The following is a 101,784-nucleotide window of genomic DNA, read 5'->3' as shown; positions in this document are numbered from 1 at the left end:
ACTGAAAGAAATAAGGCTTTTTTTGATATTTCTCTATTTTTTGGTATTACTTTTCTCCATATCTATAGTAGCTCTCGTCCTACATTTACATTTATTCATCTAGCACACACTTTGCTGTAGCCCAGAGAGAACAAATGTGCATTTCACAAACAGATGGAGAGATACATTTATTCATTTAGCTGACACTTTTGGAAGTGGTAGGAAATACATAGGTAACTGTCACAAGTGATGTAATACAGATTTTTGAGTTGATAGGGCATCCCAAGAAAAGTGAGTCTGAAATTGATGTGTTTTAAGACCTTCTAGCATTTCTGACAGAGCAACTGAATTTACCAAGGATCAATAAAGTGTTATCTTTTCTTATTCCGTCATGTTAAATCAGTCTGAAGACAGAATTGAGAGCCTTTAGGCTTTAGGCTTTTTTTTTTTTTAGATGCAGCTTTGAATCTCAGATCTGGCTGCAGTACCCTTAAGCAAGGTACCTACCCTAAATTGCTTAGGTAAAGTTACCCAGCTGTATAAATGGGTGAAAGATTAAAAATTACTGAACATTATAAGTTACTTTGGAGAAAAGCATCAGCTAAATGTATCCTTTTAAACATAGTGGAGAATTTGTAATCGTACAGGCAGCCATATTGTAGATCCAGTGATGGCTTTCCATGGTCTTATAATGGCTAGTCAATAGGAGGCCATCTTACCGTAACAAGTACACCCTATGATCCAAACACTGTCTCCGTATGATGTTCCTGCATTTTAGGATGATAATGCCCCAAGAATACCGGGCTAGACTCAAGTACCTTCCCTCCCACTGGAATCACTTTATCTAACCATTACTGAAGATTTATTGAAAGGTGTGGATGGGGGATTTCTAAGTCCATCTCTCAAACAACTGTGGGCTTTCCTAATTGAAGAATGATAAAGTGTCTCAGTACACACAGTTGAGGACTTGTATGTTAGCATTGAAAGAGAGATTTAAGTTGTTCTGAAGATAAATGGCTCTACTTCTTATTAGGTCCTTGATATTAACTTAGTGTACATTGGTTGGTGAGGTTGTCTTGCAGCCTGAAGGTTCTCGTTCTCACTCTCATTTTAATACAATTGCTTACACTGAAATGAATTGGTAAGAATATAAGCAGATAAATCACTGAAAGTTGATTGACATTGTAAGTCACTTTTGGTGACAGTACCTGCTAAATAACAACATAAGAGGAATACTAATTCAACATCAACTTGAGTACATGTAGAACAAAAAATCAGTGAAAAGAAAGTTGTGTGATGAAACTCTGTCCTGCTATGGTTTGTGTGTGGTCAGGTTCTTTTCCCAAGCCCTAAAACCATCAACACTTGCTTCTTGTTTAATGAACACCCTGTCCAGGAACAGAGCATAAAATAAGTTACATATTTCAGATGATTTGCGTGTATCAAGTTTTCTCATGACCGTTGATAGTGCCGCAGCAAGCAGTGCTGGTGCCTCGCTGCACCCAGGCTGTGCATTTCAATGAGGGCTAGAATCTCACTTGGTATGTGTGAAGTTTGCATGTTCTCCCACAGTCTGTAGATATGCATTTCAGGTGAACCGGCAAATTTAAATTGCCCTGAGTGTGTGTCATTTAAATTTCTCTGTTGGGGCCAGCACAACGTCACAGCAAGTGACACTCGAGACACATGAGTAGTGCAAAAATACATGGGCTTAAACCCTGCTCAGTTTGTGTGATGTTGCTCCATGTACTTCTTGGTCTGCCCTGGTTTCCTATCACAGTTCAGAGACATGTGGTTCAGGCGAATTAGTGACTTTAAATTGTCCATAGTGTGTGTGTGTGTGTGTGTGTGTGTTGCTCTGGTTTATAGATGAGTGATTGACTGTATATTGTGTAATGTAGTATATCTAACATTTTAAGTCACCTTGGGTAAATAGGTATCAGTTAAATAGTACAAAGTATTGTACTTTGAAGAAAAGTGTCTAACTGATGAACAAATGTAAATGTAACATATAAATGCTGTACCACTAAATGGTTTATCCAGCTTGCCCACTTAGTATTAATTTTCCTAGCAACAAAAATATAGAGCAGCTTGTTGGAACTGTTCTTTTTCATTTCATGGTTCTTTGGAATAACAAGACTTGTGAAAGATTAAAAAAACTGGTCAAAGATCTTACAAGTTGTTGTCAGATGTGCATGCATTTGCAAAGGACATATGGCAACACTGGTGTTAATGTGCCCTTGTGCACCATGTGCTTCCCCCCCCCCCCCCCCCCCCCCCCCAAAGAAAAAGTGTATAAAGATGGATATCATATGGAGAATAATCTAAAGAACAATGAAAAGTAAATCATAATCAAACACTAAAAGAAATAATAAGGTGTGAATAATACATTTCTAAAACGTAAGTATATTCCAAAAGTTAAGAAATTAAATTCTTGACCATTCATTTATTCTCAAGAATTGCTTTTCCTAATGCAGGGTTCTGGTGGTTCAGAGTCTACCGAAGAAGCACAGGGCCAAAGGCAGAAACACTCTAAACTGGGGGAGAGGCTTTTCAGGGCAATTATATGGACTCACATTCACTCACACATTCATATATCATATAAAGCCATAAAAGGGGATTTGGTTGGGTCCTGCTCTCTAGTGGGTCTGGGGTTCGAGTCCCGCTTGGGGTGCCTTGTGACAGACTGGCGTCCCATCCTGGGTGTGTCCCCTCCGCCTCCAGCCTTACACTGTGTTGCTGGGTTAGGCTCTGGCTCCCTGCGACCCTGCTTGGGGCAAGCAGTTTCAGATGATGTGTGTGTGTGTGTGTGTGTGTGTGTGTGTGTGTGTGTGTGTGAGATAAGCCGTAAAGAGTTGCCAGTTCACTTGAAATTCATAGTTCTGAACTTTGGAAGTAAACTGAAGCCCCCAGAGGAAACCCAAAATGAACATGAGTAAAACATTCAAACGTGCAAACTCCAGAAACTGTACCACGTTCAAACACACAACCCAAGCGTTCTAGCCTATGATAAAATATGCCTATCGCAACAAAAAAGAACACTAAGTACTTGTCTATAGAGGTATATTTTCTCACCTAAGTATATATTTAAAAACATATTTTTTACACACCCCCATTCCCAACCCCTGCCTTGCGTCCAGGCATTCCAGGATAGACTTGAGAGCACCGCAACACTGCGTAGGATAAGCAGTTCAGGAAAGTCTTTGAGTGCATTAACGGCTTTAAATACAGGATTTCTATATATGTTAATGAAACTGCTGCAACCCAATGAAGCTGTTCTCATAAAAGTTGATACTCAATAGCAATACTCAATACCACATGAATAATTTATCCAAAATTGGAGAAATTCAACATTCTAGTAAAGTAAAATTAAGTGATAAAATGACACTGCTTTAAGCAAGAATTCTCAGCATTAAAAAGTGTTTATTGGTAACTATTTTAATTTTTTTTTTTTTTTTTTTTGCTGAAACGTTTTTCGCACAGTTTCTTGTAATTTGTCATTTACATAACAGGATATTTTGGTACTTTACTCAAGGGCACTACAAAAAGCTCTTTATCAAATAGACTTTATGTTAGTTGTCAATGACCTTAGAAATGATGCCTCCCGCTGTCTCCACATAGTTTTTATTAAATATTCATGTTTATACGTTAAGGAATTACGGTTTGCAATATGGTATGAAAGCTGTAAGCCATCATCCATGACTGCTTCTTGGTGTGCTGAGACACTGTGAATTTGCGGTAAAACCAGGACACATGGGGGGGTCTGTGTGAAGGGTGCAGCCTTTTTAAAGATGTCCAAGAGGTTTGGCATGTGCTCAGCATTGTTTTTGGCAACCTGTATTTCCCAGTCAGCATTACCGCACACTTGTTTGACGCCCACGATTTGAAGAGACAGAGTTCCAATTCATTATGTTAATCCTACCACAAGCACCAGCTGGAATGCTCAGTGGCTTTGTTTGTTGGCCAAAAGCACATTTACACTCAGTAGAGTACACCACTGAAACATAGCACTGTGAAACTTGTGAAAGTCTTAATTCTGTGATACTGAATTGTGTTTAAAACTGCAGTTACAAACTAATGCAGAAATTAACATATGGTGCGGGGTATTTTTAAAGTTTTTCTTAATCTGCTTGAAACTAGGAGTAATCCAGAAATATTAACATTTATCTGCAGGCAGTAGAACTTATGTTGATGATGGACATTAGGAACATTAGCAGCTGATTATGGCCATTACTAGCACTGAAGTAAGAGAAGGCAAAAATTAATTATAGTCTTAGATTTAAAGAGCAATTAAATATGCCTAGAGGTAAAAATCTATTTGCACCATTTTAAAATACACCCAAACCAGAATAATGGATTTTATTCATTCCTTGAAACTTACTCTGTTAGGCAAATTCCTGTTGTGATAAAATTGAATCACTGTTGCACTAGTACATGCGTAAGACGCATGGCTGCACTTAAGATGAAACCTCTTTTAATTTATTCTTCTAATAGTATCCTTCATGAAGCTGGTAGTCGCAGAAAAAAGATGAATTGTCTTGTGAGTATAAAGCAGAACAACACAGTGAATAGGAGATTGTGGAAATCTATACTAATTTTCAGTCATTTCAAAGTGGAGGAAGGTCTTCAGGCACTAACCTTAATGGAGAAGGAAATCGGCGTGGTGGAGGCGGTGATGGAAATGTCGGCGGGGGCCGGAGAGGCCCTTGGTGAAGCCGAAGAGCTCCGGGGGACCAAGCCCTGCCCCAACGCTGGGGGATATTATGATTCTACACCAAAGAAAAAGAAGAAGAAAAAGTCTGGAAGGGAGGCTATGGCGTTTCCCCTACGATTGCAGTATCCTTGAGCAAAGCACCAAACAAGGTACCTTTTGGCTAGATTGAATTTCACTTTGTTGCCACAAGGTGCTGCCTCTGAGCTTGGTGGGAGTAGAGGGGATCCAAAAGTGTGAGCAGCAGCTGGCTTGATCATCACTGCCACTGGGCGATACTCTGCTCTCTGGAAGGCTTTTGTTTCAGATAGGTGAGGATCAAATCTGCAACCTTTGGATCCAACTGCAGTAGCACTAACCACTATGCTACTGGCTATCCCCTAATTAGTGCTAGCTTAAGGTGTCCACTGAGCTCTTGTTGATGAAGACTCCATCAGCGGAAAAGAAGGCGATGATGGATACATTGGTGATGCTGAAGGACGCAGACGGAGCAGTGAAGACGGTGAACACCGGCAGAACTCCTCTTGCACCGAAAGGAATGTGGACAGCAAAAGGAGGACCCCTGAAGAACACTGCCTGATCTCACTAGAGACCTCATCAAGAAGACAAAGACCTCCATGACCGACTTATCTTCATCAAAGAGGTAATCCTAGGTCTCCTCGGGCCCACTGTGGATCATGTGCTTGCATTCAAAGAAATAACCCACAGAAGTGGGATTTAAAAGGATTTTGGAGAGCCATGCGATTTTATCTGATCATCTACACCGTTGAAAACTGGATGGTTACCAACCATCATATAGTGACTGCAGGTTTTTAACCCTTTCATCGCTGTTGAGGCTGTGTAACAATTTTTACAGAGGTGTTGAAGTTCTGCCTGGTTGGGATGAACTGAGAGGTGAACACTGGTTCTGGAATGATAAAAGACAGTTCCAGATTCGCCTGCGTCTCGATCATAAGGGTTTCGATGGTTTGGCCACCCTCCGGATAATTTTTATTCAAACCAGCCTCCTTTCTGCGTGCCAGAGTTTTGGACACACAGGGGTCCGGTGCACCAGTATGCGGTACAATAATTGATTGGAGAAAGGTCACATTGCAAAAGAGTGAAAAAGCCTTTGTAGGTGCAACTGCTGTGGGGCAGAGGGCCACCTTTCCTGCACCTGCTGCCAGAAGAAACCCTCCTATGCGGACGCTGTGTCGAGGAGCCAGGTGTCCAGTGTTAGGGAGGAGAGGTGACATTTCCACCTAATTGGACATTGCTGTAGAGCAGACAGGAGCAAGAGCGACATTTACAGTTAGGGAATGGCGGTGACATTGTTTGTTTGGCTGCAGTTACACCTCCCTTCGGTGATCTAAGTTCCCCTCTTTAGCCAGATCAATTCTAATAAGCAATCATATCTAGGAGTAGATTTTGATGGCATGATGAAAATATCAGGAGGGGAATGAAATTTGATCTTAATTGCATTTAATAGTTTTAATGAACTTTTAATGGTTTTTTTACGTTTCATAGTTGGTTCATTTACCTTATTTTACTGTCATTTACACCTAATTTTACATTTTAACTAAAGGTAAAGGAATTAAAGAATGTGTTAGAAAGGACGGCAGTTTTCAATTAACTTGCTTCCTCTATATCTTCCAGTTTTGCTTTTTATAAGAAGTCCACCTTCAGAACCATCAGGACATTTAGATTTTTCGTTAGGAACTTTGTGTTTTAAGATGGGGAGAACCTGATGTTAAAACTAATTATGGACAAGACTGAAGTATACTGCAAAACCAAAAGGAATATTTTGAATAAGAGGCATAACTTTTTTTTTTTACCTACACTCAAAAAATGGTGAAATGATCAGTAAGTGACTGAAATGAGAAACCACAGTAAAAGATGTGAATTTGAAGACCTAAATATTTTGATCAAAGACAAAACTGTTTGTGGGAAAATTACTTGAAAGATAAAACATGGATCTAAACAAGTGGATTATTAATGAAATAAAAGTATGACTCCCAGAAATACGTAAATATTAGACACATGCATAGTGTTCAAAAAAAAAAATCAGATGAGCTGACTGTATGTTTTTTGACACATGCTGAAATCTGCATAAATATAACAATTCCTTTCAAAGTAGTTTATATATTTGTATGAAACCCAGAACAAGAAGATGACGATAAGTCTGTTCTTTGCCACCTCACCCAGTCACTGCTCACACCAGTGGAGACTTGAAGATGTCCTTTAATTGTTTTTTTCTAATCATTTTCCTTTTTTTTCTTTTATTCATTTATTTATTCAGCAGACGCTTTTCTGCAAAGCGACTTCCAATGAACTCTATGTAGTGTTACCAGCCCACACACCTTATTCACCAAGGTGACTTACACTGCTAGATACACTACTTTCAATGGGTCACTCATCCATACATCATAATCCAGGTTTCTGTGAGCAAGAAGGAATCCAGTTTGGTACTTGCTATTATATCACTAAGCAGAAGTGTTTTCTGCAGAAAGCAACACAACCTGGCCCACTGAAAAGACTCAAAATGTCCAACTCTACTGAATGCTCTTCTTGTTGAACAACCATCTTTCACTCTTTGCCAGTCCCATTATGAGGAGACTTATTATTCACTGAATAAGATTTCCACCCACTCAGTGCGAACAGCTATAAAATGCAAGGAATGAGAATTTCACACACAAATTTATTTTAAATCTTCCTTTATTGAGAAGCCCGCGCCAGCGGAGGGGGTTTGTGAGACTTAAAAGTCTGTGATCCTGCGGAAGGACCCGGTGGCAGCGCAGGTGGCACCCCAGTCAGAGAACTTCCTGTACTCGCCAGGACGCATGAAGTACTGACGCCCCCGGTATTTGGGGTGTTCATACAGGGTCCAGTACCCATCCATCACATTGCAGGAGTAGATGTCGCGGCTACAGAAGTGATCCTGGACCGACTCGCAGTCTTCATTGAACTCCTTCATCTGGCCCTGAAAGTCAGGCCGCTCGTAGATACGTATGCGGTACGGCCCACCGCTGGTCTGCGAAGAATATATAGCTTGTTTCTTCACAGGTGTCATGACTGTACTACCTGAACAGTGATTGTCTCAAACGCCTTCTCTGACTGCAGCATGCAGTGCTTTTCTTTTCAGTTGCTTTGACAAGCTGTAGCCGATCACTTCTTACACTGTATCGGTGTATCTAGCACATAATGCCTTGTCCCAGATTTTCAATTTAGCTGTCACACACACACACACACACACACACACACACACACACACACACACAGTCAGAAACCGCTTGTCCCAAGTGGGATGGCGGCGAATCGGAGCCTAACCTGGCAACACGGGGTGCAAAGCTGGAGGGGGAGGGGACACACCCAGGACGGGACGCCAGTCCATCGCAAGGCACCCCAAGCGGGACTCGAACCCCAGACCCGCCAGAGAGCGGGACCCGGCCAAGCCCGCTGCACCACCGCGCCCCCCCTTTAGCTATTACACTCCACTACAAAATAACTATGAACACATACACCCAAGCAGCTGACCGACGTATTGTCTAACACACAAACAGCCTAATAATTATACAAAACTGACTGCAGTCATTGCCCTACATCATACTGATCTCATTCCAGAACACCGTTAATCCCGGTAAACACATAGAGGAACCTGAGCTGTTACTGTGCTGTATTTTCTCCATATACAACATCTCTGTAATTACTTACATTGATAGCCAAAATCATAAGAATACTTTTAATTGTTGATAATTTTTTTTATAATACGTCTTTCCGGGCTACTCACATAAGAAAAGGTGCGGCAGGACCTGATGCTGTCATTGTAGCCCATCCAGCGCTGGTAATCGGGGTACTCCCCTCGGGTCAGCACGTACTGGTAGCCCGTGTAGTTGGGGCGCTCATACAGAACCCAGCAGCCGCTCTCCACTCGGATAGAGTTGCAGCGGCTAAAGTGGGGCTGCATGTCAGGGCAGTCTGTGTCGCATTCGTAGGAGCGGCCCTGGAAGTTCCGATCCTCATAGAAGATGATCTGCAATACCGCGGTAGGTGCAACGGTCAAGTCGGAGCACCAGGTATTACCTCTGTAGATCTCACTTTAGTCAAAGTCAGCTTTGTCGCTTCCACAATATGTTAAGAACATACATCAGAATGAAGCAACGTTTCTCCTGGACCACGGTGTGACATAGAGGACGACACATGCAACATATACTATTACTTCTACAGTACAGTTCATAATAACTAACTACTACTTTGTCTCACTAAATAACTGTATTATGTAAATTTATACACACTTTCTGATTCTCTTTACACTAATAATAAAGCTGAAAAAATGTTTGGCAAATATTAGCACCATAGTGCAAGTTTCTAATCTCCCTAAAGCCATTTTGGCCCCTTTGGCAATATATGTTATAGACATACATTTACATATAGTCCTAAATATAGTCCTATCATAAATACAGTTCTAACATACACTATCATAAGTTATTCAGCATTTCAGTCTAAATGTAGGCTTTATCTATTGGAAATCTGTTGTATGGTGCAATGCAAAACCAAACTCTAAACTATTCTTGATTTAAAAGCTGAAGATTAAAAGCTTGTTGCCCTCTGGTCTCTATCCACCGTGGTCTTCAGCCCATTCGGGCTGGACTTTGCTCTTCCTTACCTTACTCATGTTGTACTGATCCAGGGACTGCTACCTTCAATTCAATGTTCAGGAACCAGAGCCAGGGGCCGTTTTATAAAGCTCACTCAACAGTCATTTGATCAGACTTTTGTCATTTTAATCACCGGGATTTCGGGCATGGTGGAGCTGTCAAGGTCTTGATCCTGGCTATAGAGATGAAAGCCCTGATTCATCAGTGCAAAAGTCCAGACGGAGAAACTGCTGACCCTCATCCACTGTAAATGTTTGCCCAACAGTATTTTATCCACTAATCCCCAATTAATGTTTACAGTCAGGAATGTTTACAGTCATCACAATCCCAGACCCCTACGATGGGCCCAACTCAACCTGAAAGTCACTTTTCAAGTAGAAGGTAAAGATGTACAGAGGCAACAGAGGCACAGTATAGATCACCCTTCCTTATAAGCTATGCATGGCCTTTTGGACTGAACATTTTAAACAGTTCATACTATAATTCAGGAAACAGTGCAGTTTCAGTTGTTCATTGCTGGAAACTGAGCTTTCACAGCTGCCCTGTCAAATTTTCCTTTCCTTTCTTTCTAGGTAAGGATTTAAATATCTGGGAATTCATATTGCCTGCTGCCCCTCCCAATTGTTCCGGGAAATCTTCCCTCTTCTTTTTGAGCAACTAAAACATGACAACGATTTACATTACATTTACATTTATTTAGAGATGTATCGGCCTGCCATTCTCTCTTACGGATTGAATACAATTTGTAAAAATGTCAGTTCTCCCCAAATTTTTTTGTCCCTCTTTCAGCATATTCTTTTCTTTGTTCCAAAAATCATTTTTTCAAACCCTATTGGCTGATATCTAAATTTATATGTCATAGTAAACCACCATGACCAGAGGCCTGGCACTGCCAGATTTTATAATCATTTATAAATATTGGGCAGCTATCATACAGAAGTTTACTTTCTGGATTAACGTCCCTGGTGTGTTTTGGAGGATTAGTTGTTTCTTTTCTGTCTGCTCTGTTCTACTCCTCCCCTCCGATACCATTTGCGCAAAACTCCTCAAACGCTCTTGTGTGGCGTACCTTTAAAATAAGGGCCCAATTTCAGCTACATTTTAAATGTACTTATTTGCTGTATTTATATACCTATTTATGTGTAATAACCATTTATTTCATCCCTCTACAATGGCCTATTCCTTCGTGTACTAGGTAATAAAGAAACACTTTTTTTTTTAAACTTGACCTTTTTTAGTAATATGTATGCTAATCTCCACCAGACTGATCTTTTTCAATTTCTTCTTTTTACACAACAGTAATTTTCAGTACTTTTTCCCTGGACTTCCCAGCTTTTTAATTCCCCATCTTTTTCCTTGCCATGAACGTAAAAACTTCAGAATTTCTATCTTTCAGGTGCTGTCAAAATTTATCCACACCGATTGACAGCGGTGTCCATTTATATCAGTCTTTAGACATCCTGATAAACCCAACTCTTTAATGCCAGTATACACAGCATACTGGAATTGGTTGTGGTTTGGTGCCAAACATGAAACGCAATTCAGACACTCCTCACTTAACGACCGAGTTCCGTTCCTACGACTAGGTTGTTACGCGAATTGGTTGATAAGCTAGGAGCCGCCCCTTACTGATATTTCAGGCATACCGTACTGGTAGTGGATTTGCGTCAACCATCTTTAGATATTGTTTTAATATCACCTTTGCACCATTTATAACATTTTTAGTATATTTATAAATGTTTATACAGTAGTGTACTATATAGTGTAATAAATGGAATAGAGGAAATCAGTTCTGATATACATTACTTAGGTTTGCATACTGTAAATACAGATAATCGTTTTTATTTATTCTAAATAAAGAAAAGGTGTAAAGGAAACTCCAACTTGATAATTTTGTTTTGATTTGCATAACTCTTCCTTTTCGCCTACATCTTGTACTATGGTGTGGACAATAAAGTACAAATTTATAGACGAAATATGTAGCGTTGGAGATGGAGAATGCTAGTGTAGCGAACAGTGACCGATTGTGGGAACGACGCAAACTGAGAAAGGGTGATGCGAGATGAGATGCTTGACGCTGAGACGCCGCGCTGCCGTTTCCATGACCAAAGTTCTCGTACAGCATACAAGACCGATTGGTCGGAGAGCCGGTCTTAAGTCCACGCGGTTGTTAAACAGGTAGGTCGTTAAGTGAGGAGTGTCTGTATAACAATGTACAAGATGCTGAAGAACAAGACAATAACAATACACATAACAACCACAATGTGCAAGCAATAAACAATTATGTTGCAGACACAAGCAGTAGTGCAAATTATGTACAAAAACACACAACAGCAGTGTGGAAATGATGGCAGTGTGCAAAGAGGAGTGCAGTTAACAGATGTGGGGCAAAGAAAGACAAGATTTAGGACATGCCCTTGGCTTCGGAGATGACGTGAAGTCCGAGCGCTGAGGGTAGTGCTTCACCTCTGAGATGGCAGTTTGGCGAAGCGGTGATTGCCGACGGGTTGAATCCGCAGCTATCTTGCCATCTCCCTCGTCCACCTCGGCAGTGAACAGGGTCTTTCATTGATGGTAGCTGACCTCCAATGATCATCTCAGTGGAGCAGAAAACTCGCTGCAGCCTGATCTTGGACAGGGTGGAGTGAGGGGAGAACCAGATTGTGACGGAGGTGGTAAAAACACTCCCAACTGCAGATGTGTTGGGCTTTCCTGAAGATGGTGATGATGTGCTTCTCCCCGTCAAGGTGTTGGTAATGGTGGTCACCAGGAATTTAAACAATAGATTTATAGCATGATTTTGCTTCTCTTATAGCCAGGTGCTGAATAATCAGTGTGGAAATTTCCCAGTCCCCTTCCCTTCTCTGGCTCAAAAGTTTTATTTTTCATTCTTTAAAAATTCAGTTCTCTTTAGTTTCACTTTGGTTCTATTAATCTTATTGTTAACTGGAGTTCCTTTACATAATACTTTTATGTTGGCTCTAGAAAAAGTGTCAAGCCATAAATGTGGGTGGCACAGCGAGTAGTGCTGCTGCCTCAGAGTGTCTGGGTGGTCTGAGAGAACGTGGGTTTGGTCCCCGTTCAGTCTATGTGGAGTTTGCATGTTCTCCCGGTGTCTGTGTAGGTTTCCTCTGGGTGCTCTGGTTTCCTCCCACAGTCCCAAGACATGTTGTTCAGGCTGCCCATAGTGTAAGAGTACCAAAGAGAGTGTGTTCCACTGTTGTATGGATGAGTGACCCATTGTAAGTAGTGTATCTAGCAGTGTAAGTCACCTTGGTGAATAAGGTGTGTGGGCTAATAACACTACGTAGAGTTCATTGGAAGTTGCTTTGGAGAAAAGTGTCTGCTAAATAAAGGAAAATTTAATAAAATTCAGTTAAAACCAGGGAACTAGGGGAACCCACCCTCTTTTTTTCTTTTATGTTTGTGTACATTTGTTTTCATAATTTTTTCAATTTATCAATAGGCATTTTTTTTTTTTTTTACCTAGCTGTGTTTAATAGTTGATTTGCTTTATCATACTGTTTTTCACATTTCTCCATTTAGGTGATGCTTTTCTCCAAAGTAACTAACAATGTTAAGGTACCTACAACTGCTTGCTCATTTATACAGCTGGGTAATTTTAGTTGAGTAATTTAAGGCAAGAACCTCTAAGAACTACAGCAGTAGGTGAGATTCAAGCTGGCAGTCTTTGAATCCAAAGGCAGCAGCTTCAACCGCTACACTATCAGCTACCCCATTTTAGTAACCCTGACACATTAAAGTTTTTAACGCAGATTATGTTCGAGATTGAAACCGAGGCTGCTGAAAGAAAAAGGATGGAATGTTACTTCACTGTGGAAATTTCTTTGATGGCCCTTACTATGGGTGTTTGAAAGTGTAACCCTACACCCATACTGTATATTCAGATAGTTGGCAAGAAAAGTTTCATAGTTAACGTGAAGATTAGGGCAGGAACATTTATTAAATCCAAAAATTAAGGTATATGATGATTTCCACATTCTTCAGAAATTATCCAGTCAAAAAAACATTTATGACAAATAAGATTTAAAATAACAGATCTAGCATTTTGGCCATGTTTTAAATAAACCAACTGCAGAAATCTAACGAAACACAATTTGTTATATTACTGTGTCAGTTGTACTTTCTATACTATGCAGTTGTTTTCCTGTAGTCTTGAGATTATAACAGGTAAGATTTCTTTCCTAGAGTGGAATGTTCAGGAAACTTGTCTTTTACTCCTTTAGAAATTCCTGTAAAGCTTTGTGGTGTTCTGGATCATCAGACCTGCCAAAAAGCAGATAGTCTCCTGATTAGAGGACTGCTGATAACATCAGTTTTTACAGTAAATGAGAAATTTTAGTTTTTAATTCTGAATACAAGATGACAGTATCCTGGCACACTGGTTGCCTCACTCGTTGTTGGATCAGGTTTGCCAGGAAGTTAATTGAAAATAAATGTTTCATGAACTGACCCCATGACTCCAAACAATAGCAGATTGAAAGATGATAGTTGCATGCACCAAAATCCTCTGCCTACTATCCATTTCCCTGCTTTTGCACCCTGCGAAATAATCTGCAGAGTCTATAAAATTATTCATGCTTCAAAGAAAAATAATTGAAATGTTATATGGTTAAACTGAATTTGTATAAAAAAACTTTTGGATCCTCTTGAACTAATGCACTACATACAGAATTACGTTCTGCTTTCACATCACATGATCTACTAAAGGTTCCCAAAATCTGTAAGTGGATAGGCCTTTCACTTCAGGGCTTTAATTATGAATAATTCACTAAATAATGTGAAAGATGACCCATCAGTGACAGGTTTCAAAACCAGGCTCACCACTTTAAATGAGCTATCCAACAGACTAAATGATCTACTCAGTACTGGCTGCCAGTGCGGCTGAACATGTTGCTTATTTTCTCCCCTTGCATTCACATCACCTGTTTTGAAGATCCTCTTTCACCAGAAAAAAACAAAAAAATTTGAATCAGAGGTGATGCAGTTAGAGCAAACGGATAAATGGTCTCCAGTTCAGGAGAGCTAGAACCTACTAACTAATGCAAAGGACAAACAAGAGCAGGATTATACAAATCATATTAAAAAGCAGTTTTAACAAATCCAGGTACAATGTAAACATATTTGCTGTTGTGGAGAGACTTCAGAGGAGTAATAATTTCATTAAGCAAATTAAGCTCATATTAAAACCATAGTACACTTTCAGGTTATAAAATCAATCTTGAAATCCTTGGATATGCGACTGAATACTACTAATTTCATTTGATGAATGGCAGATTCTGGCTTTATATACCTATGAATTTATACTTGATTTTATAGAGTCTTCTACACACCAACTATTTATCACTAATCAAACAGATTAGATGTAAACCACCCTCTGTCAGAGAAGGGCTGAGTCTATCATCATGGACACTAGCCATCCAGCTCATGCCTTAACTGTGCTACCCTCTCGCTAAGTTGCCGGAGCATCTTCACCCACTTCAGAGACGGCTTCTTCCCACAGTCCATCGCATCACTGAACCACCGATGATCTCAGTCCCCCCCGATACATCACACTACTTATTTGTTGAACTGTTACTGCCAAACCGTACTTCTAGTTGCATTTTAATAGTCATTTGGTGCTGTCAATTTGCATCCGAAATATCCTTCCCCACCCCGAAATCCACAGTACCGTAGGAAGAGAACTGTACTTTAGCACATGAATTTCACTGTATTCCTCAAGTACATGAGATAATAAAGCTCAAACTTGGTGGTCATCTGTGAAGACGATGTCATCTATGCAATGTGCTGGTTTTTTTTTTTTGGTGAAGGAAAATCCATATAGCATCCTGAATTTAATGAAGGGACAGTGGGTAATGTAGGGGCCTCTCAGTGACTTAGTTGTTTGCTCAGCTGTGGATTCAAACCTACTGAGGGGTTGGGGACCTTTGAAAATTGAAAGTCCTCTATTGGGGTCTCCATACATGAAGAATATGATGGCTAATCACTTTATAGCCATAGTTTGTAGCCACAGTTGGATATATCATTTTTATTCACCGATAAAGAAATTGAGTTTCAATGTACTGTGAAATAATTCTGAGCTACCCAATACAGACTACTATAAATATCTGCAACTATAACACTTAGTCCTAGACAATTAGAAGAGACAACAAACAAAATTAACAAAAGTCAAGAAATACCACATTACACCAAACAGCTCTAGGGGCATCATTTTGGTTAGCATAACATATCAATTTATTGTTTATTATAACTTTACTTTAAAACATATAAAATCTAAATCTTAAAATTAAACACCTGATTTTACCTAACTATTTTATTTAACCTATGCAAATTATCCACTTATTTTTGCACTTGCACTACTTCAGTTTTTTTTCTAATACATGCATGATTGCCTCTAAACCAACATATGGAATTAGTAACTACACACCTATTGTGCCACATGAGAAAGACTGGTTATGATTAAATAATAATTTTGTGCTAAAACTAGGGGACACAATGGATTCACACAGTTTTAAGCAGCACTGTATATCTTTCTTTAAAGCCTGATGATACCTTACATGTTGTGTCTTCAGCAAATTATTTTACTGATGAACTGTGGATGAGTAATCAGTTTTTCTCTTTCAATGCTAATAAAAGAGTTACTTGTGATGAGCAGTGGTGCTGTAACCCACAACCTAATCACATCAGTCTTCACCACACTTGAACGTTAACTCTACGGGATATGTTAAAGATTTGGGTGTTTTATTGGACATAAACCTGTCATTTGTGTCTCCGGTTGGTGCTGTGGACAGGTAAAGAGGACACATTGAAAAGCATTGAAAGAGAGGTAAAGGAAAAAATTCACACTATAACAGGGTTGTGGAGTAAGAGGACATATTTGCTTATACCAACGGAGAGTTGTGGTGAAGTATAGGGAAAGATTTACTCACTCTGGGCTTTGAAGAGCTGGGGCTACAGTGTCGGCCAATGTATCTTGCTCTGTGGGAGAGCGCACACTGCAGTGGGAAGACCTGCACAGCCTCCGTTTCTGGCCTAGCAATGCAAGTCAAAATAACTATTAAAATGCTTATGTCTAGAAACTGGGGGTAGGAAAGAGAGGACAACATACAAACTTACTGTGCATCCAGGAGTGATGTACAGTCTTGTAAGCAGTCAGCATAGCAAATGGGTGGTAGGACAGTGAGAAGGGGTGAACAATTGTATTCTGTAGAGGTAAAGGTACATTACATTATAAAGCATAATATGTATCTGGAGGATAAAACAATGGATTTTCCAGGCATTTTGCAGGAACCCAATGTTCTACAAGCACAACATGAGCATATCATATTACAATATTGGCCTTACAGTTTGAAGACTGGAACTATGGTCTCTCTAAGATTGGAAATAAATTTCCAGTGGCACTGCATTCCATTTATGAGAATGACAAAGATGAGCTGTTTGATAGCCATACTGTTTCATCCAACCAATTTCAATGGACTCAACAGATTGATGGCGGACAAAAATAAGACCCCATGAAATTCCAACTTTTAAGGAAAACAGCGTAAGATGTTCTCTTTATCAATATGTATCCATTAGAACTTTTGAATCTAACCAACAGCTATCATCAAGGGTATTCTGAGTACATCAGAAGTTTTTTTTTTTTTCCTTTTTTGGAAATTTTTGCAGTTTTGAACATTGCCGGATACTTGTGAGGCTAATATAGATATGGGCTATTGAGAGATATTCTGCATGATCTGCATGGGAAAGGAAGCAAACCCACTGTGTATAACACCTTTGAGTACTATTGCTAATATCTTTTTGTCCCCAAAACCTGTTATGTTTGCTATGCAAATATTTTTTCTGAATTGACACATTTGCTCTGTATTGCCCAGTGATGATCATCAGTGTTATGAAATCTGTAGCTGTGCCAGGGTGCTCAATACAAAGGTTGAAATTAAGAGCTTCTACAGCCCTCCTGTTTTACTTTCTAATGCAGTAGTGCTTTGGCAGACTGCTTTTATATATTCAGCCGAGCTTCTGGATGAGTGTTTTTCCAAATGAAAATTATGAATAAAATAAAAAAGTATAAAGAAACTGAAATAAACCATTGTATGTTTGGGACTTGAATTTGTGAGGACAGCTCATAAGTCTCTAAAGTTTAACACAAATATGTTTGCGTGTCTAATTAATCACACAAAATACTGCTCAGTCAATGAAATATTGCTCAGTGTGGAGTAGTTCTCCTTCACTCTGGACCACCTTGGTGTTTTGCTCCTGGTAAGCAAAGGAGGGCTTGTACTTGTACAGAGACAGTATTTCCTCCACAGGCAGACTGTTCTGAAATGCAGAAATGCAAAAACAAGGTGCTCGAGATGAGAGAAAACAGTAGTGAACCAGAAAATGAGCAATGAAGTAAAAACATTTTCTCAGCAGTGTTTCGGAAAGTATTAATAATAATATATTTCACAGAATTTTTTTCCCCACAAATTACTGCAATACACTTGTGCCTCATCAAACAAACATATTTGGTACTGGATGTTTGCGCATTACTTTGAATTGTTTTTAAGTCTAACTATTTACATTCATGCATTTAGCAATCACTGTTCTCCAAAAAAAAGGCTGACAATGTTACATGTATACAGGTGGATAACTTGTTCCGCATCGGTTCGACACGAGGGTCGAGGGTATCACAGCAGGGGGTAGGATTCGAATCTGGGATCGCTGGGTCCAAAAGCAGAAGATTTAACAAAATCTTAATACTTCTTAATCCTGGGTTAGGGTAAAAACATCAAATAAAGCTTTAATGAATAATAAATTGGTTTAAGACATTTTTACTCTATTTTCATCAACAGCTCATATAATGTGGAGTCTCGGTGTTCCTCCAACTTGGAAACAATGGGTGTGAGAGGGTACACTGTGAACTGAATGCCAATTTTTTTCATCTGTTATCAGCATGAAGCAACATTAAAACTGTCAATTTCCTGTTCACCATGTTGTTCTAACGTACATATACAAGCAAGACGGCGCCGGATTGCTTCTGCGCATCAGGCAGCACAGGAAATCGAAACGGCAGAGAGCGAGTTGCGATATAATGGAGGATTGCCTGGGGATAATGTATTAAAGTGTTTCAACTTAAATGCTAACTGCATGTTCTATGGTGAACTTCCACAAAAGTGGCCAGGAGGAAGAGACTAATGGATTGTACTTTGTCAATATCCGGTTATCCTCAGTTTCCAATCAAAAAAAAAAAAAAGGGTAATAATAGACATGGTGCTCTATTTATCCACCAGATAGTTTCTGCAAAAGTCTCAGATACAGCAATAATACATAAAATCACTGAGATGCTATGCCCCCCCTCCCCATCACCATTTCAGTTTCTGTTCTAGCTTGTTTTATGCCCTCTGATGGCAGAGAGGAGAAATTTAGGTAATTTTCATTCTGCAACTGAAAACAATTAAGAAAATGCAATTAAAAATAAGTAAACAAGGAAATGTCTATATCTTCTACTGTAAAATTTCTAAATATGTTTGTAACATGAGGTACAAGTGCACATTGATACTTTAGATAAAATACAACTGTGGCTTGAGTACCTTCATTTTCCATGATCTGTTTTCCTTTTTTTCTCCCACAGATCCAATAAGGTAAAAAGATTGAAAGGTCTCTTAATGGCTTAGAACATGATGTGACCATTTACCAGGATTATCCCAGCAAAGGAGGACAGGATCATGGCCTCCCGCTCCATATGGTTTGGGTACTGGGTGTCATCAGAGCCGCTAATTCCTCTGGGTAATAGAAACTCGTAAGCAGAGGTCCAACAGCTGGGTATTAGAAAAAGCCTTTCATTAAGCCATAATTAATAAAAATATAATGTTGCAATCAGCACTTTATCCTTCTTTCAAGGACCTCTATTGTTTATATAGACTTTGTAAACTGGAAGGGCGCAAGTGAATTTGTGGCTGGGTGTCATGCTGATAATACCCATGCTTTAAACTTACCTGGAAGTCCTGATGTATACACTGCTGCTAGCCAGTGCTGCAACTCCTCATTTGTTGCTTGAACAGCTACTCGATCCCTCAAATTACTGTCAAACAACTTACCTGTGTATTTCATTGGCGTCTCCAAAACGGATGGAATTTACACACTTTAACCACTTTACTATTTCGTATGCTAAAGCAAAACTTGTTTCAAAGGCTTTTTTTTTCTAAGGACCATAGACCTTTGATGGGTTGAAACTCATTCTACCTTGTCCCCATCTACATCTACATTCTGGACCAGAAGTCATGTCACTGACATGTCATTTATGAAGGTTTTGTTGGGTGGTTGTCTGATATCGGACTTGCGTCATATCAGGTGTATGGACATGTATGGATGTGCGTGGATCTCTACACTCTACTTCTGATGACTTCACAAGCATGTTCATGGCCAGAGCAAATAGGATCATGAAAAGAGTACAACCTATAATTATCCCCATCTCCATCTTATGCTCTACAGCTCTCTCATTCTGAATCTCATACGTAGTAATCGAGAATCTAACTTGAGACATGGTGTTCTCTCCACCAACTTGTGTGCTATTACGCCATAGGCATTTGTCAGGTCTAACCACAGCAGTACTAAGTCTTTCTTGTTCTCACATTAATTTTTAATCAGCTGTTTCACCACACCACTATGCTCTAAACACCCATTTGTCCTAGGAATTTCTCCTTTCTGTACTGACATATACATCGACATATACATTCTTAAGAAGAAATGCTGTTATACACTGAGCTTCAATGCTAAAGAACAACCGTGAAATTCTACCACTTCTTATGGCCATCTTTGGAATCCTCCAGACATTATATAACTTTAGACAATGCTTATAGACTTTGAATAGTAATCCACTTGGGCCCAGGGGTGAACCGGCTCTTGCCTTGTTTACAGCCTCATTGTAGCCAGTTATATCACTATTTATTTATTTCCCAAAACTATTACAATTACCAGCACAAAGGAATATGTGGCCAATTCAGGTATCTTTGTCCTGTCACAATGTTAACATATATTGTAAAATGATAATACCTCGTACATGCTGATAAAATATTAGTAGCTTCATCACCATGAAATCAAACCTCCCTGGAATCAATTGACCTAAACATCGTTATGTATGGACACTCGAAGTAGAGAGCACAAAGTACAATCCCATTTCTCAAAGAGTTTTAGACTTTCTTTTTGGAACAATGACCCACTATGCACATTTCAGTAAATGTATTTTAAAGGGGGGGGCTTGCACTTAATTAGTCATGGATACTAATACAGGTGGTCCCCAATTTACGATGGTTCGACCTACGATTTTTTTGACTTTACGACGGGACATTCAGTAGAAACCGTATTTTGAGTTTTGAATTTTGATTTTTCCCCAGGCAAACGATATGCGGAGCAATACTCTCTCGCGATGCTGGGCAGCAGCAGCGATCCACATCTCCCAGTCTGTCACGCAGAGGTGTGTATTAGGTGTATTAAATGCATTTTCGACTTACGATATTTTCAATTTATGATGGGTTTCACGGAACGTAACTCCATCGTAAATCAGAGACCACCTGTCTATTGTTGAGGGTATATAACATCCTGTGCGTTATATATATAATAAATTTTAGTTTATGAAATATAATCAGATTGAAGGAAAATTCACTAACATTCTAGGTATCTGCTGTATGGTACTGTGAACTCACGTGATGTCACTCTCAGTGAGATCTTTCCCCTTGTACTTATTCAGCCACCAAAGAGCCACGTTGATGGCTAAGTCATAATGTACCTAGAGACAAAGCCACACAGAGACACGGGAGGAAATCAAATATTTGAAAAACACTCATACAAATATTAAAGGCTAGTTTAAAAAAATCCAGTCTGAGTACATTTCTAACCATACACTGGGTCACATGTGGACAAGAGTCATGCTGGGATACTTGTAGTCAGAGGGGGAAAGATGAGTTACTTGCAAGAAACTAATCCATTTCTGGGTTAAATATGAACAACAGAAATATTCTCATTATAATCCTTGCAGTTGAATATGTGGAAAAATTGAATAAGCTCAGTTCAAAGGCGAGAGCAAATATGGCAAAATAATGTGATTGTATTATTTAATGACAAATCTCTTACAATTCACCTTATTTACTGGAATATTGCAAGCAGCATTTTTTTTGCCAGTTTGTCACTTATTTCCACACACACCTTTATTTGTGAATGTCCTCTGTGCAAGTACGACTGGGTAACATGGAATTTTCTGAACTGGCATAATGGGTTTTCTGTACACCAACATTTAGTATGGAGGCTTCACACTACCCAGGTGTTTATGGTAAATGCTTATAATTACAGTGATTACATGGTTTCAACAGTTATGTTTTACTACTGATTTCCATAATTAACATCATCATTCTAAAGGAAGGAAAATACTTGAACAGACTTCAATTTACAGTTTGATTCTGAGCAGAAACACTGATTTGTCAACATTACCAAATCATCTAGGAGCGTTTGAGACCGCTTTCCTTTGGGATCAAATCCATTTTCTCTGAGTTTCTGTCCAATATAAGTTCCACTGCAATCAAAAACATTTTGTGGCATTAAAAAGCATTTAATTTCATTTCTGATCAGCTGACAAATGATTAACTGCCACAAAAATAAAATATATTTCCCAGTCATGTATCTGAGTACAAGTATTTTTGTAACATACCAAATCTGTGAAGTATATATACAGTATAAGATGTATTTCAGAAAATTATTAAACTCTTCAAAATTCATTTTTTCTCAAATGACATGGAATCATCAGACTTACATTAAAGCTTCAAGGTTTTTTTTCAACCGTTTTGCTTCCATTTGTAAAAGGGTTGAGTTTGCTTGCTATTGTGTCCAGATACCTAGAAGAAACCTTATACTGTAGCTTGCAATAATGTCAACAGAACAAACTGAAAAAGGACAAATGAATTTGTAAAATGTGCAATCTAGATTATGCTCATTCATTTTCATGTACTTTATATTCATGCCGATCTGTTGTACACAAAAAAAAAAAAAAAAAAAAAAAAAAAAAAAAAAAAAAAAAAAAAAAAAAAAAAAAAAAATTGGATATAGTCCGATTGGAACAAACATCTGCGTAACTAGCAACAAGCAACGGGAAGAATTCAACTTTGCCGCAAACCCGAACGACGACAATTATTCTTCACAGATCGTTGGCAAAAGTAGCTTGACCTGTTTAAACCTTGGAACTAACCAGGGAGGGGATTTCAACAGCTGGCAAACATCTTACAAGATAGAAAACATTAAACATTTTAAATTGCGATAAAGGAATTTACTTACCTGGAAAACTTGCGGTTGAGTGTGTGTCAGTGTTCAGTATGTCTGTTAACATTTTGAAATGAAAAAGTCGAAGAAAAAAAGCGTAATTGATAAGTGCATATTGTTACTCGACCGGGAAATATCCACAAAGGTACTTTCTTCTGACCTGCGATCGATTCACAACCGCAGCAGCCTGAAGTTCAGGGCATTCCTGAAGCTCCCCAGTCCCCCCCCCCAAAATGGCATGAAAGGTGATACACCTGGTTGACAGGGAGGTGCATGTCAACACAACATCTTTACCCGAGGCTGCCTGTTCATGGTGTTCTAACTACATTGTGTTTCCAAAAACAGACAAAACAGTAGTTTTCTTTCTGCAAAAGCCTTCTAATGCAGTCATGGCATTAAAAAAAATTACCCAAACTGTGTCAGTAAAATGACCCAGCTGTGTAAATAGCTAAAAAATATTAGGTTGCTTAAAAACGTAAGTCACTTTAAAGAAAAATATGAGCCAAATAAATATATGTAAATCTAAATCTTACTAGGTGTAACTACCATTTTATGCCTACATGCCTAAAATTTCAGTGTTTACAGTGTTAGTCAACTGCAGTATTTCTTTAACATCCATGAACTTTTATTATCAGGTGACACAATACTTATATTTACCAGAACTGATGTCACGCAACATGGAAATGTTTGGAAAATAAAATAAGTAAACAAACAAAGATATAATAGGACATCACATCTTTCTTCAATGAAGCCCACCATCGTGGAATTTAAGCATGCCTAAATCCACAGAATTTGTGACATTTCAGGAGGAGATGCTTTACACTCTGAAGTTTCACAACCAGTTTGAATAAAAAAAAAAACAATGTATCTTAGTAATAAAAGCACACACTTAACATTAATCATTTACTCATTCATTATGAGAAAAACTGCCTGTCCAGTGCAAGGTCATGAAAGCGTTACTGAGACACAAGATCAGCGGTTGTCAACCACTTTATCCAACACAGGTTTCTCAGTACCATCTTGACTCATCAGTTTTGGCAGGACCCTGGGTTGTCCGAGGCACAAAGTTGAGGCAAAATACAAAATGCAAGCTGTTCCAGGCAACCAATCTAACAAATGCATTAACTGTACAGAATCTTGATAAGGCAACAGCGCAGCTATCGGCTCACCAAGAAGCCTTCTCTGGTAAACAGCCTTAACTGAATAATTAATACATAGCAATGGTCTATTGTCAGTCACTTAAACAATGGATGCTGGATCATCTGTGTATAACGACAGACATTGTGCTTTCTTTCCCCCTGCCGAAGCTGCATCACTGAAGTTATAAAAACTTGAATGAAGTGAAGTGAGCTAAGTTACCCTGGATGGGGCACCAGTCTGTCAAAGGGCAATTACACATGCATATATTTACATGTAAACACATAATTTTCAGTTATGAGTTCACATGAAATGGATATCTTTGAACTACAGAAGGAAAATGGAGCCCATCCTAGAAGCACTGGGTGCAAGGCATAGGGGGGTACACCTTGGATGGGACACCAGTCCATCACAGGGTAGCCATAGCCACACAAATTCAAACAAATTTTTAAAGAATTAATAAAAATGTTTCCTGGAATTACTATTTTATGCAGACTGTTGACTGATTTACCCCATGAACATGTGCAAGCTTTGTCACCTTACTGACTACACAGGTCTAAGTACCAGGCATAATTATATACTGAGGAAATTGAAAATGCATGAGGACCCAGCATAACTCTTTTGGCAAAACTCATAAACGTTCTGTAAGTTACATATGAAATCTACTATGCAACAACTTTTAACGAATACTAGTTCACAAGGAATTTTTAATAATAATGAAATGTGCAGCATTACTGGATTTTGTATGATGCCACTCCCATAAAGTTGTAAACATTACATCAGTGAACAGAGCCCAGACCTGGGATACAGTGGAAGAGCCATAAGAGCATTATCCCTTGTTAACTTGAATTTTTGAAAGTTCCCATCGTGGGCATGTCCCCTTCCCCTCCAGCCTCGCGCCCTCCGTTGCCGGGTTAGGCACTGGTTTGCAGCAACCGCACTCGGGACAAGCAGTTTCAGACAGCGTATGTGTGTGAAGTTGTATTTAACCACAATAGGTATTTTAATATAGGAATACGCACATATTATTGACCGCCTGCTCCTCCTGTAAGAACAAAGTGACTTCCAATCTCCTTGATTCCTTGCAACACCCTCCCCATATCTAAATCACTATGCATAAATGTAACATTGCTGTGGCTATCAAATTAGATCCATCAACTTGCTACTTCTTACACTATGTTCTGAATCAGAGGTGAGTTGGTCAAATTCAGCATTAGGCCATAAAAGTAGATTTTCAAAAAGCACCTGATAAATCCAACCCTTCTTTCTTTTTTAAAACAGCGTTGAAACTAAGGTCCTCTAATAATAGCTGACGTCACTGAAGCAGCCTTTATCTTCTGTTTCGAGAATGCAAAATTCATTTTTTGCACCAGAATCATTTTTTCCATAGTGCAACAAAAAAAAAAAACAAATTAACTGTGCTTTAGCATCACGCATTTGTATCTAAGTCTTTCTGCTGATGTAATGCACTCATTTTATGTTCTGTGAGAAAACAGCACTTTGGAGAAAAGCATCTGTTAAATGAATAAAAGCTAAAAAGAAGAAGAAAAGCCAAATAAGCACTTCAGCCCACCGGGGCAATCTTTAACCCCTAACTTCTTTCCTGTTGCAAGGGTACAAGACAGGTTTAGAAAATCAACTGTGACAACAGACAGCAAACAGAAGCATGCAGTGGGCTGAGTGCATAAAGGTGGAGTACCCAGTACTTTACAACAAATCCCAATACATAAACACAGCACATATTGTTTTCAATCTTTTATATTACTGAAATTACAACTGGTTCAGGCAACACTGTGTAAACATTCTCCTTGGAAATAACAGGGCTTTTAAGACTAATTGTCTGAAAAGGTGGCTGTGTTCCGCTGTCTTGGAGTAGGCAGAAGAAATAAATGTAGGGGCACACAGCTGAATGTTCAGCGCGGGGGGCTGTGTGCCATTGCAGGTTCCTGACAACTTCTTCACTGCCAGTGAGTCTGGCATCTACGATATTACTTTTAGGTTCTGTTATCCTGCAGAAGTTTAGAACATGCCTCCACCCATGCCACCTGGCATGCCTCCTTCCTTCTCCTCCTTGGGCAGCTCTGTGATGACCGCCTCTGCAGTGGATAGGAGGGATGCAACACCAGCTGCATCCATCAGGGCTGTCCTGACAACCTGTAAGGGACACAAGGGTTCACTACCACCTTTCCTAGAAGAATTCTAGTAAGGTGTAACATAATACATGCAAAAAATTGCAAGTGAGATCACAGGCATCATACAAAACATTTAACACACATATGTATCATCTTAAAGTTTCACACACTGATAAAGCCTTTGTGTTGATAATCCCACACACACTTTTAGTTTACATTGTGATCTTCAAAACCCCATGGCCAGGATGACAATTTTACTATTTTTCATTAACATGAAACATTAAATTCTTCTTTATTAAAAAAAAAAAAAAAGGCAATCTTCATGTCCTAAGTGTGTTGTGTTCTGCTTTATACACACAGGACAGTACTGCATTACTCCTGTACATCAAGTGCCACGGGGGGGGGAATAGCAACAGAGTGAGCTTCAGCATAACTGAGGATTACGTAGATTGAAAGTAAAGTGATGTCTGACCTGAAACACTGACTGTCAGTCACGGAAAACATTGATGCCATGAGGAAGCATCAATGTGTCATATAAACATGGTTTTCAATTTCTGGTCATTTTCAGTTCCAACTGAAAATGGACATTTCGAGGACAGGGATTGATTGAGATACTGACCTCTGAATATTTCCATGTGCTCACTATAAATTCTAAGTTAAAGTTAACTATATTTTGACCTGTTTGCTATATTAGAAATACTCTAAAGTCATCAAATCAGCTACACACTTCCTGACATGGATTAGGCTAACTATCTCGTTTATTCACTTTAAATCTTAAAAATGTTTGATCTTGCTGGAAATGCAGGTCAAAACTAGAAGAGTCCTTTGCCATGTTTGTGTTTTAATATATATTAAAATATATTTAAAGCTGGCATAGACATTTTATTTGTAACCAAGTGTTACAGAAAAATAAAAATACTGAATTGTCACATTTTGTCTATTTCCCCAACCACAGTGTCTCAATAGATCTGTTTAAACACATAAAGAAAAATAGAAAAAAAACTTCCTATTTCCTAAAACTATAATTATGAATGTGTATAGCGCATCTACAATACGAGGTTTGTCCTACTTTATCCTAAAAGGTGACAAAATCGGCAAAAAGTTCCCCTTTTTGCACATACCTTGGTAGGGTCAATGATGCCTTTCTCCACCATGTTAACATATTCCCCATTCAGAGCATCATAACCCACTTCTGGCCCACTCTGTAAGATCTTCTCCACTACCAGCGAACCCTCCACCCCTGCATTCCTGGCAATTGTCATGGCAGGGATGCGCAGGGCCCTACGGATGATGTCCACACCTGAAGGTAGAGAGGCTGAAATCTTGTGGGCGAAGTTGAAGTGAAGCAAACGATACAGCTCTTCGCAACAGGTGTGCTAAAAGCGGGTTCAAATTCTTACCACAAAACATATAAAATTCCAGATGCACCCGAAGGCCTTCAATCTAACTGGATGGTGAAAATCTATGTGCAAGCAATAAAGACCATTTCCGACATGACGCAGGATGACCACTCACCAATCTTTTGGTCAGAGTTGGCCGGCTTAATGGCATCAAGAGCAGGAATGCAACGCAAGAGGGCACAGCCACCCCCAGGGACAATGCCTTCCTCCACCGCGGCCCGTGTGGCATTCAGAGCATCTGTCACACGGTCCTTCTTTTCATTCACCTCCACCTCACTAGCGCCTCCAACCTAACTCACAAGAGGAATCTAAACTTATTCCCAGCAAGAAGCTTAATTCTCCCTGCAGGAAACATCACGTGGCCAAATATACATAGATCTCTAGTCCTGGACCTGGTGGGATTCTAAGAAGACATTAGTCTTGAAAAGAAAAACTAAAACAAAAAATATAAGATGCTGACTGATGATGTAACAGCTGGGCCGCCCAAAAAGCATCTCCAAAGCTCACCTTGAGCACAGCCACACCATCTGACAGCTTGGCCAGGCGCTCATTCAGCTTCTCTTTCTCATAGTCACTGTTGGTGGTCTCCAGCTGTTCAGCAATTGCTGCCACCTGCTTCTCAATGGTGGCTGGGTCACCACGCCCCTTCAGAAGCAAGGTGTCATCCTTTGTCACGACCACTTCGCCCACTTTACCAAAGTCATGCGCCTGGATGTCCTCCAGGGCCAGACCCATCGCTTCATCACCAAACACCTGTCGAGCAATGGAGAGGCTGACACTGAATGAAGACCTATTAAAACAAGGTCAAAGTGCCTGCTCTGAAGTAACAATCAATCGTTAATAGCAAAATCAAACAGCAATTCATACAGATCTTCAGAAGAAGGGGTTAAATCCCATTATCCAGAAATCCCAACTCTATATGATCAGTCTTTCCCTCTCATAGTCCCTCAGACCTTAGCCACTCCCCGATAAATGGCCCAGGATTGACAGACAACATATAGAGGCAAAGTACAGGGGGATTATTGTTGTCAGATTGCCTTACAATGCCCCCAGTAGCAACAGCCATGTCCTGCAGCTGGTTCTTCCTGTTGTCCCCAAATCCTGGAGCTTTCACAGCTACAACCTGCAGACCAACTTTCAACCTGCAGAAAACAACAAAAGCTAGAGAACAAACTTCTCTGGTTTAAAAAAGGTCTAAGACGACCTCTAAAATATAAATACGTGTACCTAAACATCTATTTCAGAAAAAGTAAGTAGCAATTAGGGTCAGAAGTATAACAGTGGAGCCTAAAATTATTTCCAGAGCATTTTACTTACTCATTAAAACCATTTCCCTGAAGACCTTGTTTAGCAGATTTCATAATTACTTTAGCAAAACACAGGATGCAATCATACTAGCCTTAAAATGTCTCCCACACATAATGTCCATACTTAGGAACTTGAGTCTGTCTGGAACTTTCCACCATCAACTAGTTTGTTATATCTCCAGCAGATGTCAGTATATTCTTGCCAATGACAACTCTGCTCCTTCTTCCTCATCCCAGATCAAATACATTTACATTTATTCATTTAGCAGACGCTTTTGTCCAAAGCGATGTACATCTCAGCAAAAGTACAATTTATGCATTACATTGAAAGAGACATAGTTGCAGACATGTGACTCAAGTAAACCTAGTTTGTTTCTTACCACTTGCTGTACCAAGGTTCATTGTTCAAGTAGGTGCATAAACCGCAGTATAGACAAATCTTGAAACCCTCCTACCATTTTTTTTTTTTTTTTTTTTTTTTTTTTTTTAAAACATTACAAGATACAAAAGCAAACAAAACAATGTCGGAGTAGTGGCTGAATAAATGCTTTTTCTGGTGATGCTCACGAAGTTACGGTGCATGAACATTTACAAATACGGAACCAAAGGTATTAAGGGCAAATAAAAAGGCAGCACGGAATGCACTGGTTAAAGCTTTCATCTTGCAGTTAATGCTGCCAGATCTGAATCCTGCTCTTGCTATAATACTACAGTATTTAGCCTGAATTTTTCAAGGAAAAGATGTACAGGTGCAGAAATTAATAAACAGCTTTAAGTGGCTTAGAATACAAACATAAAATCATATATCACTTTGGAGAAAAGGATCAGCTAAATGGGGGGTGGGGACAGAATACCTCTAGACTACACATGTTCCATTTAAGGACATTATGGGGAATTATCCCTTTTCACTCCTACATCCTCAGCACTCCTCTTGATTACTTCAAAACAGTACATTTACAACAGTCCAACTGCTTTCTTGCTTTTATGGTAATTTAAGTCAACTATGTGCTGCATCATGCACTTTATGAAAACTGACTGGGAAAAGTCAATGCCATTCTGAAAACAGCACGACTTATTCTGGCAGATTATTTTAATGTGTTTTAATTGTCACATATATGACAGCTAGAGTAAAAACACAAGAGACCGCATTACAACAATGGCAGAGCAAACCTGTTCAGGACAAGGGCGCTTAAGGCCTCGCCATCAACATCCTCAGCCACTATGACCAGGGGCTTGCAATGCTGGTTGGCAAGCTCCAGAGCTGGGACAATGCTCTGAACACTAGAGATCTTCTTCTCACTCAAGAGGAGGTAGGCATCCTGGAACTCACACTTCTGACCTGGAGTTGTGTTTGAGGGACACCAATGGTCAGTGTACCATCACAGAATGCATTACGAGAGACATGCATTTCCAAGCACAAGCCTTACCTTTGGAGGTGTTGATGAAGTATGGGGAGATGTAGCCACGGTCAAATTTCATCCCCTCAATAACCTCCAGCTCATCATGCAAAGTTTTTCCATCCTGTCAGTGAGCATGACAAAACCAGCTGGTAGCCACTGCCTTTGGCTCTGAAGGTTGCCGGTTCAAATCTCACCTACGGCATACCCTCGAGCAAAGTACTTACCCTAAATTGTTTGCGTAAAATGACCCAACTGTATAAACGAGTAAATGGTTCTAGATAGCTTAACAGAGAAGGTCACTTTGGAGACATGCGTCAGCTAAATGAATAAATGTAGAACCACTGAATACAACTACATAAACCTTTAGTGAAGAATACACACACACACACACACACACACATTTTCAGAACCGCTTGTCCCATACGAATACTCCACAAGAATTTATTGCCAAATTCTTACCAACTACACACAGACTGCTTTTACAATAGAAGAGGCCGAGATGTCATCCATGAGTCCTTCCATAGTAAAGTTTAATTCTTCAACTTACCTTGACGGTGATAACCCCCCTGCGGCCCACTTTCTTCATGGCATTTGAAATAATGGCACCAATCTCGCCATCTCCATTTGCAGAAATTGTTGCTACCTTCAAGAGGGGATGAAAAGACATGCAAAACAGTACTCATGCTCAGTAGCACTTATCTTGTATGAACTGTTTCAAATGTTTGTGAAACTTCTAATGGTTCAACTCCTACAGGCATACAAGTGAAAGGAATACTTACACTTCACTGGGTCTATAAGGTAATGGAGAGCTATGTGCAGAAATTTTATGAAGGGACAAGTACATATAATATGAAATCTTTTTAAAAAGATTAAGTAAACTTAATATGATAGCATGTGGATGAGAAAGACAAAGACTACTGCATATTTTAATAACTGAATAATAAAATTAAAGCACAAAATATAAATGCAAATACAAAATGTGAGTACACAGGCGAGACTGTGCTGTGGCAGAACAACTGTGAGCATGGGTACGTGGTTCCCACAATGCAGTGCACCTCAATCTCTCGCACACAGCTGCTCAATGCAGTTTTAAAAACGTGGTGTCAGTTTATTATGCTGGAGCAAATGTTGCAGGCCTGGACGGGACAGCTCAGTCCCAATAAGCGGTATTAATAACTGTGGACCAGAAACGTGAAAAACCAGACTTTGGGAAATGTAATAAGGTATGTCTATATTTCTCAGCTCTCCAGCAATAGTACAATAGAAAGGAAGAGAGCTTTTTCAACAATAAACCTAATGACAAAAAGTTGTAAAGTGGAAGGCGCCACACTATCAAGGAGACACTTAAGGAGTTCAACTTAATTCTGTATGTGTAAAGAATCTGGATTGTTACCCAATAAATCGGGGGTTCAGTCTCCAAATTTTGCTGATCATTTCTTACCTGTGCTATCTCTTCAGGTGTAGTAACAGGCTTAGACAGCTTCTTAAGTTCACTGATGACTCTGTCTACAGCCATTATGACACCACGACGGATCTCTATGGGGTTGGCGCCCTTGCTGATAACTTCAAATCCCTCCTTGGCGATAGCGCGTGCTAGCACGGTAGCAGCCGTGGTTCCATCTCCGGCTTCCTCGTTAGTGTTGTTGGCCACATCCTGCACGAGTCGGGCTCCGATGTTCTTGCACCTGTCCTTCAGCTCAATGCTTTTGGCCACTGTCACACCATCCTTCGTAACCTTGGGGCTGCCCCAACTCTGCTCAATGACGACTGTGCGCCCCTGCAATAAGAGGAGCAAAAAAAAGTGACGAACAAAAGACTATGAAGAACAACATATTACAGCACAGTACACAACAACGAGACCAGAAACACCCAGAAGCTGCTTTCCCACTGTGAGACATGCCATTTGTACCTTGGGTCCCATGGTCACTGCAACCGCATCAGCGAGCAGATCCACTCCCTGCAACATGAGGGCACGGGCATCTGGTCCAAACTTGACATCTTTTGCATACGTGCGAGCGAGGCGTGGGGAAAGGGCCCTGCAAATGGGCCGCAGCCGACTCAAGGCAATAGGTAAGAGCAGCATCTCTGCGAGAAGGAACAGCCTATCAAAGATGGGAAGAGTGTGCTCACTTAGAGTTCACTTGCCAGGACAATGACACAACAGCAAATTTCACACCGAACACAGAACAATGTAGTACAGACCACCGATACAAAAAAAGCACCGCTACATAACTAAGCAACCATACTGTCCACACATGAACAACCAGCAGAAGAACCTGTCTATAAACCCCATCAGCCTTGGAACAAGGTTATTTTTACAAGTCTAGGGTGGATTTTTTCTAAAGCACACAACCTGCCAGCATGTAAACCTGATGCCCTTGTCATGTGACGTCACAATACATTACCACTAAGTTAACACGTGATGAATCACTATTAATTACCAACTATTTACCATTTAGCTTCAGCTAATTTACTTCAGTCTCATCATTAGCCTACCCGTATGACTGTGCCATAAATATTATTTATTGCAGTTTTATTTGGTTGAGCTACTTGACAGATTCAGGAGATCAGAAGAAACTTGATTTCTCTGTGTGTTACTAGGGAGCGATTGATTTACCTTTGCAGATCACGGAAAGTGTTATTAAATAAAAGCGAGAAAACGTCACATTCACTGGTGTTCTAATTACTTAACCGACAGTTCTTTCAAAAAAAGAACCCAATCGGGTTAAAGCGCATCGTTTACCAGTTTAACAAAGGCGCGCATGCGCAGAAAGCGCTCACAAATGACTGCGTGTGTGAGGTCCCGAGATGGAAAAGACTGGAAGGGACGAGAGAGAGGGCAGCGTATGAGACGTTTGCCAAATTAGTAAACACCGGGAAAATGAAAGAAAACGTGTAATACACGTACTCTCTTCTCTAAGTAAACGGCAGGACCGAGACATGTGTTCAAGACCACTGACTAGTTTTCTCTAACGTGTAACTAACTTCAGAGAGAGAAAACATGCGCGCAGCTGTTCGAACTGACCGACTGCGACTCACTCTGGAGCAGCGGGGACAGCAGGAGCTACAAGTCTGCGGAAACACACCCCTTTAAGCCTTAAAATAGCGTTTAAAAAATAGCGTAACCGACAGGGACAAGTTTCTACATACCACACAGCTAAAACTTGTGCAGAGGTGCGCTTCACTTACTCAGTAGGCGGTGGCTCAACCACGTGGCGGGCACCACGGCGCACGCGGTATCGTTTATGCGGGTACTTGTCCACGGGCCCCGGAACATGTATATCCCCAAAACCTTGTATACGGAAATCTCATTAATATTTGCGTGTCCGCGTGTGTGGGCTACATTATGCAGCTTGTTTGCTGGTATTCGGTGTAGGCATCATGATGAATGTAGTTATGTGATTTAAACTAAACTTCTAAAGTTTCACTCCAAAAAGCCTTAAAAAATAATGCTCATTCTGGGGCGTGGATTTCCAGCACCCTCTCTCACATTAAAGGAGAAAGGTGTGTGTTGCCTAGTGCTGATGCAATCTCAGGATGAAAACTACAGTGACAGACAAACAGCGGCCAAATATAACTCTGTTGTTCTAATTCAGAATAACGAAATTGTGAAAATCAGTACATACTAGACATGCGCGGCGGGGCTGAGGCCCCGCTGCGCATGCGCACCGGATGTAGATTCTGAATATTTCCTCACACGGGATACTTACTGAAGACCGTGCGGGATCCTGCGCGAAAATGGTAAGTTACACCCTTGCTTCAGCCGCACAACGAGAATTTGTTTTAGCTATATTTTTTTTTTTAGTTGCCGGGGTTTGATACGGAGAGATATGTGCACTTTTTCCGCAAACACATTTCAAAGCGCTGACTGTCCATCATGAAGGAGAATATCTGACATATCACATCACACTCTCTGCTGGCATGCACGTGAGTGACGAAAAGACTGACACACTCACTGTGACTGACTGCAATGACATTGCTACTCTTCCGGACCCTGTACCTCTACCGCGCTCTCTTATTAGCGATTGTCGATTTATCTTGTTAGCAGCTCACATAGTTTTAAAAAGTAACTGTGAAAAAAGAGGCGGCGTGCGTGTATCGCCGGCACTCGCGATTGATTCATTCCGAGGTCAAATACAACACCTATTCAGAAGAATAAAAAAGAATATCTATTGAAAATCAGTATCCCGGTGGCAGTTTTAATAATTTGTTTGTTTTTCAGTGTGTCGGTCTCTTTTTGCTTGTTACTCACGTCCAGTTGATTAAGGAAGGTGCCGATTAATTGAGCGCTAGTAGTAGTGTAACGGACAGCTGAGGCGGTAGTTGTTAGTCTCACCCGCTACTAATTTACTGAGCTCCTGCCTTGGATCCAAAGGTCACGGGTTCGATCCCCGGCCTATCCTCGAGCAAGGTACTTACTCTAACTGCCCCACTAAAATTACCCAGCTGTGTAAATAATTGTAGGTGGCTTCAGCTAAATCATTGTGTAAATGTAAAATACACACACAGTCACAGTGAGTGAGCAACTCGAACACGTGAGTACTGAGTAGTCTGCGGGGAACTCGATTTGTTCTTCACACCACAGTTGAGTTGGCAGCTAAGTGACAGTGAGCGAAAGCTCAATAATACAGACATTCCTCCACCATCTGTTAACCAGTTAGGTTGTGTGAAAACCATAGCATAGACAAGTTTTATTCGTTGCTATTAAGGACTGCTGTGCTGGCCTCTGCTGTATCCCGGAAGCATAGGTACGCCCTGGACGTGACACAACTATATTGCAGTGCAACACTTTTTTTTTATTTTTTATAAATTCCTTTGAAATTAGCACTCTTCAACTGACTGAAAATGCCATCTCCTGAACCTCCCGTTCAGTACTGCTCACCAGTTCACGTTGCCTTAGCTTACATTCGGACACATGGTCTTCACGTGCCTGTTAGAGCTCCATTTTTTGCATTTTGAACACTCAAATTGTCAGTTCGACTGCAGATTTTATCCAAATTACATCTGTAAAATTTTGAGCAATGTGTAGAATAAAGGTTTTCTTGTAGTATAGATATGGACAACCAGCTCACCACCGAATACAAAGCATAACTACCGCTGTGCTAGTTAGTCTCTCTGTTAACATTATTATAATGTTAAAGTAAATCAGTAATAATACCTTGGTGTGTTAGTGGTGCGAGAAACACGGTGGCACAGCGAGTAGCGCTGCTGTCTCACAGCGCCTCGGTGGTGAGAGAGGACATGGGTTTGATCCCCACTCAGTCTGTGTGGGTTTTCTCTGGGTGCTCTGGTTTCCTCACAGTCCAGACATGCTGTTGAGGTAGATTGTATGAGTGACAGTGTGACTCATTGTAAGTAGTGTATAGAGCAGTGTAAGTCACCTTGGGTGAATAAGGTGTGGGCTGATAACATCAGTATTCGTTGGAAGTCGCTTGGGTGGGGGTGGTCTGTTAAATGAAGTAACAAACGTTTGTGTGCTGTTTGCAGTCTGAATTTTCATAAACTGCCGATTGCTTGTCTTACTGTTATCAGCGTGAGGCATGTTGTACTGGCATAATACATGGGAAGCAATGTTGGGAACCTGTGTAGCATAACCTGTGAGAGGTCACTCTATCCTGCCCTGGCTGCTGTTTTGGAATGCAATTCAATGTCTGCATTGAAACAACTTATTGCATATGGGCTATAGCTATCTGTAACTGTTGTCTCCATGTGAACAGGCCTTCAGGAAATTCCTCCCCTTGTTTGACCGTGTGCTGGTGGAGCGGCTAGTTGCTGAAACGGTAACAAAAGGGGGCATCATGCTGCCAGAGAAGTCCCAGGGCAAAGTATTGCAGGCCACCGTGATGGCAGTTGGGCCAGGAGCCAGAAACAAGGTGACTGGTGTTTTGCAGCTGCAGCCCCTGCTTGTGGTAAGTGGAGCCATCATTGCTTGATGATAAGGGGCCTTCTATGTCCTTCAGAATGGAGAGCTTCAGCCTGTCAATGTCAAGGTTGGTGAGAAGGTCCTGCTTCCTGAGTATGGAGGAACTAAAGTGGATCTAGATGATAAGGTAAGCAAATTTTTAATTTTTGTAATGGCACAAGTGAAGTTTTTTAAATATTTTCATTAGCTGTTTAGATTTTTGAAACTGTCAACATCCTTTTGACTTTGCTTTTCTCTCTACCCCCGTCTAGGAATACTACTTGTTTCGGGAAGGGGATATCCTGGGCAAATATGTTGATTGAAAATGTTTTGTCATAACTTCTTGAATTAGTACATCAGTTAATTTCCATGTCATACATTTGTAAATTATTTTTTTTTTTTTCTTTTTTTTTTTAGAATAAAGTACATTTAAATTGTTTGAATTCAGAGGATTCTGCATACCTGGCTTTCATTTCAGATGTTGGGTTTGTGTGTATGCATGCTACTAGTTACTTTCTGCTCATGACTTTTGTGGAAACTGAATACTCTTATTTTCCACCTTCCTATCTTCAGCTGGAGAGTATACTGAACAAATGCCTCAAATCCCATCAAGACTTGCAGATTTAGTAAATGTTTCTTTGCAGCTTATACTTAGAGAATGTTTGGATTAGAACTACTTTTCAAACCAGCTATCAAAGGTAATTATTTTGGATGGAACTGAACCCTGTATGCAACCTTTAAACCAGGACTCAAATTACTAATGTGATGACTTTCACTGGGCTGATGTAAGGTTGGTGGTAACCTTCCTTGTCCTGGCATAATCCTGTGGGTTCTAGTTTATATATCATGAACTGGAAATAAAATTTGATCACACAATTCATTGAACCATTCATACAACTTGTTAGTTCAGGACTTCCTGTAGTTAAGCAAAGGAGAACATTGAAATGGGCATAGATTTACCTTGTCTATTAATCAGTTGTGTGAATACAGTATTTTATTTTCCCACTTTCCAGCTTTGGGAAACTGACATCTCCTCGGTTTAAACGGTGTAGAGAGGTACAGCAAAACGGACTGGACATTTATTTAGCTGATACTTTTCTCCAAAGTGACTTCCAATGAACTCTATGTAGGGTTATCACCATGGTGACTTACATTGCTAGATATACTACTTATGATGGGTCGCTTATCTGTACATCAGTGGAACACACTGTCACTCACACACTATGGGGGAACCTGAACAGCATGTCTTTGGACTGAAAGGAAAGCAGAGAACCTGGAGAAAACCCACGCAGACAGGGGAGAACATTTAAACTCCCCACAGACTGAGTGGGGATCAAAATCACGTCCTCTCGCACTGCCCAGGCGCTGTGAGACAGCAGCACTACTTGCTGTGGCACCGGACTGCCCACGTAATGGAGAAATGTAGAGTCCTGCAGAACAGAGCAAGGTGTGGCAGCATGTCAAACAGGTGCTTGTGCTGTAATACTGCCACAGCATTTGTAAGAGGTGTCTACAGGTGCATACACAACATGTCATCCTTCCTGATAGCAGCTGTCATCTCAGCCCCACATTTCTTTCAATGCTGCTCTTTTGGTGGGGGTGATTTTCTCAGTTTGCTGTACAGAAGAGCTGTCTGGGGAGCAGCCCAAATCTTTTTCACTAAAGCTAATGATCAGGAAGCACTGGGGTTCATTAAAAGAAAGTAAGGAACAAACTTTGTCTTTTGAAATTGTTCACTTGAAGCATAGTTCAAGTTTTATCTTACTGCTTCTAAACATCTTTTTGTGCAATGAAAACACCTTAGGATTTGCTTCAAAATAACCACAGATGGAAAGAGTAACTGAAAATCATTTATTCAAATCAAAATTAAACAATACCATGTATAAAAGTTACAGTACTGGTTAATACTGGTCTGATATCTAAAATATTTTTCACTCCCATAAAAATCCTTGCATAAGAGCTGTAATTTGTACAACACAAATGAAAAATTAACTTTCCTTAATGTGCAGAAATACCTGCTCAGTCACCCAGCCTTGGTTACATAGACTAGTAGTAGAATAAGTTGAAAGTGTACAGAGAAATTACTCACCCAACATGGTTGTTTTTTTTTTTTTTTTTTAAAAAATGGCATATTAGCTGTGTTTACACATTTGTACGTGGAGGAAAATTAATTTTTATGCAATTAACATTTTAAATACTACTTTACAACAAATCTGCAAGACTGACAATTCTAGCACCTTCAGCATGGGGTTTTGTGCAATTGTCTTGCAGTGAATAGTCAACAGTCATCTTTGTGTAACCTATCAGTACATCCTCACATTGGAAAACTACTTAAATAAAATGAGCAATGACTGAAGTTCTCCAAGCAGTCAGACACACCTGTCTCACCTACAAGCCATAAAAAGCAGAGCTGTGAGAATTGGACCTGAGCAATGTTAACACTAGTGAATCCTTTTGTTTGGCTCTTCAACAAAGGCAGATTGTGTCAGGCTAAAATTTTTCTGACTCCTTTAATTGCCAGATTCAACCAAGAGGCAAATTTCCTTCTAAAAGCAGCAGGAGAAACACAAAAAAAGAACTGGGAAAAAATAAAAATAGGAGGAGGCTGGGCCTGTGTTTTAGAATAGGGATCAGAGGAAGTGCAAAGTTTAGTGTCCATTTACTTTTCCCTTGTGTGTTACCCTAGGATTTGTGCACCGAGCACACCCTGCTCCAGCCTGGTGTCATGCTAAATATGAAACTTATCAAGTGATGTGTGCTTGAGATGACCCGTGCTCCACAGTGTGATCAAATCCAGGACCATTGGAGTATAACATTGAGTGCCAAACCTGGTATAGGGACACATGGACCTGTGTTTGCCCACTGTGTCTTGGAAAGCCCCGTGTAAGCCTACACCTAGCTAACACTTAGTAATAGTTCATCATTACATCAACACTGTAAGGTGATTTGTAATTGTAAATTGTAGTCAACAGGGTGATTTAATGAACAGCATTTTTTGCTACACTATCATTTCAAATGACAAAGAGATTCCTTTTAATACTGTCAAATATGGCTTTGCTAAATGTCAAAGTGCCAAAAATAAGTTCCATCTAATCAGTGTTGCCCATTAGTACAAGATTAAAGATGGAGTGTACTCTCATATTGGTGCACTTCTGGGGTCAGATGTATGTAACCTGTGCTGCTCCATCATCCTGTTCAAAACCATCATCCAGATGGGACAGGCTGTTTGGATAGTCTTCACCACAGATGGAGGTCTCCCCAAAAGCACCAGTGTCTCGGGAGAGCTCCTCTAAGAGAGGGCTCCCCACACCACGACTCACAGAGGGGCTGGACACCTCGCTGTGAGGGTACCCTGCCTGTGGAAACAGAGCCAGATACTCAGTTTAACTATACTAGAGTAAATGCTGCTCTTTAATAGATACTGCAGACAAGTGAAATCAGATCATCTTCATGTGCTTCACTGAAAATGTCCATATGAGGTAGTCAGTACAACATTGCATAATACATATTAAAAGTTTTAAAGTTCATGTTCACCAAATCTTCAAAATTATTTACCACCATAAAAACATTCAGTTAAATCTTCTCAGTATTCAAAGTTTTCCACTTAGCTTTCTGGAAACTGAACTCAAACTTGCCAAAAAAAACTGATTTACTTCCAAGTTTATCATTTTACTACCCAGTTTTCAGATCTTCTGTTTGTTCTGATCGTCTATTGAGGATCACCAAGGTATCAGGCTGAGGAGGCAGCTCAAGCCTTCCTTTCTCCAGTCATAGTCTCCAGCTGCTCTTAGGGAATCCCAGGTGTTCCCAGACCAGCAAGGAAATGTAACCTCTTCAGTGTGTCCTCAGTCTGTCCTGGGGTCTCATCTCAGTGGGAGACATGCCTGTTATAACTCCAGAAGAAGCAGACCAGGGGGCATTCTAACAACATGCCCAGACCACCTCAATTTACTCCTCTCAATCTGGAGGAGCACCAACTCGAAGGTCCTCCTGGATCACCAATCTCCTTACCTTGTCACAGAGAGTGAGCCCTCTGACCCTGCGGAGAAACCTAATTTCAACCACTTGTATCCCCAATCTCATTCTTTTGGTCATAACCCACAACCCATGACTACAGGTGAGTATGGAGACAAAGACCAAGCAGTAAACCATGAGCTTGTCAAAAGACTCAACTTCTGCCTAACCACCACAGATCAGTTCAGAGCTTACAAAATTGCTGACACTGCACCGATCCGTTTACCAATCTCCTGCTTCCTTCTTCTATCATCCGTGAACAAAACTTCAAGATACTTGAACTATTCCACTTGGGGCAGTTGGTCCTCCCTAACTTGGAGAGAGCAACTCAATTTTCTAGCAGAAGACCATGACCTCAGACTCGGAAGTGTTGATTTTTGTACCACCTGATTCACACTCAGCAGCAAATTACTAAAGTGTGTGTCAGAGGCCACAGTCAGTTGAGGCCAAGAGGACACAATCATATGTAAGGAGAAGGGATGCCACCCTTAGTCCCTCCACCTGAACACCTTCCAAGTCTCAGCTGCACCTTGAAATCCTGTCCGTGAAAATCACAAACAAGAATGGAAAGCAAAAACAACCTTGGTGGAGCTGGACACCCACATCAAAAGGGTTCTGACTTATCACCATGAATATAGGCACAGCTCACATTGCTCTGATTCAGGGATCAGATGACATGTGCCAGTAGTTCCTATGTCCCATATTCCTGTAGTACATGTAATAGCATATGTTTAGGCACAGAGTCATATGCCTTTTCCAAGCCCACCAAACACATGCTCCCTCAGACAACTGTGTCAATCAGAAGAGCTGGTCCACTCTTTCACAACTGGGATGAAATCTGCATTGTTCCTTCAGAGACCCAATTTTGCCAGGCATTATGAGGAGTGTTCACCCCCTCTAATACAACCAATTCCAGTATGCTATATACTGGCAATAAAAGAGTTCTCAGTTCACCAAGACACACATGCCAAGACACCAAGATGATGATCCACCAGTGGAGATTTTCTATCCAGATTACACAAATAGTTTACTACTTCTCATACTAGCTAAAGACAGTGGTAGGAGTGTGTAGCATTAAAAGAAGAAAAAAACCTCTGAACTGAAAACCAAGCAAACCTGTAAATGTAATGCAAAACACATTACAGTTCTTAAGTTCAAAAAGGACTGAGCACTTTTTTCAATGTATCTAACAGTAACAGTCATTCCACAATGATTTGCAAGACAGGCTGGTTAAAGCACCAAAGCCCATGATCTCACCTGGTTTTGCTGCTGGGTGGCTCCAGCTCTGACAGGCCTTTGCAGGAACACCACTTGCTTGGTGGCCAGATTGCCCTCACTGTAACACCACAGAATGACTTTAATAAAAATTTTTAAAAAGTGCAAAAGTGGTCTGGTTTCTATCGTACTTTGCACTGGCTCGCACTGTTGATTCTGAACTACTTGGGGACCAGTCCAAATCATAAATTGGTCTACAATCTTTTATATCATTCCAAACACTAAATAAGTTGCAGTGCTTTATTTATGTGGCACAGACACTCAGTTCTTGCAATCTTATATTCTGTGACAAAAAGTACAGCCTTACCAGACTGTGTGCATACATGGGATCATGTGAGATTTGAAGGCTAGCAAAAGAGTACATGTTGATTGTGTGTATGGTGGTGTGGGCACCACCTGTCGTGGCGGATGATTGGTGTTGGAAGAACACAGGTGAGCAGCCAGCCGAATTCAGCCAAAGTGTGAAGCAGGGGTCCATAGTCAGTCTTCACACAGGAACCCTGAAAAAATGCACACCCATGGGATGAGGGTGTGACCGTAATGTTAGACGAAGCATATGTCATTGTAACAAGAAATCTACATATCTGTACAAACATATGTTCCGAAGACATGCATGACCACCCGTATGTTCACAGAGGTTTCAGAAAAAAACCTTAAATATGACCCTTGTGTTTCCCTCACCTCAATAATGGTCCACTGCTCCACTACGATGGTGTCATTGGCTGGGGGTGCTGTGCTGCACTCCTCATACACAAAGAGCCCCTCCAGAGACCTGGGGACAGGTTCTCCTATGCAATTAACAACAGGGCTTATCAGAAGACAGCTAGAAAACCAATGCAATGAACTAATCAACACAATAATGCTAATTAATGCACTTTCACAAAAATGAAAACCCAATAAACAAAGCTAAATTAAACATTCATATGGATGCTATATGTTAAATCTCAATTTGGAATAATCCAGCCAACAGAATGAGGTTCACGTGACCAGCAAGGAGATATATAGACACAATAATGTTATCTGTGGCTTCACGGTGAAGTTGGTTGGACTGGGTCCTTGTGTACAGCCGCTGTAATATGCGTATGGGGTGTAACATCTTGTCCTGTGTATGATGGATGGATGGATGGATGAAATGTAACCACTAATATAGCCCTCTAAACTTCAGCAGCATAGTAATCAAAGAATTAGGCTTGTCCCTCAGTTTCCAAAGAACAATTCAGTCCCACTTATGCAAGGCAATTACCAGAAATGTTTCAGTAATTATTTATGAATGTGTAACTGTAATGCTTTGGGATAAATGAATGAGCTATATAAATAGACAGCACCTTGGATTAATTACTGTGGTTTTGGTGATAACATGCTGTCCTTTTGTGGCCCCTTATTGTTTGCCAAACACTTTTTAGGTTTTCAAAAGTCAGGCCAGATGGACATACAGTATGTATATAATTAGAAATACACTGCATCAAACTCCTTCAACACTACCATCTATCCATTCTGCAGACATTCAGTGTAAAACATTAAAAAAGACACAATGCTATTCAGAGGTCACATATTGTTCTTAAATTAATTATTTCAATATACTATAAACAAACTATATAATACCTACAACCATACTGTAAGGTACTTTAAAAATTAGTCTGATGCTACCATCACACTATGGACACAACATACACAGATGGCACCTAGTATTACTGTAGTCCCTCCTATAGCACTCGCTTTTAACAAGTGTTCAAAAAACCTCCAGACTACATTAGCATATTGCCATGTCCACTCAAACAACAGTGACAGTGAGAATGATGGTCCACTGAATCATGAGAAGGATGGAATCTGCATTTTTCCTCCTATAAAAATATTTTCATGACATCAGTTATATGAACTGCTCCAGATGAGTCTGACAACCTTAAGCACATGTCTGAAAGGAATTTAAAAAGAAATCTGCAAAACAGATTTCTCAGACAAGTATTGTAGAGCAGCACTGCCAGAAAACACAATATTCGCATCAGTACCTTTTGGCATATCCCAGTACACAAAAGAGTCAACCAGTGACCAGCCCTTGCGGTAGTAGGCTGCTGTCAGCTCCAGCCAGTCTGCCTCCAGGGCACTGACAGCTTGGCCTTTCCGTGCCACTCGCATGGATAGCGCACCCTGATGGTAGCAGCAGGCTAGGGCATCCAGCGGAGCACAGCCTGGAGGCCAGGAGTGGAACAAAACCAGCAATCGGAGGTCTGGAAGAGAGGAAGCATCATTTGAGCACTTACTTCCATTTACTGTCATCTTTTATTAACTAAAAAGCTAATCTTTGGGTTGAAATCCCAAAAGTGCAACAGATATTACAAGTCAGGATGATACCTTAGACTGACCAACAATAATTATGTGATGGTAAATCCCTGATTACTTTCCACACCCCAATCATACTGCTATGCTTCTCCACCTCTGCCCACCTGGTTGTCCTAAACATGAAATGTCCAAAATCAAAAGCACAAAGGTTTTCAGTTCTGGCTCCAGTGTGGTGGAATGACCCCCCCATAACTGCTAAATCTCCCTCTACATTTAAGAAGGGTCTCAAAACTCACCTCTTTTGGACTCACTTCTCCAATGAAAAACATCCATGAAAGTTTATGATAAACATGTAAATGTTTAACAATTTTGTGATTAGAAATTGTTGAATGGGTAAACCGTATGGTTTCATATGGTGGAATGCAACAAACTGTACTCTAGAATCACGTCTGAATCCAAATCTCTCCTTCTATTGATGTAATGCACTCATTGTACTTTTATCAGAGATGTACCTCGCTTTAGAGAAAAGCTTCTATAAATGAATAAATGTAAATACTGAAAGTGTGCAACAGCAAACTAATTAATTTGTTGACCATAAATGCTTGTCCTATGTAGGGTCAAGAACATATGAAAACGCAGGAAGAAGGCAAAGATAAACAAGGTTATATCCTGATAAAAGGCAAGGTTACTAAGAAATGAGAAATTTTTGTCTATCATTACTTCTAGGTGACTGCTCACCAACCCTTGGTAAAGCTCCTCAATTTCAAAGGAAAGTGCACATGCTGATGTCTCACCAGGATTGTAGGTTGTCCCCTCTGCATCTCTGTCTTGAGGAGGGATCCGGGAAGGGGACTGGCAGCCCCGCCTGGGACTAGGCACCCTGCCATTGCAGCTATGGGACTCAGTCCCCACCTGCTGCAGAACTGATCCCACAAACCTTACTCCCCCCCGAGCACTGCTATTTACCTGGGGGAGTCGGAGGAGAGAGCACCAATCAAGTCATGAGGTGACCACTTTATAGCCAGACTGACAGGTTCCTGCATGCTGCTCAGCAGAAACTAATGTCAGCTGATAAGAGAAAGGAACAATGGAATTATAAAGGCATAAAAGGTCTGAGGCAGGGGTGTCCAACAGTCACAATCATTACTGTGAACTAGTCCAATTGCCACACGTGTAAAAATCAGTGGCATGCCAAATGTTAGTCTAAAGCTAAAAATAATTTATTTATTTTGGTGTGGTGTAGGGTGTAACTATACTATCATTTCAATGAAGAGAATTTATGTTATTGGTATGTATAGGATATATTAACTTCACAAATGTTCTTGCAGGCTGCATTATGTGAAATTGCGGTCTGCAAGTTGGACGCCCTTGGTCTAAGATAACGAAAAGTGAAGGAGGACTACAGATGTCACATATGAACAGAGGTGGAGAAGAAGTAGACAAACAAGAATGAAGGACAGCAAAGCAGACTAGCAGGCAAGTGACAAGATAAGCAGACAGGAGGGAAAACAGTCACACATACAGATGCCCACAGTAAACAGGTGGATGAGTAGACATTCAGACGCACAGCTGGTCAGACCTACCCTGTCAATGAGCGCTCGCACTGTGTCCCCAGTTAGGGAGTCTCCAGGGAGGGGCCACTCCTCCACCTTCAGCACAGGGACACTCTGGCACACAGGCACCATTTGTTTGCTGAGAAAAACAGCAAGACTAAGATGTGTAAGTGTGTGTGTGTGTGTCCCATAATGGTCCACCCTGCATTACGAGTTGCAGCAGCTCTCAGGGTGTCACACTAAAAGCCATCGCAGAAGAAACACTTGAGGTATGGAGATGTCGACAAAGACTAAGTCACGGGAGGACAGAGAAAGGTGAATAGCAGGGATGTGGAGGTCAAGAAAAGGAGCCAAAGACTGAGGTCAACAGGAGGTCAGAGAGGCCTACAGAACTGGGCTCTGACACAATGGGCAAGTGCTCCAAGCCCCCACCCCCCAGAGTGTTGCTGTTCAAACGTGTTCGTTTCAGCAGTAGTGAGGCTCCACAGGGAATATAGCAAAGGATGTTTGAAGTTGAAACGAAACAATGACAGACTTCCGATAGGATGTGGAACCCTTAGAGAAACAGCCCTTGTAAAGCTGAAGGATCGAGATCATCAGGTACAGTGTCACTCAAAAAAAAAAAAAAAAATTAACTTCTTTCTCAAACCCAGCCATATTTTACCAATGCTCAGTTAATCAAAAACCTCTTGCACATTAAATGGGTGGGGCAGGCAAATGTAAACAGGTTTCAGAATATCCCCCAGTTATCCCTCAGCTATCATTCCCAAAGTAATGAACAGTAAATGACTTTAAAAATATGGAAATATATATAATGAAAATATTTAATATGAGACATGCACTGTTGTTACAAAATACCACTGGAGTTAAAATCTCAAAAAACAGACAGACTCATCATTATTAATTTGGGGACCTGATAAATACATCACTCTTCATTAAGGATACCTTTCATTTATAATGTCAGTCTTCAAAAATAAATTTCTCAGGCTGAAGCAGTGTGGCATATTTTAACATCCATCCATGGCCCCATGTGCACTTGCAGTGGGGCCCCCTGCATGGAGCCTGTTCTTCGGCCAGCATGGGTGGTACCTGGGTCGTGGCCGGGTCAGGATGGCGCGATATAGCAAGCTGCAGGGCAGGGCTTGGTTTCGTCCCACAGAGAGGATGATTGGGTGCAGGGCTGCCAGCAGATAGCCCTGGGTGTAGTAGGGTAGCAGAGCCTGGGGCAGCTCGCACAGGGAGGAAAGACCCTGCACTGTGGGGCGGCGCCCTGGGGATGTCAAAGAGAATGAGTTGTGCCTCTTTGCTGGTCAACCATTCACATCATTAACAAAGCTATAACCTTTACACATCTTTTAGTGTAATTGCTGACAACCACAGGAACACTAAGTTACTGACTGAGTGCAATTAACATTTTAGGGCAATTCTTAGTGTCACACTTGTCTCACCCCACCCCCAAAGTTATAGACACTACTTCCCTAGTCACATCAAGTTTCTTTAAAAATGTAGATTTACACATTTGTTTATGAAAACAGATTTAAACATCCTAATGAGGGGGAAAAATAACCTTTAGGAACAATTAAAATTTGGCAGTGAAAGCAAGGTAGCAAAGAAAAGCAAAAGCTAGAAACTGGAGAGAAGGATTTAGTGTGAAACCTTTTACTGGAGCTCTTGCAACCCAATCAGTAGTTTACCTTCAAGCCTATAACTACCACAGTATTTTGCAGCATTTTCATTATATTTCATACATCATATATAATATATGGATTTCACGACAGCTGGCCTGAGGAGTTGAGTGGTATTTTGGAGAGTAGCCTAGAGAGGGAGACTGTGTGCTATTTTGTGTTGTGTATCTCTAACTGAGGGCTGTTTTGGTCCTTTTTGAAACCTATTCTTGTTGAAAACTGATCAATGGCTATACCTCAGTCAGACTGCTACACTCCTCCACCTCTGCACACTTGGTGGTCCCCTATACAAGAGGTCCAAAAAGCACAAACGCTTTTGATTGCGGCTTTGATGTGGTGGAATGACCACCTCCTCTCACTCAGAACTGCTTGATCTCTCTACATTTAAGAAGGGTCTCAAAACTCACCTCTTTTGGACTCATTTCTCCCTTGATCTCCTATGTCCTCAATAAACATGCACATGTCTGTTTAACAGTTTAAAAAATTACCCTATATGCAGCAAGTTGTATAATATATACTAGTTTATACTGTGGTATGTGATAAATTGGCTGTATTCAGGAATTATGTGTCTCCAAGAGCTCTCCTTCTGTTTGTGTAACACACTTTTGTATTGTTCAAGATTTGTCACTTTGGAAAAAAAAAAAAGTCTACTAAATGAATAAATGTACATATATGTCAAAGCAGCAAAATAGCTAAATGCAGAAGAAGTAAAAACACATGAGAACAAGCAAAAAATGTTTTGTTTTCTGAGCTCAGCATGAACACATATGTTCAGTTAGAGCGGTGAATCCCAGGGAAACAGCGTTGAGAATTAACACGGTGTGCAGTTACGATTTGCACCGAGTTCTAAGGGCACGACACTCGGCTTCCCTCTGTCATCACCCACTGTTTTTGACCACCAATTTTTGGAGACCTTTTTGCTCACCTCCCTCAAAACATCCTCTTCCCACAACGAACGACTGTTTGCTGGATCTGAGCTGAGAGGAAAGCAGTGGCATGGTGCCAGTCTCCAAACAAACACTGTGTACACACCCACTCACCCACACACACACACTAGTGTGCATGGTGTACAAACAGCCACAGATCTACTTAGCTGTGTTGAAAAATACCTAAAAAGCAATTAAATAATTTGGATGTGGACATGCAGCTAAAATGCAGACGCATTTCAATGGAAACACAACACCTGGTCTCTGCACATAAACATGACCACACACACATGTGCTTTTACACAGGGCATAACAGCAGTGGCTCCCTAATGGTGGGTCCCTATCGGAGGTATCCTGGGATATGTCCCAGTCTGAACAGAGCCACCCTTGTGGGGCACAAATGGTGAGTGACTAGTGCCTTTGTCCCCCTCTCCACCTCCCCTTGCCACAAATACACAGTGGACCCACTGTTCTCCGTGTGAGAAAGAGAGAGAGACATGGGAGTCAAATGGAGCAACAAACAGATGGAGAGAAAGAGACAACTTGAATGGTGAGGACAGACCAGAATCCAACAGATTAACACCTTCCTACATGTTTGGTAACCGTTATCTCAACGCACTTCCCATTCCTTTGCATTGAAGTGTAATAAGTGATACGCTGTGCTGTATTACACATATTGTACATGTGGCTAAAGAGAAGCACATTAAAATTCAGCTGAGCTCAGCGAACCAGAATGGGCCCAATGTTCTGCCAAGCCACCTCAGTCTTATCCTATCATCCCATATGACACAGGAAAAATACACTATCCTTCATGTGGCCTTGAGATCTGGTATTAAAAAAAAAATCCTTGTATGATATATAACACACAGATCACTCCAGAATATTCCAGGGGAGATAAAAGAAGAAGAGAGGAAAAAAAAAAAAAAAAAACAGCACAGCACTAGCAGTACCACTGATTCTAATCATACCAAAATAAATGGGGGGGGGGGGGGGGGGGGGCATATGTTTTGTAGTCTGCTTAAAAATATCATAAATGAGTTTATGTTGCCAGGAAACTGGTATTTTAAATGGAGTGAGAAGAGCAAATAAGAGTACAGTGATGTGAAAAAGCAGAAAGTGAAAAAGTTTCATCATTAAACATACTCAGATGGTGTATATTTGATACTCATTTACATGCTATGAAATGGTTAAGGTGACCGCATTTAACAAATAACTGTGCATACCGACAGATTTTGAGGATTAGCAGGATTTGGATTTCTCTGGGTTTCTGTGCTAAGACTACAGACTGAAATATACAGTAACCAACAGAAACACGGCGAGCGCTCCGTGACATTCAGTTTTAACTCAAGCATGTGACTGTGAAAGTTGTGGGAAACAGCATCTCTTGGGAGAAGGGAGAAAAAGAAACCTTGTGCAGAACACTAGTGACATAGCCAGAGTGCAGTTTGTTTTTAATCCTTTACAAAAAAAAAAAAGCTCTTTACAGTATGTAATGAACTAGTTTCACCTCTCTGGAGGTATTTTTTCTTGGGATTAGTCAGAATGTACTAATTTCATTCTGACTAAGGCATTGTTCACTTCATATGCTGTGGCCACATGAATCTATCTAGAGTCATCAGAAAATGCCAAAGCAATCATTTTAACATGTGATAAGCTTTACAGGTAAACCCACTATCAATGTTAAAAAAACCACAATCCATAGGCAACTTCAATTACAATAAACCTCAAAACGTAAAAATCATAATAAAAGTTGGAAGGTGTGATATGTTACTACTTTGGAGAAGTAAATATACACTCAGCCCTTACCTAACGGCTTGTGAAAATATGTACCCGTTTTTCACACAACTAATTATTATTACAACATGGGAGAGCGCAGCGGGTTTGGCCGGGTTCAGCTCTCTGGCGGGTCTGGGGTGCCAGTCCTGCTTGGGGTGCCTTGCGATGGACTGGAGTCCCATCCTGGGCGTGTCCCCTCCCCCTCCAGCCTTGCACCGTGTTAGGCTCCAGTTCGCCACGACCCCGCTTGGAACAAGCGATTTCTGACAGCGTGTGTGTGTGTGTGTGTGTGTGTGTGTGCGCGCGCGCCATGTACAACAGCCTATTAATGGATTATTCTACTTCCATGCATGTCCTTGTTGCAATTTTAACAAACAAGAGGTACAACCACAAACGCATGCACTCAAACATAGGTGAGACAACTTATCACACTGATAATTTCAACCATTGATAATGATTATGTGGTTCATGATGAATGATCATTAATTGAGGCACATGCAATAAATAAACCATAGACAATAAGCCCACATCCTTCCGCAATGTAAACGTAATTTCACAAATGAAATAACATTCAAAAGTGCAGTTTTCATCTGCTAGTCCAGCTGAAAGTCGTGGAGGTATCAGGTTCAGACAGCCTAAGCTTTCCTTCACCCAGCAAGTCTCTAGCTTCTTTCTGAGGATCCCAGGTGTTTCCCCAGACCAGCCTTGAGGATAATCTCTCTAGCATCTCCTGGGTCTGCCCCAGGGTCTTCTCCCAGGGAGACTTGACCAGTATAACTGCAGTAGGAGCCAAACAGGGAGCATTCTTAGGTGTTCCTAAACCACCTCAACTGACTACTCTCAATCCAGAGGTGCAGCGGCTTCAAGGTTCATCTGGATCGCTGAACTTCTTATTAATGGAAAGTGAGCCCTGCCATCCTGAGAAAGAACCTCCTATTAGTTCCTTGTATGCACAATCTTGTTCTTTCAATCATTACACAAAGCTCATGACCATAGGTGAAGATGGGGCTATAGACTAAGCAAACAGAGCTTCGCTCTAAAATTAAGCTCTATCTTCACCATTACAGATGACTGAAGGGCCAGTGAAACTGCTGAGACTGAAAGAAAGATCGGAACAATCTCCCTGTCCCTTCTTCTATCATTCTTGACTAAGACACTTCAACTCTTCTAGAGGCACTTGCTCCTCGCTCACCTGGATTGAGCAAATCATTTTCTGGGGCACGGTGAACTTACGACTTGGAGGTACTGATTTTCATATCAGCTGCGTCACATTTAGCAGTGAACCGTTCAGTTGCACACCAAAAGTCATAGCTGGCAAAAAGGACATCATCACTGATGCGGCCCCCAGTCTCATGTATCTTCTTGGACTATCTGTCTGACAGATGACAGTTTGTCAAGCTCAGAGACTGAGTCGGAGCCTGTGGCGAGCAACACGGGACTCCTCTGGGAACTGTTCCGTCTCCTGCTCATGTTCTACACAATATACTTCCAATACAACACTAGCTCATGCCATCTTCAGAAGTCCTCTGATGACTCCTCCATCATAAGGTGCATCAATAACACTGGTCGACAGCCAAAATACTTCTGACATAAATGTCACACTTTACTAAATCAGGGACACTGAGAACGAAAATGATACTTAAAATTGTTGATTGGCTCTAGTTTTCAATATATGCTATTGGGTCAGTATATGCAACCCACAAATTGAGAATGGCGGAGGAACTATCCATCTATTCATCAAAGATGAATCTTAAAGCTGTTTTGCTGCATAATGGCAATGTTTTGCAATCAATCCCAAGTGGTAAAATACTTTGAGGTTTGTGGTGACTTGAAGGTCACCACAGCTTTGGAGAGACTGGCCACCGAAAATCATTGAAGCCTGAGAAATGTTCAAAATCTACCATTTGTTGAATAAATGAAGATTTTGTTACCACCCTTACACATCAACCTGAGTAATGAAAAACTCTGTCAGGCATCTCTTGGAAAATTTCCAAGGCTAAGCGAAGCTAAGATAAAGGAAGGTGTATTTACTGGTACTCAGATTCATGGATTTCCAGATGATGCATCTGAATGGCAAATAAATATATTTTGTATAGAAATTATTTAAATATATATTTATAGAAAAATTAATTTTTCACTGCATGGCAAGGAAAGGACAGCGTGGAAAGACTAAGTTAGTGGCAACAGATAACCTCGGAAACAACAAGGCAGATAAGTTGCACTAGTCCAAAAACTCCTGAAGCCATTCAAAAGCCTTGATTACAACATGTCACTAAAGATACATTTTTTGCACTCCCATCTAGTGTTTTTGCACTAGAGCAGTGAACGATGAGCATGGCAAGGGACTTCCTCAGGATGCTGCAGCAATGGAGAAAAGGTATCGAGGCAAATGGAGCCTCATAAATGCTTGCAGACTATTGCTAGACAGTAACAAGACACACTGCATTTCATGAAGACAAAACAAGAAGCACCAAGTATACACCGAATAAGGACTAAAATAAGTACTAATATATGCATAGCCATTTCTTGCCTGATGTGTCATAATGAATTCTTCAATAAAACAATTTAGCAGATTTTTTAACTGTTACATAAAGACAGTATACCAAGGTTTACAATTTACGATTAAAAGTTGTAAATTATCGTATTATCTACAAAATATAGTACATATGCATAAAATATAAATGCTTTGATATCTTGGCAACGATAGCCAATCAGAGGTTTTAATTATCATACATGAATTCAGCACATCAAAATCCATAAAAATTGGCAAATTTTATCAACTTCTAAAAAACTGTAGATCAGTACCACTGTACAACAAATATCAGAGAAAACTCTACTTATTGAGGAAGCTCAAGTTCTTTGATGTATCTGGACATGTTCCATCAGTCTGGCCAGTGCACTTTTCTTTGCTGTGGCCTGCTGGGGAAGCAGACTTAGTTCAGGTGAGACCAAATGCCTTAAACTCATAAGAAAAGCCAGCTTCATCAGAGGATTGACCTTGAACCCCTGGAGGTAGTGGCAGAGAAGAGGATGGTGGCAAATTGGAGGCCATCGCAACCAGTTCTGCCCATTCCCCTCAAAGAGAACTATCCTGGAGCACTTTTAGCCACCGGCTCATTCCACCATGGTGTCAGGAAGTGCTACTACAGATCTTTTCTGTCAGCTGCCACCAGGAAATATAATGCCTCTTCCTCCTGACTGCATTCCCATCCTGCAATGAAACTTCCTGCAACTGCATTCCCATCAAGGATCAATAAGGTATCTATTAAAAAAAATAGATTCTACCCTTAGCCCCTGTCAAAAGAACATCCTCAGAGCCTTAGTTGGGCCCTGAAATCCTGTCCATGAAAATCACAAACATAAATGTAGAGAAAAACAAAACCTTGATGGAGTCCAATGCCCACATCAAAAAAAGGTTTGACTTAACGCTAAGCAGATGGCTCTCTAGGCCATAACCAGTCTTGAATTTAATCTGGCCAGCTATAGAAGCTGAGGAGGGGTGATACATGGCAATGCTTTGGCAGGTCAAACAATTTGTGCAGCGGTGTTCTGAATCAGCCAGAGAGGTATAACGGGAGATGCTGGAAGACCTGACAGGAGAGAGTCGCAGTAGTCCAGGGAGGATATCACAATGGCCTGGACAAGGAGTTGCAGAGTTTGTTGTGAGATGGCAGCAGATGCTGCGGACGTATCTGCGGGACCAGGTTGTGACTTCGATGTGTTGAAAGACAGAACTGAATCAATCATGACTCCCAGGCAGTTAGCTGATAAGGTAAGCAAAATAAGTTATCCAGTTTGCTAGAGTTCTCAGCAGGAAGATGAACCAGCTGGGAGGAGAAGGATCTCCATTTTGGAGAGTTTGAGCTGTAGGTGGAGATCAGACATCCAGGCAGAGGTGTCCTAGAGGCAAACAGCAATGTGCGAGGAAATGTCTGTAGCTCCGCTCAGAAAGGAAAGAAAGAGCTGGGTATCATCTGTGTAGCAGCATTAGGAGAATCCATGGGAGGCGATGACAGAGCGGAAGAAAGCGGTATATATTGAGAAGAATAGGGCACCCAGAAGGCACTGAGCCCTATGAGATGCCAATTGAGAGAGGCTGAGGGGATGATCGGGAGCCCCACTAGACCACTTGGTAGGATCTACCTGATAGGAAAGACCATTTCAAACCTAGCTTATTGTAGTGCATGGGCATCACCAACGACTGTAGCCAAAGATGTTCCTCTGTATAGCACCAAAGCATTAAAGAGACGTGTCTGCACCTTAACCGGGGTTCAACCTGCTTGCTGTCCCATAAAATGAGGAGCTTGCCACATGTATCATTCATCACTTCAGTCTACTCCTCCCTTAATTTACTTTTCTACTGTATATATTTGAGTATCTTACATGTGAATGTACAATAGGTACCTAGAAGTCCTGTTTGTGTGTTATAAATCGAATGCCGTTACAAAGTGCATTTCCCTCTAGGATTAATGAAGTTTCATGCAATGATTAATACTATATACTGTAAAGTGCTTTGATAATGGGAATACCTGTTGACCATCATAAATGAATAAAGCATCTAGCTGTCAAATGAGGAAAATGAGATGGTGTTGCTATTGTCATGCATGAGATAAATTTATCACAATACCAAAACTAAAGGTAACATTTTTGGCTGGAAACCATCAACTTTTTCCTATAGAAATAATGCTAATTTGACCCTTTTCCACAGAACTGTATCCGAAGAAGTGGTTTCATGAATGAACTAACAGCTCTGAGAGCGTTGGGTGTACCGCATTCATTCGGTACTGAAGTCCACGTGTCAGACTGCATTTAGGTTAACATTCAGTCCACGACTGTGTCACCTTTAAAAGCAATTTGCTTCCATTTTTCCAAAAACACTCGTTGCTGTTGGAAGTGGTCACAAGTGAAGCCTGTGGAGATTTCATGACGCTGTCTCCCAGTTTAAACCCATCCTTTCATTGCACTTGGCAAGTGGAAAGGCACCAACTTTTGGGGACCAAAGAGAGTGAGAACCAAAATACTGGAGTCACAGACAGTGGGGACACGAGTCTCTCACACACACACACACACACACACACACACACACACACAGTGGGTGGGGGTACAAAGTTGGGACGTACTAGTCAGGTACCATTGCACATTTTTTAGAAACCACTAGAATCTTTTCCTGCATTTGTGTAGCAAAATAATAAGGTATTGCAGCAAAACTCTGTCAGTTTTAGGACACTTGGTTGGTAGTAAGAAATCGAGGCTTGAAGTGTACTAGTAGTATGTCAAAAGAGTGGAAAAAAAACTCCGCCGCCCGCCCCGTTCTCTGTAACACCACACATTTTCCAGCCCGGACGGCTGAAGTTCAAGAGTAGTGTGTTACGAATACACACAACGGGACAACGCTGAAAAGAAACGGATGTCTCTCCGACTCTCTCTCTCTTCCTCTCAGACAGACAGACAGACGGACAGTGACCGATGAGCCTCACCCTCCAGGCTGAAGTCCAGCAGCACGTACTCGTACGCCGTGTCCGTCTTCTTCTCTACCTGCGGCCGCTTCAGCGTCGAGTAGATCTTCCCGGGACTGCGCTCCTCGGGCTCCTCCAGCTTCCTCAGGCCGCAGCCCATGGCCGCGCTCGGCTCGCGCTCGCGGTCCGCCACGCGCGCGCTCCGCTTGCTCACCTCTCGAGCCGCATTGCGCGCGGCCACCGTGTGTGGGTGCGCTCGAGCGGCCCGTTACTTTCTCCAAACGGCCGATGATGTGTCTTCAAGCGCGTGTTTCATAAGAGCGCCGCGTGAGCGCAGAAACTTACGAGAGGAGTGAGCGCGTAAAGTGTTCACCTGGACTAACTTGGGCGAAAAAAAAAAAAAAAAGGCCTCCTTGTGCAACAGGCGCTTAGTGCTGCTGTGTATCTTGACACAGTGAGGTAAAGTAGTAGGAAGTAGAGCGGGAGGCGAAAGAAAGAAGGAAGAAACTGGGGAAGGGCGGCAGTCAAGTCTGGAGAGGCTCCGGGGAAGGGGAGGAGAAACTTGGGGGGAAAAGGAGGAAAAGGAGGGATGGGAGGACGTCCGTCAAAGAAAAAAAAAACCCACACACACACTCTTCGTTTAGCGGACGCCTCTGCGCGAAACAACTTCAGCCGTCGCCCCGTCTAACGGCATTCGGTGCGCAAGCGGTTATTAATCAAAATCATCCAACCGTTAAATACTTGTTTCAGTCTTCAGGACAAGCATTGCGATTCCTGATGAAAATCTAAAGTTTTATACACCGCTCAACATGTGTGTGTTTCGTGGGAAGTAAACAAATTTATAAAATACAAGATTTGAGCTATGTTATAGTATAATGGCTTGTAGCATCAAATTGTTTCTTGTTCACTTACACAGTACTTTCTCATACTGTGTTGAAGTAGAATTTTCTGAAGCAAAAACATTTGGTTGGACTGTTGTTTATAAGATTAATTAATTTAGTTGCATCGCTGCAACTAGAAGTAGTTAAGTGTGTCTACAGCCTCATCTGAGGAGGGTTGGGATTACAGATAGTGTGCATACAAACTTGTACCCACACACTTTTTGAAAGTACTTGTCGCAAGCAGGGTCGCGGTGAACCAAAGCCTAACCCAGCAACACAGGGTGCAGGGCTGGAGAGGACACACCCAGGACTGGATGCCAGTCCATCACAAGGCACCCCAAGCAGGACTTGAACCCCAGACCCACCACAGAGCAGGCCCCAGCCAAACCCACTGCAACCCCACCACACCCTCTCTACAAACCTGATTATGGCCCGTTAGACTCTCAATGGATCTATTTCCCTAACCTTACAGGAGCAGAGCAGTTCCTACACTCAAACCACACTCCTACGCTTTTCTGCATCTAGCCCCTTGGTGGTCCCATGCACTAGAAGTCCAAAATCAAAGGCATAGTGGTGAAATGTTTTCCCTGTGTCCCTCAGAACTGCTTAAAATCTCTCGACATCCAAGGGGGTCTTAAAGCAACCTCTTTTGGACCCACTTCTCATCTGATCTCATATAAACTTGCAGTACATTATCAGTTAAAATGTAATCTATACCAATTCTATATGCGGTTACTCATGCAATGTGTATGCTGAATAATATGGTGGTGTTAGGCTAATTGACAGTACTTCAAGAATCGTGTCTGTTGGTAAAATGCAGTTTTCTCTGAGCTGTACATCACTGGAGGAAAGCATCTTCGAAATTAATAAATTCATTAATCTATCATGAATTAATTATGAATTATGAAATTACCATTGGCAAAAATGGCATGTTCATTAAAGAGCACCATTCTTGACTGTAATCACACTATTCCTGCTTACTTAGTTCTCAACTAGAAGACTGTCTTGTTTCTCAGGACATTTCAATACACAGTAGGGCCTCAACTCAATAACATAACTAGCGTCAACAATCTGTTCATAACTAGAACTATTTGTAAGTTTAACCACTACATAAAAATAATACATTTACTACTGGGACTACTGTCCCGCAGTTGCATCTTCTCCTTCATAATTGACCATTTCTTGCTTAGTAAGTGCATCGATTGTCATTACATTTATTTAGCCTCAAAAATATACTGCTTTCTCACTGGTCCGTTATTGCGCAATGTTTTTTTACTTTGGAGAAACACAGTGCAGCTCATATTTCAAAAACACATTCGCCTTGCAACTCAGTCCCACGCACATCTTGCAGCACTGAGATTGTATGTCATAAATAAGCTTTTCAATGATAGGTTGATTGTAACACCAGTCAGGGTTGTGGGGAGGAGTGAGTGGCTTTGGTGCCTGCACTGCAGATCGAGGAGATCTTTGTAAAAGCTACACATCTGCACAGAGCAATTCCTGGCATTTAGGACCTTTTTGCAGGGTGTGGAGTGACGGATAAAACGAAATCTCAAAAACACGTAGCTCTTTCAGTTTTACTTCTAAAAAAGCTTTAGTTAAGGAATGGAGGATTGTTTTCTGAGTAGAGGTTGAGTTTTGCTTGCGAATCCTTGTGATTTTGGTATCTTGATAAGTAAAATGAATGATAAAAATATTCTTATGACACAATCATAAGCATGTGTCTAGTAATCTTTTTTCCCACACATAAGACCGTCAACAGAGGATCTTATGGTACCAACAATATAGTCGGGTGAGAGGAGATGACTCAGCACTGTAACCATAGCTGTGTGATTCCTCTAACCGTCCATTAAAACTACTGTGAAAAATAATCTGGTATAAGGGTATCTCTTGGGACGTTGGCCACCAGGGTAATCACCTCTGAATGCAGATGTGTACCTTGAGCACTTGTTATCCCACTTGAAGAGCAAAGGCTTTCTGAAAAGAAACCATAAGAGGACAATCGAAGAGACACGGATTTTATAGACCTAGGACGTCGCTAGTGTGCACTTGTTCTCATCATTATCTGGACTCGGCCCCACTTGTTATGTGGCAGCGACAGGGCTGCGGTGGCGAGCGGAGCAGAGCCGGGGCTCAGGAGCTCCATCCAGGAGGGATGTCGCAGACAGAGCCCTCCAGCAATCAGCAGGACTCTGAGGCACTACAGCAGGAGCGGATGAAGGCAGTTCCACGGCGTAGCAGCATAATAAAGGTAGGGGTCAGATGATCAGCTTCACTAATAATTATAGATATTTTTGGTACAGAGACTATTACTGAAATATATTCAGTATGTGGTGCATATATCTTGACATGTGTGGGGCATCAGGTAGTGAACTGTATGCCAAAGGTTGTTGTTCACCTCCACTCACCACTATTAGTTTAGTACATTTGAGCAAAGAATTTAACCTGAATTACTCCAGTAAACATATTCATCTGTGTATTGTAAATGGCTTAGTTTTTGATAAAAGACAAGCAAATAATTAACATGAGTCCAAGTGGTCTTAATGTAACACTGTTACACGTGTAATGACTTTTTTCAGTTTTTTAAGTCCTGAAAAAAGCGCTTCCTTTCTTTTTATGTTGAGGACTATTTTTAATATTTGTCTAGCAGTGTCTCTTGTGTGTTTTTATAAAGAGAAAAGTGGTTGCCATTCAGTCACCTCTTTCACTGAACCCTCCTTAAAAGTGAGGAATATTACAAATATAGATTTCTGTATGATGGGGGGGTGAACAGAAAAGTTCATATGCATTCTGTTTGATGTGCATAATGAGTCAAAATTATGGCTTGAGAAGCAGTTCTTATCAAGAAAGATCACTGGCAGCACATTGTCTATATGGACATGGTATTACAAAATCTTTGTAATTCCACTTTCTTGAATAAATTCTCGCTGCTGCAATAACTGGGAGTAGCTGTGACGATTCCATTGTTCTGTGACCTGACAGCTGCACTCCCAGTTATTGTAGTTCTGTCTGTAAGCTGCTCATTACCAGATCTTGCTGTTGTACCATGAGCAGAATGAGCAAATATACAGAATTCAGACAACTTCTTTTTTCAGTGGTTTTCCACACCGGGACCCCTTCTACAGCTTGAAGAGGCAGTGCTGAGGTTTAAAGCTTAGTTTTTATCACTGTGGTACCTGTGTCTCTTCTGTCGACTGCAGTGACCTCACATCGACGTTCCTCAACGTTGTACATACTGTAAAGTAATAACAGTCTTGAAGCACATCGCTGAGTTTGTATTCTTTATTTATCTGTGAAAAAAGCACAGTCACCATCAGAATAGTAAAAATCAATTTTATTTAGTTTTCTCTGTCTACGAATACTTTATATACTGGACTGATGACAGCAGTGAACACATCTTTGACCAGGTCTCCAGTTCCATGTAGCTTTGTTGTGCACAGTAATGAAAGTTGCTCCGGAAATTTTATTTCCATTATTCCGTTATTTCCATTATTTCCATTACTCCTTGGTCGTTGTACTACATCTGTAACAGTATCCTCGTTCTTCCATGTCTTTGAATCCCTGAAATTATTTCTTCTTTTGATTTCCTTCCTTCTCTTTGTTTTCCTCCAATGTTTCTCCATCCTCCTCCCAAATGCTGAAGTAATGCTCCGCTTGTAACAATGATTTGTGTAAAATGTACCCCTGGCTGCTTTCCAAGAATAATGACAATATGCTAGTGTGCCTGGGTTATTGTGGGAGATGAATATCAGCAGTGTTTCTCAGTGTCACGCAGTTGATGGTACCACAGTGCACTGAGATCTCCTCTCAGGTCTCTGAGTAACCACATCACATGAAGGTCATGAAGCAAAGTATGGGTGTCTTTCTATCTGGGAGTTAATATCTTGGATCATTTTTAAACATACCTACTGAAGGTCCAGCCGATGCCTTTTTACACGGCACATTACAATGTTAGAAAGGCAACTGTACCATGATTTGCCCATTTGTATGTTCAGAGTATGTGCCTTGCTAAAAATGCTACATTAGAAGAGGGATTTTGAACCAGGGGTCTTCATACTGCAGAGAGGTAACCCAAAGTGCTGTGCTACCTGCTGCCCTCACGAAGTACTATCTAATGCTTTTACTGCTTTAATTCCTTGAAAATCAATAGTTATAAAAGCAGAAGAAGGTAAAGACACAGGACATACAGTGGTCAGGTGGTTCAGAAGGAAAGAATGATGAAAAAATACAGTGGTTTTCTATACCGAAACTACTGTGGTGTTGCACAGATTTGGTTACCTTCTAAAACTCTGACCACTAGCCATCTTCCATCCTGCTTCACTGTCTTTTTTCTGCTTGCCTACACGATAGCTGATAGTCATTACATTACCTGCTGTCCCATAACCAAATCTTCAAAACTCTTGCAAGTTATCATGAAGCAAATAAATAATGTGCAACATAGGATACAGGTTGTGAGACAGGGAACACCTTGAACAGGACAATTATATTATCTTTTACTAAAATGAAACAAGATTAAAGTATGCTTTCAAATGACTGAAAATTTAAAAAAAAAAACTTAACATCCAATTCAGTGTGTGCTTTACACTCACGAGAGTGAAATATCTCAGTTGTTACTTCTATGCTACAGGTGCCACAAGAGAATGAAACAATGGAGTAGAGAAAGGAGTGAGTTGGAGAAAGTATTAAAAAGTGATTATTCTTAACTGACTATTTACATTTTCCTGTTCACAGAGAAACAACCAATTGATGACATAAATCGTGTTTTTAAGCATCTGGTTGTCTCACCCTAAGTATACAAAATACATAATAACAAACACCCACCTATATTTATCACTGAGTACTTTCTCTAAAAGTCTTGGGTATAGCTATAGTACATGAAAAATACACACAGACATACCATCTGCAACCGCCTGTCCCATATAGGGTAACAGGGAGCTGGAGCCTAACCCGGCAACACAGGACGAAAGGCTGGAGAGGGAGGGGACACACCCAGGACGGGACGCCAGTCCGTCGCAAGGCACCCCAAGCGAGACTCAAACCCCAGACCCACCAGAGAGCAGGACCCAGTCCAACCCACTGCACCCCCCTAAATGAAAAATATGCTGGATAAAATCAATCCCATATAGTTTTGCAGAGTTGTGCAAAGCTTTATACCCTCTCTCTGCTTGGGGATTTGTCTCATTTGAACATACACTGTGCCTTCTTTCTCAGACTCATTACAGGAGCTTTAACCCTCATGACCGATAGCTTCTGGAATGTCCTGCAGAAGCTAATGCAACGTTATGGTATAATAGAGTACACACACAAAGTAGATTAACTATATAATAAAGGAACAAATGATAATGATCCACAGCCATGGAATAAAAAAATAAGATCTGAAGAGGGATTGCTAAGGGTTGTTACTAAAAGTGTGGTTATTAGTAAAATTATTTCCTCAATCTGCTTTGATATACAGTTGATGTCCCTTGAATTTAATGGATTTTTCCTTTCAATTCTTTCAGCGCCTCCACACTTAATTAATTTTTCTCATCCTGCTCCCTTTTTCAATTACCCTTAGGACCACACAGTGCAGAAGGCTGGTTCTGGACGGAAGAAGACCGTATCCTTCAGCAGCATGTCCTCAGAGAAGAAGGTGAGCAGTGTGGCAGACTGCCTGGCATTCATGCAAGGTGGCTGTGAGCTAAAGAAGGTGCGTCCAAACTCCCGCATCTACTGCCGCTTCTACACCTTAGACCCAGACTCAACCTGCCTGTGCTGGGAGCCCTCTAAGAAGAACAGTGAGCGTGCACGCCTACAGATCAGCAAAATCCATGAAGTGCGCACAGGCAAGACCACTGACACCTTTCGACACCATGGTCCTGCTGAGCAGCTGCCTGAGGAGGCTGCCTTTTCCATCATCCACGGTGATGGATACCAGTCCCTTGACCTTGTGGCACTTTCACCTGATGTGGCCAACATCTGGGTGACAGGTCTATGCTACCTGGTGACTCAACCAGAACATGCCCATGGAGGGGGCCCAGAAGACAGCCTTGGAAGTAAGATACGGTACGACTGGCTGGCTGCCGAGTTTGGCAAGAGCGATGAGGATGGCAATGGCATTGTGTCCGAAGACACAGCTGTTGCGACCATCTGCAGACTTTGTCCTGGAACTAAGGAGGCCAAGGTAGACGAAACCTTGTTTTTCAACCTAATTTTTAAATAATGTGCCATGATATAACATGGGATCAAGATTATTTTATAATAAAGCTTCTTTAACTTTTCCATTGTAATTTAAGTTAATCTTCAGCAAGAGAAACTGCACCATTTGCATATGTTAAAACACTCAAGTAAGATCTGTACCATGGTGTATGGGCATAGCAGCAAGAAGGAGGTTTGCAATTAGCAAAAAAAGTGTGACAGTTTATTCTAAAAAAGTAGAAGTCTTTGGCATGTAAGTGTAAATATGTGTGTATGTGTGTAAATGTATTGTATCTGCTTAGTGTTTAGTTATAGTTTTAACAAAGTTTTTCTAATACGGTGAAATTTTCTAAATTTTCCCAAATAAAATATTGCTGAATCTCAAGAAGTCGCAAGGGGGCCTTTCTGGGACTTGAACCATGAAGTGCAATTCTTTAGCTACTACCCATTTCTTCCCTTACAGTGGGTCTTTATCTTGCTTGGGCTACCACCCTCCATCCACCATAGACCTTTCACAACACTATGACCTTTACTGGAGCTTCAGCACCCATGACTTGTAGCTTCTGGGAAAACCTTGAGAACAGAATAAATCTTTACAAATACAGCATAATAACATAACAGAATACTAAGATGCCCCCCCACACCCACCTCGTTTCAAGCAAGGCTGTGGCAAACTGGAGCCTAACGTGGCAACACAGGGTGCAAAGCTGGAGGGGGAGGGGACACACCCAGGACTGGATGCCAGTCCGTCACAAGGCACCTGAAGCAGAACTTGAACCCCAGACCCACCAGAGAGCAGGCACAGGCCAAGCCTGCTGGGCCACCACGCCCCACTACTAAAGAGCCCAGATACAGTTAAATAAAAGTTTATACAACAAAAGTACACAAAATAATGATCCATCACCATGTAATAAAGAAGTTAAAGGACTAAAAAGAAGCTCAGTGACGGTTTTTTATGGGTAAATTTGTCAGTAAACTTGGTTATCTTTCAAAGTTCCCATGTATACCTCTTTTTGACTGCCTCCAGGTCCGCCTAAAGTTTAAAGAGATGCAACGCAGTAAGGAGAAGCTGACCTCCCATGTGACCCTTGAGGAGTTCCAGGAGGCATACTGCGAGCTTTGCACAAGACCTGAGGTGTATTTTTTGCTGGTGCAGCTCTCCCAGGACCGTGAATGCCTACACGCACAAGACCTACAACTCTTCCTAGAGACGGAGCAGGGAGTGGCTCATACCACAGCTGAAGGTTGCCTGGCCATTGTGAAGCAGTTTGAGCCATCTGCGCTAGGCCGGGAACAAGGGATACTGAGCCTTGATGGCTTGGCTCGCTACCTGCAGTCACCAGAGTGCCACCTGTTTGATCCTGAGCACCAGCACGTGTGCCAGAACATGAGCTTGCCACTCCCCCACTATTATATCAGTGCATCTTACCATTATCTGTCGGAGGACCATCTCCATAGGGGGGACAGCTTAGAGGGCTTGATGAAAGCCCTGCAAGTTGGTTGTCGCTGCTTGGAACTGAGTGTTAGAGACGGACCCGAGAATGAGCCTGTGCTGTGGCTGGGCCATGGTTCTGGCCTACAAAACTCTGACAAAACACCTACACCACCCACCACTGCATGTAGTGCCCTGGAATTTGTAAACAAATATGCCTTCTTGACTTCACCTTACCCACTGCTGATCCTCTTGAGCCATCAATGTTCTTCAGCCCAGCAACAAGTCCTCGCAGAACATTTACAAAGGGTGTTTGGAACCCGCCTCTACATCCCTGCAGTTCCATCTGCTATAGGAAAAGTGGGGTTTGCAGCTGTTCTTCCCTCTCCAGAAGAACTGAAAGGGCGGGTGTTGCTGGTAGGTAAGAAGCTTCCAGAGGAAGAGGAGGGTTCAGAAGGTGAAGTATCAGAGGAAGAGGAGGATATTTTAGGAGGAGCACCACCGGATGACCGGCAGATGTCTTTCCCTGAAGAGGAGGAGATGGGTGTTGCCCTGAGAAATTTGTCACTCCAAAGGCCCCGCCACTTTCACCTTCGTAAGGAGCTGTCTGACCTGGTGGCCTTGAGGCATTCTGGAATAGCCTACTTCTGTAACCACAGAGCCAAGCAAAAGAGGTCTACCACCCCCAGCAGTGTGCTAGTTTCCCCCAACGCCACTACCCCTCAGAACACCACGTATTGGACTCTCTGCTCCCTGGGAAAAGTACAGGCAAACAGAATGGCAAGTGAAATTCCAAAGGACCTGGTGGCCTTCACCCAAACAGCATTGATACGGGTACCGCCCAGTTTACCGCATGAGGACTCCAGCAACCTCAGTCTGCAGGAGTTCTGGATGCTAGGCTGTCAGCTGGTGGCACTCAACAGGCAGAGCCCTGGGGCTATGCTAGACTTGGACCGAGCTCGCTTCACCCAGAACGGAGGCTGTGGCTTTGTTCTTTGCCCCACAATCTTTCGGGAGGATGTCTCCAACTTCACTGCCAACTCCCAAGGCTTTGTGCCTGGCATGCCAGCCCAGACCCTGCGTGTCAAAGTGATCAGTGCTCAAAATCTGCCTAAACCTCAAGGATCAGATACTAAGAATAATGTCATTAATCCTTACGTGGTGCTAGAGATGCATGGTGTGCCTGCTGATTATGCTGAGCAGCACACCCACACCGCTGGCCAGGACAGCCCACTCTTTGATGAGACCTTTGAGTTCCAGGTGAGACTATCAATATCCAATAAACCATGGCTGACTTGATTGTCAAACTCTACTGTGCAGTTGGCCCTTTGCATTGCTCAAAACAGTCGTGGGTAGCCTCCGTGTTAACTGTCCTGGGCATTATATTATCTTTTTTAAACTTTAAACATTAACATTGGATCTACTTTAAAATTACTGAAAATAAAATATAAGTTGTCTGCACAACCTATTATTTGATGCTAACTGATTAATCCCAAGTGGGGGGCACAGTGGTGCGGTGGGCTTGGTTGGGTCCCGCTCTCTGGTGAGTCTGGGGTTTGAGTCCTGCTTGGGGTTCATTGCAGCAGACTGGCGTCCCATCCTGGGTGTGTCCCCTCCCTCTTCGGCATTGCGCCCTGTGTTGCCGGGTTAGGCTCCGGCTCGCCACAACCCCGACCCCAGGGCAAGCGGTTTCAAATAGTGTGTGTGTGTGTGATTGATCCCATTAGAATGTGCAACATTTGTTAACATCTGGCCACTTTCATTTTGGTTTAGTCTCTTTACAATCAAAAAGTGTAATACTAGTATTATCAATAATTGTAGTAATAGACATATACCCTATTTTACTTGCTATGCAGGTTAGGAAAAATTCTTGGATATAGCTACTTTAAATAAAAATACTCATCCAGTTACAGTAATGACATTAAAAGTAATTTGAAATGACAGAAAAATGTAGTCTCCCCTAGCTCCTATAGCAGTGCTAATTGCTTCCATAAACATTTGCAATGTTCGTCATGTAATTATTGATCATCGATACTCATGAACACCCGACATGTGCTGTAAACAGGAAGCATGTACAGTGGAATCAATCCAGTCCCATCCTCACACACACTGAATTGCCTAAAAAGGGTGGGCATCCAGGGTGTTTGGGTCCCCAGATGTTTATTTCTGGATCTTTTGCTTAGAGGAAATCATGTGTGTAGTAGAGAAATGAAAATAGTGCAGGTGCATAAAAAAGTAAGTAGAATCAGGTGAAGTAAATCATAATCATTTATTAATTTATAAGTTTACTTTTATGCTTGTACAATTTTTTCTAGAAAATTTTAGTATTTTATATAAAAATAATTACCATCCCTATAGGGTTCATACACTTTGAAGCAGCACTGTATGTGTGTGTGTGTGTGTGTGTGTGTGTGTGTGTGTGTGTGTGTATGTATTCATGTGCCTTTGTATCTATCCACCCCTTCTCATCCCCTGTAGGTAAACATGCCGGAGCTGGCCATCCTACGCTTTGTTGTGCTGGATGACAGCTGCACCAGTGATGACTTCATTGGTCAATACAGTGTCGTCTTTGAGTGCATCCAGCCCGGTTACCGCACTGTACCTCTCCTTGGTCGGGAAGGAGATGTACTGCCATGCACCAGCCTGTTCATCCACGTGACCATCACCAACCGTCGTGGCGGGGGCAAGGCCCATGCAAAGAGCTTATCAGTTTTAAGGGGTTCACACCAAGACCGCGAGTATGTAACCCTGCGCAATGTGGGCATCAAGCTTTTGGATGACAGTTTTTGTGCTGCAAAAGAATCCCTTACAGAGGCCATAGAGCTACGGGTAAACGTCCAGGTAGGTGCCTCACTGACAACTAACTGCTGGAGGTTAGCTGAGAAAATTTACTACCTACTTAGCTTATCTGTCACCTGCCAAAAGTTTTTACCTGGATGCAGCAATGAGAGTGGTTGAGATGATAGTCATGTTTAATTGTAATGACCTATGAAGGGCACACTACTCATGAACATTGTTGATGAAGGTTATAAACAAACAAAAATAACGGTGCAGGCCAGAATAGTATAGGGCAATGCAAAGCAGAAGTGCAAGGACAAGACAATCCAGTACAGTGTTGCAATACTGGGGATGTAACACATCCATGAAGATTGTCTGTGATGTATCTCGTCAGGAGAACCTCGGTGGTGTAGTGCTAGTGCTTCACCATGTTTTTTCCCCTACCCCAAACCTCATTATGTTTGTTACTTTTACGTTACTTAATTTAGCAGGTGCTTTTCTCCAAAATGACTTCCAAAGATGTAGATGTAACACTATGTAGTGCTATCAGCTCACATCTTATTCACCCAAGGTGACTTACTGCTATATACACCACTTACAATGAGTTCCTCACCCATACATCAGTAAAACACACTCTCAGTTTCACTCACACACTATGGGTGACTTGGTCACCAATCCACCTGAGCAGCCTGTCTTTGGACTGTGGGAGGAAACCAGAGCGCCCAGAGGAACTCCACGCAGACACGGGGAGAACATGCCAACTCCACACCGACTGAGTGAAGATCAAACTCACATCATATCGCACCACCCAGGTGCTGTGAGACTGTAGCGCTTCCGTGCCACCGTGCCGCCCACCTCCTCATTAGCCTCCTGAGAAAGAACACTTTCAGTTGTGCCTTCTTGAGGATGCTGCTGGTGTTGAGAGTCAAAGAGAATTTAAGATAAGAATCTGCCTTTATTAAGGCAGAAATCCCCTGTTCTTTAGCCACCAATCAACTTGCTGTATCCTGAATTACTAAGTGTGTCTGGTTGTCACCTGATACACTTCCAATTATAGGAACCAGTAATTGTCTTTCAGGAACAGACTCAGAAAAATCTTCTATGTGCTCTATTCAGAGTTACTTAATGCAGCCTTCTTCATACCATCATGATCTTATCAAACAGAAAAACATTATCTGTAGACCTCTCTTTCCCTCCCAGCTCCTTTGTTCTGCTTCCTCCTTCAAGATTATGGTCCTACAATACACACACACATTTTCAGAACCGCTTGTCCCATACGGGGTCACGGGGAACCAGAGCCTACCCAGTAACATAGGGTGTAAGGCCAGAGGGGAAGGGGACACACCCAGGACGGGACGCCAGTCCGTCGCAAGGCAGCCCAAGTGGGACTCAAACCCCAGACCCACCGGAGAGCAGAACCGTGGTTCAACCCACTGCGCCACCGCACCCCCTTCAGAACCGCTTATCCCATACAGGGTCACGAGGAACCAGAGCCTACCCGGTAACACAGGGCATAAGGCCGGAAGGGGAGGGGACACACCCAGAATGGGACGCCAGTCCGTCGCAAGGCACCCCAAGCGGGACTCGAACCCCAGACCCACCGGAGAGCAGGACTGCAGCCCAACCCACTGCACCACCGCACCCCCGGTCCTACAATATTAAATGCAAAATTGTCTGGCTATAAAATAGCATTTGCCACCTCATGTGGTCAGTTTGTAGGATAAGGATGTTGAATTTAACTTTTAAGTTCATTTTTAAGAAAACAAATTTGTTTCAAAAACAGACTTGTTGAAATGGATTCATTCTTCCGTACCGTTTAAAGAGTTGTGAAATCCATCCATCCATCCATCGTCAACAACCTCTTGTCCCAAGACGGGTTGCGGCGAACCGGAGCCTAACCTGGCAACACGGCACAAGGCGGAGGGGGTGGGGACACACCCACGACGAGATGCCAGTCCGTCACAAGGCACCTCAAGCAGGACTCGAACCCCAGACCCACCAAAGAGCGGGCACCGGCTGAATCCGCCGCGGGGTTGTAAAATCAATAATGCAAAAAAAGAGAAGAATGGTAAAAGACATTTAAGAAATTCAATTTCCAGCTTGCGGGTGGCGCAGTGGGTTGGACCACAGTCCTGCTCTCCGGTGGGTCTGGGGTTCAGGTCCCGCTTGGGGTGCCTTGTGATGGACTGGCGTCCCGTCCTGGGTGTGTCCCCTCCCCCTCCGGCCTTACGCCCTGTGTTACCGGGTAGGCTCTGGTTCCCTGTGACCCCGTAAGGGACAAGTGGTTCTGAAATTTCCAGCTTGCCACGAAAGTTTGGGAATGTTTACAAGCTTTATCAGATCAGTGGAAACTGGATTGTTTTCAAAATTTTGATTGGTTTCACATTTCTCTGTATGGTTCCTGTTGCTGACCCTGGTGCTAGGTATCCGTTCTTTGGTTATAGAACCACAGTTGTGCATCCCAAGTGCCCCTTGCAGGCTCTTCAGACTTCTTCTGCGTGTGTGTGTTTACAGAGCGCCACAGTCAGTTTGAAAGAGCAGTGTGGGCTGCCCCCAGTAGCTAATATGAAGCAGTGCATCCAGATCTTAGCCTCCCGCCTCCAAGGTCCTGAGGGGTTCCCGGCTGCCAGCCTGGTCCTGAGAGATGGCTACCCGTACCTAGATACACCAGGGAACGTGCCTGAAGGTGTACACAGACTACTCACCACCTACGAAGCAGTGAGTGCACGTCTGTGCCCATGAGAAACGAAATAAGATGTTCTGTAAGATTTTTTCTCCAAATCAACTTACAATTATTCATCACTTATACAGTGGGGTAATATTACCGGAGCAATTTAGGGTAAGTACCTTGCTCAGGGGTACTACAGCCAAAAGTGGGGATTGAACCTTTGGGTCTAAAGGCAGCAGCTCCGACCACTCTGCTGTGCCACAGGTGCTTGAAGCCCCTTTTTTCTGCCTTTCTTCCAAGAAAGAAATCTTTGCTATCTTATTTAAACAATACGTAAAAAAAAAAAAATCAGAGTAGGTTGTGCAGTTATGGCAAATTGATGTGTTGACAGCAATTATTTCTACTGATGCTGAGTATAAGGCTTTCAAACTGCAGACTATTCAGAGCCATTGCTTCAAGACTTGTTTTAAAACTCTTTCACTAAAATTTCTGGCATCTTTCAAATATTTATGACCAGCCACTATTTGGATATTCCTTGAATATTAAATAATTATTTACTGTTCGTTTTTATTCTTATGGATGGACACAAAAGTTGGAAAAATACTTATTTAATACACATTTTGTATTCCAAATATGTGTTATGTTTTTTTTTTTCATAATGACATGTCCTTTAGCTGAGTAGTTTTTCACGGAGAAACTTCTCATTTAGCTTCTCAGTTATAAATACGTGAAGTGACACAGTATTTGGGAGATTAAAAATACACCCATTGCCATCGGTCTCATGACCTTCTTCTAATACGACAGGTTAAATTTGTCATTGTCTTGCTTGTTTTAAATTATGGAAAAGAGTTTATACTCATTATGAATTACACTCTTTATGCAAGGAAAACCAGTATATTGTATGTAAGGGAAATATCTATACGAAAGTGTATGCACTTTTCAGTGTGTCATTGATATGTGTTCATTTGGCACTGAGAGCAAGAGCGTGACACCTGTAAGCAATGGCAAACTGAAGTCATTGTTAATCACTCTTCTCATACTACTACCATTTCAGGTGATTTCAGCACACAAGCAGCTGGTTGAGAATGCTGATGGGCTACAGGACCAGATCTCAGAGGTGGTGAAAAAAGGTGAGAGACTGATATGTATTTGTGTCTATTTTAAGCCATCAGATTATGCATTAAAGAACAGCAATAAGCCATGCTTCGAGTCAAGTGGATATTACACACAGTAATGACTTTGATTTTAAAACAGGGAAAAAGACATAAATCTCAAAAAAAGGTATTCATAAAACCAGTTCAGATAATATATGATCTTGTGTGTTTGTACATACCACCCAGTATCCCATTTAATATGAATATGAATATGAATATGCCACCTAGAGAATTTCACCCAGGGAAATAATTTAACTCCATAGATTAATACAATGTTTCCTCACTTAGTTGATAAATTAGTGTCCATATTTTTTAGTTTTTGTGCATTTAATGAAGTCTTCATAAAGACACAGGTGTGGTTAAATCTTATAAATCCATCTCATCTGTTCTTGAATGCAAACCAGACACCACCCGGTGTTGGAAATGATGTTGTTTGAGACAATTCAAGGTTCTCCGGAGTCTCAAAGATGTTTAAGAAGGGTTTTATTACTGTCCTGTAGAATTTCGCCAGGTGTTATCCATCACTGATGTATGCACACATTTTTCAAATGGCATGGGGGTTGCACTGGAGTTAACACACCTGTGTGTCTTCTGCATGTGTCCTGTGTGCTCCTTGGTCCCATGCCTCTGTTTCACTTTTTAATACAGCCTTAAACATCTTATTTATATGTTCTCATAATATAATCCAGTCAAGGACTTTTAGCCTTCTACCCCTGGTCTGTGGAAAGTTACTAAGTTACATAGGCACTCTTATTTTAGAACTGTCTGCACTATGCAGATCACAGTAATTATTAAAGGATAAAATTAATGAATGTTATGATGAATAATAAGACTAGTAAATAAAGTAAAACAAAAAGTAAGAACAATCCAACATGGCTCACTGTTCTGTTTGACATCATTCAAAACCATCTTCAGACTCACACACATTGACTGAAACCACTTGTCCCAAGTGGGGTCACAGTGAGCCGGAGCCTAACCCGGCAATACAGGGTATAAGGGTGGAGGGGGAGGGGACACACCCAGGACAGGACAACAGTCCACCACAAGGCACCCCCAGCAGGACTCTAACCCCAGACTCACTACAGAGCAGAACCCAGCCAAACCTGCTGCACCACCACATCCCTCGCACTTCAGTTTCAAAAGTTTGGAAATTATTTGTATTTTCTGAACCATGTTAAATATGCTGGTGTGGTTATACAGCCAGGAAGCAACTATCTTGCGATCTTGCTCTAATAGGAATGGAACTCCACAAGGACCTGGCAAAGCTGGGACAGAAAGAGGGAATGAGGGGATATAGGCAATGCAAGGCAGTAGAGAATTTTACCTGGAACATCATCATTCTGAAGGTATGAATGACGATACACATTAATAACACCGACCCCACTGTATCTTGGATATTTGGCATTTTGTGACAAAAACTGTCTCCTAAAAGTTTTCTTTTTCAGTTAAACGTTTTTCAGTTTTTTAACATAAAAATTGTTTAGCTAAAGTAATCATATTCCTTAGGTTCGTAAATTATAAGCAGTAAAAATTACTGAATAAACATCTGTAAAATGATAACAAGAAAGGCACATTACATTACATTTACCTGAGGCTTTTTCCCAAAGCAACTTACAATTATTCACCCATTTATACAGCTGGGTAATTCTTTACTTGCATGGCTTAGGGCAAGTACCTTGCTCAAGGGTACTACAGCATGAGGTGTGAATTGAACCTACAACCTTTGAGTCCAAGGGTAAAGGTAGTAGCACTAACCTACCAGCTGTCCCCTGTTGTTACATATTATATCCAATATCAGCATTAAAGTCTTTGTTTCTGTCCCAGGGACAATGTGATCTATTGCAAAGAGCCAAAATGGTTGCACTGGACTCCCTGCAACAAATAACCTTGGCAGCAGAAGCATGTGGACTGAAAGTCACCCTTGACTCCTTCTGCATGTCCTCTCAGCACTCCAGTTATAGCAGCCAGTACCTCCTGGGGAATGCACAGGAGAATGGGTGCGTTTGAGCTTACTCCTATAGTCCAATGGGACAGCAAGAGAAAGGGTGGGGGTCACCTGGTCCTAAAATATACCTTTCAGATGAATGTGAAACTACAAGCATTAGATACATTATCCATTGCTCAACAGAAAAAAGCCTACCCTAACTTCATGTGTTTTCCCCCAGTATAGTCATGGCTAATGACCATATTCTTATGTTTTTTTCACCTAATAATACCATACTCACACAATGTATGAAGAAGCTAACATTAGGACACACTTCCTTCTGCGTGCTACAGAAAATTGACTCAACCACACCAGTGTAGGCGTATGACCATAGCAAGAGGATGGTCACCAGATGGTCAAGTGTTCAACACGTCTTCACCACATACTGCACGTTAAGCATTTCATATTTAGAATTTTCCATGCTGAGAGATTGAATGGCAGAATTAGATCTGCACTCACCTTCCACTTGATTTAGATTTACATTTATTCAGTTAGCAAGTTCTTTTCACCAAAGTGAAATCAACTCAGAGTAAACAATTTTACAACCTCCAGAGAGTAGTAAAATAATGTACCCGAAACAAAAAGGAGAGTAGATGCAGAGAAACAATCAAAGCACAGTTAGTTTGACTAGTACTACTCCTATATCGCTATTTTTGTTAGTGCACTTTACACTAGTTGCTACATGTAAAACTGAAAGGGAATACAAAGTTGGGTGAGACAGATGAAGAAAATTTCTGGAGCAGTTGGGAGATCGGGAGAGAAGTGGTCCAAAAGAGATGTGTTTTTAGGTGTTTCTTGAGTGTCCCACATTTTATCCAACACCTATGGACCTTTGAACTCTTGAGTGTGTGACCATCAAGTAGTAAGAGGTGGAAAATTGTAGTGGTCTTGTTGAGGTATAGGGAGTGAGCAGACCCTGTAGTACTCATAAGATCCTTGACCAGGGTCTTTTATTTAATGTCAAAAGCCATAGGAAGCCAGTAGAGAAAGCATATATGGGGAATACTCTAGCAGGTCAAACAAAACTCATGCATCCTGGATCAGATGGACAGGCTTGATGGCAGAAGCTAGAATACAGACAGGAGGAAGCTGCAGTAGTCCAAGCTGAATAACCCTATTGTCAGGGCTAGTAGTTTTCTAAAGTGTGTTGAGAAATATGGGCAAATCCTGCAAATGTGACAGAGGAGGGGTCTGCAGGGTTGGGTTATGACTTCAGTGTGTTGGGAGAAGCAGAAGTGGATTTTTACTCTCAGGATCTTGACTGATGAAGCAGGTGAACAGAATATATTCATCTTAGCAGTCATACGAGAACCCGTGAAAGGTGATAACACAGCCAGGGAAAAAGGGAGCCATGCCAAACCACCAGGTAATATCTAACTACTAACTACTACCTGGTAATACTCAATCTGTGTCAGAGTTCCGTCTCAGTACAATGGCCATTCATGAGTGATACGGACATACATACAGTGCTGCTTGAAAGCACGTGAACCCTAGATCATAAAATATTAAAATAAACTTATAAAATCTAAATCTTAAATCTTAAAAGAAACATAAAATGAACAAATGATTATGATTTACACACCTGATTCTACTTACTTACTTGGTTTAACCAGTGCAACTCGGGGTTCAATTATTTTTGCACTTGCACTGCTTCCATTTTTTACGTAGACACATGATTTCCATGTATGAACATTGATAATCACACTTACTATGTCACATGAGAAAGACTGCTTCTGAATAAATAACGATTTTGTGGTAAAATGAAGACATAAAAGGGGTTCGCATTGTTTCAAGCAGTGCTGCGCATACATCCATACAGACAGTTCCTTCAGGAGTATTCACACTCTCCTTCCACACGAGTTATTTCTCATTTTGCTGTGTTGCAAAGTCAAATTAAAATTCTATAAATTTAATGTGGAGCTGATAACTTTGCTTAATGAGAAATATATTTTTGTTTTAAATCTTTAATATATGTTTTCGCAACTTAAATTTTTATATAACTTTTAAGTAATTTGGGGTAAAATTTTCTAGTGTAACGAACACTGTTAGTAAACTATGGCACAAACTGTAGGGGTAAACATGATAAAAGTAGCATATATTGTATACGCTGGCTCCTCGTGTTACAAATGGTTAAGAATTTTTAAGGATTTTCAGTTTTTAATAGCATTTTCTTCCCTTATTTATTTTAGTAAATTTCCATTTGTTGTGGATCAAATGTCATCTGTGCACATGCAGCCGGCTGGTACACGCCAGTAAAAGGCATCAAAATAGAACAAAATGTGGAGCCAGTTTAACCTGCCAGCAAGTGAAAAAGCCACCGAGCATTTTTACAGCGGCACTGATGACTATTTTGGTACTATTTAACTCCTTGGTCTGTTTTATACAACTTGGTAACTTTTCTAGAATTAAACAATGATACAGAAAATGTGTTACACACATTGTTGAAAGTTTAACAAATGTTTTACTAAAAGATGTGTTATAACACATGTTTTATTATAGGAAATTTGTATTACTATATATTAAACAGAAATGGTTTATTAAAACACGAATTTAAAGTGGTTTGAATTGCGTAACTTATGAAGCTTACTGCTCGGTACCGACCAAAGTTACCATACATATGCAGCCCAGGACTGAGAAATATTGCCCTCATAAGGAAAAGTTTTACTGAATTATTAATCATTATTTTAGATATAGAAGGAAAAATAAATATTACATTAATAATTATTCATGTAGTTGGGATTATGGAATTTATTTTATTGCCAATTACTAATGTTTTCCACATTCAGAATAAGTTGTAAAAATGTGTGGAACTCTATAGGAATTATGTTAATTAAACTAGGTACTTACCATCTGGAGAAAAAATAAAGATGTTTTGTGATTAATGGATTTAGTTTCTTCCTTCTTGCACTTGGTATGCCATCGGTCTTCAAGCTTGGTCCCGGACTGAACAAAATAAGGTCTTAATTCAAATAAACATTTTAATTCCAATTTAACAATTACAAATTCAAATTAAACAGTCACTTATTTTTGGCAAGAGTGAATTCGTGCCTTTAGTTAATGCCCAGTGTACACTGTGGATGACAATGAATCGTCAGTCTCTTTAGGAAGTTGTCATTACTTCACCAAACATTGACCAGACAGGAGAGACTTGCAGTTGCCCAGGAAGGAACTTCTGGTCCGGGGCAAAAGAAAAAATTTCAGGGAGTCCAAGTACCAGTGGCTGCCCACCCCTCCTGGGCATTCTAGGTTAAAAAAGACTTTTAAATCAATGTACAACTAATCATACATTGTAGCTGAGTGTTAACTTTTATTAAATCCTTTAGTATGGTTTGCTGGCTGAAATTAGATGTTTGAAAACACAACAGAAAATGATGTCAGCGTTCATTTTCTCAGAGCTGGCTTTGGGGCAACATGTTGTTATGCCATTTAAGTACAACAGGCATCCAAAATGAAAAGGACCGACAGAAGAAAACTTCTCTGCAAATGGAATTAGGTTCGGCCATGTTTATGACATTTTGGAGGAACATTTTGTTGGCTCAAATGCCAAATAAGCAAGATTTTGGTTGAATTGGTCACTAGTCTCAATTGAAAAGAAGCTGTGACAAGGATATATATATATATATATATATTTCTTTTTTCTTTTTTTAATCTTCACTAAATTTAGATGAGTTCTCTTTAAATGTAGCCTGAAGCTATTGACAATAATGAGTACTTCTCTGGGCGCAAAGTTATTGATAAAGGATGGATGGATGGCGTCACGCCCTCGCCCAATGGCTGATTGGTGACACCTGCGTCCAATCAGGAGAGCACAGCATAAAAGTGCCCCGGAAGAACCTCACCGCGAAACCGCGGATGGAAAACCGCAGCACTCTCCTGATTGGATGCAGGTGTTGTCAATTGGCCGTTGGGTGAGGGTGTGATAAATGGAAGTGTTCTTTTTTCCATTTTTATTTATTGTAGCTTTATCTGAGATTTTTATAGAAACTTCTCTAGGATGTCTACATTACATTCATTTTATTGATTGTAACTTAATAAAAGAAAGGTTAATTATATTGGTCATTTTAGAACCTGATTGACACTGATTAATGTTTCCAGGATTTTTCTCCACCCCTATGCATTTAATGAATATGATTTCAGTCATTGTGTATTTTTTAACGAATGATTTATTAATTATTTTAATACCAAGAATCCATGATACGTCTCATAGACATGAACCTCATGCCACTGCCCCATCCCATGTTGCTGAAGTTTCTGTACTCCCCAGGCCAGAAGTACATCATCCTTCCTCTATAGTGGGGCTGCTCATACATGAGCCAGTGGCCATCCATCACGTGGCAGGACATGCAGTTGGACATGCGGTAGCGATCCATGATATTGTCGCAGTCGTCCATCATCTCGTACATCTGACCTCCAAAGTTCTCCCTCTCATAGATCCTCATTCTGTAGGATCCCCTGTACTGTGTAGAGGAAAATTGATTCCATTATAACAACACTGATAAACAGCAAAAATTCTAAGTAAAACCTTTTTTAATTAGTAAAGGAGAATAATTGCGTGTGCAGGGATTTTAGATACATATATATACCGAATTTCTTTGCAAACAGCAGAGGAAAAAAGATTCCACCAACATAACAAGTGAATACTTACCATGGGAATCATTCGGCAGGATCTGAAGAAGTCACTCATGCCCATGCTCCTACAGTCAGGGTACTCTCCCCTCCTCAGAAAATACTGGCTTCCCATGTAATTGGCGCGGTCATAGACCATGAAGCAGCCACTGTGAACCCTGCAGGAGTAGCAGTGGCTCATGTAGGATGTGAGGTCGGCACAGTCGCTGCTGCAGTCATAGGAGCGACCGCCGAAGTTCCTGTCCTCGTAGAAGGTGATCTGAAATGTAAGGCGAACTTAATATCAGAAACGTCGGAAAACGGAAATGCTTGGAAGTATTTAACCTTTTAAACATGTTTAAAATCATAATATTCAGAATGCTTTGTACTTGTTTTTGATAAAACCTGAACTTTTTTTTTTTTTTTGTCTTTTTCGAGTAAACTGATTTTTGTATCTGCAGCACCACTTACCCTGCCCATAGTCATGGTGATGGTTGCCTGTGCTCACACACACTTTGCTTTTTCACATGTCCTCCTGTCACTTTTATACCTGTCCCGGCCTAAAGAGCCTGTTGTCTTATTGTGGAAATCCCTGAACCAGCACTACGGCACAGTAGCTCATTGGAACTGAAGTGTGGCATGTAAAAGGTTGTCATGTGACATTGTGTGGTTTTGAAAAAGAAACATGTATACATTGTTTGCTCACAGCTAACAACATAAATGTCTGTGTTGTCTTTGTATACAGTAGAAAAAACAATGGATCTCATTCAGAAGATACAAGAAGACCTGTTTTGTGTTTTTTGCTGTTTTTTTATTAAAAAGTTCTAAGTTTATGCGTTATTTAATTGCTTTAAGTTATGTATATTAAATGTTAACAGTGTATTGGTCATTCTTCCAAAATTCTTCTACAGAAACTGAACAAAATAGAGTCCTTTGTCTTTGTGGTTGGTTCGAGACAATTGAATTATATGATTCATTCAATCAGTGGCTTAGCACAAATTCCAAGCTGTGCTGAAACAAAAAATCTGCATACACAGGAGCTTCGGCAGGACCGTGTGTGAAATCCCACATTTTAACTTCAAAAGATTTCTTGAATGCTAGAACAGATTTTATTCCAAAAAGGCTTTTATATTTCTCGGATTCAGGGCAGTTTCTGTAATATGCAAAGGATTGTGAACAATCCTGTCGCTAAATCCAACACCACACATACATATTCCAAGATATACAGTGCCTTGAAAAAATATTCAAACCCCTTGAAAGTTATAAACATTGCCTGGATTACAAATTATATTTTTCCAATCAGCATTTTAATTGTGAACTCATACGCTGTAACGCTACACTGACAAAGCCGAAGTAAGTTGTTTGCAGATATTTAAAAAATAATAAATAAATAGAAAATAAACAGGAAAATCTGTGGAAAAAATATGGGATTAGGGGTCATCTGAATTTGGATGTAAATGCTTGCTAGCTTGCTTGCTTGCACTCTGAGGAGGTTTGGACTCTGGTAAGGATGCCCCCTGGGTGCCCTCCTTTGGAGGTATACCAGGCACGGGCAACTGGGACAAGGTTCCAAGGTCAGCCCAGGACCTGCTGGAGGGACTGTATCTCCCAGCTGGCCTGGGAGTGGCTGGGGATCCCCCAAGCTGAGCTGAAGGAAGACCCTAGCTGGTCTGGAAAGTGGATGGATGGATGGATGGATGGATGGATGGATGGATGGACGGATGGATGGATGGATGGATGGATGGATGGATGGATGGATGCTTGCTAGGGTAAAGTTTTTGTTTTTGATGGAGACTCTAGCTGGTCTGGAAAGTGGATAGATGGATGGATGGATGGATGGATAGATGGATGGATGGATGGATGCTTGGTAGGGTAAAGTTTTTGTTTTTGATGGAGACCCTAGCTGGTCTGGAAAGTGGATAGATGGATGGATGGATGGATGGATGGATGGATGCTTGCTAGGGTAAAGTTTTTGTTTTTGATGGAGACCCTAATAATAATGAAATGTCCATCTAGATCCAACCTTCCGGGCCTACGGGACATTTACCAAACATGCTGTTTGAGAAAGGGCTAAGTATCATTAAGGACTGTGCTCACCCAGCTCACCACCTGTTTGCCACACTGCCGTCTGGCAGACGCCCCCGCTGTATCTGTTCAAGAAAAACAAGACTGAAGAGCAGCTTTTACCTACGGGCCATCAGACAACTTAACAGCAAGTAGTCCTGCACTGCAATATTTATTATTGACACTTTGTTACTTGTCTTCCAGATCCCTGGACATTATTACTCAGTGTTCACTTTTTATTTACTGTGTATTTTTTGTATTTATTTGTACCTGCCCTTTTATACTTGATATTTGTGCTGCCATACTTATCAGCACATCCTCGTCTAAATACGTGTTTATTCGTGTCTGTTTACGCCTGTATGAGCCTCGTCGCAAACATTTCAATGCCCAGTTTACCCAGTATAACAGTGAAAATGACAAAGAAACGACTCTGACTCTAAAGTTATATACAGATGCTCTCTGAGTTACGAGATGTGCAACTTACAACCTTCTGAACAGACACTAACTAAAATTTAATATTAAAAACTCATTCATTTGTAAAAAATAAAGAACATTTGTACTTCCGACAACAGGGTGTAGTCATCGCCATATGACAGTATGACAACGCAGCCATCTATGCTTCTCAAGTATCACTGCCTCATTGCATTGCTTGAATCACACACACACACACACACACACACACACACAGTCTACAACCCCTTATCCCAGGCAGGGTCATGGCAAACCGGAGCTTAACCTGGCAACGCAGGGCGTAAGGCTGGAGGGGGAAGGGACACACCCGGGATGGGATACCAGTCTGTCACAGGGCACCCCACGCAGGACTTGAACCCCAAACCCACTACACAGCAGGCCCCAGCCAAATCCGCTGCACCACCTTGCCCCCTAAAACCCCTCTACCAGACAATGCTGAATGAAATACTTCACTCAGATGATTTGTGCAGATCCAGCTACCACTTTGGACTTTGTAATTCTATTTCCATTAATTATGATGAATTCATGTTGTTTTTAAGCACTAAAGAAATCACCCAGGCATGAATTGCATCATCTTCTCCGGTCCTAGCCAGGGTTGGACTTTGCTGGGAGACTGGTTCATAGAGATGTTCATACAAGCAAAAAAAAAAGACATTGTACAACGTCTCCATACCAGATTTGCTGGTAAGGTTGATATTGTCACGCCCACGGCATCGCACCAAAGAGACGCCCCTGCAGCGGATCAGGGAGAATGGGCATAAAAGGACTGCACCAGACGTCCCAGATCGCAGAATCTCTTTTGAGCAAACCGCAACCTCCACGCCTGCGGTCTCCTGCGCTTTCTTCTGTGTCCCAGCTTCCTGGTCCCCTTGCCCTCCCTCCCACGTCTCCCTGCTTTCCTGACCTTTGGCTTCATTTTCTGGACCGCAATGTTGAACTCTCCCCAGTTCGACGTTAACCCTCGGTGAACTCCTGCCTGTTATATGACGACTCTATTTTGCCCGTCCCTTGTCTGTACCACTGCCAAATAAACTGTGCACCTGCAATTGGGTCCATCGCCTCTCTGCGAACATGACAGTGGCCAGAAGCTGAAAAACACTTTATACACTTATGGGATGAATCAGCCAGCAATCTGGATTGAAAACTAGGCTGTGATGACAAGATATTTTATATTTTGACTAACTTTAAATGATATTTTTATGTAGTTATTTATAATGCTTGAATACATGAAAGAATCTGATTTTTTTTGCATTTTGTAAAGCTTTATGTGAGCTTTTATAGATACTTATCTTTGAATACACACACACACACACACACACACACACACACACTTTCAGAACCGCTTGTCCCATACAGGGTCATGGGGAACCGGAGCCTACCCGGTAACACAGGGCGTAAGGCCGGAGGGGGAAGGGGACACACCCAGGACGGGACGCCAGTCCGCCGCTAGGCACCCCAAGCGCAACTCGAATCCCAGACCCACCGGAGAGCAGGACTGTGGTCCAACCCACTGTGCCACTGCACCCCTTATCTTTGAACAGTGAAAGGATTTCTATATTGCAATGCTTTTATTGATTGTAACTAAGTGGTAAAAGTGACTTTGAAAATGTGAATAACGGAGTTACGAATAGACTTTCCATCCCAAGTACAAATGCAAACTGAAAAGCCAGGGTAAATCAATTCTTTTTTAATTTTTCATCCATGTTCATATATAATCAATGACATTATAATCATCATTTACGTTTTCATTAATAATTTATTAATTTTGTTTAATACCAAGAATCCATGATACGTCTCATGGACATGAACCTCATGCCACTGCCCCATCCCATGTTGCTGAAGTTTCTGTACTCCCCAGGCCAGAAGTACATCATCCTTCCTCTATAGTGGGGCTGCTCATACATGAGCCAGTGGCCATCCATCACGTGGCAGGACATGCAGTTGGACATGCGGTAGCGATCCATGATGTTGTCGCAGTCGTCCATCATCTCGTACATCTGACCTCCAAAGTTCTCCCTCTCGTAGATCCTCATTCTGTAGGATCCCCTGTACTGTGTAAGGCACAAAATTTAAAGGGTGTTTAACGGCAAAAAAAATCTGATATCAAAATTTGAAAACTATAGTAAAACTCAAATTCTTCTCTTGAAGTTTAAACTAAAAGCTTATTCTATGGTTAAATTAGTAAAGGAGATTAAATATTGGAACAGGCACTGTATTTAAATTACAAATATACAAAATCTGTTTTCAAGATAAAAAAAAGATTCCATCTCAGCATAACGGTGGGATACTTTACCATGGGAATCATTCGGCAGGATCTGAAGAAGTCACTCATGCCCATGCTCCTACAGTCAGGGTACTCTCCCCTCCTCAGAAAATACTGGCTTCCCATGTAATTGGCGCGGTCATAGACCATGAAGCAGCCACTGTGAACCCTGCAGGAGTAGCAGTGGCTCATGTAGGATGTGAGGTCGGCACAGTCGCTGCTGCAGTCATAGGAGCGACCGCCAAAGTTCCTGTCCTCGTAGAAGGTGATCTGAAATGTAAGGCGAACTTAATATCAGAAACGTCGGAAAACGGAGATCCTTGGAACAATTTTACTTTTTAAACATTTTTAAAATCATAATATTCAGAATTCTTTGTACTTGTTTTTGATAAAACCTGAACTTCTTTTTTTTTTGTCTTTTTCGAGTAAACTGATTTTTGTATCTGCAGCACCACTTACCCTGCCCATAGTCATGGTGATGGTTGCCTGTGCTCACACACACTTTGCTTTTTCACATGTCCTCCTGTCACTTTTATACCTGTCCCAGCCCAAAGAGCTTTTTGTGAAAATTCCTGAACCAGCAGAATGCTGGAGCTGGAGCTCAAGTGTGGCATGTAAAAAGTTATCATGTGACTCCTCGTTTGGTTTTGAAAAAGAAACATGTATACGTACATGTATGTATTGTTTGCTCGCAGTGTAACAACATACATTTTTCTGCTTCGTGTGCAGTAAAAAAAACAATAGGTACAAAAGATGAAAGGACTGTGTATGCTATTGGGACAAGTTTACAAAATTTTAGAAAGGAACCTATCCTTTGCTTTCAAACAATGACTGTGGACTTCATATTTTGCATTCTTGCCTTTTATTTTAACCACTTAATATTTTTTCATCATTAGAAAGGTTTGAAGTTAATGAATTATTGTATTGATTTAAGACAAGTCAAAGGAAATTTTTAACATTGTATTGGCCAATCTCCAAACAATAACTTCATTCAATTCATTCTTGCAGAGCGCTCTTCTCACACAGTGACACAGAGCACTGAACAAAGGGATGAGAAATAAACAAGAAATTTGACCATATACCAGAGTAATACATTATCTGTGCAGTTATTAAAGTTATACTTATGCTAAGTATGTCTACTGGCCACAAAGGAAAGGAACAAGAAACTAAAAAAGACTTTTAAGTAAATTTACACCTAAAAATGACATTTTAGCTAAGTGTTAACTTCATGTTCCTGTTCACATAGGTACGTCTCGTCCATCATGGTAGGCGGGCAAGCGGTGAACTTCGGTCAGCATGGGGTGCTGGTATAATGGCCAGTCGGCCTCCTCAGGTCTTATCATACGGAAACAATACTCAAGAAAACGAAACTGATGATGGCTTAAAAAATATTGGAGAGGTTAATACAGAAAGTCTGTAAAACATGTAAGTCTTTAGCCTGGATTTAAAGGCTGAAACAAACAGGACATTCCTGACAGTAACCTGTAGACTATTTCCTGAGTTTAGGTGCTTTATAACTAAAGGCACATGCTTCTACTGAGACATTCTTGATCACAGATACTTTAAGGTACCCTGCATCCAATGAACGGAGTCACTAATCTCACAAAGGAAAGCCAGAGCAATGCCATTTACTGCTTTACTGGTCAGAAGTAGGATTTTATAATCAGGTCCAAGCGTCACCGGGAGCCAAGGCAGCAATTTCAGTACCGGTTTTATATGGTCGAACTTCCTAGTCCTAGTAATAATTCTCAGAACAGGATTTTGTACCAACTGTAGCCTGGATACAGTCTGGTGCAGACAGCCTGATAGCAAAGCATTGCAATGGTTCAGCCTACTTGAAACAAAAGCATGAACCAATTTCTCAGTATCTTGTGTACATAGGAATGGCCTTAATTAGGCTATATTTCTCAGTTGAAGGTAGCACAACCTAGTCAGTATAGCCATGTGAGACACAAGAGACAGTTTTTCGACCAACAAAATACCTTCCTTAACACAATCTGTACACTTGAAGCTTATACCATTAGTGGGAAAGATTGGTGTGATTTTGTCAAGAGTTTGGGCATCACCACCCACCACAAGTAGCTCTATTTTACTGGCAATCAGGGGAAAAAAATACTACTTATTTATATTTTATATTGCTAAAACAATTTGCTAAAGTCATCACATGTGATGGGTCATCAGGCTTAAACGAAACGTATAATTGTGTGTCATCGGCATGTGTGGAAACCTAAATTATGTTGCGACTAATGGTCACCACCAAATGTGAACATACAGAGTGAGAATAATAATGGAACTAACACAGAGCCCCGAGGGACACCATATTGAACCATAGACTAGAAGGAAGGGGCAAAGTAGTCAGATTTCAGTACAAGTTGTTTATGTTTAGCTAAATATGAATGGAACCACTTTAGAAGAGTGCCCCTTAATCCAACCAGGTTTTCAAGTCTACTGAGTAGGATACTATTGTCAACAGTATTAAAGGCAGCACTCAAGTCCAGTAACATAACAAAAGAGATATGTCCAACATCACAGAGGAGATGAGAATATCATTAACAAAACGTTTTAGTGCCGTTTCAGTGCTGTGATGCCGTTTCAATGCTGTGACCAGGGCAGAAACCAGACTGAAATTTTTCAAAGAAATTTTGATAGATATTTCACTACGAGTTTTTCTAAAATTTTGGATAAAAATGGTAGAATTGCAATAGGTCTGTAATTACTTGGGTTATTGCAATCACGATCCGATTTCTTTAGTAAGAGTCTAATAATGAAGGCTTTTACAGCATTGAATAGCAAGTGCTTTGTCAGCGTAAAACTACGCACAGGACCAGGTCTGAAAGAAACCCCTTATATACAGCACCAAGCATTGAACACCTTTACCCTATCGATCATCATGTACCCAGCCAGTATAGTGAGCAAATTAGGATGAATTGTAACCTCCATAATTCAATTTGTTTCAACAGACCTCCTGTCAAGCAAACCCTCCAACTATTTTAAACTTGGTTCTGTCTAATGATAGACAGTGCTCATTCACAGACTATCCTTATTTCCCCTGGGGTACCCAGTGTTCTTGTCCTTAATAGCTCAAAAATCCAAGCCAAGCACTCATTGTCACAACAAGTGGTGCTGCTGAGGATAAACACTGTGGACATACTTTCAGATCCATGCAGCACTATCAGGTCAGTTTCCATGCAGCTACAAAATATTACTGTGGCAGACTGGAGCCTTGTTGGAAATAATGCATCATGTGTGACTACAGACAGAACTCGAACTCGGTACAAAGAGAGATAAAGAGAGAGACCTGACACAGGGTGACATAAAGACTACTGGCTATCTAGCCATGAATGTCCCATGCCTGGCCACTTCTTTATGTCTTATGCCCAAGTGTTCCACAGTTACCATAATTACCAATTTCTTTCTTCCACTATTTCTACAGGCTGCAGCTACTTAGCAACAGGCAATATCTCTGGCCATTTCCGTGCACCTTGTTACAGCATGCAAATGTAATGTGCAACTCTGATGGAATGGAAGAACAGAGACCCCCAGGGTCCAAAGATAGGGAGCACATCCCACTCCACCGCCTGTCTCCCCAGGCTTAGAAAACTCCATGCATCAGCAGAACTATCTATTTGTAGGCCCAACTAGAGCTTGGGTAGAAGAAAGCAGCACACTCGTCCTTTAAATCCATACAGAGAACATGCTGGAACTTGTGGCTTCCCCAGGGTAACAGACATGTCTGAGTCAGCATCCAATCAGATTTGCAGGAAATTGATTAAATTAGCATTTCTTCCAAGACAACAGTTCCAGGCCCAGTCTCACTGTCACCACCTCATTGACCTCCCATCCTTCACCATGAACTTATTTATTCCTCATTGGCAGGGGGAGCACAAATTGACTTAATTGCAGAGAACATTAAAAATGAACTTTCCTGAGATGGATACCACGAATATAGTTCTTTGTAGGTCAGCCCGCACCCGGGCCAGGTGCCAGAGGAATCAGATATCACTGTGTTGCACAGGGAAAAAAAATCACTAATAGATGGCCTTGGGACCAGCCAGCTTTCACTGGCTTGCTTCTTTATCATCTCCCCTGGAGCAATAAGACATTTTCAGGCCAATTTATTTATCAAGGGAAACAGGATCAATTAGGCCTAGAAATATAATAGCTCCGTGCCATTTCTTCTTTATGTCTAGTCTCCATTCCCTGGTGAAAAAACTAAATTCTCTCTATATCTGAAGTTGTTCTACTGTGTGTATTTTTTTTCTTATTTGTCGTTTAGTGAGATAGTTTCACTGAGGTTTACCTTGCTTCATAGCTCCAGTGGAATGGTGAGAGAGGAGCTGGGTTGGGGAGAGTCTAATATAAGACGACTTTCAGTCAATGTGTGTGTGTGTGAGGTACAGGTAGGGTTGAAAGAGGTAGAAAAAAAAAGGGGCACAAAAAAGGGAGAAGGGGGTTTAAAGAAGTGCTCATATGAAAGGTCATGTACTGTGAGAAAATTCTTTAAGGAATTATTACATTAGTATTGTTCAATTCTGGCCATATATGTCTTTGCTTTGTGAACATTTGTGAATATGGATGTAGACAGGGGAAAAAAAGCCTGTTTGTATAAATAGGTGCCCAAGTCTTCAGACAAAAAAAAACAAATTATGAATGTATAGAAAATTAGTAACAAAATGTTGAGTGTATTTAAGCCAAAAAGAATGGAGAAACAGAGTTTAGTAGAAAGCTCAGAGATGAAAACTGCCAGTCTAGATGTATCTAGACTTCTTCAGTGAAGTTCTGGTTCCATTGAAGCCTACTTTGTCAAGGCTCATCTCCATCCTACCAAAGAACAGGAAAGAGTACACCAAGGATGGACTAAGGTAGAAAATAATGAATAAGAAGAGGTAGGCCACCCCTGACCATTCCATTTATCTGTAATTAAACTTCTGTAATGTACTTTATCTGTACATTCACCAACAATAGAATTGATCATTGCAATATTTTAGAAATATTATAAATTAAAACAGCACCCAAAGATTTGCAATCTAATTTCTTGTAATGACAAGAAGAAAGAATTATGTAGAATGAAGGAACCTCCTTGTACTCTCCCTTCAACCCGCCTAAATACCCACCTCATACCTCAGAACTCCATGACTACATGGAGTCCTGTGGTCCCAAGAAATGGTTGGAGGCTGAGGGGTGTTACTAAGTACTGACAGGCGGGATCCCCAAACTTTACTTTTTCCAATCTGTGAAATTCAGCAAATAAATCACAGTTGTGTATTACAATTCAAAGGATTATGTAATGTTTGAATTTGCTCCCTGCAGCGGGTGTGTTTTTGCGTACAACTCTACATATTTCCCTTCGTTATGTTTAATTAAATAATTTCCTTGTTAAGTAAATGTTTCTTCTGTGAGCTATCTAGCCTTGTTACAACTTGGCATATTTTGGATATTGTTTACCACAACAGTTTTTCAGGACGCATTGCTTTTCACAGGTTCTGTTACCCTACGCTCTGCAAAATCTGTAAAACGGTAATTTGCATTGTACAGCCTACTCCAGGGAGTCGTGGTGTCAGAAAAAGACACCAAGCTCAGGAACAGCATTTTTACAACATTTTCATAACTTAATTTCAACAGCAGCAAGGGGAAATTACCCTCTGTTGGAACTTCCGCCATTCTCCCTTCTGCTCTCTTCTTCTCTTGGTAGCCCACAGTAACAGCACCATCAAGCTGCGGGAGGATGAACTCAACCCGAATTTACTTAGGCAGTACTAAAACTATGTGAGCTGCAGTTCATCCTTCTAACAAATCACCGCAATCTGGAGTACATACAAAGGGCACAGTGCTGGAACCTCTGCCAGGCTTAATGGGCTTTGTTTTAACACCAGCTTCAGGTTCATCATGACCTGGGAGAATTCACTACAGCAAAGACCATATTGCCAGACTCCTGCTTTGTAGTGCCAGTCCAGTGGAAAGTATGGGATGATCTGAAGGCAGTGAACTCTCAAGACCCTGTCCCATCGGTGAGGTGTATGTACCTAAAAATAGGATAGCATTGGCAGTACCAGATCAATGACTCCCCAGGTTCAGGGCACCCAGGAGTAAGCAAAACCTCTCACCTCGCAGATCAATGATTTTAGTGGCTGAAGATGTGTGAGGGTGTTGCTTCGTTTGTGACACCCTGTGAGGTATATTCTTAAGCCAAAGTACCCTGGCAATTGCTAGTCAGTCTGTTGGAACCACTCCCCATGCCAAATAGCTCCTGGACTCATGTTTCAATACATTTCCTCAAAGATCTGCCATGATCACAAGGGCATACCACTGACCATGAAGTCCTTGACTGTTTTGCCTAAGGATGTCGTCTAATGTCCCTTAGGGGGTTACCCATTGCCATGGAAACCACAGAGCTCAGCTTCAACTATGTCTTGTGCTTATTCCGGAAATAATGAGCAATAGACCTCCACAATTTACCTCTCAAGTTTGGTGAGCCCTCTGGAGCATTCTTTTCTGGATACAATAGAAAGACTAGATAGACACAGTTTTTTTTTTTTTTTTCCCAGTAACCCCAGGCCCTCTTATTGATGCCAGCCTACAAGTATCGCACATCAGAAATATCTCATGGAAAATACTGTATTTCATCGATGGGAAATTGTTACAGGGTATGCCTGCCTACTACAAATTCGTTGCTTAGTTAAGAGATTTATTTGTAAGTTGTGTTAGAAATCTGCTTTCCGAGAAGATAAGTAATAGCCAGACATGAGCCTAAACCAAACATCGTGTAAATCTCCATGCCCTGATCTCCACTTCAGTTTTCAACTCATCCTCTGGTGACTTCTGCTGTTACAGTATGGGGAAAGGGGCACACCTTGGTGAAGATGCAATCCTGAGCCAGAAAGGGTATGTCAGACGTAGACGCAGCAATGACTGCAGACAGTGAGTAAAAACTGTCCGAACATAGCAAGCAATATGTTACATTTGTTATTTGTCAGCAAATGAAGAAAAAATCATATGCTGTGACCTTGTATTCTGATAATGGAGTAACAGAAAAATGGGGACTTTTCCGGAAGCCTCCTTTGCTTCATTGAGCAGTCTTTTCACGATAACTGCTTCTTGACAGTCGTGGAGTGTTTCGGCAATTTCCTCACACAGAACGCAGAAACTTGTAAGCAGGACCACCGCTGACAGTTCTGTTAGTGCAGCTCCCAAACCAACACACCTCCATGTTAACACACACATTTACACACTAATAGACCGATAGATGAAACCGCAAAAAACACTTCTGTATCACACTAACGCACATACAGCGCTGCTTGAAACAATGTGAACCCTATATGGATGGTCACTATTCTTGCACAGAATATTAAAATAGATGTATAAAATCTACCTGCTAAATCTTAAAATCTTATAAAACGAATACATGTTTGTGATTCACACTTCTGATTCTACTTACTTAGATTAACCAATGTAACTTGGGGTTCCTTATTTTTGCACCTGAATTACTTCTGTTTCTCTATCACACACACGATTTCCTCTAAAGCAACGTTTGGAATTGGCCATTACACACTTTTTTTCTGGCAGATGAGAAAGAGTGGGTGTGATTAAATAATGATTTTGAGGTAAACCTGAGGGGTGCAAGGGGTTCATACCACTTTATGTATACTCATGCTGTTATGGAAACCAGGGGGTGTCCAGTCAAGGCACATGAACACACAGACCATGTGGAGTCTTTGTGTCCCACTCCTAACCCCAGTACAAGCAAGGCAAAGGAGTATAAGGGGGCAACTAGAACAAAGAATAATGTTTGTCTCCATGGTGCCACTGTTCGCATGTTATTTCTGAGTGAGGGAAGACTGTGATGCGTTGACTGGCAGCATCCCATCAGAGGTGCAAAAGCAGAGATGGAAACATTTACTATCCCTGCATAAAAGCTATGTGGGTCCATGAACTGCGGAGGGCGTCTGACAACCCTTTTTCAAAAGCGGCTCTCTTCGGGGCTTCCAGCCTTCACATTTTAGATCTGCGTCATGTGCAGACATTAGGGGGGTGGACATGTCTCACCACCACGTTATCTCTTTTTCTTTTAATGATATCTGGACAGACAGTGCTGTGACATGCACCGCTGGCAACAGCACAATGATGGGTTAAGAGACATGGGTGCTTCCTGTAAAGCATCCTAAACATTATGGTTACATTCTTCTATCTGTTATTTGTTTGAATGATCTCTATATCTAAACACAAGCCTGACTCCTCCTACCCAGGTGTAAAACCCGACCATATGCAGATCAAGCTGTCAAGCTCCCTGCACAACAATATGATGGCAGCTTATTTGCCCATCGTTCCTACATTCTATATTTTTTAATTAGTTTCTTTCCACTTGTTATTGAGAGGGCCACAGTTGTTTTTTTTTTTAATTTATTTTTAAATTAGCTATAACTCTATTGCACAAACCTCCTGCTGGTTGGTAAATTCTCACGCAGTGCATTCACTTTCCCAAATACTTGGAATTACCAGTATTACATAGGAGATACTAGGCTGGACAAAGAGAAATGATTTCTTGTGTGCAACAGTAGATGACAGGAACAGCATGGGTTATTGCTTTCCATAACCACATGTACCACAGTGCATACACAATGGACCAGCAAAACACACACACACACATTTCGTGACTCCTACTGCACATTAGACAAGCTGTACACTACATATTGTAGGGCAGAAAAGATATAAACCAATAGAAGTTCTGATTTTCCAAGCACCACATTGTTATGTATTCAATAAACTATTGATTTAATAATAATACAATAGAGTATTTAGTTTGTCCCCATACTGGTGTATATTGCACTTATTCACCATTGATTGATGGCACACATGGATACATAAGTGTGTGCTATTGGAATCGGTCGAATTCCACTTTGGTTTCCATCATTGTTTATTATATTCTTACTGCTGGTGCAAGGTGAAAAGCACACAGGCTGGCAATGAGTGTTGGTAACCCTGCCGTGCAACACATGCCTAACACAAAATGAAAAAAGTCGCTAAGTTGGAGTGCAAGTAACGAAAATGTGCATGAAATGGAAGGTGTCCAGTCACTCGGAGAGTGCAGATTTGTCGTGTCTGGAACTCCACTCTCTTAAAAAGAGAGGCCGAAAAGTGATTTGGGTGATACCTCAGGCTGAGGGAGAAAGAATGAATTTCAGGCTGAAATTAAAGATGGAGTTGCACACTGGATGGAGTTGGCTCAGCCTTGTCAATCATTTCACACAAACATTATGCAGAAATTTTCAATGGTGGACCTGAAACACACTTCAGAGAGAAAACTGCACCAATGGGGAAACTCAAAGTGAAATTTATTTATAGAAATCAAAGACGGACCCTTGAAGTCGAAGAGAAAGTAATGGCGGCGTGTGGGTGTGAGCGCTGTGTTAAGGGAGATACAGCATGGTGGTGCCGAGCTGTGCAGTAAACGAGAATTCAAAAGTCGGTTTTCAAACTATAGCTCTTTTTGGTCTCTCGGGACTGGATAAAAAACCCGATTTGGTGTTTAAGTTTCTCCAATTCGACTAAAGAATATGTATCGACAGCAACCTGGAGCACCCACAAGAGTACATTGATGAGCATTATAATAAGCTGTGCTTAGTTCGAGCAATCAGAGAGATGGAAGCAACAGAAATTCCCAAAACACCAAAAACCAAGAGAGCGGGAAAGCGCTTCTGTAACGCTTCAATGGACACAGAAGGACTCCCTTTGGACAACACAGAGGTTAGTGTCCTTCTTTCGATCAACTCCAAACTCTAGCCGTTGACACCAGAATCCAGCTTGTTGAGGTCTTGCTTAAAGAGATCCAACGTCTGAGGAACACCGTTCGCATGACTTCTAAATCATCCTTTTGTATATTTCGAGACATTAGCGTATGTGTGTGTGTGTTATTCAGGTGACGTGGTAAATGTGTGCTTCACTCTTAAGATACCATGATTTGTGTGCTTCTGTAAAGTTGACTGGGAAATGTCAATTACAGAATTTAGTATGTCTGCTCATTACTTCAGGATATGTGATAATATGAGGGTCGGAATATTAATGGATATTAGCAATAAGGGGGAGAATAGTTATTTGGAATGATCTGGTTAACTGGGACAATAATGTGATCTTCATTCCTGAAAAGTGGTTAATATGCAGTTTTGTTCCATTTTTCTTTCAATACTTGAAATACTTGCCGTCTTGCGCACTACTTATTGCCACAGCACAGTTAAATGTTTTACTGGCAGCATGGTATTTGCTGTGGTGAATCTCAGCCAGAACACGCCAGCCTTCATGGCAGGCTTCCCAGCAGAACGATACAGAAATGGCCAGAAGCTGTCAACATACATTTTAGCTTTCATTTGATAAAAATGGGGTGAAGTCCAGTGGAATGTGGCTGGCACTGGGCGCGCGAGCGTGTGTGTGCGCGAGCGCACGCGAGCGCATTTGTATGTATGTCCATAAATAATGTCTTGCAAAATTGTCCAGACCCTTTACCAACCTTCTCTTTTTACTGAATCGCAAATGGTGCATTGAAATTTCATTCTTTGTGATATTTTATTTTAAAATACTGAAAATCAAAATCAATTAAATGGTATTTATGTCATAAAATATTTTCTGATATTTAAATTAGAAAGATAATTGGCATACAGTGCCTGCAGAAGTATTCAAACACCATACAGTAACACTTGGTAGAGCCATCACTGGACACAATAACAGTATGGACCAGGTTTGCACACTGTTGAGGAGGGATTTCAGCCCATCATTCTAAGCAGATTAGTTCCTGGTTATCTGGATGATCTTTGCAGACCACAATTTTCAAATATTACCACTGACTCTATGGGTGTGTCTCAGTAACCCCGATCCAGGATGGAAACACTTTTTGTGTACTCATGGGAGATCCTATGGACCATTTTTTGTCTAGACTCTCCCGTCAGACCTGTTTACCAAGAGAGACCCAAACAGAAGCATAAGGCTCCAGATGATAGAACTCTGCAAAGGGAATCTCATACAGAACAACTGCAAAGAAAGTAAGAGATCACTACAGTTCGAGAAGTCTACGACAGCAATTCTTAACCTGAGGTCATAATTGGGTTACAGGAGTCTGTAAAGCACAGGTTTGCTTTGAATATAAGAAATCTTAAAAAAAAAAAACTAAAGTTAATAGCAAAACTATTATTAAAGTATTATTATGTTAGTATCATCTGTAACATACGTTTCTGTGAATGTAATCAAATATCACTGGAATAAATTCAGTAATTTTTACAAATTTATCTACAGTATGCGATTTTTTTAGATGTCCTTACTTTTCGTCAGATTCTTAGAGGGCCTGGGAAAGGTCAAGAACCCTGGATCCGTACCATAAACATCTGTCCTATCTCTGCCTGTTTCCTGATCAGCATCAAACCCAACCTCCATAACTCATCTGTCATTTTTGCTCCAACAATGAGCGGTGCCAGTTTGCATAGTAAAGTCCCACATTCAACGTTTCACAATCATCAGATCTGAATTATGTCATTGTCCCTCAAGCACAGTTAGAAATGTGTACAAGATGTAAAAACTTTAGAAGATTCCCTCAGCAAAATCCTGTGAATTTATGAGTTTGCAAGTCACGCCGGAGCTTCAGAAGTGAAGCAATTCTAATACTTTTAAAACAGTGTCACGTGCTGTAGACTGTGTGTAACTCATGTATTTAGAATAATCGTGGCTCTCATCTGACGTAAATTAGTCAGTTTCAAATTAGGGTAGGTGACACGCAGAGGCGTAGACGCGTAGACCTTGTGGTGCAAAGACTTGGGGTGCCAAGCAAGGGATTCTACTCATGGCAGTCCACCAAGGGAGGCCGCTACTACTACATGAGTTCTGCCGTGCACATCGTGTTTTGCGAGGGATTATGTGCTGAAAATATCTGATATCAAATTTGTGTGTGGCAAAAAAACTATGTGATATCACTGTCATCACAGACCCAGATGCTCCCAAGCTACAACAATTTCATGTATCCTCATCTATCAAGCCCTCCATCCTGTTTCAACCTCTTCATGGAACTGAAGGACTGCCAGTTTGCTGTGAGAAGACTGACTTCATCGCAGTTTACACCTTACCTCTCACTAGACCTCCTGGCCTGGGCAGAAACTTGGATCACCCCAAAAAATACAGCCACACCTGCAGCTCTCTACAACAACTATGCACAATTGCACAATTTAATTCATTAACAAAAAATATTCTTCTGCATTTTTCTAAGTCAGTTATTTAAAGCACAAATATCCATAAAAGGTAAGAAAATGCAATTACATGTCACCTTGCAGTTCTTCAATGTAAGGTAAGCAAATACAAGCAAAGGAAACAAAAAATATGAAAAAGATTTCATTCCGGTGGATCTAAAAAGGGGCATTATGTTTTGCTCATCATGCGTTTATCATGCTGGAAAACAATGTGCAACTGCATACCAGCTAGGCAGAAGTCTGATGCGGATGCTTAGGGGTAGTCTGTCGAGTTTTGCCTTAGAGGACATTAACCACCGAATAAACAAGCCCACATGGTGAACAGAGAACAACACACCACAAAGAAAAGGAAGGACTGAAGGGAGAAACCATTGTAATAAGTGACTGTTTTGTTGACTTTAGCGATTTCTTTACATTTCTTTCCAAATTTTCTTTCTATTTGTATGAACCTCTGTCTGCTTTAGTAGCATAATCTTCAGCTTTAACATTTTTTATTTGAGAAAGATGGCAAAGAAGATGGAGTGGACATTGAAGAAAAGAAGAAAGAAAGAACAAGCATGGGAGAATTAGGAGAAATTGCAACCCTCAGTATACCAGCTCTTACTGCCTTCTCAGAGGACCATTGTTTAATTATGTGTTTGCTTATTGCCAGCTTTTGCCATCTAAGTACTAGATGCTCACTGCACTTTTTATATAAAAGAGAAAAGATGAAAAAAGAGACAAAGGTACCATCAAGGATTGCGAGATAGCTGGAGGACTGGAAGCTTCTTGTGTCGCACCTCTAGTTCTTGGAACACCTTCTTACCTCCTGCCGTGCTGTATGGGTCCACGGCTGGTTAATGTTCCAACCCCATTCCCTCTCCAACCCCCTGGCAGGCTACCTCTGTCTCTCCACTAGACCTATGGAGGGAGGGAAGAAACAACTCCTTGTGAATAATGCACAGGACCCCAGTGCACAGGATGTATTCAGGCAGAAAGAACAACATGGTGCCACAGTACTCCACAGCCCTACCAGACAAAGCCCTAAAAGGAGAGTGGAGACTCACTAATTCTTTGTTCAAATTTCTTGCACCTTAGCCAGCTTAGAGTGGTTTCCGAAAATCCAAAAATATGTCCGCCATGCATCCTCCCAAAGAATCCCTACAGCCCTTGAAATCTGCCACTGTGACTTGTCTCCCCACTGCTGCAAGGATGGAAACATGGTCTGCTACGATCACCACCTGTAGAGAAGCATGGGCCCATTACTTGCACCTGTCTTGGAAAGAGCTGAAAAAAAGCTGTTACTGCTACTTACTCAGGCTGTTACCAATTTCCAGCACTAGCATAGTTTACTCAAAAACAATTTAAAAATTTTGCACCTTTGTTGAACCTTCACAATTCAGTAGGTCAGATACAACTGATGATGCCAGGGGCCAATGGAACACAAAGAAAACTTGAACGTCTGTTGAAAGCACAAGAAGGATGTCATGCTGAACAGCTTCTCAAGAATTTCTCCGCCCAAGTCAGCATCCATCAAGCATTGTACCCATGTGCATAGGCTCTTCATCGTAGCAATGGGTATGCGTTCCCCTCTTGTTCAACTGCGTATCATACTTCCCATCTAGATGCACACCCTCACAATATATCAAAAATCCTCAATACCCTCCACCCTCTGTGGAGAAACCTACTATAAATTTCCTAGCACCATGATGAAGGACAGAAAGACAGGTATTCTACTGCTTGTCTGGAAGAGTGACAGAAATGGCATGAGGGGAAGCCCTGCAGTGTCTCCTACAAAAATGAACATATTAGAGGATTCCTGGGAGACCCAGACCAGATCTGAAACAGTAGAGAGACACATGGCTTCAGAGCTGGAATAAAACCTGTGTTCTTTTCCTCCCTGCACTCAGCAATCCAGTTTGCACTCAATACTTTTGACAAAAAGAAGAGCTGTTACATGTTGCCCTCCCCATACCTCTTCACTAGAATGATCCCCCCCCCCCATTTCTTATAACACTCAAGCCTTTTCAATCCAACAACAGCTGGAGGACTGGGCTCTGTGCCATGCCCATATTGATCATGTCTGCGCTCTTCTCCATTCGTACCCTGGGTGGCCTCTGCAGGACACAGGCTGTTTGTGATGAGCTATCATTCGGAGTAAATTAGTATAAGCTGCCCAATTCTGTCAGTCTACACCATCCAACAATGTGGACACGGGTCTCTCCTGCCACTCAGTCTATGTACTCTTGAAATTGACTGGGTCACCCAGTGATAGCAGAACTACATTGGTACTCACTTTAAGCCGACATTGACCAAAATGCTTTAGTCAAACATCCTTATTGAAATGCATGAAGGAGAAAACTGATTAATATCTGATGTCCTCTTACTGTACTCTTTTAAATGGAAGCAAAATAGCCACAAAGCTCTTGACTGAGGGCACAGGCAGATCTTACCAGCAAAATATCCACCAAAAATAAACTGAAATAACTGATCTTATGGCCTATGAAAACCTGACTGCTAGTTTTTTTTTTTTTTTCTCAAAAAACCCAATGTTATGTTAGGGAAAGCAAATGGAAGGGCATATGGGGAAATGTGTTATTCAAATTGCAGATGTGAATACCTCCATGGAAAATACAAATGGGATCCAGATGGAGAAAATCTGAATTAAGGGCTAAGGGCTACAGTCTTGGCTAGCTGTAATAACATCTAATCTTCTTTTGCGAGTGTGGTGAAGATGAGTGTCAGGAAGCATATAAATTGACCATTTAGTCACATCCTGCCTTAAGGGACCCATACACTGTCGTCACTCTGATACAGACAAGGTCCAGGGAGTGGCTTCACTAGGAGATGCTTTCAGCAGAACAAAAGAACAGTTAATTATAAATAATTAAGCCCATCTTACCTGCCAGCTTCTACTGAAAATGTGCAACCTTCTCGGTCAATATACATGCACAAATGCTTGAATTGTATTTGCATAAAATTAAATATTTTGTCATATCTGCCACCTTAACGTATTTTTTTTGTCTTTGCTTTGAATGACTGCTTTCTTGGTAAAGGAAGGAATTTTTTTGAAAATAATTATATCTTAGAGTGTTAGAAAACACCGTATGAATTGTTGACAAGTGTCACATTCTATGTACGAGACTTACTTAAAGCCTAAATTTAGGATAGAAGTAACAAATACAAAGGTTTTCATTCCCTTTTATCTTCTGTAACTCATAAATAAAAGCAGAAATTAAGGATTGTTTTTACAGTTGCAAGTTTTTTTAAGGTTTATTGGGTCTGTAGAGTAACAGCAAGCGAGTTACATCAACATTTTCTTTGAAGAGGCAGTGCATGGAGCTCCTGTGAACATGAAGTGTCTTGTGTACAGAGATGTGTGCCGTCTTAAGTAAAACAGAGTGGCCTAGAAGTGCTAACGTAAATAATGCTTCCTTAGCACAACTAGGGAAGCCGATATAAGCCGAGGCTGTAGGTTAAATTATTTAACATTTGGTGGGGGTGGGGGTGTTTTAGGGCATTTGTGCAGCTGAAGATGTTGGGATACAGGAAGAGGACGGAGGCATCTCCACCCGGCACGAGATGCCCATGTGGTCACTTACAGTTTGGTGGACGGGGGTGGATCTTGATCTGTTGGGTTTGAGTTTTTTCCATTTGCTTTGTTATTTTTCTTAATTTAGCTCTAACAAAAAGGCACTGTCATCCTAATTAATGAGAATATCCCTTTTATTGCCAATTATCAACAACAGGACCCAGGGGGAAGGTACATCTTAATTTCTGGCTCGCTTTCTGGACAGCATATCACACTTTTAAATATTTATGCCCCAAATGTGCACTCCCCGCAATGCATGTCGCTTATGGTGTTGTTATTTAACCAGTACTGTAACAGTTTTAGTTGTTTGGCTGGCGATTTTAACTGCTCATTAGACAGAAACTTAAGTCATGAATTATCCACGTCCTCCACGTCAAACTTAAAAGTTCTTTGCTGCTCTTAAGAATATGAGCTTCAGTCTATGTTTGGACAATATCTGGAGACAATTATACTTCAGGATTAAGAATTACACATTTTATTCCAACCAGCATAGTTCTTATTCCAGAGAAGGTTATATTTTCATCCCAAACAGATTTATTTCTACAGTCAGATCCTACCAGGTTGCCCCCATCATGCTCTTAAACTATGGACCAGTGTTTTTAAAAAAGTTTATCTTGTCTCCCTCTTCTTTTACTTTCGCTGCTCTGAAGATCACATCTCACCAGATGCCTAAACATCCACGAACATACCTCTTAACCCTGGGTGTGTCTAATAAAAAAACTTAACCTTCTGGGCTGCCTACCTTATTTTAAAAATTTTGTTTTACATTTTCTTTTGTAACAGTGTCTCCAACATCCTTATCTTTCATCACAAATGTCCCCACAGTCAGCAAAATATATGCTCATATACAAATTTGACATATGAGCTCAAACGTGCTCCAGATACACACACATACACCAACATTCAGATAACATCAGCCTCACATGATCTTCGCGAGCACACGGGATCGGACGCAACAGAAAAATAATATACCCACGGTGTAATACTGCTGTTCAGGTTAAGCCCACACAAATAATATTTGAAATGGAAAGCAATATTGGATTTTATGTCCAGTAGACATCAGCGTCCACATTTGGTGTACAGTAAGATTCCTACTTATTAAAAAGTGAATATACATTAGCTTTAATACATAATTAACCCCTCGTACCTCCAGTAGTAGTAGGATATATTGCTTGTGTTCCATTATTTATATCCACCAAAGGCAAGTACAGCTGGGGTTCTGAACTAGAAGTAAAATGAAAACTGAGGCAGTTGTCCTCCTTTAAAGAGGCTCCGTCCCCATTTGCCCTCAAGCCATTTGACAGCATGGGCCAGTTTCACTGAGAATTCCCCCTCTTGTGTGTGTGTGCGTGTGTGTGCAGCTGTATAAAAGAGTAAAAATATTAAATTAAGAGCTATGCAAGCTGCTTTAGAAAGAAGTGTTTCGGAATCACATAAAGCATCTTAGTGTACACGGTAGTGTTGCTGAAAGTGTGCTTCTCAGTGGAGGATGCATGTGCAGGGGGTCTGTGGGGGAGTGGGTATGGAGTGTGGCACCTGTCAAACCAATTTACTTTATCAGACATCATGAGGCAGCCACTATCCACCTCTTCTCTGTACAGCAGCTGCCAGCCTATAATAATGGATTTATGAGATTACAGTACGCTGTACTGAGGTGGTACTGGGAGAGCGACAATGTGGTAAAAATGAAATAAAAAAGCTTGAGCAGAGAGTGGAAACACTCCATTGCATTAACCATACCAAATAGAGGAGGCTTTAATACTTGTCCAGATTAGGTAAACCTGTGTTACTGCTTTTACCCTGTTTATTTATTTATCTGGAGCTCCGACGAACTTTGGACTACAGCAGATTCTTGTTCTCTCTCAAGAAATGTCATCAGGAGCGGCCGTGCTGTAAAACCAGGAGATTAAATGCAGAACTCTGAGCCTGGTTTCCCGGAAAGCTCCCAGCCTCAAGAGCAAACCGGACAGCAAAGGGTGAGTGAGTGCAGAGAGTCGGAGAAGCACCAGCTCCCTTGTTCAATCATTAAAAAATTCATGCGCTTCACCCTGACACTTTTCCATGTGCATTTCATTCAGAGACAGGCTGAAAGAAAATTAAAAGATCAAAATGTTCCCTTTACCATTTAAAGTACCCCATATATTAATTTATCCTTTGGTTAGATATAATTTCATTCAGTCACTTTATTCCTTTGATTTTGTTAATATGTACAGCTCTTTTAATTTAACTGTCTTGAGAAAAGATATGGATAAGATATCGTCTATTGCCAGGAAAGGCATCCTTTCATTGGAATCCCTTTAAGAGGGCCCAGGAGATGCTTCCATTCCACTGCTGCACTCAACCAGTACAATTCCATCATGTGACATGCTTCATCATGTGATATTTATTCATTTGGCTGATGCTAACTCTCCAAAGCAACTAACAATTTTAAGGTACCTAGAATTATTTGCACAGCTTGGATTACGGCAATTTTATGGCAAGTATCTTACTTAAGCGTACTATAGCTGGAGGTGGAAGTGGAATCCGCAACCTTCGGGTCCAAAGGCAGCAGCTCAAACCGCTACATTTCCAACTGATTTAACTTCTACTGCAGTGTGGACACAACAGTGAGTTCCCCATATGGAAAAGGAAAAGGCCAAATGCAACATAACCATCAATATAACTGTGATCTGAAAGAATTAACCATTCAAGATGACTAATGAAGCATTCACTCACATAATGTAATGCCAAGAACCAGTTCAATCACTATTGGTACAAGAATGCAAGACGGCAGTGCACAAACTGACAGCAAGAATGTTAAACTGCAAATGGCAGTACAGTTTGGCAAACAGCTCAATGGATAGGTGGTGTGATGTGAACATGAGGGGGAGTAAGATCATCGGTTGATCAAAGTTCTGATGGCCTGTTGGAAGAAGATGTCTCTGAAGTGGGATGTGTGGATGGAGATACTCCAGTAGCGTTTGCTAGAAGGTAGAGGTGTGACGAGTGCGAAGAGGGCATGACCTGGATGACTGGCTTACATGAGGATAGACTCAGCCCTTCTCTGACAGCAGGTAGTATCGATATCTTGGAACTGTGAGACATCTAAGGCAATGATTGTTGCTGCAGTCCTGCTAGTTCTTTGCAACAGTTTCACATTCTGGATGGTGGTGCTACCAAACCACAGAGTGAGGCATCCTGTCAGGATGCTCTCAATTGTGCAACGGTAGTTCAGCAGCATGTTTTTTTCCCCACCTCAAAGCTCTTTAACCTCTTCAAAAAATTTGTCTCTGTTGTGCCTTCTTGAGGATGCTACTGGTAATAGATAATTCATGATAAGGAACCTTAGAGCTGGATGCCCAGGGATATGAAGCTGCTGACTACTTCTACTGGTGAACTCTCAATGTGGAGTGGGATGTGACTGCTTCGATAATCTCCTTTGTCTTGTCAACATTCAGAGTGAGGTTGTTCTCTCATCACCGTGCAGTCAGGTTTTTTCCCTCCCTCTTTTAAGGACCCTCGCCATTGTTGCAGGTTACTAAGACCCCAAGGTTTTCTAGGGATTTAGAGGGATGTAACACAAAGGTTTTTGTGCCAAGCTATGAGTTATGAATTGAGACGACAACAAATACAGTGTACAAACAGGAAGGTGTGTTTAACGTTCCGGTGAAAAGGCAAATAATCTAAGTACAAAAATAAAGAGCCAACAAGCAAACCTTAGAAAAGTGGAGAGAAAGCAAAGGGGAATCAAAAAACCACAAAGGTTAGGAATAGGTTGTTAATCCACAAGCAAGGTCCAATTTGCCTCCAGGAAGTGTCCTTTCAATATCTGGGAAGTCCTGCCTTTCCTGGTCCAGTAAATCAGGTCCATCTCTACTTGATTGATGTTTCTGGACAGTTATGACTCCAATCCAAGCCAGGGGGAGGGGAAAACCAAAAAAAGAAAACAAAATGGACACCCACTCTGGACGTTACACTGATCACAGTGGTGCTTGCAAACCTGATGATGGTGTTACCTCCATGCTTTGTCACACAGTCACAGACTGAATAACACGGAGCTGAAGCAAGTGTTGAGAATCAAGGTAAATGATGAGCTGCTGCTAATTCTCACTGTCTGGAGCCTATTTGGACCCATCTCGCCACAGAGAGAGCTACACAGAGCAAGGTTCCTGAGTTTTAACACCAGTTTGGATGGAACATTTTTGTTTAAATGCAGCGCTGTACTAAATGACCATCCTGACACAGGTGTTTTTCTTTTTATGGTGTCACAGAGCAGTGTGCAGAGTAAGGACGATGGCATCATCCTCAGATCTGTTGCATCACATCCTCCACAGTGGGCCAAACAGACCCTACCACATATAGGCATCTTTTAAGGGAAGTTCCAGTGTTTGGTGCCATTTGGGAATTTGATTTATTAATTTCAAAATGGTTTATTTAAGACAGGTTCCAATCCGGGGTCCAGAATGTACTGCCTAACTGCATAGCCTTAGCCTGAGCTCCAGCTGTGAACAGTGGCTTCAATTTACATTTACATAACATTCTTTGAAATTAACCCATTCTATCACAAAAGTAATGGCTGAACTCACTACCCAACCACTCCCCTTAGGTCTGAATCTTGGCAAGTTTTCTTTGGGAGAGTGAAAATCAATTGGGAAATAGGTGATCAAGCA

The 101,784-nt window shown here is 41.2% G+C and overlaps 8 protein-coding genes across 16 annotated transcripts; 2 read left to right on the top strand and 6 right to left on the bottom strand.

The window, feature by feature from the left end:
- Nucleotides 1-7,424: 7,424 nt before the first annotated feature.
- LOC108918855 (gamma-crystallin M2-like) lies at nt 7,425-10,999 on the bottom strand. The gene is made up of 3 exons (XM_018726459.1): nt 10,971-10,999; nt 8,457-8,763; nt 7,425-7,700 (listed from the first exon to the last, which is right to left on the bottom strand). The coding sequence occupies exons 1-3, from the start codon at nt 10,997-10,999 to the stop codon at nt 7,425-7,427; spliced, it is 612 nt and encodes a 203-aa protein (XP_018581975.1).
- Nucleotides 11,000-13,559: 2,560 nt separating this feature from the next.
- Nucleotides 13,560-22,847, bottom strand: c9h2orf80 (chromosome 9 C2orf80 homolog). The gene is made up of 9 exons (XM_018726460.2): nt 22,645-22,847; nt 22,127-22,208; nt 21,808-21,889; nt 21,027-21,109; nt 19,019-19,106; nt 17,584-17,661; nt 16,462-16,549; nt 16,275-16,377; nt 13,560-13,611 (listed from the first exon to the last, which is right to left on the bottom strand). The coding sequence occupies exons 2-9, from the start codon at nt 22,165-22,167 to the stop codon at nt 13,560-13,562; spliced, it is 615 nt and encodes a 204-aa protein (XP_018581976.2). The 5' UTR covers nt 22,168-22,208; nt 22,645-22,847.
- A 2,463-nt stretch (nt 22,848-25,310) lies between these two features.
- Nucleotides 25,311-33,559, bottom strand: LOC108918916 (60 kDa heat shock protein, mitochondrial-like). Of its 9 annotated transcripts, none has more exons than XM_018726544.2 (11): nt 33,195-33,559; nt 31,915-32,090; nt 31,447-31,782; nt 30,553-30,648; nt 30,033-30,126; nt 29,776-29,944; nt 28,341-28,440; nt 27,806-28,051; nt 27,414-27,588; nt 27,020-27,198; nt 25,311-25,920 (listed from the first exon to the last, which is right to left on the bottom strand). In XM_018726544.2, exons 1-11 carry the CDS (start codon nt 33,280-33,282, stop codon nt 25,786-25,788), a joined length of 1,794 nt encoding a protein of 597 aa, XP_018582060.2. In that variant the 5' UTR covers nt 33,283-33,559; the 3' UTR covers nt 25,311-25,785. The 9 variants fall into 9 exon arrangements, with proteins under 9 accessions (XP_018582060.2, XP_018582062.2, XP_018582066.2 ...); XM_018726546.2 differs by having other exon boundaries at nt 25,312-25,920; nt 31,915-32,107; nt 33,195-33,263; XM_018726550.2 differs by having other exon boundaries at nt 25,312-25,920; nt 33,156-33,223.
- A 93-nt stretch (nt 33,560-33,652) lies between these two features.
- Nucleotides 33,653-36,862, top strand: LOC108918918 (10 kDa heat shock protein, mitochondrial). The gene is made up of 4 exons (XM_018726555.2): nt 33,653-33,746; nt 35,723-35,878; nt 35,966-36,055; nt 36,180-36,862. The coding sequence occupies exons 1-4, from the start codon at nt 33,744-33,746 to the stop codon at nt 36,228-36,230; spliced, it is 300 nt and encodes a 99-aa protein (XP_018582071.1). The 5' UTR covers nt 33,653-33,743; the 3' UTR covers nt 36,231-36,862.
- A 931-nt stretch (nt 36,863-37,793) lies between these two features.
- On the bottom strand, nt 37,794-55,578 carry LOC108918830 (raftlin-2-like). Its single transcript, XM_018726415.2, has 9 exons — nt 54,891-55,578; nt 46,116-46,296; nt 45,057-45,165; nt 44,268-44,439; nt 43,203-43,421; nt 41,878-41,984; nt 41,593-41,696; nt 41,179-41,257; nt 37,794-39,263 (listed from the first exon to the last, which is right to left on the bottom strand). The coding sequence occupies exons 1-9, from the start codon at nt 55,027-55,029 to the stop codon at nt 39,066-39,068; spliced, it is 1,308 nt and encodes a 435-aa protein (XP_018581931.2). The 5' UTR covers nt 55,030-55,578; the 3' UTR covers nt 37,794-39,065.
- Nucleotides 55,579-57,290: 1,712 nt separating this feature from the next.
- LOC108918837 (inactive phospholipase C-like protein 1) lies at nt 57,291-73,461 on the top strand. The gene is made up of 8 exons (XM_018726421.2): nt 57,291-58,001; nt 61,308-61,913; nt 62,955-64,619; nt 65,838-66,200; nt 68,652-68,855; nt 69,860-69,935; nt 71,196-71,305; nt 71,784-73,461. Exons 1-8 carry the CDS (start codon nt 57,837-57,839, stop codon nt 71,964-71,966), a joined length of 3,372 nt encoding a protein of 1,123 aa, XP_018581937.1. The 5' UTR covers nt 57,291-57,836; the 3' UTR covers nt 71,967-73,461.
- A 2,524-nt stretch (nt 73,462-75,985) lies between these two features.
- Nucleotides 75,986-77,034, bottom strand: LOC108918860 (gamma-crystallin M2-like). Its single transcript, XM_018726465.2, has 3 exons — nt 77,020-77,034; nt 76,589-76,828; nt 75,986-76,400 (listed from the first exon to the last, which is right to left on the bottom strand). Exons 1-3 carry the CDS (start codon nt 77,032-77,034, stop codon nt 76,119-76,121), a joined length of 537 nt encoding a protein of 178 aa, XP_018581981.2. The 3' UTR covers nt 75,986-76,118.
- A 3,818-nt stretch (nt 77,035-80,852) lies between these two features.
- On the bottom strand, nt 80,853-94,310 carry LOC108918910 (gamma-crystallin M2-like). The gene is made up of 3 exons (XM_018726528.1): nt 94,294-94,310; nt 81,377-81,616; nt 80,853-81,134 (listed from the first exon to the last, which is right to left on the bottom strand). Exons 1-3 carry the CDS (start codon nt 94,294-94,296, stop codon nt 80,853-80,855), a joined length of 525 nt encoding a protein of 174 aa, XP_018582044.1. The 5' UTR covers nt 94,297-94,310.
- Between the last annotated feature and the right edge of the window lie 7,474 nt (nt 94,311-101,784).

The sequence above is a fragment of the Scleropages formosus genome, chromosome 24, assembly GCF_900964775.1.
Source record: "Scleropages formosus chromosome 24, fSclFor1.1, whole genome shotgun sequence".
NCBI lineage: Eukaryota > Metazoa > Chordata > Actinopteri > Osteoglossiformes > Osteoglossidae > Scleropages > Scleropages formosus.
The sequence above is the reverse complement of the archived record's forward strand: the minus strand, read 5'-3'. Positions and strand labels throughout refer to the sequence as shown.

Excerpts from the sequence above, each read along its gene's own strand:
- LOC108918855 (XM_018726459.1), bottom strand. The coding sequence starts at position 10,999 with ATGGTTGACGCAAATCCACTACCAGTACG. Across the intron at positions 8,764-10,970 it reads GCAAATCCACTACCAGTACG|TGAGATCTACAGAGGTAATA; the intron begins GTATGCCTGAAA and ends CTTTGACTAAAG. Across the intron at positions 7,701-8,456 it reads CCTGCCGCACCTTTTCTTAT|ACCAGCGGTGGGCCGTACCG; the intron begins GTGAGTAGCCCG and ends TATTCTTCGCAG.
- LOC108918918 (XM_018726555.2), top strand. Across the intron at positions 35,879-35,965 it reads GGCCAGGAGCCAGAAACAAG|AATGGAGAGCTTCAGCCTGT; the intron begins GTGACTGGTGTT and ends TATGTCCTTCAG. Across the intron at positions 36,056-36,179 it reads AAGTGGATCTAGATGATAAG|GAATACTACTTGTTTCGGGA; the intron begins GTAAGCAAATTT and ends ACCCCCGTCTAG.
- LOC108918830 (XM_018726415.2), bottom strand. The coding sequence starts at position 55,029 with ATGGGCTGCGGCCTGAGGAAGCTGGAGGAGCCCGAGGAGCGCAGTCCC. Across the intron at positions 45,166-46,115 it reads CTGACCCGGCCACGACCCAG|CAAACAAATGGTGCCTGTGT; the intron begins GTACCACCCATG and ends TGTTTTTCTCAG. Across the intron at positions 41,258-41,592 it reads CCAATCATCCGCCACGACAG|TGAGGGCAATCTGGCCACCA; the intron begins GTGGTGCCCACA and ends GTGGTGTTACAG.
- LOC108918860 (XM_018726465.2), bottom strand. Across the intron at positions 76,401-76,588 it reads CCTGCCGAATGATTCCCATG|TACAGGGGATCCTACAGAAT; the intron begins GTAAGTATTCAC and ends TCCTCTACACAG.
- c9h2orf80 (XM_018726460.2), bottom strand. The coding sequence starts at position 22,167 with ATGGAAGCAAAACGGTTGAAAAAAAACCTTGAAGCTTTAAT. Across the intron at positions 19,107-21,026 it reads CTCACTGAGAGTGACATCAC|AGGAATTAGCGGCTCTGATG; the intron begins GTGAGTTCACAG and ends TCTATTACCCAG. Across the intron at positions 17,662-19,018 it reads CCTTTGCTGGGATAATCCTG|AACAGTCTGCCTGTGGAGGA; the intron begins GTAAATGGTCAC and ends TCTGCATTTCAG.
- LOC108918916 (XM_018726544.2), bottom strand. The coding sequence starts at position 33,282 with ATGTTCCGGGGCCCGTGGACAAGTACCCGCATAAACGATACCGCGTGC. Across the intron at positions 29,945-30,032 it reads CTTCATCAACACCTCCAAAG|GTCAGAAGTGTGAGTTCCAG; the intron begins GTAAGGCTTGTG and ends ACACAACTCCAG. Across the intron at positions 28,441-29,775 it reads AGCGCCCTTGTCCTGAACAG|GTTGAAAGTTGGTCTGCAGG; the intron begins GTTTGCTCTGCC and ends TGTTTTCTGCAG.
- LOC108918837 (XM_018726421.2), top strand. The coding sequence starts at position 57,837 with ATGTGGCAGCGACAGGGCTGCGGTGGCGAGCGGAGCAGAGCCGGGGCT. Across the intron at positions 61,914-62,954 it reads CTGGAACTAAGGAGGCCAAG|GTCCGCCTAAAGTTTAAAGA; the intron begins GTAGACGAAACC and ends GACTGCCTCCAG. Across the intron at positions 69,936-71,195 it reads CTCAGAGGTGGTGAAAAAAG|GAATGGAACTCCACAAGGAC; the intron begins GTGAGAGACTGA and ends TTGCTCTAATAG.
- LOC108918910 (XM_018726528.1), bottom strand. Across the intron at positions 81,135-81,376 it reads CCTGCCGAATGATTCCCATG|TACAGGGGATCCTACAGAAT; the intron begins GTAAAGTATCCC and ends TGCCTTACACAG.